We start from the raw sequence: 132,298 nt of genomic DNA, 5'->3' as shown, positions 1-132,298 counted from the left end.
GGGGGGGGGGGGGGGGGTTTCGGAGAAAATAACATACGTATAATGATAACAGTTTATTCTCTTATTTTGTCAACTGCCACGATTAACTTTTTAAAGATATTTCTTGTAAACCTGTGAACTATCAAGTGATATGAGATTTTTAAAAATTCTAATAACATTTCTGTTCCGATTTCTGAAAAAAATCTTTTTACAATAATTGTTATCATTTAGATATAAAAAAATCTTTAAATTCAAAACTTTAAAATATGTGGTTTTAATATTAAATCATCTGGAAAACTATGTAATGTAGTTACAAAAAAAATGTCACCGCCAAACCGCAATATGAAAAAATACAAATAGTTGTGTTAAGAAGAACGAAATATGACAGTGAATTTCATTTCAAATTTCAAGTTCTGTCAATAAAAACTGTAAATTGTAAAAATGATAGAAAACGTTCATGTACGGATTTTAGTTGTCGTCGTGTGTTTGTTTGTTTTTGTGGGGGTTTTTGGTGGTTTTTCTCTGATATCCATGTTAGACTATTCTTTTGTTCTGTATGTTCCCAGCTACCACCTGCTCGTTTGACCATGGTCTCTGCGGATGGACACAGTCCACCACCGATACCATGAATTGGTCAGTTGGTCACGGTTCCACACCTAGCCGTAACACTGGACCTCATGCTGACCATGACAATAGCGCTTCCGGTAAGGATCTTGACATGTGCCATGAACATTTCTGTTTTGATATCTGATACCTCTATAAGCTATGTGGTCTACGCTAGAAAGTTAATAGAAGTATATCATGTGATGTCATAGTGCTACTGATAAGAGAACAGGACTAGGGCAGATTAAGCATTAGTTGTAATATACGTATACGTATGAAGTACGCAAATATGAAATTTCAAATTCGTTCGACAACTGGTTAAGGAGATATGACATTACAAAGAGAGACATAAACCCGTATTTTATGAGGCCAAAAAGGGCCTATAACGCCCAAAGTCCTATACCTGTGTGGAAAACAAGGACCATTCTTCCACTTTATATGCAGCTCTTGTATCTCTTGTATTAACGTTGAATTACACTGATTCACGCTACTACAGAGTCAGTACATACCTTCTCCTGGTATGTAGAGTATTGTAATGGCGTTTATTTTCAAGCTCTCATGCATTTGATTCCGTTGTCCAGCCCACTACTTGTTCTTGGAGTCCTCTCATCATTCCGCGCAGAGGGCAGTACTTATCTCACCTACTTACCCATCCGGGGACTATTGTTTCCGCCTATGGTACAATCTCAACGGTGCCGACATTGGCAGTTTCAAGATGTACTTCGTTCACGGGACTCATCGCGTCCTGATGCGTACAATCACCGGCAATCATAACGATATATGGCACCACGCTACTATGCACCTCAGGCTGTCTGGTTCCTCGACCTTCCACGTAAGTATTCATATTCTGGACAGAATTTCTGTTACCACGACCTTCCACGTCAGTATGGGTAGTCTGGGCAGACAGTCTAGTACCACGACCTTCCACGTAAGTATGGGTAGTCTGGACAGACAGTCTAGTACCACGCCCTTCCACGTAAGTATGGGTAGTCTGGACACACTGTTTGGTACATAGACCAACCACGTTAGTATGGGTAGTCTGGACAGACAGTCTAGTTCCACGACCTTCCACGTAAGTATGGGTAGTCGGGACAGACAGTCTAGTAGCACGACCTTCCACGTCAGTATGGGTAGTTTGGACAGACAGTCTAGTTCCACGACCTTCCACGTAAGTATGGGTAGTCTGCACAGCCAGTCTAGTACCCCGACCTTCCACGTCAGTATGGGTAGTCTGGGCAGACAGTCTAGTACCACGACCTTCCACGTACGTATGGGGAGTCTGGACAGACAGTCTAGTACCACGACCTTCCATGTCAGTATTGGTAGTCTGGACACACAGTCTAGTACCACGACCTTCCACGTAAGTATGGTTAGTCTGGACAGACAGTCTAGTACCACGACCTTCCATGTCAGTATTGGTAGTCTGGACACACAGTCTAGTACCACGCCCTTCCACGTCAGTATGGGTAGTCTGGACAGACTGTCTAGTACCACGACCTTCCACGTCAGTAGGGGTAGTCTGGACAGACAGTCTAGTACCACGCCCTTCCACGTAAGTATGGGTAGTCTGGACAGACTGTTTGGTACATAGACCAACCACGTTAGTATGGGTAGTCTGGACAGACAGTCTAGTAGAACGACCTTCCACGTCAGTATGGGTAGTCTGGACAGCCAGTTTAGTAGCACGACCTTCCACGTCAGTATGGGGAGTCTGGACAGACAGTCTAGTACCACGACCTTCCACGAAAGTATGGGTAGTCTGGACAGACAGTCTAGTACCACGACCTTCCATGTCAGTATGGGTAGTCTGGACAGACAGTCTAGTAGCACGCCCTTCCATGTCAGTATGGGTAGTCTGGACACACAGTCTAGTACTACAACCTTCCACGTAAGTATGGGTAGTCTGGGCAGACAGTCTAGTACCACGACCTTCCACGTCAGTAGGGGTAGTCTGGACAGACAGTCTAGTACCACAACCTTCCACGTAAGTACGGGTAGTCTGGACAGACTGTTTGGTACATAGACCAACCACGTTAGTATGGGTATTGTGGACAGGCGTTCTGGTACATCGACCTCCCAGGAAGTTTGGGTTCTCGTCCGAGTATTTTGAGAGCTTTTAAAAACAAAAAATATATAGGCACGTTGTTTTCCGGAACTAGATAACTTGACTTGACTTTTCAAATTAATTTTTCACAATTACTAAAATAAATCTGAATCAGTGATGATACTTTCTTACTTGTTACACATATTAAAGAAATGTTGATGTTTATTTCAGTTCGAGCTTGAAGGTACCACAGGCCACAGTTACCACGCAGACATGGCTATTGATGATGTTCAGGTCACTCCTGGTCAATGCACTCATTAGATATGTTGAAAATTGTTACATATTATTTATTGACAATAAAACTATTAATTTACTTTCTGTATATGTCTGGGGGGTTTTCTTCTTTTTCTTCTGATGAAATGATTATTTATTGAAATGAAATATATAATTGAAATATATTTCATATTTTGCTTCCGAACATTTAAATAAACACAGTAGCGAACATTTTATTGAACTTAATAATCAACTGATTAGTGTAAATTTGATTTAATTGATAATTAATACCTGGGCAAAATGAAACTGAGAAAATATTTTTATTGGATTATACTGTTTGTTTTTGCCTTTATTATGAAAACGAAACATCCCTAAGGTGTTTGATTTGACTCCAATCACCGAGGAGATATAATGTTGATTGCTTCATAAGAAGGTATAAACTAGATTAAAAAGGAACGTCTATTTGATCGTCTAAACGATTCCATACTCGGCGGGGCGCTTGATTTGTAAAGTCACGATCACTGAAACGCTTCTCGTGCTGCATCCAATTTCCATGCTATTTGTTAATAGTATCTGCCCACGTGAAATTATTTCCTGGTTCGCTATGTATTCTTGTAACATCAACCTTGAAAACAGTCATTTTTCCGTATGAAGAGTTTGCCTTTTCCGTCTGTGCGTTAATCCGACTGTCCGAACTATAGCAGAAGTCAAACGGTCGACAAACTCCACTTTTGCATTCATTTGCGGTCACTGTGACCTAATTTTCTATTTCACATATTTTGATTGGACTCTGCAGTTACCACTATCTCATTAGTAATACATTTCGTTTAGATTCAATGGGCATACTCATCTGTGCTTTATAAACATGTTCTTATCCTTATTGATACGGAGCATTAGTTTTAGTTTAAGTCCCATGTTTACATTTCACATTCAAAATATGAAAGGCTGATTCGTTTCTTTTAAACGTGTTGCTGGTACATTGAATATTGATCTTCTGCTCAGATTCAAGTATATGCGTATACATACAAGCCAACCCTTATTACTCAACAACAGACAGAGACATACACAGGAATAGTCATACTGTATAATTAATATAATTATCCTATTAAGGTATCGGTTGGTATCTCTTAAATAAATGTCAGCAAACCAGGTCACACAACTCTCTTTATACACTGGAAAATGTCTAACTAGTTACTCACCGTAACTCACCGTTGTCGACGTCATACCATTTGTCTAAGAGTTCTATTGACGCGTCTACTTGTGTTAAACTCCCGGTCTGTACCTCCCGATCTGTAGCATGCAGGTAACCATAGCATTAACACTAAAATACAAATAGGAAAATACCTATTAAAAAATGTCACAATATCGATGCAGAAAGCCACACATAGTAAATATTTACTTCACAATATGGCCACAGGGTCCATTAAGGAATCGACAGTGGTACTAAAGATCAAAAGAATGAAATTTCAGAAGATATTTCTTGATTGTTACAAAACACATGTAGAACAGAAACGGAAATCGTGGGGGAAACTCATTATAATGTTACAAATATTTTGGCTGCTACATAAGATGATTTATTAACTGTTTGGGTTGATAATCTTAATACTGCAAAACAAATATTAATCTTGTCGCCTTTTTAATATATAGCCTTGTATTAAGAGGGGAAAATGACGACACCGTCCGTTTAATGGAATTTTCTCTTCTTTCTAACAGCGCTCACTCATAAAATGCCATTTCACGTACACACATGTTGTATAAAATAAAACGTAGACTGGCGATACCTTCTCAAAGAAAAACGTGTTATAGTTTATGACCGATACTTTTAAAGATCAAGTTTTCTTACGCCGGAAGTTGTAATTAACTTGCCTACGCAAGCGCTGCACACTGTTAAAAGTTCATCACATACCAACGGTACTGGACTAGTAGTCAACCTATATGTTACTTAAGTTTGGTTAGACCACCATACTTGAATAAGGTTGGAACAGTGGGCCGTTGGGACGTGCACTATCTCACCTTCAAGGACAAATACGTCATAGATATCAAAACCATGTCAGTCACGATTTCTTTGTGTGTCAGCTATTCAGTAATGCGGACTGTCAGGACAAATTATTATGGTCAATGAGAACACTTTTTGGGATTTTTACCCCTTGTCAGGACAACTCATTATAGTCAATGAACACATTTTGAAACACTTAAGGGATTTTCATCCCCTTCATCCCTAATGAGTGTATATTGCGGCCACTTTGTTTCAATGCATCCTTTACCAAATTCTGGTAAATTACTTCCGATATCCTTAATGTTTCGTTAAGAAACTTCAAAGATGTTCTTGTCACGAATAGAGACCCTACATAACAAGGTCATAGTGATGGTCAAAGGTCAAACCGTGCATATCTAGGTTCTACCTTACGATACAGCATTAAAAGATCTTTACCAAGGTTTGTAGATATGCGTGTCATGCCTAGAAGGCATGTCACGTAACACATACAAGTTCGTATCGTAAAGGTTAGGGTCAAGGCTAGAAGGGTCAAAGGTCAAGTTATGCTTTTCCGCACTGCATCTTCTGTAAGCCTATTGCAAAATTATGGCAAGGGGCCAAAGGTCAAGTCTTCATTTCTTTTTAACAACGAAATTTATGATAACCTCAAGACATTACAAACTCAGTGCGTATCCCAGGGATCAGTTTAATATGTTTATGGTGACTTTTGGGCAGAAACACCATCATAAAGTGTCTCTACTGTAAAGTGACAATACTACCAATCGTCTATAGTACACAGTGACAACAGTGTCTAACCTTACAAAACCAAACAGTGACTTCTGGGCAGTAACGGCATCAGAAAGTGTCTCTACTGTAAAGTGACAATACTACCACTCGAGTATAGTACACAGTGACAACGGTGTCTAACCTTACAATACCAAACTATGAATTCTGGTCAGTAACAGCATCAGAAAGTGTCAATACTGTAAAGTGACAATACTACCACTCGAGTATAGTACACAGTGACAACGGTGTCTAACCTTACAATACCAAACTATGTCTTCTGGTCAGTAACAGCATCAGAAAGTGTTTCTACTGTAAAGTGACAATACTAACAATCGACTATAGTACACAGTGACAACAGTTTCTAACCTTACAATACCAAACTATGAATTCTGGTCAGTAACAGCATCAGAAAGTGTCGCTACTGTAAAGTGACAATACTACCACTCGAGTATAGTACACAGTGACAACGGTGTCTAACCTTACAATACCAAACTATGTCTTCTGGTCAGTAACAGCATCAGAAAGTGTCGCTACTGTAAAGTGACAATACTACCACTCGAGTATAGTACACAGTGACAACAGTGTCTAACCTTACAATACTAAACTATGACTTCTGGTCAGTAACAGCATCAGAAAGTGTCAATACTGTAAAGTGACAATACTACCACTCGAGTATAGTACACAGTGACAACGGTGTCTAACCTTACAATACCAAACAGTGACTTCTGGGTAGTAAAAGCATCATAATGTGTCTCTACTGTAAAGTGACAACACTACCAATCGAGTATAGTACACAGTGACAACGGTGTCTAACCTTACAATACCAAACTATGAATTCTGGTCAGTAACAGCATCAGAAAGTGTCGCTACTGTAAAGTGACAATACTACCACTCGAGTATAGTACACAGTGACAACGGTGTCTAACCTTACAATACCAAACAGTGACTTCTGGGCAGAAACCTCATCAGAAAGTGTCTCTACTGTACAGTGACAATACTACCAATAGTCTTTAATACACAGTGCCAACAGTGTCTATACTTACAATACCACACAGTGACTTCTGGGCAGTAACAGTATCATAAAGTGTCTCTACTGTTAAGTGACAATACTACCAATAGTCTTTAATCCACAGTGACGACAGTGTCTATACTTACAATACCAAACCGTGACTTCTGGGCAGTAAAAGCATCATAATGTGTCCCTAGTGTAAAGTGACAATACTACCAATAGTCTTTAATACACAGTGCCAACAGTGGCTATACTTACAATACCAAACAGTTACTTCTGGGCAGTAACAGCATTAGAAAGTGTCTCTACTGTAAAGTGGCAATACTACCAATAGTCTTTAATACACAGTGCCAACAGTGTCTACACTTACAATACCAAACAGTGACTTCTGGGCAGTACAGTATCATAAAGTGTCTCTACTGTAAAGTGGCAATACTACCAATAGTCTTTAATCCACAGTGACGACAGTGTCTATACTTACAATACCATACAGTGACTTCTGGGCAGTAACAGCATTAGAAAGTGTCTCTACTGTAAAGTGACAATACTGACAACAGTGTCTAACCTTACAATACTAAACTATGACTTCTGGTCAGTAACAGCATCAGAAAGTGTCACTACTGTAAAGTGACATACTACCAATAGTCTTTAGTCCACAGGGACAACAGTGTCTAACCTTACAAAACCAAACAGTGACTTCTGGGCAGAAACACGATCAGAAAGTGTCTCTACTGTAAACCAATAGTCTTTAATACACAGTGCCAACAGTGTCTATCCTTACAATACCAAACAGTGACTTCTGGGCAGAAACACGATCAGAAAGTGTCTCTACTGTAAACCAATAGTCTTTAATACACAGTGCCAACAGTGTCTACACTTACAATACCAAACAGTGACTTCTGAGCAGTAAAAGCATCATAATGTGTCCCTAGTGTAAAGTGACAATACTACCAATCGTCTATAGTACACAGTGACAACAGTTTCTAACCTTACAAAACCAAACAGTGACTTATGGGCAGTAACAGTATCATAAAGTGTCTCTACTGTAAAGTGGCAATACTACCAATAGTCTTTAGTACACAGTGACAACAGTGTCTATACTTACAATACCAAACAGTTACTTCTGGGCAGTAACAGCATTAGAAAGTGTCTCTACTGTAAAGTGGCAATACTACCAATAGTCTTTAATACACAGTGCCAACAGTGTCTACACTTACAATACCAAACAGTGACTTCTGGGCAGAAACACGATCAGAAAGTGTCTCTACTGTAAACCAATAGTCTTTAATACACAGTGCCAACAGTGTCTATACTTACAATACCACACAGTGACTTCTGGGCAGTAACAGCATTAGAAAGTGTTTCTACTGTAAAGTGACAATAGTATTTAGTATACAGTGACAACATTGTCTAACCTTACAAAACCAAACAGTGACTTCTGGGCAGTAAAAGCATCATAATGTGTCCCTAGTGTAAAGTGACAATACTACCAATCGAGGATAGTACACAGTGACAACAGTGTCTATACTTACAAAACCAAACAGTGACTTCTGGGCAGTAACAGCTTTAGAAAGTGTCTCTACTGTAAAGTGGCAATACTACCAATAGTCTTTAATACACAGTGCCAACAGTGTCTATCCTTACAATACCAAACAGTGACTTCTGAGCAGTAAAAGCATCATAATGTGTCCCTAGTGTAAAGTGACAATACTACCAATAGGCTTTAGTACACAGTGACAACAGTGTCTATACTTACAATCCCAAACAGTGACTTCTGGGCAGAAACCTCATCAGAAAGTGTCTCTACTGTACAGTGACAATACTACCAATAGTCTTTAATACACAGTGCCAACAGTGTCTACACTTACAATACCAAACAGTGACTTCTGGGCAGTAAAAGCATCATAATGTGTCTCTACTGTAAAGTGACAATACTACCAATCGAGTATAGTACACAGTGACAACAGTGTCTAACCTTACAATACCAAACAGTGACTTCTGGGCAGTAACAGCATTAGAAAGTGTTTCTACTGTAAAGTGACAATAGTATTTAGTATACAGTGACAACATTGTCTAACCTTACAAAACCAAACAGTGACTTCTGGGCAGAAACACCATCAGAAAGTGTCTCTACTGTAAAGTGACAATACTACCAATAGTCTTTAGCACCCAGTGACAACAGTGTCTATACTTACAATACCAAACAGTGACTTCTGGGCAGTAAAAGCATCTTAATGTGTCTCTACTGTAAAGTGACAATACTACCAATCGACTATAGTACACAGTGACAACAGTATCTAACCTTACAATACCAAACAGTGACTTCTGGGCAGTAACATCATCTTAATGTGTCTCTACTGTAAAGTGACAATACTCCCAATAGTCTTTAATACACAGTGCCAACAGTGTCTATACTTACAATACCAAACAGTGACTTCTGGGCAGTAAAAGCATCTTAATGTGTCTCTACTGTAAAGTGACAATACTACCAATCGACTATAGTACACAGTGACAACAGTGTCTAACCTTACAACACCAAACAGTGACTTCTGGGCAGTAACAGCATTAGAAAGTGTTTCTACTGTAAAGTGACAATAATATTTAGTATACAGTGACAACAGTGTCTATACGGACAATACCAAACAGTGACTTCTGGGCAGTAACAGCATTAGAAAGTGTTTCTACTGTAAAGTGACAATAATATTTAGTATACAGTGACAACAGTGTCTATACTTACAATACCAAACAGTGACTTCTGGGCAGAAACCTCATCAGAAAGTGTCTCTACTGTAAAGTGACAATACTACCAATAGTCTTTAGTACACAGTGACAACAGTGTCTATACTTACAATACCAAACAGTGACTTCTGGGCAGAAACACCATCAGAAAGTGTCTCTACTGTAAAGTGACAATACTACCAGTAGTCTTTAATGCACAGTGCCAACAGTGTCTATACTTACAATACCAAACAGTGACTTCTGGGCAGTAACAGTATCATAAAGTGTATCTTCTGTAAAGTGACAATACTACAAATAGTCTTTAGTACACAGTGTCAACAGTGTCTATACTTACAATACCAAACGGTGACTTCTGGGCAGAAACCTCATCAGAAAGTGTCTCTACTGTAAAGTGACAATACTACCAATAGTCTTTAGTATACAGTAAGTACAGTGTTTATACTAACAATACAAAACAGTGACTTCTGGGCAGTAACAGTATCAGAAAGTGTATCTACTGTAAAGTGACAATACTATCAATCGTCTGAAAATCTGAAAATGATAGACAGCGACAATATTAGACACCCCTGCAGGTTCGAGTTAGAAATTGGCCTGTTGTATCCCACTACATGATCGAAAGAGACGACTAATGTGGGCCCCTGCAGAATCGGGGATCGTCCACTGTGTATTCACTTTAGGGGACACTGAAAACACCAACAATGATCCGTTGTCCCTTTGCAACACTTGTGATCTTTATCATTTCCTTTCTCATTCCTCTGCTTGTGTCTCCATACGCATCCGCCTTCATATGACCCTGGCTGTTACGAGGACGTTAAACCCCAAACATACAATATTAGACGTCTTTGCTGTACGATTCCAGACAATGTCTTTCCTGTACAATTCATGAGAATTTCTTTGCTGTACAGTGACATTTCAAGACAATGTCTTTTCTGCACAATTCAAGACAATGTCTTTGCTATACATTACCAGCAAATGTTTTTGTTGTACGATGACAATTCCAGACAATGTCTTTGCTGTACAATTCCTTATCATGTATTTGCTGTACAATTACAGACAATTTCTTCGCTGTACAATTCCAGACAATGTCTTTACTGTACAATTCAAGACAATGCTTTTTGTTGTACAATTCCAGACAGTGCTTTTGTTGTACATTTCCAGACAATATCTTTGTTATACATTTCCAGACAATGTCTTTGCTGTACAATTTCTTATTATGTATTTTCTGTACAATTCCAGACAATGTTTCTTGTACAATTCCTTATTATGTATTTGTCGTACAATTCCAGACAATGTCTTTGTTGTTCAATTCCAGACAATGTCTTTGTTATACATTTCCAGACAATGTCTTTGTTGTACAATTTCTTATCATGTATTTTCTGTACAATTCCAGACAATGTTTCTTGTACAATTCCTTATTATGTATTTGTCGTATAATTCCAGACAATGTCTTTGTTGTTCAATTCCAGACAATGTCTTTGTTGTATAATTCCAGACAATGTCTGTGCTGTACAACTCCAGGCAATGTCTGTGCTATATCGTGACAACTCCATACAATGCCTTTGCTGTACAGTGACAATTATACCTTTTGCTGTACAGGTCGAGACAGACTTTTTTCTGTACACTGACAACCCCAGACAGTGCATTTACCATACGTTGTTACAAACACACACAACCTATAGCTACCGCAGACCTTTACGTCCTCCTTGTTTAATGACAACGATTATCGGTTTGATTTATTATCAGATGACTATCGTCGCTGACCCGACAAATATCAATTACCAGGTCATTATTGTTGTGATACCGTAAAACGGACCCTACTTAGCACAGCGTACGATAGCCGGGATATGAGAAATCATAACTGTAATTCACACTGGGCCCGATATCACTCTTGGGGAAATTGACTAACGGTGTTTGGCCTTACATTATATAGATTTCAATCAGTGTTGACTAGGTCTGGATCTCTGACGTCTAATCAACAGGCCCTTGAAACTCCGTAGCCGTTATATATACTGCAGATATATGGGATAGAAATGGGAGTCATTTTCAGATATCTAGATATTATTATGATAGTAAATTTATTTTTGTCACATATAAATAATAAACAACATAATTATATCTATAGGACATTCATTCCACTAGAGCATGGTACCGCATTATAAGTTCTCCATAAACTTGAAAATCGACAGGTGTATATTGTATATTTCTGCTGCGGAGGTTTTAGTAAAATGAACGTAACGCACAGAGGTGAAAGCATCTTTAAAATTTTGGTAATATATACAGTTTGCCAAAAAATGAATTACCCTGCATCATACAGCTGTTTCGTCCTTCCATGACACATCGTGATGCTAGTGGCCAAAAATTTGGAAATCCACCTTGTATCTTGAAAGACTAACGTATCATACACACGTGTGATAGCACCTTTAAAATGTATCAATAGATACAGTAGATAACCATTTCGACCTTCTACAACTCATCGTAGATGCTAGGGGCCAAGAAGTTGGAAATTCAAAATTGGCCTGGACTAACGTTGAAACAGAAGTGGAAGTGCGTAAAACCTCTTACTTTATGGATTTCAAAATTTAGAGCAGAACTGGTAACAATGATGAGCCCAAAATGAACGAAAATGCCTTATAACTCAGTAGATGTTTGATTTGTTTTTTGTTTTTGCATCAATTTACCAAACGTTTAAATAGGTGTTTCCTTACCGACTGTGTGGTGGTTGTATTACAAACACATTGAATGAAACGAAAAACATCAATTTTGCGCGAAATATTCAATTTATTCCAAACATTTCACATCGAATGGGGAACATTTCCTTAATTTGACAGGTAATACTACAATTTTACCTATATTTTAAAACTTGAATTAACTAATTCACCCCTGAAGTTTCATAATGAATTAGTCCAACCTTTGAATTGGAAGCATTCAAATTTGTTTTCAGGGGTGAATGAGTTAGGGATTTCAAAGTTTTATGAATAGTTTGTCCTGTGGCATCATGTGAAAACCAAATTAAGGATTCTTTTCCCACTGCGCTGTGATTTTTCATTAACCTCCACTTAAATTTCGTTTTGGATATAACTGTAGCACAGTAGGCCAGGACACTTCCGTTGAAGAGATAGCTCAATCGCGATCGGTTACAGCGTTACAGTACAACAATCTGAAGATCATGGTTCAAATCCCGGACCCATATTCATGAAGCTGTTCTCATGCGCAAACTCAGAATCTGTGCTCAAGTCTTGTTCCAGTGATAAATGATTTGGATGAATTTTGGAGAGACTTCAAACAGGATGCCAAGTAAAATGTTTACAGATATATTTTTTTATCGTGTCACATGATTTAAACCAGTTATGAGGAAGTTTGGTTGAGCATAGAATTCATGCTTGAGCATGAGAATGGTTTCATGAATAATACGGGCCCTAGTATAACCCCACTGAATTATTTTCACTTAAAACATTGTTGTTAGATTATATTTTGTTAAATTCATCTTTATTTTATTTGTTTTCATAACAGTCCCGTATGCTATAGTTTTCTTTCAAGAAAATTTATTTATCAAAGCTATATGGTCGAAACCATGAAAACAGTTTCGAATGCCTAGTAAAAGTTTTTTGGGGCAGTGATGCGTGGATCCTTAAATTAAGTCGATGTAGCGGAATAGCATTACAATTGTACATGTAAATTGGCTGTAGCAGGTCTCCATATTATCTATCGACATTTTGTAGTTATTAATTAATTGACTTATCAACCAAATCTCCATTAACTACTTTTAAATAATAAATTGAAACAAGATTTACAACCGTATCCTAAATTCCAAACAACGGGCGGCTCTAGAATAATAAATTATATAGTTATACAATTTCATTTTTCAGTCTGGTATCCTGTGTCGAATTTTCATTTAATTCCTTCTCAAATATCATAACCAATTGTTTATTACTCAACAAATCAAGCTGCGTCTGATGATGTAATCATAAATTAGTTAATTAAACAAAAGTTACACACCGCTAAAAGCGCAGTCAGGGTCGACCCACGGTCAGGTCGCCATGGTCACAGAAACTGGGAGGTGATGACGTATGAATCTCGCGCTATCAATAGCAGCGTACATCGTTAAGCGCTCACACAAGTCGCGTGCTCCTCTGCTGACATGCCGACAGCAAGAATGTCAAACTGTGAAACCAAATAGTCGCGACAGCTTTAAATTTATACAAGGGGTTGTTATATCGGCGGCATGGCCACGTCTTGGAAAAGAGGTCGAGTTTTCAGAACGGTGTGGAAAAGTATTTTTACAGTTATCACCGTCTTTCATCGATTTCCCATTTCACAAGGACAGGTATGTTAGTTTTTTTTTTAAATATTTTCACACATTTTGATTTAGACACACTTTAACGTTATGAAATATGCCTTGTCACTCTAGCAACAACAAACCGATTACCGGTAAACTACTGGTATAAGTGGTTGCCGTTTTAAAGCTGATTGCGCGCAGTTTTATGACGATATTTCAAGACAGCGTACGTATGCTGAAACTGAAAATTAATGTATCAGATCGTTCTCAAATTTGGCTAACTCTTCGTTGATGTTGGTACTTCATGTTTATCCGTTCTTAATTAAAAAAATGAGGACCTGAAAAGTTGTTTAAGTTTGCTGATTATAGTTTTCCTGAATCATAGACCAAGTAATGATGATAGAGGTCGAACTGTATGCGGTATATGTTTCCACTTATCGTATAGAAATGTTAAAATCTCGTCTTAAAATTCTATTGAGATAAGTAATATATTATGAAATATATAAGAATATCTAAAACTTCTTTTTGTTTTTAAGGAAATCAATCATGTTTGTTTTTACATATCAATAAGCAGCATTGATATCGTAATCATTTGTAGAATGACTTACACAATCTTGCCCTAAAACTGGACAAATAACATTGATGAATGGACAGCAGATTTTGTATCACTCCTGGATATTAAAAACTACAATTGTCAAATTTTGCAATAGACCGCAAATTTTAATCTTTATATTTTGTCCTTTTGACGAATATTTCTTTTATGTATCACTCTTTTATTTAAAAGATATAGTTAGATCAACCTCTGTAATTGACCAAATATTTCAATATCTAAAGTTTGTCGTCCTATATTAAGCTGTCACGTTTAATGATCGGACAATTTCCTTCCGGTTTTCCCCCAGCTTTGCACTTTTTTAGGCTGATAGTTGTTCCCCTACGAAATGTTAGGAACGGAACTGATGTTGCCTATATGTAGATTTAAGGATCACTGTTCCTTTGCAGACAAACCACTAGAGAACTCCACTCTGGGGTTTTCGTAAATACAGTAGTCTCCCTTAATGTTGGATATAACTGTAGCACGCTTGAGCTAGTGAACTTTAGTTGCCTTGGTAACTTAGTTGGTTAGAGAGAGAGAGGCAGTATAACAAGTTGAAGTTCGAATCCCCATTGTTTTTTAGACTCAGAATTCAATCTTTCTGACTCTTTCATATTTTAGAAATGATTTATCAAAGCTATAGTCTTGCCGTAAAAGAAAACACTCTCTAATGCGTAGTTACAGGGGTTTTGTACGACCGTCAAATTTGACGGTAGTATTATGGTATGGCGTTGTCCGTCCGTCCGTCCGTCCGTCCGGCGTAAACCTCGTTTGTCCGGCAATCTCCGCCTACATTTTTCGACCGATCTCTTTGAAACTTGCTATACAGTATAATCATGATATGAAGTTGTGTTTCCCTTAAAAGAATTTTGATTCGACAATATTTCCAAAATTTATTACCCTTTGTTCATTTCAGTATTTGATTTTTTATCCGAAGATTTTCTCCTACATTTTTTATAGCATGTCAGCTAAGCACTCTCAGAATGATGCAGATCTTATGTCAATGTAAGAAAGTATATAACACTATATGGCTTTCGATGGGCGTATTTTGTTCCGCCCCGCGGTACTCTTGTTTGGCAGTGGTACGGGGATCCTTAATATATTTGATTTGGGACGGGGTAATATTCGACTAATGTGTCTTTTCAGTAAACACTCCAGAACTTATATTTCTCTTTATAATGTCAGACCCAACACTTTGTCATCACCATACCAGCACATTATTACTTTTTTGTTTTTGCATTGGCATACTGCTCGAATACAGATTTTGCGACTTTATAAAATGATAATGTGTTATTTAATTATCGGTTTGATCAAGTGAGATGGAGACTATATTTTACAATTACCAAAGGTTGACTATACTGACTGATTATACAGATATTAAGTATAATTGGAGTGGGCGGTGTATTTACTGTACATAATTTAAATTTCGCGTACACTAAATTTCGCTCTCGCTCAATTTCGCGATCCTATCTTTCTTAGTTGTATCCCGAGGACAATAGGTTGCGTTTCCTTGAGCAACGTGTATACGTTTTATTTCATGCAAACAGATATGTTGGCGTCACAGTTGAATTCGCGATCAGTGATTAACGCGAATACTCGCGAAAATAAAGATCGTGCGAATTTTTTTCGAGGTTTCGCAACCGACCAACAGCTAGAGTAATAAAAACTCGATATCTGCGGATGGTAGGGCCGGTCACTCGAAAGCTCCAGCTACTTTTACATCCGGTCTTATCCCCTTTGTACATTTCCGAAGCTCTCCGTGTAAATCTTTTCTTTGTTCATATTTTGCCCTAGTTTTATCGATTTTTATTGCGTTTATGTGTTAGTTGACACTTGGTGTTAATTGTTGTCTGTCCTGGACGCGGTAGGTTCGCACGCCAGCTAATCACATTGTTCTGACAACAGGGTAAACTAAAATGTAACGGTACCTAGGTATTGCGTTCGACACATGAAATATCTTATTAAGAATATATGCAGCATAATTATCTTACTGAAAAGTAACAATAGATCTCTAATGGGGTGGATTTGTAATTTATTTAATGAAAAATCTTCACAAAGATAAATGTTCCGGACGCAGTTGTATCAATAATTATATCTTACCTTATCACGTTGTTTAAACGTTGAACAAAATAACTGAAACTTTCTTTATTATTAAAAATCAACGATAAATGATATTGAGTTCAAAGTTATCACAGATGAGAAAAATACTGAAGACAAGTTATCTTGTAAAAAGATCGTGAAATGTGTTTGGGGTGTTTCGTTGTGTCATTAAGCTATCTGTCTTTGTTATATTTTATGACCTTACATAAACAATTAACACACTTGATCTCAGCTTCACTAGATAATACTTATTCTGGACCGATCGTGACAGTGTTGTGAGATATAATTTAATTTTGCCTATCGCCCCCATAATAATTTTTTTGGTATATATCGTATATACCTAAAAAGAAAAACAACTGAAGACGGAACTACTTTTTACACTTCAGAATGCAAAATTACAACGCAACTTTTCTTTTTAAGCGCAATTGTTTAGTTTACGTAAAAATTAAATAAATCTTTAACTGTGCATTTACAACGTGTTTGTCTACCTTTTTTAAATTAAATTATTAAGAATGCCCAAGATTTTGTTTTGGTATAGAAGGTATATACCAAAACAAAATCTTGGTCATTCCTTAAATAACATCATTGGGGGGTCGGGTGGTGCAGTGGATAGCGCACTTGCCTTTAACCAAGGCGGCCGGGGTTCGATTCCCTGATCGGACGTGAAAGGTTTGGGTCACCTGCCCGAGCACCTCCGGGTACTCCGGTTTCCTCCCACACTAAGACAAGAGTGATTAATATAAGTTGAAATTACTTGTTTCATAATTGTTGTTAGATAATAAAGTTTATATTTGTATAACATTATTTTACCAGGAGACGTTAATGAAGATCTCTTTTAGAAATTTAATTCATCACTCTTGATTTGTTCGGTGGTTTTTTTTAGTATTCGGTCATCTAAGGCACAGTTTCATGTGACTTATTTTATCGTTCTTTGTGCGTCGTTGTCCATTATGCATCTTTAAACTATTTACGTTTTAGACTTCTTCTCAAAAACAGTTAAACAGATTTCAATAAAACTTTGCAGGAAGCTTTCCTGGCCATAGATAAATCAAAAGCGTGAATTATCAAAAATGAAAAATTCATCAACGCCGGGTCAGATTCAGAAGCGCTAGAATTAATTAATGTTCTTGGGTTCTGATTGGACTAGAATTAATGAATGTTCTTGGGTTATGATTGGACTAGAATTTGTCAGGAGTAGGCCCAGTGAACAGTAACAAATATTTTCGTACTAAATTTCAATAAAAGGATGTCAGAATTGAATAACAAATATCATGATAATCGATTGGATATGTTCGTCCACAATCCAAAAAAGTTGGAATAAAATTAAATGGGATAGACATATGCACGTGGTGGCAATTTTGATAAGGCTTGAAGAATATTTGTCCAAATTTGGACGAATGTTTTAAATAAAGTTTTGTTTTTATTTTGTTGTTGTTGTTGTTGTTGTTTGTAAACAGTATTGGGGTTAAGGAAAATTAAGTTATTTAAAAATTCAAGTTAATGATCACTATCCGACTGCCTTTTAGTAATTCTGATATACAGTTACCTCCCGTTAATTTCGTTTTGGTTATAACTGTGGTACAGTTGGGCCAGGACTGGGTAGTCTCGTTCAACCAGATGCTTGATCTCTGATCGGCGTAACTTGCGCAAACAAAAAGAGTCTGGTTGAACGAGACTAAGGACTGGGTAGCTCAGTATCTGTATTCCAGGGTTTGTATTCCCGGTCTAGCACCGCTGAATCCCTTAGTCCGCTGTTGTTGATTATATTTTGTTTATTTTACCTTTACTTTTTTTTTTTTATATATATATAAAAGTCCAACAAGGTATTGTTTTATTTTCAGAAATGAGTTATCATAGATATAATATAGTCATGCCGGAAAAATAGTTTCCTATGTGTAGTTACAGATTTTGGCAGTGGTACGGGGATCCTCAAAGCACGCTCGTGGATTTGGTTTGGTTTGCGCTCGTGGATTTGGTTTGGTTTGTGTGTGTTAAACGTCCTATTATATAAACAGCTATGGTCATATAAGGACGTGCCAGGTTTTGGTGGTGGAGGAAAACCGGAATTCCCGGAGAAAAACCACCGACCTACAGTCAGTACCTAGCGACTGCCCCACGTATAGGCCTCGAACCCGCGACCCAGTGGTGGAGGGCTAGTGGTAGCAGAATGTCAGGCGCCTTAACCACTTGGCCACCGCGGCCCCACGCTCGTGGAAATGGAACCAGTAACACAACATATCATTGTTCGTTCTTGAAGAGTCAATTGCAGTTTCACAACTATTATCGCATAGATTTAAGTGTGGTTTATATATTATACGATAATAAGTATGTGATAATTATCAGCTCAGCTATAAGCTTTGACCTTTCCTGAGGGTGATATTAATCAATTGTTTTCATGATGTAATGAAACCGTCACAGTTATTGACTGTGTCCACAGAAACCGTAGATGATATACAGAGCTCTCATATAGACTCCTGCACCATTTTCTCCTTTGCGATTAAATTTAAAAATTATCATTATTTGTTTACGGACCAACAACGTACGGTCACCAAAAACACTAACAAGGAACTGAAAATTGTTTTGCCGGCGTAGCGATTGCTTTTATAAGTCATTTCTGAAAAGAAACCCACATCTTCCAAAATGTTGGGGATGATATATATATACAACAATACAAAACAATTAACACTCAAAAACAGTATTCTGAGAGTTAAAGAATATGTAATGGGGTCAGTGTCAGGATTCGGACCCTGGACTCCAAGCACAATACGGTCATCTAAACCAGCTGAGCTACCTGATCGAAGATATGTCCCTGTCTTGGAACAGTGTCTGTATAAGGATATCCTTAATAATAATATATTAATAATAAACATTTGATATAGCGCCCTATCTAGCTAACATAAGCCACTCTAAAGCGCTTTACAGTACATAGATATCCAATTAATACAATTAGGATATACATTTTTTGAGGAATTCGCAGGAGCTGCCTTATCAGGCGCTAACTTCTAGTTCTGTGCCACCTGGCTAATATCTCCCTATGTATGTTTGCCTGCTTGTGTGCTGGAGATGTATTGTGTTCTGTTTGTAGTGGGACCGTGCTTCCAACGGCATCTTTTAAAGTGCCACCTCACTTGAATGCTACATCACAGATACCGCAACATCCGACCCAGACCATTTTATACTCCACCTGGGTTGTTGGAGTTGGAGTTAATACGGGGATGTGTGAGTCGTAGGTTCGATGTCTACGTGAGGCAGTCGCCAGATACTGGCAGCAGGTCGGTGGTTTTTCTGCAGGTACTCCGGTTTTCCTCCACCACCAAAACCTAGCTCGTTCTTAAATGACCATAGCTGTTAATAGGACGTAAAACACAAAGAAACTAAAAAACAATCATCTATTTTCTTAACTGCAGCACTTGGGACCTCCACCTTTTCTATTTTCCTCCTACCTGCTCTTTCTTCTTTGCAAGGTTTCTATGGCGCCGTCTTTATACCACCATAGCTGTTGTGAATATTTTTAACTATAAATAAACAAATATTTGTTTGTGACATAAAACGAAAATTTCGCCAGAACAAAGTTTCTTAATGATATGCATATAATTAAAATGGGAATAAATAATTATCCTATGAACATGACCCTCTAAGCAACAACGCATATTACATTGATTATTTTCCCAATATGAAGCCGTTATATTTTCCCAGTCAGCATTCATCAGCCATTGCGCCCTGTCTATTTACAAACCCGTAAGTAAATAGTTGTGTTGGTCTGTACAATAAATTCAATACTACAATTTGTAGTTCTGTTCGATTCTTTACCAAAACATTCATTAACAAGGCAAATATATATGTATGTTTGTTTGTTTAAGTGAAATAATAAAGAGAATTCAGTCTGCCTTTCACATTTAAATAAGTTGGCATCGTCAATACTCTGACGTAGCTCGCTGATGACGCTAAATTGCTACATGTATTTCTTGTGTTCGGAAAATTAAACGTCAATTAAAGAAACATGTTTTATCGTTTTAACTTCGGTCGTAAATTTCAATTTCATTTATATTTCAACGTTTATGACTTGTTCTTCTTAAGTAAATCAAGGTTAAAAAGACGCTAAATCGTGGCATGGTTCTATGAACAGGTCAAAACGTTGTTTTTGCAAAAAGAAGAAAAGATAAAAAACAAATATTGCTATCTCTAAAGATGAACTGTTTGTCCACATAATACTTTCCATATTCAACAAAGGTCAATATAAACCGACAAACAATCCGTCAAGTAAGACATACAGCCGTCAACACTCGAGGATTACCGAGGATCACCGATGATTACATATGATTACCGAGGCGCGAAAATCATGTTATAGGTGCAATTTTGAGCGATTGCATTTCAGCTACTTTTCCAGTGCTGGTTTTGGGCGTGTTTTTCACGAAAGGTATCACCTAAATGTCACTCACACATTACATATGTCCTCGGAGATTTATTAAGGCGTTAATATTTGAGTGTTTGCTCCTAAAACCGACGGGAATAAGCAGATACACAGCGTGTTATGATGATTTAAAGCGAATTCTATTTATTATCACGAATCAATGTAAGCTTATAATTCGAACAAATGCTCAAGGTTAATTCAAGTTGTTTTCTAAACAACTATCAACACCACGCCCTCTACTGTGCTTGCGTTCAGGCAAATAATGTGTACTTTATCCAACTATGTGTACTAAATATACAGTATACCAACTATGTGTACTAAATATACAGTACACCAACTATGTGTGCTAAATATACAGTATACCAACTATGTGTACTAAGTATACAGTATACCAACTATGTGTAAATATACAGCACACCAACTATGTGTAAATATACAGTAAACCAATTATGTGTACTAAATATACAGTATACCAATTATGTGTACTAAATATACAGTATACTAACTATGTGTGCTAAATATACAGTCTACCAACTATGTGAACTAAATATACAGTATACCAACTAGGTGTAAATATACAGTACACCAACTATGTGTAAATATACAGTAAACCAATTAGGTGTACTAAATATACAGTATACCAACTATGTGTGCTCAATATACATTATACCAACTATGTGTGCCCCTCTAAATATACAGATACAGTATACAAATTATGTGTACTAAATATACAGTATACCAACTATGTGTGCTAAATATACAGTATCCCAACTATGTGTGCTAAATATACAGTATACCAATCATGTGTACTAAATATACAGTATACCAACTATGTGTACTAAGTATACAGTATACCAACTATGTGTAAATATACAGTATACCAACTATGTGTAAATATACAGTACACCAACTATGTGTAAATATACAGTAAACCAATTAGGTGTACTAAATATACAGTATACCAACTATGTGAACTAAATATACAGTATACCAACTAGGTGTAAATATACAGTACACCAACTATGTGTAAATATACAGTAAACGTACTAAATATACAGTACACCAACTATGTGTGCTAAATATACAGTATACCAACTATGTGTGCTAAATAAACATTATACCAATTATGTGTACTAAATAAACATTATACCAATTATGTGTACTAAATATACAGTATACCAATTACGTGTACTAAATATACAGTATACCAATTACGTGTACTAAATATACAGTATACCAATTACGTGTACTAAATATACAGTATACCAATTACGTGTACTAAATATACAGTATACCAACTATGTGTAATAAAGATACAGTATACCAACTATGTTTGCTAAATATACAGTATTCCAACTATGTGTGCTAAATATACAGTATACCAACTATGTGTACTAAGTATACAGTATACCAACTATGTGTAAATATACAGTACACCAACTATGTGTAAATATACAGTAAACCAATTATGTGTACTAAATATACAGTATACCAACTATGTGGGCTAAATATACAGTATACAAACTATGTGTACTAAATATCCAGTATACCAACTATGTGTAAATATACATTATACCAATTATGTGTACTAAATATACAGTATACCAACTATGTGTACTAAGTATACAGTATACCAACTATGTGTAAATATACAGTACACCAACTATGTGTAAATATACAGTAAACCAATTAGGTGTACTAAATATACAGTATACCAACTATGTGAACTAAATATACAGTATACCAACTATGTGTAAATATACAGTACACCAACTATGTGTAAATATACAGTAAACCAATTATGTGTACTTAATATACAGTATACCAACTATGTGTACTAAATATACAGTATACCAGCTATGTGTGCTAAATATACAGTATACAAATTATGTGTACTAAATATACAGTATACCAATTATGTGTACTAAATATACAGTACACCAACTATGTGTGTTAAATATATAGTATACCAACTATGTGTGCTAAATATACAGTATACCAACTATGTGAACTAAATATACAGTATACCAACTATGTGTAAATATACAGTACACCAACTATGTGTAAATATACAGTAAACCAATTATGTGTACTTAATATACAGTATACCAACTATGTGTACTAAATATACAGTATACCAACTATGTGTGCTCAATATACATTATACCAACTATGTGTGCCCCTCTAAATATACAGTATACCAACTATGTGTACTAAGTATACAGTATACCAACTATGTGTAAATATACAGTAAACCAACTATATGTACTAAATATACAGTATACCAACTATGTGTAAATATACAGTATACCAACTATGTGTGCTAAATAAACATTATACCAATTATGTGTACTAAATATACAGTATACCAACTATGTGTACTAAATATACAGTACACCAACTATGTATAAATATACAGTATACCAACTATGTGTACTAAGTATACAGTATACCAACTATGTGTGCTAAATATACATTATACCAACTATGTGTGCCCCTCTAAACATACAGTATACCAACTATGTGTACTAAGTATACAGTATACCAACTATGTGTAAATATACAGTATACCAACTATGTGCGCTAAATAAACATTATACCAATTATGTGTACTAAATATACAGTATACCAACTATGTGTAAATATACAGTAAACCAACTATATGCACTAAATATACAGTATACCAACTATGTGTAAATATCCAGTATACCAACTATGTGTGCTAAATAAACATTATACCAATTATGTGTACTAAATAAACATTATACCAATTATGTGTACTAAATATACAGTATACCAATTACGTGTACTAAGTATACAGCACACCAACTATGTGTACTAAATATACAGTATACCAACTATATGTGCTCAATATACATTATACCAACTATGTGTGCCCCTCTAAACATACAGTATACCAACTATGTGTACTAAGTATACAGTATACCAACTATGTGTAAATATACATTATACCAACTATGTGTACTAAATATATAGTATACCAATTATGTGTACTAAATATACCGTATACCAACTATGTGTGCTAAATATACAGTAAACCAACTATGTGTGCTAAATATACAGTAAACTAACTATGTGTGCTAAATATACAGTATCCCAACTATGTGTACTAAATATACAGTACACCAACTATGTATAAATATACAGTATACCAACTATGTGTACTAAATATACAGTATACCAACTATGTGTACTAAATCAGTGACAACATCTAGATAGTCCAGTGCTAAGGACTCACACCAAATCAGGGCCAACAACTTAACATCTATTTGTGTACTAAATAAGGACTTACACCAAGATATCAATTGTCGTGTACCTAATCAGGGCCAACTACTAAACATGTACTTTTGTACTATATAAGGACTCACACCAAGATATCCATTGTCGTGTACCTAATCAGGGCCAACTACTAAACATGTATTTGGGTACTAAATAAGGACTTACACTAAGATATCCATTGTCGTGTACCTAATCAGGGCCAGCTACTAAACATCTTTTTGTGTACTATATAAGGACTCACACCAACATATCCATTGTCGTGTACCTAATCAGGGCCAACTACTAAACATCTTTTTGTGTACTATATAAGGACTCACACCAACATATCCATTGTCGTGTACCTAATCAGGGCCAACTACTAAACATCTATTTGTGTACTAAATAAGGACTTACACCAAGATATCAATTGTCGTGTACCTAATCAGGGCCAACTACTAAACATCTATTTGTGTACTAAATAAGGACTTACACCAAGATATCAATTGTCGTGTACCTAATCAGGGCCAACTACTAAACATCTATTTGTGTACTAAATAAGGACTTACACCAAGATATCAATTGTCGTGTACCTAATCAGGGCCAACTACTAAACATCTATTTGTGTACTAAATAAGGACTTACACCAAGATATCAATTGTCGTGTACCTAATCAGGGCCAACTACCAAACATGTACTTTTGTACTATATAAGGACTCACACCAATATATCCATTGTCGTGTACCTAATCAGGGCCAGATACTAAACATGTATTTGTGTACTTAATAAGGACTAACACCAATATATCCATTGTCGTGTACCTAATCAGGGCCAACAACTTAACATTATGTGTGTACTTAATAAGGACTAACAACAAGATATCCATTGTCGTGTCCCTAATCAGGGCCAAATACTAAACATGTATTTGTGTTCTATATAAGGACTAACACCAAGATATCCATTGTCGTGTACCTAATCAGGGCCAACTACTAAACATGTATTTGTGTACTATTGCTTCGTACTACATCAAGGCCTGTGTATAGGACCAATGCTATTTGCCTAATTAGGATTGACGATTACTGTAATTAGAGTTTGCCGCATATAGCTTACTTAGAACGAATAATGTTTGAAGAACAAAGCGCAGTCGTACGTCACTGGGAGACTGTGGAACAACAGTGTTTTCCAATATAAGGCAAAATAAACACTGTAAATTACGACGCATTTCGCGTTAAAATATTAATAAGGCTATTTTGGTTGTGGCTGTTTTAGTCATATGATGCAATGGTCCAATGGCTCCAATTAATCTTTACACAGTTTCATGCGAACAATATTATTTTAGGCAAACAAATACTTAAAAGTTCAATCCAAACAATATATGCTTTATTTTATGAATCCGATGATTTGGTCGTAAACCTTTTCCAATCGTATGCGGTTGTCGACGGTTCCACTTAATGAAGCCAATTAGCTACTTGTATTACCCGCTGACCACAGGAGTACGTGCGCCGTATCGCGCCATTGTGCTGTTGACACCGTTCCAACTCTCTGAAGCAGGCTGTTTATGATACATCATTACGGGGTTCATTGTTCAAACACGTTAGTGCATTATTGGCAATTGCTGCAATTTCTCGTATCTTTTCTAAATGTACATTTAAATTCTGTTTGTGTTTTACGACGATGCGTCGAAGAGATTAGCGGAAATTGGAGTCTTTTCAGGAAATATTACTCACTGAAAAACGAGTTTAAGGTTCGCGGTGTGAAAAATTCGATATTGCCATGAAAATGTAACATGCATCACATATCTCCAATATATAACACATTGTAATCAAAATGCTGTAAACCCAATATGCTTATTCAATTATATTTTTTTGTTAATTTCATACTGACCTTTATGGCATAACAATCTCCAATCCGCCGGCCATGATGTTATCATGTTATTTTTTTTAAGGTGTCCTCACATTTGTGTGTTATAAATTGATAAAAACAGAAGAAAACTTATCAAACCGGCTTATGATAATTGTCTATATTAATCTTTTATCTACCAGATATTGATTAAAATAGTACAATGTAAATGCGGTTTTGATAATCCGGAAAAAAATGCCAATTTCCGGACTCTTTATTACACTTGCTTTCTTAAATCTGCCGACAATACATCCAGAAGTGTGTTAGCGATTATGGCGTTGTGGTAACTAAACACTTTGTCCGATCTAGCGATTATTCGTGACCCCAAGAAACGATTTCAATTAAAATATAAGGATTGGATATTGATTTTAATCAAGGGGTTATGCTCACCTATACGCTCTCTGCACCCCTGAAATATGTACAAGATTACAGAGGAGCGATACCCGACTTCAAGGCCAATCAATTTTACCGTTACGCAACCGCGAGATTATTTTGATGTATATTAAAGGATCAAACAAGCTTACTTGTATCACACACGAGGGGCGCGTATACGGAGCTCATGGGTGACATCCTCGATACTTCAGGGGTAACGCCAACTTACGCTCTTAGCACCCCTGGAATATGTTCTGGCAAAACTGAAGCCACGAAGATAGGTATTTGATTGGTACTTGACTGAATCAGTGATACCTGTCATTTCAAGATTACAGAGGAGCGGCAACCGACTAGAAGGGCCTGTCAATTTTACCGTTACGCAACCGCGATATTATTGTGATGTACATCAAAGGATTGAGTTTGTATTGAAATAAATTCCAACATGAGCTACTTTGCAGTTCATTTAACTTGTCTCGAGACCAACCAAAAGTTCATCTACCAACCTTTTCCATTTAAGCACAAAAGCAATACTGTGCGAAATGATTTTTTTTTCTTCCATTTTTAGACTTGAAAATAACTACGTCACTTTTATCTATAATAATTACTCGTTATCTTGTTGTCGGGTTCGGGAAAAATTAAGATGAACGTGATCACGAGCTATAAAAGTTATTGAAGTTGTAAACGTGCTATGCATATAATTTTAATTATAATTTGTATCTGATTTATTGAAATCCCGAGTGGCAATTTTATGAAACATGATGTAAGGGTTGTGATAGGGATGTTACTTGTACGTCATTGATTGTAACGACACAGGTAGAAAATATCACCTGTACATCACAGGTAAAAAGATACAGGTGAGTACCCACGTGATAAGGATAGAATCAATCAATTTCGATGTCAATCATATATTGTCTCATATATAGTAACAGCCCTTCTCATTTTCTGTCAAACATTAAAAAAAAAATAGCCGGCTCGTTCACGGGTGAAAGAGCATATGATTCTATCGGCTAAATTAATCTGACCGTTGTCACCGTTCCTACCTCTCGTGAGTCAGTTAACTTTTTACGACTTCTTTTCAAGAACTACTATACCGATTGAAACCATATTTGGTAAGAAGTGTTCATTCAGTAAAGATTTACGAAGCCCTTATAGGGGGCAAAAAAAGGGGTACAATTCGGGGCATCTAAAAGGATTGCTGTAACGGACCAGCTGACTAATGATTTTGATATCTGTTATGTAGTAACCATGGTACTTATCTAAAAAAAATTAACAAACCCGGTTAATAAACGGGGGGTACCATGAAGTAGTTTGCGGTAAGTACACTGTGCAATATTTGGATGCTAAAACGCTCCAAACGACTTCATCTGAAGAACCAAATAGCATAGTATCATGAACTTGAGCAAAATTGGTATTAAAACAGGCATAAAGTAATACAAAGACTGCGAAAAGAAATGACCTTGACCTATATTCAAGGTTACCTGGGACAAGTTTGTCGAAACGCTCAAACTACTTCTTCAAATAGCTTATTTGCATGGAGTGCTTTTTTAAGTTCGTAAAAGATTTTTATTTTTTAAGAACACAAAGGGGCAAGTTTATAAAAAAAAAGACCTCGAAACACTCTTTTTTGAAAAATCGAATGCCCCTAGAATCACGCTGTATAATGTTTATCTTGCTGGCATGGAGTATTATAGAGTTTTGAAACAGAAATAACCTTGGCCTATATTCAAGGCAACAGGAGTCAAATTGTTAATAACGCCCAACTGAGTTCTACTGAAAAACCAAAAGGTATCAAGCCATGATATCTGGCTAGAATTTTGCTAAAACTCTTCTTTTTTTTTACTTCAAAATATAAGTTGAACGTTTTCAGGGAATACATTGTAGAAGTTTAAAATGAAATGAATCATTTTTATTATCATTGTTGTCAGTAGTACAATGTAGTTTGGATTTAATATTCTTAAATATTGCTTCGAGATACATTGATAGGATCGAACACACGTTTTGACAGCATGTGTTTTAAAACATATGGCGGATTTAGTTTTTCTTGGACATTATTCTTACCGACATTAAAATTCAGAAACTTATTTATACTTACCATGTACTGTGAAAGGCAGTTTATCAAATGATTCAAACTTGAAATAAAATCTTGTATATTTGTACATTAGTTTTTGCATGCCATCAAATTATTAATTCTAATCTGTTTTGACTTACAACGCATATAGGTACCAACTGTTAGTGTGAGTGTGATGAACTTAAATCCTGTTTTTGTTTTCATTAAATATATATAAATACAAGTCAAGTCAAGTCAATTTTGTTTATTATGGTGTCATATCACAGTTACATCGTACAAGTATATAGTTACACAGTGTAAAAACATATAGCTACATAACAGGGATCAATCATCTTAATGTAAAAATATATAGACCATATCATAATTTTATTAAGAACAGCTTATTATTCATAAAAAATAAAAATAAAAAAAAATAAAAATATCACATGTGCCAATCCAGAGAGCAGGTGATTGGGACAGCCCCTACCTAACAAACTCCTGGATTTGTCCTTACATATTAAATACTATAATAGTTAAAAGGTTTCTTTTACATTTACTGCCTTAAAACCTTATGTCTTTAAAAAAATCAATAACAATGGTGATAAATAAAATGAATAATTTCCTAGTTCTACATTGTAGTGAAATTTAGGTTTCCAATGGTTGGGGAGCCCCCTACCAGCGAGGTCTGCTAAATTCACACTAACTAGTAGCTAATTATAATTTAAACGGAAGATTATTTTCATAAAAAATGTTTCTGATTGACACCTGGTATCATATTTAACAAATGCATAAAATAGAAAATGAAATTGTATATGATATTCAGCCTAAAATGGCTTACAAGACACTGTTTAAAATCATAACTAATCACATAGACTGCTACGTCTTCTGTACATATTATATAAGTGGTTCGCAAGTGGAATTTGTAATTCCTCGGAAGACATTATGAAATTAAATTTGTCGGTGTTATTAAGACTTGCAAAATCATTTCTTATAATTTTTGCTACATTAAAGAAGGATTATCTTATGTCATTATATACATTACATTCAATTAAAAAGTGTAATTCTTCCTCTATACAGTTATTTACATTTGTACATATCTTACACAAGCGTTCCTCTAGTGGAATCACAGGTTTGGCGTATCTGCCAGTTTCCACTGCTAGAGGTAGACAGCCACATCTAAAATTAAAAAGTAATCTTCGTTTGCTCTTTTGTCTAACAAGCATGACATATGAATCTGGTATTAAATTTGATTAAAAAGTTCTGTAAGTTCTCAACTTGTTACCATTTATATTACCACTATCATTCCATACAGACTCGTACCATTCATCAGCATCTGAAATGATCAGTTTTTCTTTCACTCGTCTAATCTTGTGTTTAACAGAAAACGTTGAGTTCACAAACAGGTTTTTTTTTCTTCGCCTCCAGGGTTGATAACGATACAAGAATTGGTCTCAATCTTAGCCTGTCACTGCTGTCTATGGCTTTATCGCCGACTTTGCGTTTGTTGAGAATCCTGTGAGCAGTCTTTGAATCATGAAATACTATGTCCTCATGTATATTGTTGTTCTTCTTGTTAACACCAAATATAACAAAATGGAACGCCAGAGATTGTTTCTCGTCAATATCTGACAATATCTTTTTGACGTTACTGGGATTTACCTGAAAGACTGTTGGGTCCTTTGCTTTTTTCTTATTTGATGATTGTTCTTATCATAGCCCTGTCAAATTCCCTCACATATTACTTTCCGATAGAGATATTCTTAACTATAGTATCGTTTTCTGATTTCGGACACATTTCCTCATTTTTGTCTCAATATGCCAGTATTTATGTTCATCTTAACTTCTGGCTTACAAGAAGTGCAGAGACACTTTGAGTCTGAGTTCTGTAGACATGAAAAATTCCTGACCTATTTCCCAAAACACTTTACGTAAAAGGATGAGCTACAGCGCTCACACTCATGCATTTTTGCATGTAAGTAGCATCGCCATATTTGTTCTTCAGTTTCATCCTCGTTGTTGAGAAGAATTGCGTCCTCTTGGCTTAGCTGTGTTGCTTCAATTTGTTCTTTCTTTCCTTGGCTCATTGTCAATTGGGAACCGTCGGCACTTTCTTAAACGAGAAAGTCTTTCCTAATTTACGGAAAGTGCCGACGGTTCCCGATTTGGTTCGTTGCTAGACCCGCCTATACATGATGTTTTTCCTATGTGAGGCCATGCCTCCTTAAACTTTTGTATCTGCTGAAGAGAACATAGGTCTCGAAATGTTGGTCTTGAATGTTGCCTTAAGCATTTTCATGTACAATAATACATTATTATTTCTCCGTTAAGCTATAATAGGATTCCTATGATTGTAACACCATAACGATGTCAGTTTGAAAGACTTATATTTACACACGTTCATTTCCTTATTCTTCTTCTAATTTGCACAGAGTCTAGACGCCGCCCTGTGTACCACACCCCTGGGCGTGGCCGAGAACTCCCGGTCCCTGCTTCCTTACACCTTATCTGCGACTGAAGGTGATGCCCAGGACGTCCGACTCAACGGCCGGCGATCCTGGTACGGAACAACGCTTGGCCCGACTACATTTGTACAAGTAAGTCATGTCGTCATTTGGACACGCACTTGACATCACCGTTTTCACAGTTTTGGATATATACTGGAACTTCATAACATGTTTCCATAATTATTAAACACGGTAATCATCGCCGGGAAGATAAACCGTATAAATACTTGCGAGACGAGAACGAAATACATGTATGTTTGCAGACAGTCAGACTGTAGAGGACGGATGTCCAATGTCAAGGTTGCGCGGTTTCGAGTGTCTTAAGTTTTGAGTACAGTGGATATTTCGCTGTTGTTTTGTATGTTCAAAATAAGCAATTTTAATTAATTTGCATACCATAGGTAAATACGTACTTAGTTATAGCCTATGTTCAAGAGAATAAGCTCCCCTTACGAACGAAACACGCAACCGGTAGCCAGTTGTATAGGGCTCCGTCAAGGCAAAAGGACATAGCTATGAGCAAATCTGGAAATCCCCTACGTATAATTGGAGGGAATATAAGTGAACAATATTTCTAAAGATGCTCAAAGCTATCAAAAAGTCTTGTATTTCTCCTGAATATTCCTTTTTTATGCGCAAACAACCTAACTGAAATATCACAAACGATTGGATTGTGGATTATGAAGAATCGTTTAGAAATAAGTATTCCGTCTTTGCGTATTGCAGAGTTATCTTCTCTTGAGAGCAGGTATTGATTGTTACGTCATCGGTTTGTGTGAGAAAATTACGTCGTTTTCTCAAAAATTGATGACGTTACTCTCACAAACAAATGACGTAACAATCAATACCTGCTCTCAAGAGAAGATAACTCTGCAATACGCAAAGACGGAATAGCGTAACCAAACAGACCTATTTTGAATAGTGCCCCTAATTCTGGACTTGATCTTTTTTGCGTTCAGGTTGAAGTCGAGAGTAACATGCTAGTCACCGGTCTACTGGTACAGGGAGACAGTGAGAGACACATGTGGGTGACGTCACTGAGAGTGAATTATAGTGTCAATTGCCGAGATTACTTCGAAATTGAGGATAACGGTGCGCCGAAGGTATGTAGAATCAAGACAACAGTACTCCCAACCCCAGTCCCTTCTCCTTCTCCCTTCATGAAATGAAGTTTTTGAATTGCACACAATTTTTGTCCGCCTGTCTCGACCCAAAAATCGTTCTTAGGCCTCATTTACGCCGTTACCAATATTTCTTGCCACCATACTTGGTGTACAGCATCAACACTCCGGCCCAACTTTTAAGAAACCTTTCAACTCCTAAAAACGTTCTTAACTTAAATATTCTTTCTCCTCTCAAATGCTCTAGAACCTTGTTTTCTTTCAATCATCCTCATTTTCAATCCAACGGATAATTCTTTAACACCATTTCTTAAAAAAATATTTCATATAAAGTTTGTGGAAATATAGTCCTTAAAATAGATTTGAGAATGTTCCTGAAGTTAGGAAGTTTTGCACTTGTTCAGTGCCTGGCTTTCAAATTACGTCCCGGATCGTTTTTGATTTTTCTTTCTTTTCCTTTCCTATGTGCTCCGGACTGGAGATTCGGTACCGAGTTTTTAATTAGATGTTACGTGTCACTAATTGCCGCCTCTATATTAAAGGTGTTCGCGGCCAATGTTGATACGAGCTCAGTGTCCACCATCGTGTTCAACCACGTATTTGTGGCTAAATGTGTCCGCCTCATTCCCACTGAGCGCCATGGTAACCTGTCAGCCCTCAGATTCGAGCTCAACGGGTGCAGTAAGTACTATTATTGTGATAATCATATTGTTGCATCATTTTTTTCCTTTTTTTTTAGTTTTCCAAAAACATGGTATTTCAAAAAGGCATCAGAAATTATCATATTTTCTGTAGAATCCTTTCTGTATTTACAGTGACATTTCGATATAATGCCCGCTTTTCAATTGCAATCTCGCCTATCACATTGGTTTTCAACCTCCACATTTCCCAATTTTTAAAGAAAATCGCACACATCTTCTTCGACATATCGCAAACTTCTACATAACACCAAAAAGTAGTTTAACATATTGTCGCAATATAACGAGAGAATGTTGTAGCACACGTTAAACGTACACAGGTGTTGGCACGATTTATCAAAGAATTTGTATCCAAAATCGTTTTTGGAGGCTAATTTCACATCAATGGGATTTGCATTACAAATCCACTTTTAGTTTAGTTACACGTTGCTTACATTCAAACTTTCATTTCTTCCAAAGTGCCGTCTGCATGCTTTAAGAGTCTAAACACTACTGCCAGCGATAGTGGCGCACAGCTCCGCCTGGCGGGGGAAAAACTCGTGTCCATCGTCCGCATAGAGCCGACTGCCATCGGATATAGCAGTTACCGTCTCTCGTACAGCCGCACATGCGTCAATTTCTATGACGTACTGGAGGGCAACCACGCCAAGGTAAATAAAACTTTAAACAAAGCCAAATTTTATTCCAGAACTGTTGTTAATTTCGGTTGTGCTGTCGACAGACCGGAAATCGGTTTATTGGTTTTACTTCCGGTTGAGTTGGGGCTCTGGAGACGTATACGTATTCATCATTCACGAAAGAATAACGGTAACACGACATTATTTCGTGTGTGTCCTCAAGTGACCAAGATCAATTTGAATCCACGTAGCCATCGTTTCTTTTCTAGGATTGACCATCTTTGTTTCTTTTCATGAGACCGATTGAAATTCGTGAGTGAGAAATGTGTCCCACGCCGTGAGGAATTTTTCTGAAGTAATTTTCGTGCGTCTCACGCTCAAATCGTTAGAAATGGCATAATTGATCACATGCCGTCTGTTTTCTGCATCATTGAAATAATCTAGCGTTAGCAATTTATTTTTCCATCATTTCAAAAATATTCTATGAAATTTTCAGTTTGAAAACGTGTTTGTTATATTGACCACTGTATAACTCAACCAAATTCTGATGGTATCTATTATCAGTTATGAACGCAATGTCCCTTTTGTTGGCGTCATACTTGTAATGTAGTTCACTGACAAGCATATATATAATAAATACATGTACATTAATCTGAACTAATTGCTGAATTGGTTTAATTTTGTATGAGATTGAAATATTCCAAAAAGGTATAGAAGTATTGAATTGATTTCATTTTGCATTCATCGCCAATATGAGCAAACAAACAATTGTTTTTGGGTTTTTTTAACAATTTAGCTACTTTTGTCTTGTTTCGGAGATTCTGACAGGGTTATCGTGCTACATGCCTAAATGGTCAACTAGACAAAGGCAAATCTGTTATATGTAATTGAACATTCACAAAAAAAGAGAAATTACTGTCGAGAAAATAATGTCACCAAACCAGAGACTAAAACGGCATGCTCCCTAGACGGTCTAATGAAGAATCCAAAATTAATGACAAATTATCACTTAAAAGTCGTCGTTGCGCTCTTGAATGAAAAACGTCTGGGATGCGAAATATTCTTCAGATCAACACCACGGATCTGAATTGATGAGGTTGCAGTGTATTTGGGCTCTTCCGAGCTCCAGGATCTGTCCGTTTCGCCATTCTCAATTAGTCTTAATTCTAGATATATGGCTATAATTGGCTCTCTGATGAGAAACTAGTCTGTGTCCGTCTCACATCCCTAATACAACAGCTGCGTGTCACTGTCTAGCATGTTATAATGCCGTGTTATATACGTATTGAGAGACATCCGTCGGAGTCTCTAATTTAGATTGTATAGGTCGACATATATGTATATATATATATAATATTTTCGTAAGGTTATTGTTAAACAATGGCTCCAATAACAAACCGGCGAAAACAAATAAGATGCCACTCATTGTTGACAGCATACTAAATATTTGACAGAATAATGAGATTTTGTTTACACTTTTTTGCGCAAGATACGACGTATTTCAGAGATATGAAATATTTTTGACGATTTTTTTGTCAATAAGTCAGCCTAGATGAAGATCGTATTTTTTATTCGACAGAAATGGTCGTAAAACAGAGCCATGTGCAACTCCTGTTCGTCGTGTATTTTTGACGGCATGCACTCAATTTGTATAATGAGTAAAAAGTATTTTTAGAATAGCACTTTGTTTATTTCAATTACGAATAATTGGCGAACAGAGATGTAGAACTAAGTTCAAAACTTTGGGTCAACGACAATATAAGGTCACAATTTCGAACTCTATATCAGCATTTTGAATAATTGAAGACATTGAATTGTTCTCAACCGAAGGTAAACATGATTTAATGCATCACATAATTAACAGAATAAGCATTTTCTCCTTGTTCCTGGTAAACGTATAGAACTGTACAAAACTAGACAATTAATAGATTAATACATGGTAATCTTAACAAGTGTTAAAAACGGATAAGTCGCTAAATTGTGAAATAGTGCAAACATATATGTTTTTTTTCTGTCGTGCGAGTTGTCTCCCTTGAAGTCTTTACTCCTTAACACGGGTTTGTGCATTTACCACAGGTATTCACGAGCTTTGACGGCGAGTCGATAGATGTGGATCTTCATCTCCGGCCCCTCAGGACGCTATGTGTACGAGTCACGCCTTTCGGACAAGCCAGCGCCCCAGTGGTGCGGCTCAGGGGCTGTGGTACGTACAAATCCACGTGATGGATTACAAGTTTCTTCTGGCTTAGTTTCATATTCGGTGTTCAAATGTTTAACGTTACCAAAACCCACTTACCCTTTCGCCAATGTAGACCATAATGGACTCATCCAGATCAATGCATGGGAGAGTCTACTAAAGTTGCATATAGGGGTGAAAGGGTTCATTTTTGACATTGTATGCTCCCTGTTGAACACACCTTTCTGTCCGCCCGTTGACGTTTTCTTGTCCAGATCATATCACAGAGTCAAATGTGGATGTCAAAGTTCGAAGAAGTGAATAATAAATTTGATTGTGCATATTTAGATATATAAATGGTATATCTCTGATGTAGAAATAGAGACTTTGGTATTCTCGCTCAACCAGACGCTTATCTCCACTCGTGTAGAGAGACTCTCGCTTGAGGCAGTCTCGAGAGAGGGCGAGAGTGTGGGGAATGCAAGACTAAGACTTTAGAGACATCACTGAAATACCATGCCATCTGCACCTAGCGCAATACTCCTCTCGGTCACATTAGGCTGACCACTGGTGAACCACCCGTTGAACTCACTCTTAATGCCGAGAGTTTCACAGAAAATAAAAACTACCATTTTAAGGACTTCAGTATTTCCCGCTGAATAATGTCAGAAACGACACATGGTAAATCTAGAAATGGGCCAACATGGCGACCATTTCAATCGTCCAAAAGAAGACGTCGAAACCAAGATTCATGTGTGGCGCTAAATGTTTGCAAGACACACTCGCGTTATCAAATTCGTCCATTTGTGTGATGGATTTCTCGGCTTGGGTAACCAACAAGATAGGATATTGAAAACAATGATATTTTATTCTTAACTTGCAAAATACAGGGTCATGTTTCAGCTAAATTAATAAGTTACTTTTTGGCTGTTGACAAACCTCTTGAATGGTTGGTAGCATGCCATCTTCTTCTAGTAAGCTGTACAAAACATTGATTCGACTTTTGAGGAGACTGTACTATACAGATTTCATGCAAAAATCAAATTTTTTTCTTCTTAATTTATCGCCTAGTTTTTACAGGTGAGCAGACACGAGGATGGGGAAATTTCGTTAATTTTTATGCAGAAATCTAAAATCTATAGTGATGGACATTTTTAAGACAGTCGACCATTCGTCTATCGAAGACTTATACACTTAACAAAATAATAGCCGAGTAAAACATGGTACAAATCATTAAACAATGTAAAAAAAACTTCGAGAATAAACCTTTTCATTAATTCGAAAGTAGACCGGGTCGATCACACATTTCAATGTTGTGCTAAATTTTAGTCAGGTAAAGTTTGAATATATTTAATGGCAGCAATTGTAACATGGTCTATTCCGTCTTTGCGTATTGCAGAGTTATCTTCTCTTGAGAACAGGTATTGATTGTTACGTCATTTGTTTGCGAGAGTAACGTCATCAACTTTTGAGAAAACGAGGTAATTTTCCCACACAAACCAATGACGTAACAATCAATCCCTTTTCTCAAGAGAAGATAACTCTGCAATACGCAAAGACGGAATAAGATAGAAAAATGGATTAAAGACAGGCTATATGGGATATAGACATGTATTAATTGGAAAATGTATGAAACTATTTCAAAATTGATAAATATCTTGTAACAAGAAGATAAGGAGGAATTCATTCTCATTTAGATTTGCAGGCGGTTTGAACAATCTTTTTTTTCGTTGTAAATGCTACAAAAAATAGTAAAATAAATAAACATTATTACATAGACATTTCAAATGTACGATTTAGTCAGGGCACTTTGTATAATATGCTTTATTCATATATTTTGATTTATGTCTTGACAATCCTAGATATATCTATATTGTTGTAAAACATTTGATCACTTTGGCTTATGACCTACAGACTTTCCGTTGTTATTCCACAAACTGAGTTCATTTTACATCTGTACCAAGTCGGTGAATAGTCAAGCTGTGAAAAAAAATTCTTACAAAAAAGAAAGACTTCTAGCAAACGACACAGTTGAAGTGCGAGTTATCGCCCTTTAAATTATCTCCCTTACCCGTGTATATTTTCTGAATAACATCAAATCAATGATTTCCAATATAATGTTTTAAATATAAGTTCCCAGCAATAAAAATTGTTTGATCAAACAATACACTCGTGAAATGAAACAATATGTACTAATATTTTTGTCTCTTTTGAATACAACAATATCTATTGTTTTTACAACGACTTCAATTCTTCAAAAAAATAATCTTTAAAGCGCAATAACGAAAATAAATTTTCACACAAAAGGATTGATTTTCGTTATTCTTACTTTTTTTAGTTCGAACAATTCATGTCCTGCAACAGTCCATACTATTTAACGTACGGATAACTAGCAGTACGGTTTTAAAAGGTTCCACTGTACAATACCGATAATATGTATCACCTATCGCTTTCTCTCTTTCAGCTGTTACAGAGAACGAGGGTAAGATTTCTTTGGCATTCGCCATTCATGACATTGGTAATGTAAACCCGGGCACACAGCAGGTGCCAGACAACTTATCCGAGCCAAGTCGTAAATCGTCACCTTATGCTGTGGAAATTCCATCAGAAACTGTTGGCCTCTGATTTAGCCAGGAGACAGGCCCGGGAGAGCGTCGGTCGAATCTCGATATATCTTAGGTGTTCCGTCCTCGTAATTTCCTGAATTTATTTGATGTATGTCAGTGCACATAGACCTCGAATGTCAACTCGAGTCGCATTGCCTGTCACAACGGGAAATGTTATGTAAACGTTCAAGCGGTGTTGTTACAGAGGATACAGAGGAATTATAGACAAGACGTAATAGTGTTTTGAACTCCGGAGATATTACTCTATTTCATTGTTGTGTAACACTGATTATGCGGTTTTCTCGGCTTACTTAATATATAACCAATATTGATATAACCAAGTGGATCAGGTTCCACCTACGAGGTTTACAGTACAAAACAACAAAACAAGATTTGAACCGTCCGGGTTTCATAAACAAGTTCTATTTATTCATTTATTTTTCATATATTTGTCCCTATTTGACTGTATTACAAAGTATTGACATTTCTGCTGAATATACTGAATACGTCAGATAAACGAGTACGAAAATTCCGATTTCGCATTTCAAAAAATCGGTCTCAAGACCTATTTAAGTTTATACTCCGTAAAACTCAACATAACAGGATTTAATCCTCAAATGAAAAATATCAGGAAAAAAATAACCTGTTGTTACCACAAATATAATTTTCGGCCCATCGTCATAAATAGGTTACCGATACGCTCACCTCTCAATATCCAAGGGGAGATAACCATGTTAATAGCCATCTGATAGTTACTGATGATTTATAACTTGAGACACCAGGGGCCTGTTCCTTTATGCGGAACAACCGGTTCAGTTGCGGATCCAGAGGTTTTTTTCTGAAAATATCTTAAATCTATCTTCTTATTTTTTTAATTTGTGTCTGCGTTTTTGTCTTCAAATAAATCATTTTGAATTTGGCAATACATATAATTTTTCAAATTTTAATTTCAATATTTTTGAAAACTGACCGGGTAATTAGTTTTGAAGGTTTTTAAGAGGTTACAACTAACAAAGCTTTCAACAGCAGGGCATAGATAGTAGAAAATAGACCGAAATCGAAGAGATCCAGAAAAACGGTATTGAAAAGATCTCTGGTAATGTTTGCCTTTTACGACATGCCGTGAGTGCAGCTGGTCGATTTTACTCTCGTGACATAATTAGGGGTCGTTTAGGGGACGAACGACCAGATTTGGAAAAGGTCCTCTCAGTATTTCATTAGTTATACCCAGTTAAAGTGATTTTGTGTAACCTTTCAGACAGAAATCCGTAACATATGGGCTTATATTCCCTGTCTGGAGTTCATATCACCCTCGCTTCGGGGTATATATGAAATCCAGAAAGGTAATATGACACAATGTTACATGCATACAGCCAATCCAGTATTGTGTATACATATTTTGTTTCTCTGGTGTCACACACAAATTTCTGTAATTTCTATTTAGTTGAATCATTTGTTCCATATTGAATAGGCTGGTTTTATTTTGGTAAATGCTTGTTAAGTTGTAGGTCAAAGTGTTAATATGAGATTTACTATTTTAGGTATAGAAATTACATGTATATTAATGATGAAAACAAGAAAAACAGTGCATAGAAGAACATTTTAGACTTTTTAATTTGGTGAGCAACAAATTTTGACGGAAAATTCATTTTGTTAAATGAAAATTACCAAAATCATAAATATTGTGATTTGTTTTCTATGCAAAAAGATAAAATATGCTATCATGATGTTGCTTTCTACTTTGTTTGGTAGGGATCCACGTCTCGTGCGGACTCACTCATTTCCATAATAACCGATACGACCTCCACGGTGTCCTGAGGAACCTACACGCCGGCAGACCACTGCGTCAGAAGCGCGTGGTCGGCGGCATTCATGCGGCGCCAGGGGAGTGGCCCTGGCTTGTGTCTCTCCAATTCCTTCGGTACCACATGTTCTCGAACTCTTCCGGTTTCCCCCATCTCTGTGGCGCCTCCCTCATTCATCCGCAGTGGGTGATTACGGCAGCCCATTGCTTTGAGTAAGTGTCTACCTTTGATTTATATTAAAATCGTTAGAGTATTTAACGTCACCCGCAACATTAAAGCGGATGGGTCCTTTAAGTGTTTGTCTTTTCCGTTGATCCGCTCGTCCATACGAACTCTTTGTTAGACCATATGTGTTTTACTCCTCAAGTCCAAAAACTCATTAAAATTCATTTCTGAATATAAATGAGCACTACACCAATATATCAAATAAAGGTCACTGTGACCTCGATTAACGTTGGAGGGCCGCGGTGGCCAAGTGGTTAAGGCGTCTGACATTCCTACCACTACCCCTCCACCACTGAGTCGCGGGTTTGAGACCAACGTGGGACAGTCGGAAGGGCTTTTCTCCGGGAACTCAAGTNTTTTGTTGATAAATTTAAATATGAATGCTCTACAAACGTTTTCCAGCTCAGCCTCCTTCTACCGTTTTCATCGTTAATGCATGCATCACATCCATACTTACAGTAAAAAGAACTCGTTATACTGCCACCATTGTCAAATGTTGGCGTTATAAAGGAGTTTGGCAATATATCGAGTGAAACATGTGAAGTGTTGTTATAAAAGTAACATGAAACTTTTACATATACTGGCAGTAAGCGAGATGGCAAATAAACGAGGGGCATTATGTCGATGTACAAATACAAAATATGGTCTTTCGAAAATAAGTCTAAACATTTTCCTTCTAATGAGCCTTTGTCGAGCAATATAAAGAAAAACATGGAAACTAGTTTCAGAAAGACCGATTGCAATGCAGACAAACTCATATTTTGTCTATGATATAACCAATATTTCATGCATATATAAATAAGAAACAATCTTGTTTGACGGTTTAAATGGTGTGAAATGAACCTGCAGATCAAATGTAATAGCTGATAGGAAATACCACATTTAATAGCAATGTCATATGATCAAAATAAAAGGATACTTGTTTAATACATCATAAAAAAAAAACTCGTGACATATTCACACCGATTCGTTTTGTTGATAAATTTAAATATGAATGCTCTACAAACGTTTTCCAGCTCAGCCTCCTTCTACCGTTTTCATCGTTAATGCATGCATCACATCCATACTTACAGTAAAAAGAACTCGTTATACTGCCACCATTGTCAAATGTTGGCGTTATAAAGGAGTTTGGCAATATATCGAGTGAAACATGTGAAGTGTTGTTATAAAAGTAACATGAAACTTTTACATATACTGGCAGTAAGCGAGATGGCAAATAAACGAGGGGCATTATGTCGATGTACAAATACAAAATATGGTCTTTCGAAAATAAGTCTAAACATTTTCCTTCTAATGAGCCTTTGTCGAGCAATATAAAGAAAAACATGGAAACTAGTTTCAGAAAGACCGATTGCAATGCAGACAAACTCATATTTTGTCTATGATATAACCAATATTTCATGCATATGTAAATAAGAAACAATCTTGTTTGACGGTTTAAATGGTGTGAAATGAACCTGCAGATCAAATGTAATAGCTGATAGGAAATACCACATTTAATAGCAATGTCATATGATCAAAATAAAAGGATACTTGTTTAATACATCATAAAAAAACAACTCGTGACATATTCACACCGATTCGTTTTGTTGATAAATTTGATATTTAACGTACAAACACGTACGAGATCTATAATTTTGTAGTGCGTCAGAGTCACAATGGAATATAAAACGAGGAAAGGATAGCTGAGTAGCGGACTGTAAGGCTAATTAGCACGGTCTGGTATATTAACATGTTGTACATTGAGTGTGTAATACTATCCTGTCCGTAATACGGACCGGAGACGGATCGGGCTACGATCGACTGACCAGTGTCTATATTGATTCTCTAATATCCGTCCATTAGCACAATTATAAACGCGATAATGCCTCGATAACACCGTATTCAGGTTTCGTTCAAAATCGATGGAATATACACATATTCATATGTTGCTTTTTCTAGTATTAATAAATCAAATATGCAGTTCTTCATAAAATACTGTAGTATTTGAGTAGGATTTACTGATTTGCTATATCGGATATTGTTACTGGTGCGATAGAGACAGACTAGTTAAAATCATTCCGGACATATTTACTTTCGGATATCGTTTTGTAAATTATGTAATTCTGTCTTCGTGGATTTAGCTTTTATTTTTTCGGTGATTTTTGTTAGAAGAAAAAATAAAACTGGAAATCGTTAAATTTTCTCGTTTGAGTCTTATAATTTTCTGGTTTAGCTGTTGGCAGGGCATTTTTTTTATTATAAACAAAATAAGCTGTTTTTAGTTGTTTTATGGGTGATACATCAAATGTCAAGGTTTCTCGCATGTTTTTTTATGTACTGTAATACCAGAATTGGATAACGGTTTCCCTAGTGGGAAGATTGTGATTAAAAGTTTTTCACAACATGTCTGATTCAACTGCAGTAGATATGGAAACAATGATTCATAATGTTGAAATGTTTGCAGTATACAGTTAACTCTTGATATACAATTTGACACCTGGTTTACCACTCACATATCTCAAGGCCGCCCTTTCCCCTGACTTCCTTCACAGTTTACTGGACCAATTGTTGTTCTCTTCTTCCTTCATTCGTTCATTCCTTCCTTCGCATTATACAGAACCGATTGTTGTTATATTCTTCCTTCACTCGTTCTTTCCTTCCTTCTCAATTTTGCTCTCTCCTTCCTTCATTTGTTCCTTCTTTTCTTAGCAGTTTACAGGACCGATTGTTGTTCTCTTCTTCTTCATTCGTTCATTCCTTCCTTCGCAGTTTACAGGACCGATTTTTGTTATATTCTTTCTTCATTCTTCCGTTCCTTCCTTCGAAGTTTTGCTCTCTCCTTCCTTCATTGGTTCCTTCTTTTCTCAGCAGTTTAAATAACCGATTGTTGTTCTCTCCTTCCTTCATTCGTTCATTCCTTCCTTTGCAGTTTACAGGACCGATTGTTGTTCTCTTCACTCTTCATTCGTTCATTCCTTCCTTTGCAGTTTACAGGACCGATAGTTGTTTTATTCTTCCTTCATTTTTCCGTTCCTTCCTTCGCAGTTTTTTGCTTTTTTCTTCCTTCATTGGTTCCTTCTGTTCTCAGCAGTTTACACGACCGATTGTTGTTCTCTTCTGTACGTCCTTAGCAGTTTACACGACCGATTGTTGTTCTCTTCTGTACGTTCTTAGCAGTTTATACGACCGATTGTTGTTCTCTTCTGTCCGTCCTTAGCAGTTTACACGACCGATTGTTGTTCTCTTCTGTACGTCCTTAGCAGTTTACACGACCGATTGTTGTTCTCTTCTGTACGTCCTTAGCAGTTTACACGACCGATTGTTGTTCTCTTCTGTACGTCCTTAGCAGTTTACACGACCGATTGTTGTTCTCTTCTGTACGTCCTTAGCAGTTTACACCACCGATTGTTGTTCTCTCCAATACTATTCAATATATCAAATACCACAAATACACATACATGTATCTGTATTTTCCAGCGAGAAAGACATTTACTGATGTTTATTTACAATCAAAATAAAAAATATCTACAATACATTGTATACACCGTAATACTGATCAACAGAATTTTTCAACTACAATAATTTGAATGTTTCATTGTAGTCCTCCCTGCGTTACATTGTGTCACGTGAATGACACGAACAGTTAATAACCCGACAATCTGCACGTGCAACCAACGACCCTCCCCTTCCCCCTTCCCCGCCCCACCTGCAGATAGCGCCAGCAATTGACGTAATCATAAGGGAAAATAATTACATTCTTACTCCTACCGTTACCACCGGTTGTGATTATGCTTATTTACTTAAATGTAAGTTTACTTAGATTTAAATTATTTAAACCTGTATTGGGTTTAACGGTGATCATTGATGTTATTGTGTAAACTCACTGCCTGAACATATGCAACTTAATCCAACTAATCAGTATATACTTTGAATAGATTGTTTTGCCCTTTTCACAGTGATGTGGGTTGAAGTGTAATGTGATACTTTTATCACTTAACTTCAGTGTTATGCAATGAACTCACATTTCGTATGTGACTTTGGAGCTAGTGTAACTGTCGTTGGTTATTATGTCCGTGTTCATTTCTTTGTGACGTCATAATGATGATAACAATAATTGATCCAGAGATTGCTTCATTACGGAAGCCGAGTAGTGCCACTGAGTATATTTTTTTGTAACTCCAAACGGATCCACCATAGGTTTTGTTAATCTTCGATTCGGACTTTGAAGAAAAAACAACTAATCGGTCTCTCCACATTTATGTATCACCAGAATATATGTTGAACATATTATGGTGATATACAAGTATATAAAGGCTGATCAGGTTTCGGGCCTGTCCTTATTAGCTAAATTCACTGTAGTGTAGCCTGTACGATGACAAAAGTTGGGACTGTTTAAAAGATGGCGGCTGCCAGTCTACGACGAGTTTGAATTCACTCAAAAAACTGGTTCAAAAAATAATTCTGAGTATTTATGGACCCATGATATAGGTTAAGAAGCCTTTAAAGATTAATGATAATCTAAACTAGTTGCAAAATATTCTATAAACAAGTAGAAATATGCATTTTAGAGAGGTGACCTAGATATGAATTTGTGCGGTTTGGACACTCCGTAACGACTGTGTACGGTTGTGACATTGGATGCAGAGTCGTAAAAATGTCTGGCGATGACGTAAAATTTTGTTCTGTGTCTATCCAATGTGGACGTTACACTCCGTTTTGTGTATGTCCAGTGTGGACGTTACACTCCGTTTTGTGTCTGTCAAGTGTGTACGTTACAATCCGTTTTGTGCCTGTCCAGTGTGTACGTTACACTCCGTTTTGTGTCTGTCCAATATGGACGTAACACTCCGTTTTGTATCTGTCCAGTGTGTACGTTACACTCTATTTTGTATTTGTCAAGTGTGTACGTTACAATCCGTTTTGTGTCTATCCAGTGTGTACGTTACAATCCGTTTTGTGTCTGTCCAGTGTGTACGTTACAATCCGTTTTGTGTCTGTCCAATGTGGACGTTACACTCTGTTTTGTGTCTGTCCAGTGTGGACGTTACACTCCGTTTTCTGTCTGTCCAATATGGACGCAACACTCCGTTTTGTATCTGTCCAGTGTGGACGTTACACTTCGTTTTGTGTCTGTCTAATATGGACGTAACACTCCGTTTTGTATCTGTCCAGTGTGGACGTTACACTCTGTTTTGTGTTTGTCCAATGTGGACGTAACACTCCGTTTTGTGTCTCTCCAGTAAGGACGTTACACTCCATTTTGTGTCTGTCCAGTGTGGACATTACAATCCGTTTCGGTCTGTCCAGTGTGTACGTTACACTCCGCTTTGTGTCTGTCCAGTGTGGACATTACACTCTGTTTTGTGTCTGTCGAGTGTGTACGTTACAATCCGTTTTGTGTCTGTCCAGTGTGGACGTTACACTCCGTTTTCTGTCTGTCCAATATGGACGTAACACTCCGTTTTGTATCTGTCCAGTGTAGACGTTACACTTCGTTTTGTGTCTGTCTAATATGGACGTAACACTCCGTTTTGTATCTGTCCAGTGTGGACGTTACACTCTGTTTTGTGTCTGTCCAATGTGGACGTAACACTCCGTTTGTGTCTCTCTAGTATGTACGTTACACTCCGTTTTGTGTCTCTCCAGTATGGACGTTACACTCCATTTTGTGTCTGTCCAGTGTGGACATTACAATCCGTTTTGTGTCTGTCCAGTGTGTACGTTACACTCCGCTTTGTGTCTGTCCAGTGTGGACATTACACTGTTTTGTGTCTGTCCAGTGTGTACGTTACAATCCGTTTTGTGTCTGTCCAGTGTGGACGTTACACTCTTTTTTGTGTCTCTCCAGTATGGACGTTACACTCCGTTTTGTATCTGTCCAGTGTGGACATTACACTCCGTTTTGTGTCTGTCCAGTGTGGACGTTACACTCTGTTTTGTGTCTGTCCAATGTGGACGTTACACTCCGTTTTGTGTCTCTCCAGTATGGACGTTACACTCCGTTTTGTATCTGTCCAGTGTGGACATTACACTCCGTTTTGTGTCTGTCCAGTGTGGACATTACACTCCGTTTTGTGTCTGTCCAATGTGGACGTTACACTGCGTTTTGTGTCTGTCCAGTGTGTACATTACACTCTTTTTTGTGTCTCTCCAGTATGGACGTTACACTCCGTTTTGTATCTCTCCAGTATGGACGTTACACTCCGTTTTGTGTCTGTCCAGTGTGGACGTTACAATCCGTTTTGATTCTGTCCAGTGTGTAAGTTTCACTCCACTTTGTGTGTGTCCAATGCGAACATTCAACGTATAAATCGCGTCTGTCCTGTGTAACACTATGTGTCTTGTACGTCAAATTCAGTCGTTACACTGTGTTTATGTCGGCCCAGTGTGTGCAATTCCAGGGCAGACGTTACGCTATGTTATGTCCAGTAATGACGTGACATTATGTTTTATGTCCGTCCTGTATGTACATTACGCTATGTTCTGTCCAGTGATGACGTGACACTATATTTTATGTTTAGGGACACGGTTTGGCCGGGCCTGGCTACCGCCAGTAACTGGCGGGTACTGATTGGGGAACACAACCAGGCAGGACGGGACGGTACAGAGCAGGCCTTCAACATCAGTAACATCTACAAACGGGACAACTTCCAGATCACGTGTGAGTATAACAGAGCCCATGACAGTTCACTATGACGTCAGCATTGAGGGTGAGCTTCCTGTGACCTCTTATTTCATCACACAATAGGATTTATTTATAAGTTATATTCTGTTTTTGTTTTTTTAAAGAACACATTATTTTCCGCGCAACAAATATATCATTTTGAAAAACGTGCTACATGTACCTTAAATAAAACACCTGTATTTTTTCAGTTAAGGGTTTATGTTACATTACACTTTATACCTCTGACTTGTTTAATTTTAAAGATGTATGCTACCTGACACATTATACATATACCTATGATTGTTGTTACAGTTTAGGATGTATGCTACTCAACACATATTACATTAGTGATTCGTGTCAGTTATTCCCCTTACAAATCTGTAACTAACGTCGAAAACCTTAAACTTACATGGATGCTATTAATACGTCACGTATCCCTGTGTACATTTCATGTGTGTCATCACCTAATCAACCACGTGTGGAACTCTTCACGAAAGTGGTGTATGACACATTACGGTAGCATACGTCCTTAAGTATCAAAATTCATCATGTTATGTGTCTTGGATAGATTTGGTATTTTGTATTTTTTAATGAAAGGAAAAACACAGAGGAAACACGTTTTAAGGCAGTCACTTAAAAAAAATCGTATTTTTTTTTGTAATCACAAATACATATTTTTATACATTTATATATAATTTGAGATGTTCATTTTCATGCTAATTCACAAGAAAGTTGATCGCTTATTCAAAAACATGTATATAACAGTTTAGCTTACCTAGTCCGATTAAAACCAGGGGAAATTAGTCACTCCTCAATCAAACTATGGACATGTATCAGTTATTATATTCTTTCGAGATTTAAAAAAGTGCGAATATACATATTCGCAAAACATGATTGCGCTTTGCTATCCTGTCAACAGTTTTAATTTATGTGGTTGTGTTTCAGGGGACACACCTCTACTACAAGACATCGCCCTATTGAAACTGGACCGGCCGGCCATTTTGTCCGACTACGTCAACCCCGTCTGTCTGAACGTACTGACCAGTAGGTTCCCGCCAGGATCTGTGTGCGTCACGGCCGGCTGGGGTCAGAACACACAAGGTATAGAAGGTCCATTGATTAAGACACGTCTGAAATATGAAATATTGAAATATTGGTGACTAACTTCATTTATATTCTGTCCCGTAAATTTACAGAATTATTCCTTTAATATTATATTATATTTCCGTAACTTTTAATGAACGAAATATTAGGCAGTGGTTCGAGATTAGAGGATCTCTACTCCCAACGAATTATCCACAAGATGTACAAAAAATGTAATTACAAGCAACTGTTAACACTATAATAAATGCACTGTGCAGTCTGTCCTCCAGATTGAACAAACCTAAATGTTATTACCTGATTCGCAATCGCTTGCATTCTTTCTTACTGCATAACTATGGTGACCTTTCACTGAAGATGACCCCAACCTTGAAATGACCTGACGATTGCTTGTCCGTTCTGACATTTATTGACCACTTGATGTAACCTTGACAAGACCTTTAATTACTAATCGGTGTTGACCTTTGTTAACCGCTCAAGGTCACCTTTATAACATGACCAAATGATTGTGTTAGTGTTGATCTTTATACATAACCTCAATGTGACCTTTATATGACCTCATTTTTGTGTGTTATGGTCGACCTGTAATGACCTCTTAATTTGTGACCTTGACATGGTCTACAGTTCATCTGTCGACATTGACCTTTACTGACCTCTTCATGTAGCCTTGCTGTTACCTTATGGGTGTTTGACCATGTTGAACCTTTTACTGACCACTGAATTGAACCTAAACATGACCATGACCTTTGTTTCGTCGTAGATGGGAAGGGAGTGCGTCTGCCGCTCCACGCCCAGCTACCAATCATTCCTCCGGCCGATTGTGACGCAAAGTATGACGCACTACCGGAAGGTCACATGATGAAGAACTTTGTCTCTATTGATGATTCGGTTCTCTGTGCTGCCACAGAGTCCAGCCAGACCGGACGCGACTCATGCCAGGTAGGTCAGACCCTGCCTTTTTTTTAAAATGTCGAACCATAAAGTTAAATAATTAATCCAGTTAAGACGAGCCCTCCGAATTTCACCTTAACCATACAGATTCACCTATGGTGATAACCTTACAGAGCCATGTTGTTCTTATCAAAACTTGAGCGATCGAAGACTGGAATGTTTTCCCTGGTGCAATGCAATTTGTGCAACATCTAATCATTAATTCTAATAAAATGAAATGTTTAAATCAGCAATATTGTGAAGAATTAACTCTTGGAACCTGTAGGCTGTAGTGATCTTTAACAGATGTTTGGATGGAACTTTTAGAGTAGTCTTACTGATCTGAAAACGTAATTTGTGTTGAATCTAAGAGAAAAGTTATATCGATCTAAGAGAAAATTTTGTATTTGTCTTGGAGAGTAGTTTGTGTTGGTCTTCGAGAGAAGTTTGTTTTTATTTTAATTCGCCGTTTAGTTAATATAATGTCGTAATTTGTGTTTATCTTTAAGAGTTGTTTGTTTTGATCATAAAGAGCAATTTGATCTTAAACATATGTTCAACGAGAACCTCTTTTACAGGATATAAATTTCTTGATGAAAAGATGCCCCGTATGAACGGTAATTCTCAGTAAACACGATAGAGTTACCGTTAATTCTCAGTGAACACGATAGAGTTACCGTTAATTCTCAGTGAACACGATAGAGTTACCGTTAATTCTCAGTGAACACTATAAAGTTACCGTTAATTCTCAGTGAACACGATAGAGTAACCGTTAATTATCAGTGAACACTATAGAGTTACCGTTAATTCTCAGTGAACACTATAGAGTTACCGTTAATTCTCAGTAAACACGATAGAGTTACCATTAATTCTCAGTGAACACGATAGAGTTACCGGTAATTCTCAGTGAACACGATAGAGTTACCTTTAATTCTCAGTGAACACTATAAAGTTACCGTTAATTCTCAGTGACCACGATAGAGTTACCGTTAATTCTCAGTGACCACGATAGAGTTACCGTTAATTCTCAGTGAACAATATAAAGTTACCGTTAATTCTCAGTGAACACGATAGGGTAACCGTTAATTATCAGTGAACACTATAGATTTACCGTTAATTCTCAGTGAACACTATAGATTTACCGTTAATTCTCAGTGAACACTATAGAGATACCGGTAATTCTCAGTGAACACTATAGAGTTATCGTTAATTCTCAGTGAACACGCCAGAGCTCGAGTTACCGTTAATTCTCAGTGAACACGATAAAGTTACCGTTAATTCTCAGTGAACACGATGGAGTTACCGTTAATTCTCAGTGAACACTATAAAGTTACCGTTAATTCTCAGTGACCACGATAGAGTTACCGTTAATTCTCAGTGAAAACTATAGAGTTACCGTTAATTCTCAGTGAACTCGATAGAGTTTCCGTTAATTCTCAGTGAACACGATCGAGTTACCGTTAATTCTCAGTGTACACGATAGAGTTACCGTTAATTCTCAGTGAACAATATAAAGTTACCGTTAATTCTCAGTGAACACGATAGAGGTACCGTTAATTCTCAGTGAACACGATAGAGGAACCGTTAATTATCAGTGAACACTATAGATTTACCGTTAATTCTCAGTGAACACTATAGAACTACCGTTAATTCTCAGTGAACACTATAGAACTACCGTTAATTCTCAGTGAACACTATAGAACTACCGTTAATTCTCAGTGAACACTATAGATTTACCGTTAATTCTCAGTGAACACTATAGGGTTACCGTTAATTCTCAGTGAACACTATAGAACTACCGTTAATTCTCAGTGAACACTATAGAACTACCGTTAATTCTCAGTGAACACTATAGATTTACCGTTAATTCTCAGTGAACACTATAGAACTACCGTTAATTCTCAGTGAACACTATAGAGATACCGGTAATTCTCAGTGAACACTATAGAGTTATCGTTAATTCTCAGTGAACACGCCAGAGCTCGAGTTACCGTTAATTCTCAGTGAACACGATGGAGTTACCGTTAATTCTCAGTGAACACGATAAAGTTACCGTTAATTCTCAGTGAACACGATCGAGTTACCGTTAATTCTCAGTGTACACGATAGAGTTACCGTTAATTCTCAGTGAACTCGATAGAGTTTCCGTTAATTCTCAGTGAACACTATAGAGTTATCGTTAATTCTCAGTGAACACGCCAGAGCTCGAGTTACCGTTAATTCTCAGTGAACACGATAAAGTTACCGTTAATTCTCAGTGAACACGATAAAGTTACCGTTAATTCTCAGTGAACACGATCGAGTTACCGTTAATTCTCAGTGAACACGATAGAGGTACCGTTAATTCTCAGTGAACACGATAGAGTTTCCGTTAATTCTCAGTAAACACGATAGAGCTACCGTTAATTCTCAGTAAACACGATAGAGTTACCGGTAATTCTCAGTGAACACGATAGAGTTACCGTTGATTCTCAGTGAACACGATAGAGTTACCGTTGATTCTCAGTGAACACGATAGAGTTACCGTTGATTCTCAGTGAACACGATAGAGTTACCGTTAATTCTCAGTGAACACTATAAAGTAACCGTTAAGAACGCTGTCGATGTTTTGTTATAATTTCAGGGAGATTCAGGAGGGCCCTTATTCTGTAAGGACGGAGATCATTGGGTACAGGCCGGTATCGTGTCTATAGGCCTCGGTTGTGCTAACCCGGACTTTCCCGGCATCTATACACGGATATCGTCCTTCATTAACTGGATAAATACCACCCTGGTACAAAACTCGGACGATCCTGACAACCCGGATACAGTCAATGCCGGATACAATCCACAGATACAGAAATAGTTTCACACTCCGGTTAATATCAAATGTGCAATCTTGAAATTATCAACGTTTTACAGCGATACGTCCACAGTACGTATTTTCCCCCCACAGAAATACGTTTACAATGGGGATATTGGTGTTTTTTTTCTACATAGTGCGTTCACAATACGGTTATTATGATTTTTTCGACAAAAGAAAGCCGTTCACAATCTTGACATAACCATTTTTTTCTACATAAATTGTACTGCAAGGCGAAAATCAGCAATTCCGTTGTTACAGAATACAGAAATAATTTCAAAATCCTCATATACCGTCAACCTACAGAAATTTCATCTCAATTCGAACTGAAGTTCCCCATCTCGATACCATTATTACTTTTATATAAATAGTTTCACTCTCCGGTCACCCTCAATAATTAACTATATAAAGAGCTTCGCAATACGCATACCAGTTATACGTATATGAAGTTTCAAAATCGGCAGAAACATCAATATCGTTCAAGAAATAGTTTCACACCCCAGATACGATGCTATCAAACCTGGACTCCAGAAATAGCTTCATACTTTGGACATCATCAATACGGAACTACAGAAATGGTCACTATCAACATTGAGCTTCAGAAATACTGAAGTAGTTTCACACTCCGGACACCATTCTTTAAAATACAGTAATACTTTTACAATCTGGACACCATCAATTAGCTTCACACCTTGAACGCAGTCAATTTTTCAACAGAAATAAATTTGCATACCGAACGCTGTCAAAACCTGATTCTGGGCCAATCTATTCATTGATAAATATCTTTGAAATATAACAATGAAATCAATCATTGATACAAACTTTAGAAAACCTCACCGGATATTGTTCATCCAGAAACGTTTATACCTTGCATTTCAAGCATAGAGAAGACACAGTGTTATCTTAATCCTTAATATGTTTGGAAACAGTGTCGCATAGTACTGTTAAGTTGTTCATATCGTCTCGTGCATAACAATAATGATCGCTGATAATAGCATCTAAGTCGGTGTACGGAATTTAATCCACACCTGTCATCACCAGCATCTTATGAAGAGGCCAACTGTCAATACACAGACAATGTCGGTATTCTTTAAGTTCAAAATATCCGGGAAAACAGTGCTCCGGATCGGGATACTATATTTGACCTTCCGGTGTGACCAGGGATGGATTAATACTGATTGCCAAGTGGACAACTTGTGGAGATGTGCCTTCTGAAAATGCTCATTTGTGTACTGTTACAGGTCCGAATGAGATGACATGTTCGGATCATCTCGGTCGTCTATATATCATCGCTATACGTGTGATAAAACTTCAACTATTTATTACTGACTGAAATTAAAAATCATCCACAGAAATGCGGGTTAATGGAATGTTGTACACTTGGAATTATATTGAAGCATATGAACTAAATTATTTGCTCTTTGTTTGTTTGTTTTCAATGATTCGAATTATATAAAAAAAAAAACTGAAACTGTTATATATATTTCAGGAACCTATATTTGGACGAATAAAATTCAATTGAGCCAATGTCTTTAAGACAACCTGAGACGTGTATAAACTTTTCTGTTATCACAACTTTGTAACGTATTGAAGTTTTAAAGAAATATTTAATTGTTTGTAATTGTATTGTAAACATTAATCTCCTTAATCACGACATCGAGTATCCAGATAACTAGCTCGACACTGACAGATCCATTTTCATTATACGTACCCGCCATGATTTGTTTGTCTGTACTTCTTAGAAATCGTTGAGTGTTGCGTCCTGAAATCGAGTCTCGAACTCCATTATATGAAGAGTTATTGCCCTTTTTTTTTACTGTGCGACATTTTGTTGGTCTCGTATACTCTGTCAGCTGCAATTGTCTTTTGTTTGCAAGTGTTTTTGGGATGGCAAAGCGTCGCGTACTTGTGTAGATTGGTAACCCTTTATTCACCGAGCCTCGCTATGTTAGTGATACATCTAGTTTTGTTTCCTGCGATGGCGATGTTTTGCGTAGTGATAGTGGGGTTTTGTACCCTCCTATATATTCAGAGTTAAGTCCCTTTGTTTACTGTGCACCATTTTGTCAGGGAAATATCTCTTATACTGTCACATAAAAAATTGCCAACTTTTGTATGCGAGTATCTCTTGAGATGGCATAGGGTCTCGTACAATTATCTAGTCACGAGACCCAGTCAAAGTTTCGCCAAATTTGATATCTGAGTTTATTTGGAGGTTGAAGACTTTGAATTGCTCGCAAATTCTTACTCTTTTTATTAATAAGATTGTCGAAAATTAGTTATTCCCGGAATTTATTTCGAAACTTATGAAGTATTTTGATTATCACTGTTCTTCTGTATACAAGATGTAGTAATTTGAGGCTTAACCAGTATATGCGACGTCAACGTCACCCAACAGAGATGTATTCGTCACCACCGATCAATCAGACATAGCGTTAAACTGACAAGTCCATTCTGGGTAAATAATTAACAAACTAGTACATTGAAATACATTGGATGGAGCGGGTGAATATCATTTTATGAAGTCTTCATCAGTAAATGCAGAATACAGGTGAACTATAACGTCGGGCATATGAAATGATTACACATCAACATCGGAATATTATAGATTGAAGAAAATGGTCAATACGACATTCGTCCACGTTTTAAATAATAACACAGCTTTGGACTTTGTACACAAGAGGTATATACGGCCTGTATCGAATTTAACAAGTCACTGATAACCGGACGAGGCGACATTTACACGCAAGTACAAATGTTGGTATTAAATTATATTGAACAACAAACAGTCTGGATTATTGTCATGCTGGAAGAATTTCACCTTCCAACTCCGACACATTTGAATATTGAGCCAGAATCTACTGTTACGCACCGGTAGCTAGCTACACAGACTCAATCAGCACGTGCGAAAATGACGGCCACGACCTAGCTGGGAGAAATTTAACAAGAAGCCAAAGTTGTATGTACCTGAGTGACTCATCTGAGTGAGATATAGGTAAACACTAACCAGATATGCTTGTTATATCATTGGTAAGTAAACAGAGAGAAAGCGATATAGTTCTCTCGGGCAATCGTATGAGATGTTATGACACAGCTGTAGAATATTCTTGATTGTAAATAGGTATATAAAATGTAGATATGGCCTGTATAGTCTTGATACAGAATAGGTATACAAAAGGTATATGTGGCCTGTATAGTCTCGATACTGAATATGTTTACAAAATGTATGTGTGGCCTGTATAGTCTAGATATTAAATAGGTATACAAAATATTTATATAGCCTGCATAGCCTTGATACTAATAGGAATACAAACAGGTATATTTGACCTGTATAGTCAAGATACTGAAAAGGTATACAAAATGTATATATGGCCCGTATGGTCTTTTACAAATCAAACAGGCAGTGACAACATAGATGATGACATAGGGTACTTTTTACCTGCATTGTCTGTTTACAGTTGAGTTACTTCTGAGAAGTTGTTACAGCTATATTTGGATCTAAAATAAGCTGTTCATAGTTATTGTATATGTGCTAGGGGTTTAGATCAATTTTCGGTCAAATGGTCGTGTTATGGTCAATAAGGTCAATTAACAGCCCACAATTTGCGGTCGGCGTACTGCCTTTTTAAATAGCTGTTATGCGATCTAACATATAAGTATTTGTGTATTTGAAGGATCGACACAATTAGTACCAATAAAATATCTGAAAGATCTGAGCGTATACAACTGTTAAGTTCTTCAATAAAAGGAGTCTGCTAGTTGGTCTATAAAGTAACAGAACACCGTACAATAAAAACAACTAAAGCATGTGTCTATAGACATCACAGAGACAGTAGGTTTTAATTTGAGCTTATGTATTCTCCTACTTATTTAGATAAGATTTCAAATGCCTATGCTTCAAAATAGAAAATGAGTTTGTCGGTAATATCATGACTGAAAAATGGGTAGAAATAGTTCAGAAGTTGTTATATATTCGCTCCAACTGATTAAGCTAACTGGTCAACGGAAGATATACAAACGGACGTTAAGGGGAGGTAACTGTATATAGGGAAAACTACAGTGCAGTGGGACAGGGACACTTAACTTTTGCCTTTTCGTCCTCCGGTAATAAGGGCGAATTATAATTACAGCAAATAGTGAAAAACAACATCTACATAGTTAATTAATGTGAAGAGCGAAATAAAGATAACGTGAATATGTACCTATATTTTATCGGCGAAGGGCGAAAGCTTGTCTAGGTGAAAGTTTCCAAGTATAATATAACACAGGTCTATGTCGTATGTTTCAAGTAAGTAGCACTAATCACAGGGACCTGATAATTTGTTACAGCTATATTTGGACCTAAACCATGGTGTTCAGAGTAATTTTACATGTTTTAGGGGTTTAGATCGACTTTCGGTAAAAATGACACCCCCAATGATCATATTTATCGACCTATACGATATGTATCGTGAACAACTTCCATTTTCGTTGTACAGCAGTTAAACACCCTTACCATCTTAAACATCTTCTTGTAAAGAACCAGAAGTCCAAATGGTTTGATATATAGATTTCTTATTATCTATTAACCGTAGCAAGTGATTGGTGGACAAAGTTGAACAACAAACAAAAAACAAAAACTGTTAATAAACAGGGCTACTACGGGTGGTTTACAGTAATTGTGCACTATTTCAATCAAACGCTCAACCGACTTTTGTCTACAGAACCAATTTATTAAGTGTCGTGATGTTTTTGCTAGTAGCTTCAAAGCATGAAATGTTACCAAGTTTAAGTACGTACCCAGCATCTCGGGTCAACACAGCAGCAGAAAGAAGAACCCTCACCCATCAGTGAAGCGTGAACGCCCAATGACGAGACATGTTTACATTCCCTACGTGGGCGGAGTGTCTGAGGCGATCAATAGGAAGATCCGAAAGTTGGGTGTCACAATGCATACAAAACCTACAAATACAAACTCATAGCATGATTGTGGCTCCCAAAGACAATACCAATAGCAGATATCGTGTGCAGAATGCCAAGCAGCAGATGTGGTGAGACAGAAAGAGCCCTCCGGAAACGAGTCTCAGAACATCACAGAGACTCATCACCAGTCGGAGCTCACATGAGCCAAAGATCGCACACTTTTGGGGCTCTCAACATTAGAGAGTTCTGGACCAAGACCCCAGCTGGTTCCAGAGAGGGGTTAAAGAGGCCATCTACGACGCAGCCACCAGTCCAGACTTGGACCAGGACCGAGGGCGGCCTGATTCAGTCACACGACTTGGGGATAATCCCCAGGTCACATGACTGAATCACCAGATTAGTCTGAAGCCTCTCAACTGATCTCAGTAAGGTCTCAAGCTACCCGTGAGAAGTGCTTAGTTGAGAGACTCTGTTTAGATGTCTGTTTAATATGTTTCCAAGTTTGTTACATTCAAGTTGACAAGGGTCAAATTCGTTTAACCATTCAAACCACCCCTGAAGAACCGAAGCCCCTGAGTCATGATATATCGCAAATAGCTTGATTGTGTTAATGACCTCGACCCATAATACAGGGTCAAATTTGTTAAAACACTCAAACGACATTTTCTTTAAAACCCCCCACCTCCAATCGTATAGTCATGATATTTGTTCAGCAGGTTGCTGCCATTACATGCTTCAATGATTATGAAAACAAATACAGTGTTCCATATTCAAGGTCACAAGGATCAAATTTTTCTTTGTTATAACGCTCTACGGAATTTTGATGAAAATGAAAAATGAAAAATAGATATATTAGAAGCTTGCTGATATGGAGTGTGAAAAGAAATGTCCTTGGTGTACATTCAAGATCCCGTGAGTCATTAACATTAATGACCTTGGCCATATTCAATGTCACAAGGGTCTCATTTGCTAAATAGCGACTTTTTAGGTACTGATATGAAACCAGTAGCTTGCTAGCATTATGTGCGCTAAAGCACGTGTAAAGGAATTATATGGATCCATGTTAAAGGTCACAAGGGTCAAATTTGTTTAACGTTTTAAACGACTTCTGAAGAAACGCCGGAAGTGCCTTGGCGCAATTAATTGCGCTACAGTTATATCCAAAACGAAACTGAACTTATACAGGAAAAAGCAGTGCATTGCATGCAATGGGAAAAGAATTCTTAACAGTGTCTTAAAATAAATGTATAGATATTGCTTCTTTCGGGGAATTATAGCTATCTGATTGTACTCGTCAAGTCCTAAATGTTGTGTGGTGTGAACGGAATAACAACATAAGAACATAAAGGAGAAATACATACGAATAGTGCTAATGATAATAAATAAATAAATGAATTATGCAAACGTCCAGTTGCTTTATCATTGGGTCCATCTGAACTATGTGGACATTTTTTCTCAAATCATTGATTTGAGATGAAGTTGTTGACCTGTCAATATTCACTGATTGCTAACATGATCGCCCTTGAACGCGATAAATTGGATTAGGAATTTCAACACAAGTAAACGACGTTCAGTATGCTTACCACAAAAAAACATCAATTGAAAAAAGTAGAAGAAAATAACGAATGAATTCCCAGTAGAAATGCCGTGCTACACCGCCAGATTATTAAGTGACTATTTTTTGCGAAACAATTCCGTCTATCAATACACAAATAACACGGAAAATCTCTTGGCCGCCCATCCTTTGAAGATTCTAAATAATGATCAAGTGAGATTGGCGATTTGAATTGTATAGAGAAGGTACAGTGACAATCGCCTACCAATCTTATCACGAGACAAAGCGACACGGAAACCATGCTGTGAATTCTTCATTACCGAGCCGCCGAGTTGTTAGCGAGCATTTCACTTTCTCCGGGGTAGGTCTATTCCAAAACACGCAGATTAATCAACAGAGTATAAACGCACCATTTCCGGTAAAATTCCCGGATGTAGCAAATATGGCGTCTGTCTCGTGCCTTGATATGTTCGTTCGTTGTGAAGGTCTAGGAATAAGATATTGCATTGTGTATGAAACAAATAATCTGAAGGTGTAATCCCCAATGACAAATGTCTGCAGACAGACATACGGTGCAATTGTCTCGGGATCACAGGGATCATCTTGGTCGGGGGTGAATTCCATTATATATGGAATGCATTATGGTGTCAAGACGAATTCCTTCAGGAGAAATACAAAGATTTCAAAGTATTGCGGTTGGTAGGCAATGAATAATAAAATTCTAACGATTGCTTTAGATTGTTTCTGTCATAAAGATGAACGAAATCATGCATTGTGAAGCATTGGTCTTCATACAAACGGTAAATCGAGGGAAATGTTAAAAGATTTTTTTAAGGAAAAATGAACCTTAAAATATATGGAGACGGATATTGATTTGGCAAATAGAATGAGGGGCATCATATTGAAATTTTACCGAGCCGTAGCCCCTTTCTCAAAGTTGGACAGAACATTGACGAATCCATTGTTTTTTGTAACTTGTTTTAGACCATGGAAACCTGGAAAGAACTTTTTCACAAATTAATCAAGTTATCAACTTCCCTACCATTAAGCCATTAGCTTTTGTCTATCTAAACACAGGGTTAACACTGGGTTTTATACAGTTAAATATTTAAAAGTTAAAATATCAACTTTGTTTAGTCGAAACGAAGTCACGAAGTCCCCCACTTACTGTGAAACCATAGCATGAAAGTCTTCTTTTTTTTTTTATAAATGAAAGACCGCATAGTTCTCAATGACTATGCTTGCAAAGAGTTTCCTGAAGCTTTCCAAAAGGAAAATACTCGAAAACGTTTCCATGCAAACCATTTCACCCAATTCATTGTTTTAAAAATAGCGGCCGTTAAAACCATGTTAGCAAAGGTGTAAAATGTGTACGAGTTGTCCACAAATCGATGTGTCGGTACAATAGTTCTTATATATGTACCGAAATGACTCGATTCAACTTCACTTTGTTTAATACTTAGTACTTGGTCATAGATGTGCGAGAGTCTATGAGCCCCCTCATCTCGATTTAGAACTGGCCCACTGCGGCGTATTCAGATGGCTTCCTTTATCTGCTGCTTGAGCAGGTTGCTCTCTCTGTCCAATACTTTGGAGTAATCCCAGTCAATCACACGATTTTCTTCGTGGCATGGTCTGTGATTGCCGATTTATTTATCTGGGACTCCGACTGCTTTCTTTCTGATCTGGTGAATTTCCCTTCTTCTTGGGTTTCCGTATCTTTCCGGTGTTCACCAAGGCGGACCCCAAATCGCCTTCCAGTCTCTCCAATATACGATTCGTCGCAGTTTTTGCATCCGATTTTGTATACGCATTCTGCGACGTTATAAACTTTGTCAGGACCATCAGTCGAATATTCATACAAAGTAAATTGATCCATAAGCATTAGACTCAAGTTTGAATAATTTTTCCAAAACATTGGTCGTAGCAGCAATAATTCTATTTTTGATTGAGTTGAAAAATAACAATACTTTGTGAATATATAAGTAAGTCAACTCTACCAAATTACGGTGAAATCTTTCTATTATAACTCGTTTTTCAACCTTTTGACCTTATAGTTGAGTCCTACATGTTACATGGACGAAATGGCCATATGGTGCAGTGAAAAAAATAAGTCTGGCCTTCTGCATCTAACTCCTAAATGCTTAAAAAATATAGCCTCTTCACTTAGTATTTCTAGTGATTATTTGAGAAGCTTGTGAGAACATTCTACAGGAAGATTACGTTCAATGATGTTGGGCTCGTTTGTTTTTCACACATCGAAATTTATTTCCATATAAATTGTCATTCTTTCACTAATACCTTGAACTGAGTATGGCATCTATTGACCAGGCTAGTGGTTACTTGAATGTCCCAACCATTGCTTAATGTCCTAACTATTACCACAACCACACATGAACAGGTTAGTGGTTGCTTAATATCCTAACAATTACCACAGCCACGCATGAACAGGGTAGTGGTTGCTTAATGTCCTAACAATTACCACAACCACACATGAACAGGTTAGTGGTTTCTTAATATCCTGACAATTACCACAGCCACGCATGAACAGGCTAGTGGTTGCTTAATATCCGAACAATTACCACAGCCACGCATGAACAGGCTAGTGGTTGCTTAATGTCCTAACCATGCTCGGATATCATGACGATGACCACACTGACCACGCATAAGGCTAGATATGCTTTGTCGTGTTGTGGATGCAGTAATGTCGGCATGAATGCCTATCAAACCTTGCAGATTACGATAAACGATTATAAGGAAAGGTATTCTCAGCCGGCAATTTATACTGAAGGTCCGAGAGGAGGAGATAGCGTCAATGACTGTCAGCCTCATCAGGTACCTAAAGAGATGGTTCGGTGACACATGCATAAATGTTAAAGGCACACGAAGTCAAATGTGCTGATATATAAAAGATCATTCACAAATCAGGACTTCCGGGGAAGTTCAAGTCGTGGATTTGCCAAAATGGTTTGCTTCCAATACTAGCAATAGCATGATTGCTGCTGCTTATGTATGAAGTATCAAAGTCACTAGCAGAGGGCTTCGAGAAGACATCGAGTTGGTACCTGAGTAACTGAGGTTCAACCTATATTCACAACGGTCGACAGCTCAGCTAATCTGCAACTACTATTGAATTCGGTAGCTGATGAATTCAAAAGTTGCGAAATACAGATTGATGATGACAATGGGGGACTTTAAAGACACAAAGATAAGCTATACAAAGATACAGACACGAACAAGGAGGAAGTGCCCAGCGCGTGCTGTGGTGAGAGAAGCATTGAGTATGCTGGGGTTTAGGGGGTTGATTTCAGCGGGAATACCATAGTCGGTAGATAATGAAATGGCTTTCCCCATTTCAGCAGTAAAAGACAAACAAGAAAAACAGGAAAAACAATTTTAGAAAGAAATCAGATGGGGTTGAGGAGGAAAAGAATGAAATGGATCTCATCAAGTAGGGACCATAGACCAGGTGGAACCGTTTGTATACGACACGTTACCGGTTCTGACGGAAGATCCCTGCTGCACCTGCTTCAGACTGTGCTACACATCTTTTCGAGATGCATTGAAGCATTCAGGCAAGGTGGGTACAGGTGGAGACACGAAAACGCCTTGTGGGTGCGAGCAGACATCATTAGAGAAAGTCCAAGTAAAGCTTTGATGTACCTTACGTCCATTTTGGATCGGTCACAAACTCAGGAGAAAGTAGACCTGAACAGGAAGCTTATATGCTTCCAAACATTGAAGAAGCAATGCCTGATATGGAAAGATAATCAGAGCAAACCTGGCACCCAATCGCCATAGAGCTCACCGTCCAATGAAAGGAAGATTGCAATTAAGAAAGCCCACGAGAGGAAGAAAGAAGCGCGAGCAGAGGGTGAACGATATAGCTCTTTCCATTGGATGTTAGTTATAGACGTGTCCCTGCCAGTCGGTATATGGGAGACTGAAGTCAAAGGGACTGACTGGGAGAGCCAAGGCAACAGTTATCAGACGATTTGGAGAGTCTGCGGAAAGTGCAGCATGCTGGTTAGGACACCGACGAATAGAGTTACAGTCTTAGCCGACATAATGAATAGTGGTTTGGTTGACGCCATCAGTCTGGGATTCGATTCCAAGTGGTATTTATAAGTAAGCGTTCACCGTTTCATTTATATTGACTCGCAATAAAATATATATGGACTTACACTTTTTGTATATAACGTACATCATCAAGGAGTGAGCAAATGCAGCTTCACCTAAAACCAATGCTTACCTGTTACTAAAAATAACCAAGAATGGCACAAAACATTCATGACTCTAACGAGATAATTCGTCAAATAAGGTATAATTTGAACAGTGGAGTACAAATATGTTTTTTTTGTATATGCGATACGACACAACACTGCGCACAAGGTAAATATATTACAAACCTATGCTTAAGGGGACGGATTTACATAGGTACTTTGTACTTGTTTTCGAATCCTACATGTATGTATCGTGTTTGCATTACTGTAATATTATACCGATGATAAAAATAAGGTTTAAACTAATTAAGTAATTGCATTTCAAGATACAATCAAAAGAAAATTTGCGCTAATTGTTGATTAACCCTTTCACCCCTATGTAACTTTAGTAGACCCTACCATGTATTGATCTGGATGAGTCGATTATGGTCTACAGTGGTGAAAGGGTTGAGTCAATCACCTTTTTAACAATACGGTCTTGTTCGGCAGTAAAACATTACTGATAAATCATAATAACAACAAATCGCGAATATTTTATTCTCATTGAATGTGCGAGTAGTAGGACTCGGCAAAAGTCATAGAGGTATAAAAAGATAGCTTTAAGATGTTCCCAACTTCAGAAGGCTTGCCCCACTCTTAGCATTTTCAAATTAATTCTACTTCTTGTGCAATGCCTTCTACACAAGGAGACCCCGTCAACTTCCTCAATTCGGGTTCCTTCAAGTTCAAAGTTTGTTTGGTTATTCATTTTAATTGTAGATTCTTAACAAACCCAAAATTGTTCTTTTCAATGATCGCTGATTTACACCATAATGCTGCATCGGAACCGACTTTGGTGACCAAGTTGTTCAGAATTGAGCAGATTTTGATTGATTTGGTTTACAAAATGTTGATTTTGACTTTCATCTTTTTCGTTGTTTGCATACGTACGGTAGAAAATGTTTTTTAAAGGTTGATGGGAGATACGGGAACTTCATAAATTGTAATGTTTCGTGCCAAATATTAGAAAATCAAAATATGAAATATATAGTCAAAGTCAACATACAAATTGCCTTACTGGGAAATTAAAATGTTGACATTCAGAGATAATTGCATTTGCAGTGTCACGTCCTTAAATCGGTTTCATAGAGTTAGGGACATCTGTAGATTTTGATACCAAAGTGTTTCATTTTGTTTTACCTCCTGCATACGTTATTCGTGTAACTGTCCATCCGCCGTTTCTCGCAATCATGAGACATTATAAAAAGAGTCTAAAAGGACACATATCATGTGATGAGTGTAAATTTGTTATGTCCTTTTTATCAACGGGACACACGTTTGCTTTTGACGATATTATGGCAACTCCCCTTAGATTTACAAAGACACATGCATATATGCACCTTGCGTTGTCATGGCTGTGCTTTGGTCATGTTTTGGCTATCACAGTTATCCAATCGCGGACTAGTAATACGTGTATATCTTTAAGGAGCTGTCGTCCACTAAATCACTAGATATTGCAGTGGGAAGACACGAGTATACGTATACGTATCGGCCAGTAAAGTTTGACTACCTTATGCAGCTTGTTACCCTGTATCAGCCGTCACGATCACTGCGGTCGGAGTCATTGTTGTGTGTCCCAAAACTCTCGTACTGTGACCTATGGAAACCGGTGCTTTGGGAGGGTTTCGGCCACGTTGTGGAATAGCTTACCATCTGCTATTAGAAAGTCAAATATCCTGGCCGAATTCAAGAGGGACATCAAAACTCACCTCTTCTCGTCTGCATTTTAGGGTCTCTGCAATGACGTCATGTAAATACCACCCTTTATTTGTTCAATTATGTGCACATTGCTTGCTTAAATGTATAAAAGTGATTGTAAGCCTTTGTATTTTTGTTCCACAATTATAGCTATTACTATTATCCGTATGTTGTAAAAGGCTTTAGAGTAATTTTACAAATTAAATAGGGCGCTATATAAATGTTGTATATTATTATTAGTATGCATATCATTATTACTCCAGTCTTAGAACTCAGAATTTACAAACCATAGACAACGGTCTACTTAATATTAATTTCTTACAGAATACTGTAATTTCATAAACTACACCATAAACAAGACAATTTTACTTACACATTTAGTGCTTATATCATGAAATTAAGCAAATATATATTTTATATTGATAAAGAATTTGACAGAATACTTTTTGCCCTCCTACTATATATATCATGGAATCATCACAGGGAATAACTTCATAAACAACTGGGTCTATGAAGTAAATTATTCCCATAGATCTAGTGTTTTTTATGGTGATTGTCTGTCTATGGGTCTAGGAACACTGTTACTCCTGGTTCTGTGCATACTTTTAGATATAAAAATACATATACAACAATTATCACATAATGTACTGTGTTATCCAGTGAATGTACCCATGCCATATTTTTTTTTGCATATTAAACCCATGTAATATGACCTATCAGCCCTGTGATTGGTTGAAAGTTTCAATTGTGACGTCACGCCTATGGATAAGTACATGACGTCATAGACTTCCGCATTGGAGTCAAAATGGCATTTTTTTACATTTCAGGGTTGCATTAAGATTGTCGTTTTACACAAATAAATGCCACAAATCTTGATTATGTGATAAAAATGATCTTACACTCGTTTTCATTTCATATGAAATTTATGAAATTTATGGAATTAAAGAAACTCGTCACGAATTTTTCATTTTAGCTCGCTAAATTGAAAAATTCTTAGACTCGTCATAAATCTCATATGAAATGGAAATATACTGTATAGTAAATCATAAAAATGTTTAACTTACATTGAAAGGAAATGTAAGGAATGTTTTCGTTCCATGGTAGAATTTTCTCATGATCATCCGTATGGCAACAGATTTCTGAGGTCTTCCGGGGTTTCTTATACAGTTGTATGCTTCACATACCTTATAAGATATACTCAGATATTATTCCGTCTTTGCGTATTGAAGAGTTATCTTCTCTTGGGAGCAGGTATTGATTGTTACGTCATTGGTTTGTGCGAGAAAATTACGTCGTTTTCTCACAAATTGATGACGTTACTCTCTCAAACAAGTGACGTAACAATCAATACCTGCTCCTAAGAGAAGATAACTCTGCAATACGCAAAGACGGAATAGCAATTAGGCAAAAAACATTGAAAACACAAACACTCATTTGAAAGTCCACATATAAATATTTTATTAATCTGAAAAAATTATACATATAAAATCTCATAAGAATGTTTCCCCATAATCACAGTTCTGCTTCAATATTACATCCTCTGTATAGTCTCATTAAAGACTCAATTGATAGACTCCATTAAAAAATACACATAATCGGTAAACACATGATGTTAAAATGTTTAAATCCTCAAAATAACCACTTCAGAATCTGTTTTTTTTAATAAACAATATATCCCTATACAGATATTTTGTTACCCAGGCAAATTCTTTCACATCTGCACTTCACTGAAGGATTGGTTGTCATATTTTTGACATGCATTGGTGTGTAACATAGATTGGCCTACCTACATATTGAATGGTGTGCGCTAGCGCACAATGTTAAATATGTAGGTAAGCCAATGTATGTTACATTTACATTTACATTTTATGCTAATCAACTTACAGTTCACGCAGAAATAAAAACACAATATTGAACTGAACATGTTTCAACGTCAGGGTAAATCCATACAGAGAACAGCAACCAGTTGACAGCGGAACAGCGCAATCTCCAACGTTACAGTTATGACGTCATAAGCGTAGCGACGTCACAATGGCCCAATGTATGTTATACGGAAATAACAGACATTGGGCCCGGTAGAAACATCTAGGCTCTGTGCAGTGGAAATGCAAATATTTAGTGATAACAAAAGTCCATAGAATAAAGATGAAACTCCCACATACTTTTTTCAAGATAAAACGTCCTCAATCTTATTCATATAAATGACCTTAACCCACTTTTAAGGTCACACGGGTCAAAAATGTTTAGTTTGTATTCTGTATATTCCACCACAGCTTGCTGGACCATCCAGTTAGTTAAAATAAAAGATCTTGAACCACTTTCAACAATATACAAAACTGTTTTATAGTATGAAGCTCATTCTTTATGAGGATACAGCTATAAAGCTAGAACTCGTCCACGAAAAATTTAAATGCAATGGTCACAGTACAGGTATTTCACAGAACACAAAAGCTACAAGAGGTCAGGTAAGGATTCGAATGCAAAGCCGCAAAATTTGAGCAGAAATCTGCCTGGTCACCGGTAATCACATTAGTTCAGATCAATCATCATCTATTATATAAATCACAAATCCAATATTTTAAACAATGAACTTAAGTCATCAAACATTATGACTCAGTACTGCTTAGCAACCTGTCCTCTAGTACATTATTATGCAATGACAAAAAAAATATGTTGGACTGTACTGGTTTTAAACCTGAATTGGACATCCTTCACAAAATGCATCAATGGACGGGACGACTGGATTGGAAATGTAACGCACAGTTACAATACAAGGTACGTCTATATTGAATTTTAAATATTTATAGAGAAACCAACATACAGTTAAGGTTAACAGTACCATTTCATCAGCTAATGTCACAAAGGAGAGTTCCACTTGGAGCTTTACCGACGAGGAGCATTCTTCGTTCAATATTCGGTCTTTGCATATTGCAGAGTTATCTTCTCTTGTAAGCAGGTATTGATTGTTACGTCATTGGTTTGTGTGAGAAAATTACGTCGTTTTCTCAAAAATTGATGCAATACTCTCACAAACTAATTACGTAACAATCAATATCTGCTCACAAGAGCAGATAACTCTGCAATACGAAAAGACGGAATAGAAGATGAAGCAACCCAAAGGAGTTTGTTTTCTGGCTTAAAAGTAACTTCCCTGTCAAGTTATATTTCTTTCTTTGTTCCTTCTTTTTAAATAGGCTTTGCGACCCGTAAATTGGACACTTATTTTGGTGCTGTACTTTTATATATGTGTAATTCCTGGACAGCAACAACAGTAAAGATTCCTTGTTCAACTGCAGTTTTTCTGTGATCTTTTTCTAATTTTTATATTAACATTGCATTTTTATTTTCGAACATTCAAATAACTATGATTCTGTAAAATGCATAGTAAACTCCATGGAATATATCTTTTGAAAAGGACTTAAGCAGATATTCCACAATAATGACAGTGGTGATAATATAGATTAACATGTTGGTATCTTTAACCTTAATACATCAAGTAATATCAAACATGAAAAAGTCAAAGAAATTATCTTTGCCAAATATTGGATTACAAAATGAAAGTACATCACATTTTACTTCATACCTGAAAGATGTATGCTACATTGTACCTTACACATTATAGTCCTGCAATTTACAAACTATCTCCCCTTATTTTTCAAAATTTACAAACTACTTAAAGTTTCAGAAATACTTCAGGGTTATCATTACATATTTTCCAATGTATCTTTCAAAAATGTCATCAATGTATTGATTAAATATATTTATAATAATTTTTGTTTGGTGAGGAACTCTTTTGGCAAGGAGATGCAGTAAGGTAGCATAAATCCTTGATGAAAAAGGCATCTTGACAATCAACCTATTCCTCCGATGAGGACATGCTTGGAGGTCAAACAAAGGGGGCCCTCCAACGAGGAGAAGTACGTAAAAAGTCAAAACTGTACACCAATGGTAGCCCCACATGGGAGTCCTTGAATTGGTTTGTCCACTGAAAGGGAGGTAATCCTGTTCCGAGTGTTGGCCCATTGACGATGTCTGCTACAAAATTCTGCGCCATGTGGTAGTCTGAAACCTAGAGAAAGGAAAAACCAATATGTAAAGATGGTGAATTAATTTACATCCCAGTATATAAATACCGTGAACTCTTGGAAATGCTGCTGCTTTTATTTTTTACAGCTTGGTGGCTTCTTTATGAGGAAAACAAGAGTTTCAAGTTCACATTATTTTATGATTTTTGAAATATTAAAAAAATATAGGGTGCCCTGTGTAGGATAGTGTAAGAGGGAAAAAGCATCAAGTTAAACCAGTAACAAATGTAAAATTCACTGGGACAAAGCTAACTAAAGGCATCACAATTCCTCAACGTCATTTCAAACCATGTTTTTTAATCATCAAAACTAAAACAAATAGGTATGCCCTGGGATAAAAGGAAAATGATCATTATTCAAATTTCTACATTTATTTTCAAAAACCTGGTTAGATACTTATACTAAATATCATTCAATCCTTATTGATATATATTTCCAGATTTTCCAGGGGTCACTTTCGGCAGTTTACACTGTATATACCAATTTGCTATTTCATTTAAAGCAATAAGTTGAGAACAAGGGTCAAGAATGAGAGCAAAGCTGTGAGAGGCAGGAACTGACCTTTGTATCATAGCAACCAGATGCTGAAGACGATTCGTTTTTCAGGTCGCCACGGCAACATATAGCATTACAAGCGTCTCCCTCAGAGTAAGAGTCGTGTTGGTAATCTGAAAACAGTTGTGAAGCAAAGGTGAAAATACTGTAGAAAATGACAGAATTTATGAGTTTTTTCAGCATTATGCAAAAATAGTAGTAAAATCTCTTACCAAATTAAAAATGTAACATTCTTACCATTTACTATCATTATTACTGATTTGAAACTAAACACAACAACATGCAAATTCAGCCTCTTAAGATGAAGCAATCAATCTTAGCAGTTCTTAAGAAGAAGATTTTCAAAATTACCCATACTTTACATATATGTTAAACAATGACCTATGTATCTTGCCTTTTTTTTATGGCACAAGCAAACTTACCTTGATTGAAATAATGGTCACATTGATAAAATGATAAAAATTAAGCCTATGAACATATTTTGAAGAAATCAATACATTGTACTACTTTATTGACAATCTAGCTTAAAGGGTTAAGCATCCTATTCACTCATTCACCCCTGAAATTTCATAATGAACTATTCCAACCTTGAAATTGGAACAGTTCAAATGTGTCTTCAGGGGTTAATGAGTTAACAGACAGATAATGCATTAATTTTTATCGGGACAAAGATTACTGCAAATTTGTGAGATATTTAAACCGCTGCTTACCATTGTATCTCATGATGTGTTTCATGCTCTGTAGGTCCAGCACTTTGCCTTCGTCTCTCCGGAAGATTTTGGCCCGAGGAGCCAGCTGATAGGAGTTGTCTGTCCCATGCTGGGCCACAAAGTCGGGGTAACCGCTCATGTTGTAGATGTCTTCGTAAAATGGAACATTGTAAGAAGGCCAATATCCTGAAATCAACAATCGTTTGAAACAACAGTCAAGGGACAAAATTCAGCAAAGCATTTGGACCATTGCCAAAACACTTAATTCAGCAAAGTATTTAGAACATTGTATAATATCCAAATGCTTCTAACAAACAATTTGGAACATTGCACAATAGCCATTTTTAGATGTTTTTCAGGGTTAGACAAATGCCAATGATACTCATAGCAGCGTAAAAAAGGGGAGGGAATTTCAACAAGTCCCCGAGTATTAATTTGATCAAGTATGGTGTGTAGAAAACTTCCTTTTTGTATATATTTAAATTATAATTAAAGATTCAATTTTATTCAAGTTACAAAATGTCCGTACAAATATGGTTCCACTGTAAAACAAATAGTGAGCTCACCTGTTCTAAGGATTGGTGTCTGGTCACCTGACGTCACTCTTGTCGGGATCTGTTCTACGACCCACAGGGCATTGTCATTGATGGTCTTACCCAGTTCTATCTGCTTCAGGTCGACTATCATATACTGATTGTTGTAAGTCCCTGTAACAGCACAGATAAACAATATTTACTGGTTGTAGCACTTACTCCTTTAGACAGTATACAAGCCCCTATGGAATGACACCCATTTCAGAGGATATTTTATATTTTAGAAAAAGAAACCAAATTGTACATGTATCCTTTTTCTGGATTATTTTTAAGGGTTATAGAAGTCTCCCTGTAAATATTTGTATGCCTCCGCCATAAAATGGGGGGGGGGGGGCATATAGTGTTGCCCATGTCCGTTCCGTCCCGTCCTGTCCCGTCCCGTCCCATCAATGAGCGGGGGCATTTATGTCTTACAGACATTTTCTAGTTTCAATGTTAAAATGCAAATCCTTACCAATTATCATAATAGAATTATATATAATTACATGGTAGTAAAATTATTTTTGGTTGATCTTACTTCAATTTTTTACCCCTTATATCGCTTTTCATTTTTTTGCAATAAGACTTTATTATTAGTGTGATCAATTTAACAACAAATTCTTCTAAAATTCATCAGAACATGACAAGACATGACAAATGTTGAATATGAAAGTTTTGATTTGGGAGAAATTAGGATTCAAGGAGGGGAGAATTTTTGGGTCGTTACAAAAAAACAAAAAACAAACAAAATAACATGAAACATCTTAGTTTTAAAATACTGGAAATGAGTCATGTTAATAACATCATAACTCACTTTGTTTTTGTAAGTTATCAATTTTTGTGTTAATTCCTCCAAGAGCAAGTATAAATCCTCTGCCAATGATATTTCCCATAGAAATTTACTATCAATATTGAAATAGCATCCTCTGAGCTACAAATTCAAGTACATGTATTTACACATAAAACCTACAGGTACAGTGATTCACACTATGTAAAAGTATGTCTCACCTGAGTTGTACTTGGAGAAGATGTCTGCCCATTCCCTACCAGTGTGAGCCATCATACTAGCTACTCTGACACGTTGCCATGCCAACAGAGACTTGGGCTGCACCGTCTGGTACAGCGAGGCGTTGAACACGTTGTTGGTTGTCTGTAGTAAAACCATCTTACTTCCCAGCAAATAAAAATCATCCAGCGACTCCAGGAAACCTGCCGGTCATTTACACAAAGTTAATTCTGTCTGTGAAAATAATTCTATTCATTTTCATATACAAGGGATCTGTTGTTTAAAGATGATGTCATGAGGGTTACGGAGATGTCAGGAGTAAACAGTGACATCTTGAGTGGTAACATTGGAGTCACAGCGATGTCATGAGGGATATAATGATGTCAAGAGAAAGTCAGTGATGTCATAAGAAAGACAATCATGTCAGGAGTAAACAGTGACATCTGGAGTGGTGACATTGGAGTCACAGCGATGTCATGAGGGATACAATGATGTCATGAGAAAGTCAGTGATGTCATAAGGGTGACAATCATGTCAGGAGGGTTACAGTGATGTCATGAGAGATACAATGATGTCAGGAGACTCACAGCGATGTCATAAGGGAGACAATCATGTCAGGAGACTCACAGCGATGTCATAGGGAAGACAATCATGTCAGGAGGGTTACAGCGATGTCATAAGGGAGACAATCATGTCAGGAGGGTTACAGCGATGGCATAAGGGAGACAATAATGTCAGGAGGGGTACAGCGATGTCATAAGGGAGACAATCATGTCAGGAGGGTCACAGCAATGTCATAAGGGAGACAATCATGTCAGGAGGGTTACAGCGTTGTCATAAGGGAGACAATCATGTCAAGAGGGTGACAGTAATGTCATAAGGGAGACAATCATGTCAGGAGGGTTACAGTGATGTCATAAGGGAGACAATCATGTCAGGAGTGTGACAGCGATGTCATAAGGGAGACAATCATGTCAGGAGTGTGACAGGGATGTCATTAGGGAAACAACCATGTCAGGAGGGTTACAACGATGTCATAAGGGAGACAATCATGTCAGGAGGGTCACAGTGATGTCATAAGGGAGACAATCATGTCAGGAGGGAAACAGTGATGTCATAAGGGAGACAATCATGTCAGGAGGGTTACAGTGATGTCATATGGGAGACAATCATGTCAGGAGGGTTATAGTGATGTCATATGGGAGACAGTCATGTCAGGAGGGTCACAGAGATGTCATGAGAGATACAATGATGTCATGAGAAAGTCAGTGATGTCATTAGGGAGACAATCATGTAAGGAGGGTTACAGTGATGTCATAAGGGAGACAATCATGTCAGGAGGGTTACAATGATGTCATGAGGGAGACAGTGATTTATCCCACCCTTCAAAGGTGTGTCTCCCTTTTAAGCCAGAAAAGATCAGCTTGTCACTCCCGAGGGGTAAATAGCCTCGTGCAGAATGGCTTCACGCCATCAATGCATTGATGTCACATCAACAGTAGAAACCATGGAGACAACTCTGGATTTTCTTGAAAAACATGCAATCACCGCTTATATTTCATGCAATCACCGGTTATATTTCATGCAATCACCGGTTGTCGGCGGATTTATGAGTGAAACAGGGTGGGAGAAACAATCATCTCTTACTTTGAGTGTATGACAGAGAGATCTCTAACCTTCTGCAAAGCCTCGGGTGAGACAATCAAGAACACCACCTCTCATGTTGGAGATTTCTCTGTCACACCCTCAAGGAAGGGGAAGATTCTGTTAGTCATGAGGGAAACAGTGACGTCATAAGGAAGATGGTGATGTCCTGAGGGTTGCAGTGATGTCAGGAGTATTACAGTGTTATCACTAGGATGACAGGGATGTTAGGAGGAAACAGTGATATGTCATGTGGGAGAGATATGTCAGGAGGGAGACAGTGACATCAGGAGGGAGACAGTGACATCAGGAGGATTACAGTGTTGTCATTAGGATGACAGGGATGTCAGGAGGAAATGATGTCATGTGGGAGAGATATGTCAGGAGGGAGACAGTGACATCAGGAGGGAGACAGTGACATCAGGAGGGAGACAATGACATCAGGAGGATTACAGTGTTGCTATGAGGTTGACAGTGATGTCAGGGGTGGTGACAGAAATGGCATGAGGAAGACAGTATTATAAGGAGGAAGACAGTAATATATCAGGAGGGAGACAGTGACATCAGGAGTGGTGACAGTAATGTCAGGAGGGATATAGTGATGTCATGAGGGAGACAGTGATGTTGTGAGGGAGACAGTGATGTTGTGAGGGAGACAGTGATGTCATGAAGGAGACAGTGATGTGGTGAGGGAGACAGTGATGTGGTGAGGGAGACAGTGATGTGGTGAGGGAGACAGTGATGTGGTGAGGGAGACAGTGATGTGGTGAGGGAGACAGTGATGTGGTGAGGGAGACAGTGATGTGGTGAGGGAGACAGTGATGTGGTGAGGGAGACAGTGATGTGGTGAGGGAGACAGTGATGTGGTGAGGGAGACAGTGATGTGGTGAGGGAGACAGTGATGTGGTGAGGGAGACAGTGATGTGGTGAGGGAGACAGTGATGTGGTGAGGGAGACAGTGATGTGGTGAGGGAGACAGTGATGTGGTGAGGGAGACAGTGATGTGGTGAGGGAGACAGTGATGTGGTGAGGGAGACAGTGATGTGGTGAGGGAGACAGTGATGTCGTGAGGGAGACAGTGATGTCATGAGGGAGACAGTGATGTCATTGACAGTGATGTCATGAGGGAGACAGTGATGTCATGGGTAACAGTTTGATTTCCTCATTTCCCCACCCCAAAAGATTATGACAACCAAGGTTTCATAGCGTGATAGAAAAGAATAATAAGATGACATAATCAAACCAAGGAAATATGACATCTCTATCATTTTGACAAGTTAGGGAATGCTTTGAATTACAGTCATTGTCGTTACCTGGGTAGCTAGAGAAGGATATCTGTCTAGCGGCTGTGGCGCTGTCTTGTACATTGATGTCCCAGTGTTTGAAGATCCTCATGGTGAACTGATACATAAACCAGCTGGAGTGGGACATGAACACATTCTCATAGGCGCCCAACACCTGGAAGAAAAAAAGTATAAGTTCTCATTTGCTCAAAACACCTTTAATTACAAAAAAATGTCCTCATCCACCAGCACCTTGCATTATGTGTAATTCTCATAGGCTCAAACTACCTTGAAATACATTAAATTTCAGTAGTTTAGTGTTAAAATGTAAATGCTAAAATTTCTCCCACCTCTCAATACGTACCCCACATGGGAGCACTCAGTGACCTGTTCTATTATGACGTCACAATATGCCACAATATGACGTCACAATATGCCACAATATGATGTCACAATATGACGTCACAATGTGCCACAATATGACGTCACAATAGAAAACATTACTTGGATGTGGCAATCTTAACGTAGGCATGTGACACCACCTAAAGAACACAGGAATTGTTGTACAAGCTTGCCTTGAAGGTCTTGCATGAACCATTAAATTTGAGGTATACCTATGGCGTACTGTGCTTTTTACTGCTATTCCCAAATATGGCCTCAGTTTGTGTACACACCATCTAGAAATTTTACTATATTGAGTGTTGCATTTGCATTGTCTACGTCCTGTTTTATCGAAACTTTGGTTAAAGCATTCACCCCTGAAGACACATTTGAACTCTTCCAATTCAAAGGTTGGAATAGTTCATTATGAAATTCTAGGGGTAAATGAGTTAAAAGGTATAAGGAAAATAGTCAATCATTATGTAGATATGTAGGATATGGATAGTCTACCCTCAGGGGGTAGAATTTGGGTCAGAATCGAGGCTTAAGGTTCTGACACCAATTCTGCACCTGAGGGTAGAATATCTCTATCCTACATACCTACCTCTCATAAGACTCTGTTTGGAAACAGCTAGTTGACCTTTTAGATAAATCCATTATTGCTCAATGACCCAGAAACAGAAAATTACAAATGTCTTATACAAATTAAACACTAGATTATTTTCTATCATAAGTAAAACTATAAGAATATAGCAGATTTCTTTATTAAAGGAGAAAATCTCACTAAAATACCTTAATGAGAGCAGAACAGAAGCCATGTCTTTGAATGTAAAGCTTGGCTTCCTTGTGTGACATTTTTTTCCAGTCAGGAATACTTTTGGGGTCAAGGGCGTGCTGAAGGTCAATAAGGTCACCAGCTCCGTTTAACACTTGAAAGGCAAATACTTCCAGTTGCTGAAACAGATCAATAATTCAGTTAAAGATAATGTTTAGACCAAAAATAATGTACATTGCATAGAAAGCATTAAGAGTTCTTACATCTTTTTATTCTACAAGAAAAGGCTGAGAATAAACAAAGGCCTTTTTTTTTCAAATAATGTAATAAATATCCAGTAGCTAGGGTTGTTCCAGAAATTCATACGTTATGTGATGGTACGTGTGTGCTGAGTGTGTGCGTAAGTGTAAATAATTTTATGTGAATGTAACTTATATTCCGATCTTAAGAGTCCCTCTGTTTGAATGTCCAAGTATGTTAGATCAATCATTTATTTCTATAGATCATAACGAACAATTTATTTTTCTTATGAATGAAGAATCGCTACGACCTGTCTTAGCCAAGTCAGTTTTCCTTTTTATGAAAAGGAGACTTGGTAGTATTCAAAACTTGATATGCATTTTAGATTTTGTATGACTATATACCTCTTAACCCTTTCACCACTGTAGACCATAATGGAATCATCCAGATCAATGTATGGTAGATTCTACCAAAGTTTCCTAGGGGTGAAAGGGTTAATATATATTATTATTATGTTTGTGTGGTGGTGGTGTTGGTGGAGGGTAAGAGTTGGAGGTAGGGGAGAAAGAGAGACAGAGAAAGGAGATTTAGGCACTTATAGTATGTATGATATAGGTAAAGGAGTCTAAAATAATTGTTATTGCTAGTACAGTGCATCCTTGGGGGAAAACAATTTTGGTTGATGGGGTCACAATAAACTTATCAAACATTGCTCACATCTTGCAAGACACAAATTTTCATTCAAAGTTGCGAATAGAGACCATAGCAATCTCGAGTATGGCATTTTGAGTCTAGTTGATATTCAGTCCAGGATATACATAAAAATTGAGGTATGCTAGTACTACATGTATTATTTTCTTAATTAAGATCCTTGCAAATGATTTGTTTCAAAGTGCAACTGCTTTAACTTTAAAATGTTCACAAAATTTTAGATATTTAGTATTTACGATATAACTTGTGTACATTTATGATTATATCCAAGTTGTACCTGATTGTCTGGGGCTACCGATTTATACCCATCTATGAGTCCATCGTACTGGTCGATCACCAAGCCCACGTGTCTCCACACTGGGTCAGCTTGGTTATTCTCTACCATCTGTCTCAGCCACACGTCCTGGTCCGATAGGAACGTCTGTAGTTTAGTTATGTATGCCCCTGACTTTTTACTGAGGAAATAATCCTTTGCATTCTGGTAATGTTCATAAATCCTCCTACAAAACATTGTAAATGAAAACAAAATGATAAAAGTTCTGTACGTTTTGACTAAGAGATAGCAATCTAATAAGGATTGAATGGACTCTTTTTTTCAATTTCATGCTGGTATGAACACAAATTGGTTACATACATATTCCACAAAGCCACAAAGCCCTAGCAGGCTTCATGTTAATATGCATGTTACAGATTTGCATTCATTGAAAAAATACATTTCAATCCTTATATTTTCGATATTGAAATGTCTGTGTTGTCATTAATGCAAACGAGATTCATGGAACAGCCTTACGTCACCGAAATGTTTGCTTCTAATAAATGTCTCATGTTATACGAGGCGGGAGAAGCTTTAACATGACGCTGATCAAATTGCATTTATAGCTATATGAATGCAATTTCTTCTGGTAATCCTTATTATAGGAGAAACTTGCAGTGCAAATATTAATGTAATTAAATAAACATTTTTCTTGAATTATAAAAGGAAAACATCCAACAATATCAAAATTGAGTGTCAGGACTCATAAAAACACATTATGATAAAATATTCTAATATTGTATTAATAATATATATTGATAACAATGTAAAATATCAATTTATTTATTTCAGATAAAGTTATCTTTAAAAATGGTTAATCGAAGGTGTTCTTATTATTTTTGCCCCCACTACACTTCACCACTTATCAAAAAACTTAACTCGGAGTAGAATATACCATCGTGTTGAGGGATTTTTGTTCAAACATTTTCCCACACTCACTTAGCTGTCAGAACTCCTTCCATGAAGCCGGTACCATACATAAGTTCCTGATCAGTAAACTTCACCTTGCCGTATCCAGCAGAAATGTCCAGTATGCCCCAGCCCGTCTCCAGGAGTGTGTCGTTGTAGGAGCCGAGGGCAGTACAGTCACCGGCCATCACAGAGGCTTTGTACTGACAGTGCTTGCCCTTGCAGTAGACACAGCCATTTTCATAGGATGCTGTGGACATATTTAAGAATTGCAGACAAGTCAGCAAATTAATTTGGTAGGCATTTTACAACAACTGAAATGGCAACAAATCAATAAATTACCAGGTACAATGTAGCTCAATCGGTTAAAGCATCTGTCTAGAGTTCGGAAAGACCTGGGTTAGAATCCTTGCCTGGCCGTTCCATGTTTTTCTTTCCCGTTACAATTTATTGTATATATATATACTAACAACCCTTGGTTAGAAAACATATTTTTTCGTATTTTAACATTTTATGATTTTTGAAACTCTTGTTCATCATTCAATTTTCGGCTTATTTGTGTAAAAGGACAGAAAAATGCACAGCAAAACTAGGGTTTGAACCCAGGACCCTCAGGATATAGACAGACATTCTACCAATTAAGCTACCTCGTCACCAACAATCCACCCAGTCCAGTTCCGCTTCATTCCTCCCATCCCTTTTCTAAGTCTTCGCCCCCAAAGACACAACTATTTACAACCCATGTCCGGGTATACATATCCCCTTGCCAAGCTTACACCAAATGCTTGAAACAAAGGTTGGTCACAGGCACCACTGTATCAGGAGAAAGAGAAATTGAACGGCCAGACCGGGGTTCCAACCAGGACCCTCCGAACTCCAGACGGACACTCTACCAACTGAGCTACCTGGTTGGCAACAATCGACCCTGAGTCCAGTTCCACTACATATGAATTACACATTGTGGTTTTTTTTCAATAATAATTAAAAGAGAAAATTAGTTTTTTGAAGGGAAGTGAAAGTACAACAGGTTATGCTGTGCATTCAACTATTATATATAATATATAAAGTGATCTTAAACACAAGACACTTTTGGTTGGAAACACTGATTTGATGTGTTTATTATATATACACATCATATTAATGTGTGCAGCACCTGTAGTTAAAAAGTAAAGTGAAAGTGGTGGTTTTTTTTGGAAAACGAAAATGAGGATCCATGTGAATGCATGGTCATCAATAAATTTTGCCCATTGTTCACAATACTAATTTTTAGATGCATTACCTGTACGGCACATTTTAACTGGTGCATCTTGTTCTGTGAATTGGGTTCCTGTGATTCATTCATTCATAGGCAATATGAATGCCAACTGGACAAAGACAATAATCATATTGGATTTGCCTTTATCCGGTTGGAATTCATATTGCCTATGAAAATGAAAGCAGTTCAATACTTATATTTACCAGTTTTGGAATCTGTTCACCTCATAAAATATTCAATTACACTTATTATCATTCAGCATTTAGTCAAATAATATATGTATCTTGTATGCTTGTTCAATTAATAGAACAGCCATCGCCCGGGAAGGGTCAGAGGTATCCAATGTAACAATTATGACGTCAACAATCGGTCTATGGCATTCATATATAATCAGGTCCAGTACACTCTGCCGATTGAGCTATGTAGCTGTAAAGACCTTTAATAGCTCTATTGACCTATCTAAAATAGGTATTTGAGCTATTTTCATGTGATTTTCTTTTTGAAGGAAAACGAAACAAAGTCGCTTTTAAAAGAAGATTTTAGCATTAGGTTGATAACAAAAGACATAAAATATAAGTATTCTTTTTAAAAAATAACGATGTAAAAAATCGGAAATTTTACATTTATGGAAAATGAAAATAAAGTTAATCATCTAAATGAATACTTTTTGTAGTCAATATAAACCTAATTGTTTTATGCGACTTTGCTTTAATTTAATGAAAATTGAAATATGATAAAATATAGCTCAATACAACTATAATTTATAGGTGAATATAGCTATATCGGTCTTTATATAATTATAGCTATATTATAGGACCTGATAGTGGCCAATTTTATTTTGTAGTCGGTATACGACTTTCACTGTTTGAGTGTTTCAGTCGAAAAAAGCTGAATATTCTTACCTGATGTTACGCATTGAGTTATTACAGCAATCGCTGTAAGAGCTAATAAAACATGTCCCATCTTCGTTTCCTAACAGCTAGATATCACTTGCTTGGATGTCGGTCGAGAACTGTCATGTGCTGGTTATTGTGTACATCGAAGTCACGAGGATGTTTCATTGTCTTTCATATAAGTATTATTACATTTAAAGCATTACTTAAACCCAGTTTTGGTAGGGACCATCTATAAAACAAAGTTGGGGGCTGTCTCGAACAATAAAAATATGGAATATTAAGGATCCTTGTCCATCTGTCAAAGGAACATAAGATGATGTTACCACGGTTTTTCTAATTTATGATAACCTCCCCTTAATAGAGTTTTTGATATAACTGTAGTGGATTTGAGTCAGTAAACAGTCGCTGATCTCGTACCTAAGTTGATATTATGATCCGAGACCAATGGCTAAATCAGTTCCACAAATTCAATGTATGGGTTCCTTTTCCGAAATGATTTATTAAAGTTGATGTCATGATGGAACAAGTTTAAACCCAATTCAGAGTAATATATTTTTCGGGACAGTGACACGGGGATCTTTAAATGGGTTTTCTCGTGTGATAACTTTAACCCTTTCACCACCGCAGACCATAATGGAATCATCCCTATAAATGCATGGTAGAGTCTACTAAAGTTACATATGGGTGAAAGGGTTAATAATGTTTGGACGTATAGCTATTTATTAAATCGTGGTTTTTTTTGTGTGAGATCCATTGTCTAGTGGAACGCCATCTCATAAAACAAAGTAAGGACACTCTGGAGAGGGCGAAAGGGAGGTAACGTTAACATTCTGCACTTGATTTAATTTTTGACCAGAACAAAAAGTATATTCTCCCAGGGACGTATACTGTCCCTGATTCTCCTGAGACGGACATGCACACAACAAATAGTTAAATTATGCTAGGAAGATCATCAAATATGATGTTGACTGGTAAATGAAAGAAGTAGAAAGAAATTTTGGACAGAAAATTACAAAAAAAACTTTTTTAGAGAGAAGCTTTTTACTTAATAGTTTTGTTGTCTCAGAAGTAAAATGTTCAGGTTTATTTGCGTGTTCGTTGATGATTTTGCTAATTATGAGGCTTATAATTTGTGTACTGTACTGTGTTTTTGATGTATATGTGTGTCGGAGACATTGATTTGCTGCTTTTCAATAATTGGTTACTAGAGGTAAGAGATGGATCAAGGATTTAAGCTCACCTACGACAGGTATTAAAGGGACGTAACCATAGATTTAGGTCAGAAAGCTAGATGTGCGTATCAAACGAAGCAGGAGGCACACTTTTATCATACACATTATCAACAGTTGGAGACTTCTACTAATTTGATTTCGTAACAAAAACAAAAAATATATGTTATGCTCCAACTACATGTATAATTTGCAATTGTATTGTAACAGACACATATTTTATTGTGCTTTTTCATCATCACTAGAGCACTCTAGATTGCAACTAACTATACTGGGCCGGGTTATACACGAACTCTATTTGAATTAGAAACTGTATTTCTGAAACCATGATATGGGTGGTTACTTATAACAGATGATAACACATTTTGATGAATTGGTCATAAACAAATACGGCTCAGATTGAAACTAGCTAATTGTATTCCTATATTTTAATACTGATTATTTTTTAACTGATTACACTAAAACTGAGTTTAAGATACATCTTTTATGAATAGTCTACGGTACTGCAGCAGGTGGTCAAACAACATTGGTTCATTGGTTCATTGATTGTGACACCGTTGTAAGCGTCAGTCGCTTTTTGAGATGCTTCTTAATTCTGTCCACTTCACTTCCGGTTGCATACATGTATGTAATCATCCGCTGTTTATACTTTAGATTGTAAAGGTCTGTATACTAAAGATCCTGAAGTCATTTAATTGTGGTTCCGATGAAGTAAAAAATTCACAGCACGATAAGAAATTTTGGTGGAATTTTAATCCCACAATTTTGTCATATTTTCAGTTACCAGCGGTCTTTAATAAGATAATTTTCAACCACTTTACCAATAATGTTAGATAAAAACGTATATCTGAAAAGAAAAAATCATCATAAAAACCTATGAACGCAGAAAAAAATGAAAATGAGAATTCAAACAATCTATTTCGGATGCTGAATATTGACATGATTATATTTTTATTAGATGTAAACAATTTAGAAATGCATGAATAACTGATTGTAACAACCAACTGTAGGACCATTTTCTTTACAATAACATATGTATATGTATTAGCCATATTGGCACTCTTATGGGTCTTAGATGAAACTCACGAAAAAGTTGATCTCAATCAATGCAGCTGCTGACAGACATGAAAACCTTTTATTGCTTAGTTTAGCCTGATTGGTAAAAGCACGCCTACGCTTATCGACTAGTTTAGACAGGTGCTCCCGTCAGCGTTTCTCGTCCGCCTCGATCTCACGATGCTTTGTGTATGATCTGTTCCCGCGAAAGGCGACCGATCGTCGACTGGGGAAGGGATTTCGGTCAAAATGAAAAACAGGAAACGTCAGAAGGATAACAGTGGTGTTCAGGAGTCGCAGAATGAGTCGGCAGAGGCTGATCGGGAGCTTTTCTTACAGGCATTTGAAAGTAAACATATCGGCGTCGCTTTTGCTGTCCCAGTTCTCGCAACTGGAGACAGGAAGTTGTATTTATGTAGATCTAGGCCTATCAGTTTCCTAATCGGGTTGAATATAATTTTGTGTACAGATATTATCATGTTTCACTTACACACTTATTTGTTTACATATGAAATATACACGAATATAGAATTATAAACGTATCATTAAATAAAGACTTAAGCTTAAAGTAGATGCGATTTCATTTTGATTGAAAACACTCGATAGACCGGTTCTTGTATCGATTTTTATGATTGACATCTGTTGATGGTAACGATATGTTGTACGTAATCGGGGTATCGATCGATTGGCACTACAGCTGCCATGTGTGTTACCGTCCGCTGTGTATATTGATAGTGTCCGTTACAATTGGCGCGTTTTACCGTTATTTTTTCAGTACCGAAAAACCCAATTTAATTTGAATAACAGTATAAATTCAGCATTTGTAATCAATTGATCTATGTATGATAATATACATTTTTTTTATACAAAGACAGCTGAATAATTGCATTACTTTTTAGTTTCCAAAAAGTATTTTGACAGTTGATACTTGAAGTGATTAGACAAAACATTTAATGAAAAATAATAAACTTGTTGGACAGTATTCAGGGGTATCAAAATAATTATGTAGGGTGTTTAATTCCACAAGTCAGATGCCTGGGGCTATATAATAACAAGTACAAACTCAATTTGAACACTGATAAGACGAAAATAGTAGTTTTCAAAGGAATGGTGGCAGGATAAGAAACAACGAAAAATAGTTTTTCGACACTAAAGAGCTCCAAGTCGTCGACCAGTTTAATTATCTAGGCATGCTCTTTAATTACAACAGTACATTTTATGTCACTCAAAAGCGTGTTGCAGATCAAGGTAATAAGGCATATTATGTGCTTTGTTATTGTTCAAAAATCATAATTTTAATATCAAAACACAATGTTCTGTATTCAACACTTATATTAATAGCGTCTTAAGTTGCAGTGCAGAAGTATGGGGCTTTCATAAAGCTCTTGATGTTGAAAACACGTTCATTTTTGTAAAAGGCTACTCGGAGTCGAGAAAATGCTTGTAATAATTTAGTTTATTGTGAGTTAGGAAGATAGCCATTGACTTTGACTGTAAGTAGAAAACTAAACATTTTTAAATATTGGTTAAAATTAAAAACTTTGAATATTTGCATTTTATAAACATGTTACGTGGAAAGATTTTTGTCAAGTGATAATTTGATTTTAAATATCCGCACTGAACTCAACATATGGAGATTAACTTACCTTTGGGACAATGTTAGCAATGATAGAAATATCTAGATACAATCATTGAGCAAAGACTTTGACTTTTACCGGCAGGAAATATTAACTAATATCCTCAAAGGATTCCTTTATCAACATCTAATAGATAATTTTTCTGTGCAATCTTAATAAAACCAAATAATAACTCATATAAAAAGACTTTAGCTCGTTTTAGATTTAGCTCTCATAATTTTTAAAAATATTGAACAGGGAAGATATAGAAACCTTCATAGAGATCAGAGATTCTGTAACTTATGTAACTCTAATGATATTGAAGATGAATTTCATTTTATATTAAAGTGTAACTTTTATAACGACTTCAGGTGTGCGTTTATTGAGCCTTATTATTACAAACGACCAAGTGTTTTCAAATTGATTCAGCTATTTACTACTCAAAACATTAAGGAATTGAATAAATTAAGTAAATTCCTGTTTTTAAGTTTAATATGTCGTAATAGCACTGTTTAATATTTTATCCAATTTTTCCGGTAAATGTACATTTCGGTATACCATAGTTGATAAGATACGTACGTATTATGTGTATTGTGTAAAAAATAAATGATTGTGCCCGTTCATTAACTTTCCTATGTGATATAAAATATATGGTAAATCAATCATAATTAACAGTGTCGAAACATCGACGAGTATTCTCTGTATTGTAATCTGGAAGTAAATATCACTGTCACTAACGTCAGGTGTAACATCGTATTTACTACACTATGGCAGTGTATTTTATTGTTCTTTACTGTTCTACTAGATTGCGATACAATGTATGTAACTATAATAAATCCTGTTATCATTACCTGTAGCGTACGTCATTGAAAGTTATCATAATATTATTATCATTGTAATATACTATTGTTATGATTTCACTGTATCAGAACCTTACGATGTTGGTGTATTTCAGTGTAAAATGATGTATGTCATTTTGTACTGCATGATTAATGAGTTATCACGTATGCCGTTGCACAGGGCTTTTTCAAGGGTCACTCGGGGCCAATATATACAGTCCCATTCCCAGGGTCACTCGGGGCCAATATATACAGTCCCATTCCCCATGGGATTTGGGCTTCATTTTTCCAAATTTCAGGAGTTTATCCCCAAAGTCTGGTGATATTACACATTTGGACCTGAAAAGCATGTTTTATGACCAAAATAACAATTTCAGAACAAAAAATTCAATATACACATTGTTATTGTTGGTTGTTGACCGACGACAGGAAAAATGAACTCTTTTGGGATGAAAACGCAAAGCCTCTTCTTGATCTACATATATATACAAAGTCACCAGAGCGTTCGAAAGTAGAGTATTTCAGTAAGCGCCTTTACCAAGCATCTAATTGGCCTTTTCTTGTTGATCAGTTGATACGTTCGATAATGTTTGAAGCTGCTGGACATGTCCTCGCATAATGCCAAGTATTATGTGAAATCAATAAGAAAAAAAGATGCAAGCCAATGCAGAATACACTTTCTTCAAATAGTCGGGTACTTTAGATCCTGTTGAATCGGAACCAAATGTTGCAGTTCAAAACGATCCGTGTCGGACGGCAGGCCCATTGGGTGCTGACAATCCCTCAAACTTTTGAAAGTTCTGGCGATTAATAATCAGAATCACAACAGTTATAGTTCAAACTTTATTTTCTTGAATGAATGATGGAAATTGATGGTGAACAATATAACTAAGGTACAGTACAAAATTAATTGAATGAATTGTTAATCCAGTTTCAATTGAAATATTTTAAATTATTTACATCTGAAATTAAACTAGAAACAAGATCCAAACACACAGCCAATTTTAATATCTTTTAATTAGAATAGTATTTTCAATTGTGTACATGCAAAAACTTCAATGATTAAAATCTAAATTCAATTTTCTATCGAGACAGAAGTCATAAAATTTTCAATAATTGTGTTTTTGTGTAGTGACTACAGGCAGACTGGAGAGTGCCTTACTCCCCAAGACCTCCTTTTATCCCTCGGGAGGAATGATATTCTGAGGAACTGGTTTCCAAGAGCATCCTCCCTACTAGAACTGATGAACATTGTACCAACTTCAACAGCCTCTGTGGAAAGAGGCTATAGTACGATGAAAGGGCTGTGTACTGCTCTTAGGAGCTGTTTAGCACAGAGACATTTGTCCAATCTGATGCTAATTTGTGTTGAAGGTCCTTCTGACCTGTCTGATGAGGCCCTAGACTCTGGTCAATAAGTTCAGGAACAAACAAACTAGAATCCTGCCTTTGTAGTCAAATATAGGAAAATAAAGAAAATTTGAATGAAAATTTCGTCAATATATTGTCTTTTATTGAAGGGGGGGGGTTCCTTTTCCCAATTTACCTAGAAAAAGCCCTGTTGCACAATATGCATCATATTGCATTTGACTATTATTGTATACATGTATCATTGTTAATTTGTATTATACTGTACTATTTGTATGTCTTCTCTCCGATGTGTCTTACACAAGGAATAAAACAATCTGAATCTATGCCTGCTGGGGCTAGTAGATTTTATCTTTGGCCATGTGGACATTTTCAATATTTACTTAATCTAAATAGAGTGACAGTGCAGGCTAGTACTCTAAATGTTGAAATTATAAACAGGGTTTGTGTTTGTAATCACCAATGTCATTCATTTAGGAACCCATATATCTAGATGTTTTGTAATGTTTGCCTTAATCAAATAGCCATACAAGTGTTTAATATTTTCACTTTTTTAAATTTCAGAACCTACACAAATATACAGATATCTACGCACAAGAAATATAGCTTCAGTAAGTGCAAAAATAATCAAATTATCATATTTATTGAGATGTGTATAACTATATATCGCTTCATCGGACGTCTGTGGTTATTTTAAAAGTGGACCAATTAATTTCCTTCCCTCTCTCTCCCTTCTGGAGCCTAATTTCCAAGGCATGAATAAAATTTTAAAGGGGGCTATATTGGCCCACCAAAATTCTGTGAATACAATTGTGAACACATCTTCATTACTGCTATTATATAGCAGATGTAGGTCACTGTAACCTGTATTATGTAGGTCACTGTAACCTGTGTTTTCCACTTAAATGACTTTAATTATTTTTGTGTATGTTACCTAACTTATAGAATAATAATTCCTCTATTTTTCTAGCCAATATTCCTGCATCGCACACTGACTTACATGAAACAAAGAAGAACAGCCAGAACTAAGAAAAGGTTTGGAAAATAATTAAGTGAATTTCTGAACTGACTTTATATTTCATATATTTAAATTGGTGCAGTGATTTTTCTACCTCCTTTCTACAAGGGCTTGTGACTTTGGGAAAATATTACACTCAAAAAGCATGATNGGTGGGGGGGGAAATAGCTCAGTATATTTTTTATTAGTAAGTGTTTAGCCCCATGATTTACAACATTAAAACATTCTCATCAACATAATTTTGGATAAACTTGATAATAATGGGACATATTTTATGAATGTTGAAACTATGTTGAAACTATGTTGAAAAAATCACTTTTTCTTTCAGAAAACATTTCAAAATTGACACGATGCTTAGCTCACTAGAAGACAAAACCAGAAGGACTTCAGAAACAGATAAGTAGGTACCACATACTTTACATGTCTCAATCAGCATTTCACCAAGGTTTCTCCTGTATGACTTGCATCATCTTGGTTTGACCTTGCATTTGTGAGCTTAATTACTCTTTATGCTAGCAAAAGTCCAACAGACGTCAAACTATATACTGTACATGTACATGGATGCATCTTAATACATCTTGATTCTTTGAGGAGGTCAATGTGGGTCATTGTGACATATATTTCTGCTACGCTGACTTTGGTTAAATTTTGTGTTTATCTTCATTTCTTTGGTTTGATTTTGTTCAGACTTCTGACATTTTCTGTACATAATCCCCCCCCCCCCCCCCCCCCCCCTCCTTTTGGAGAAACCATTGTGGTAATGACCCGAACACCCAAAAAACCCGCTCTGAAATCCACTGTTTTTGAACGTCTCATCCCTTTCCAATAATTGTTGAAAAATTCTTTTCTCATAGTGTAATAAAGCTTGTATTTCAGAGAACATGATGCATTACATTTGTACTCAGAATCCTTTAGGTTAATTTAGAATTAGAAATAAAACAACAATTGGATTTAAAAACAAAGATGTTGCTTAATTAATTTGATTTCTGTATATTTGCAGTTACAAGTCACAATTTATGAACCTGAACTTTAGTGCTTTCAATATTGATGAAGGTAGGTAATAATGAAAATTTTGTTTTTAAAGTATTATTTTAATTGAATTTAAACTTTGATAAAAATATTCTTGTTCTCAGAAAAAAATCAGACCCTCAATATTGGTGATTAAAATATTCGTGAAATAGATTTATGCATAATGATAATTAACCCATTAACCCCTAAAGTTGCATTTGAACTTACCAAATCAAAGAGTTAACATCTCCGATTTGAGGTTATGGGAACTAATATTGATGATATGAGGACTGATTTTGATATTTAATAATGAGAAGCGATATAGATCTATATTATCGGATCTAATGTTGATATTATGAGAACCGATGATGTTGTTATGAGAAGTTAAATGATTTTATGAGGACTGTAACATGATGAATACTGATATTGATACTACTGCTTTGAAAATGTCACCAGTTATTATAATGATAATGTTATTTACTCGACATCACCAGTTATTATGATAATGTTATTTACTCGACATCACCAGTTATTATGATAATGTTATTTACTCGACATCACCAGTTATTGTGATAATGTTATTTACCCGACATCACCAGTTATTATGATGTTATTTACTCGACATCACCAGTTATTATGATAATGTTATTTATTCGACATCACCAGTTATTATGATAATGTCATTTACTCTACATCACCAGTTATTGTGATAATGTTATTTACTCGACATCACCAGTTATTATGATAATGTTATTTACTCGACAGATTATGATAGAGACGCCGTGGATGTAGAAGTGACACTTCTGAAAATCTGCCACAAAAAACGAAAGGTATGTACTACATGTAACACTATCAGCCAAGACTATTTTATACGTATATGTTTATACTGTGATGTAGTGAAATTTCTTCCAGGGATTTTCCAAATTGATTTACCTTGTCAACTCGTGTAGATCTGAATGATGTGATTTCCGTGTCAGAAACAAATGGAATGAAATATTTGTAAAAATATCAATATTGGAACTTCTGACATCCTCGATACTCAAGGGACTATGCTCACTTTCGCTCTCTGCACCCTGGAACATGTCATAGCAAAATTGAAGGCACACAGCAAGCTATAAAAAAAACCCTGCTGATTTCTGTCCTTTGAAGATTACACATCAAAGGACCAAACTAGCATTTTTGTCTTAATTACACCGAGTCTTCAATTTTGCTATGACAAATTCCCTGGGTACAGAGAGCGTAAGTGAGTAACCCCAGGAGTATAGAGGATGAACTTCTGAATACAGATGCCATACTTATTAAGGGTGTTAGAAAATACAAGACAATTGAAATTTGATGAAAGATGATCAAAATATGATGTTAATTTTTGCTACTTGAATATTTTGTAGGCCGACTTGTTGAAAGTATATAGTAAAATAGATAAACTATTATTATGATTTAAAATCTGCAAATGGTTGTCACTGAAACTATTCATAGCATGTTGAAGGTTATTCTGTACAGTTGTTGAATGTTTTGTAGCATATGTTGATGTTTACTCCATAACATTGAATGTTTAACACAATGTTATGTCCTTGTTGCTTTGAATGTTTCGGAGGATGTTGATGTTTACTCAATAACATTGAATGTTTAACACAATGTTATTTCCTTGTTGCTTTGAATGTTTCGGAGGATGTTGATGTTTTCTAAATAACATTGAATTTTTAACACAATGTTATGTCCTTGTTGCTTTGAATGTTTCGGAGGATGTTGATGTTTACTGAATAACATTGAATGTTTAACACAATGTTATGTCCTTGTTGTTTTGAATGTTTGGGAGGATGTTGATGTTTACTCAATAACATTGAATGTTTAACCCAATGTTATGTCCTTGTTACTTCGAATGTTTCGGAGGATGTTGATGTTTACTCAATAGCATTGAATGTTTAACACAATGTTATGTCCTTGTTGTTTTGAATGTTTGGGAGGATGTTGATGTTTACTCAATAACATTGAAAGTTTAACACAATGTTATGTCCTTGTTACTTTGAATGTTTCGGAGGATGTTAATGTTTACTCAATAACATTTAATGTTTTACACAATGTTATATGCTCTGTTACTTTGAATGTTTTCGTAGGATGTTGATGTTATGTGTTCCTTTTGAATGTTTTGTAGGACGCCTCGTCACCGGTGATGAAGACTAGTCTAGGAAAGGTCCAGGTGTCTGTTAATCCGACCAATGTAAACGGCATTCCCAGCCGACCGGTGGCCACAGTCTCCGTGCCAAAGGACCATTTTGTCCAACACAACGGCCACTCGGTCAAGTCCTTCGCCTTACTGCTCAGTGTGACCTGTCCTGTCACTCCTGAACACACAAATGGCATGTGCAATGGCGACTCCAGTGATCACGGTAAATTTTACAACAGAAGATGTATCGAAAAAATAATGTTAAAATGAAAAGAATGTGAACAGTTTACCGTTTATAGTGGTAATGACAATTGATTATAATAAACAAAATGGCCACTTTGCCCTTTCCAATTCCGATCATTGATTACAAATTTCATATTTGACATAGTCACTTCATTACTTCACTCAAGTGTCAAATCACGCAATGTAAAGTTTGCATTGAAAGTCATTTGTTTTTATGGGTTTTATGGGTTTTATTATATATGGTTCATGAGAACGTAGAGAAAAAAATAAAAATATACATAAAATTTGTTTGTAATCCATTCATCATAAGCTTAAAAGCATGTACAGAACTTTAACAAGCTGTCCATTGATTTAAGATAGTGTTGTCACTTATTTAGGTATTCATCCCCTTAAAATTGTAAACCCATCATGTAGTCAATCATCAATTAGTTTACTACTTCCAATTAGCTACTGTTTGATTTTAAACCCATTGCCTATCAATATTTGCCTTATAAAGTGTATTCCCTATTCAGTTCCTATCGTTATGATACTACTATGAAACATGTTTTCTGCAAGCACACTGAATTTAGAATCAAGCTTAGGACAAAGTGCTAATCATAACTCTGTCCCATAGAATTTGATATTGAATCTATAAATAAATGTATTTCTCAAAATGTCCTTTATTTTACAGAAGAACCGGTGAATAAGAAGAGAAAGAACGGTCAGTCTTACAACACCTCCATCGTCTATGGGTCAGAACTTGTGATATACGACAGAAAGAAGAGGTGCCAGCTAAGTGACGGGGACTACGAAATCGTTATCAAAGATCTTCAAGCGAAAGTCCTTCCGAAGAAACAAGCGTCCTGGGAAACCATAATGGATGGCAAGGTATATCTTGGTACATGTGCAGAGGCACGTGGCAGTGAGCTAACAGTTTTCAGCTTGCTCTGACGGGTATTCCATGTAAAAGCCAGTCAACTTGTTATCAACCACCTTCTGTTTCAGAAAGTTTCACAAAAAATCAAAAAGTTTCTTCCATGAGAAAACAATCAGCACTTGGCCAGCAGCAATGTTTTCAGTGTCTGATGTTGCAATGATGAAAAAAATTACAGCATGCCAATATAAAACAGTTAAGAAGAAAACAAATGTTGCATTTGAAATTAAAAAAAAAAAATCCGTAGTATTACTTTAATAGTGGTTATGTGTAGGGAAGACGATCATACCTCCGAGAGAAAACGCTAACACAGATCACAGTAGCACTAACACAGATCACAGATTTGATATGTGAGGTAGTGTCATTTTAAGCCTGTGATAGGTATTTCTCTGTCTTGTCACATTACTGGACATTCTGAGTGAAATACAAAAACGGGCAAATGTGTGTGTGATTGACTGATAAGTTCATTGATGTGCCTTTGTACTCCAGGCTGTCGGTGCCTTTGAGGTATTTAATACCTATCCCACGCTGCGTTTCACCATCAGCTGGACAGACACTGCTCAGGATCTCCACGATAACTCAGGCATGCTGGACGCTCACCAGGAATTCCTCAGCAACAATCAATATTCCAACCATATAATGTCCAATTGTAACTCAGGTATGTATTGTCTTTAGTCAAATCGGCTTGAGTGACCTACCCACTATCAAGCAGTCCATTTTCTTAAGAGGTCACTATTTTTTGTGAAAAGATTCATGTAGCACAACCAAGAAGTGTTTATATGTGACGTTTCGATGACCGGTATGGTATGTACTCTGTCACCTTCATCAGACAAATGACCAGCGAAGCATATGTACACAAAGGTGTAAAATATGTACGAGTTGTCCGGAAATCGATGTCGATTCGGCTATGCTGTAAGCGTATGTACAATAAGTTGTTACATATGTACGGAAATGACTCGATTCAGCTACGCTTTGTTTAATACTCGGTCATAGATGTGCAAGAGTTTATGAGCCCCCTCATCTCGATTTAGAACTGGCCCACTGCATCGTATAAAGAGGTCACTATTTTCTCAACCCCACAAAGAAACATAGTAATATTAAGGTAGAGAGTACCATCACTCTGTGTTGTATTTCGAACAAAGATGAGTTCAATGTATTTGACATTTTTCTGTCGTGTAGTTACCAACTTACTATAGTAATTATAATGAGTTATATGCAGAAGAAATGTGTTAGATATAAATTCTTATTACAGAAAAATCATCTCTGCCATGGGGATCTGTTTTTCAGACATTTTAGTTATCAGGGAGCTTATCCATTGTCCTACAGGTTATGATATTATTAATGATCTTTCCAACATAACTGTTATTGGGGATAATTTCAAAATGTTAGAAATCTCTAAAGGGCCCATAATTGCTGAAAAATACAGTTTTGTAACAAAAAAAATGTCTCATCTCTTTCTATATTGGAATGTAATCCTTTCCAAAACAGTGGTATTTTTAGGTGAACTAGGGGCCTTATAAAAGCCCCTTATCCTTGATATTTTCTGCTGTAATTTCCCAATGTCCTAAGGCACAGACCCCTGTTGAAAAGAGGGAGAAAATCACTGCAAAAGACGCAAGTAACTTTCAATGTTTTAAAGCAAATAAATATTTTCGGTTTTTATCTACATTTTACAACTTTTTTTTGCAGGGATGAAAACCTCTCCAAAAGATGCCTATCAAACAACGCCAAAGAAGCGCACACGTATGTTTTATCAATTTTTATATAACAACAATTCTAGGCAGCAAACCGAAGCCAAGGACGACCTTCACTGTCCGTGGTGTTCGCTCAACTGTATGCAGCTGTACAACCTCTTCAAACATCTACGCCTCTGTCACGCACGGTTTAACTTTATATATGTGGTAAGCTTCATGGCAAAACAACACTGTACACTTGGTTGGTTCCTTATAGTTATTGATCTTGATCAATAGTGTAATAATGGCCTTTCTGCCAGTTCCAGAATTAATCTAGCGAGGAGCTCTTTTTTTCCAGAGGCTCTGCACATGACGCCTCATGTGAAATCAATTTTGTATGTGTATGCATATAGTTATTTTCACAGCAATTTCATTTCATTTCTTTAGCAGTAAAACAAATTCACTAATTCTACATAGCAGTAGAATTTTTTTTTGTCGAAAAACTGAACTGTCTCAAAACCACAAATTCAGCACTACATATTATTAGTCTTGTCACACGTAAGTGTGAAATAATACTGTGTCAAATCAAGTTGTTCATTGTGATTTGAAGTTAACTCAGCTAAGCTGCACATCATTATCGGGGCCCTGAATCAGAGATGCTGGTGCCCTATAGTAATCATGGTGTCCGTCTGTCCAACCATCCAACGTTTCGTATCCAGAGATAGTCTCAGAATCCAAAGGACGAATCTTTTTGAAATTTGACATGGTGATACACTGTGTTATGTAGACGTACAATACGGGTTTTTAGAGTCAAGTCAAGGTCACTGTTACTAAAAATAGACCATGGGGATATGGTTGGGCAAATGGCAGGGCCCTTGCTGATCTGTCCGTGTTTAGTTTTACATTATTTGTTTTGATTCATCTATAATCTTGAAATGTCTAAAAATGAAAAGGTTGTAAGAATATAATTTTCATCACAATCTCATTTGTAAAATTCTTTGGTAGACACAATGCCCCCTGTGTTGGAATCAATAGAACTAATTGTCCTGTTTTTACAGCCTCATCCAAAAGGTGCTATGGTGGATGTGTCGATTAACGAGCGCTACGATGGAGCGTACGCTGGCAGTCCTCAGGATCTACATAGTCACATAGGTTACGCCTTTAGTCGGAACGGACCTGTACGACGTACGCCAGTCACACACGTCATTGTTTACAGGTATGTCACTATGTAGATCTGTTGTTTGTTATATGAACACTCTGTTAATATAGGGATGGAACAAAAATAGGTAGTTCTCCTCGGAGATGAGAAATATTGGTCCTTTAAGAACTATTATCTCTTTATAAATGGATTTTCCCAGATTTCTTTGTATCTGTATCCCATTTTCCAATTTCGCCAATAAGAGTTCCCAGTATGGAAGGAACATGCTATTCTGGCTCAATGCTGATCCAGGAGTTGAAATGGAGCAAAAAAAGATACTTAAACAACCCTGTTAAAAGTATTTAAAATTAAAATTGAAAAAAAAATGAAATTAAAGTCTGTGATAAAACTCATCATTCCTCTTCAGTACTTCTGCTTGATTCATTTTGATGAGTATTCAATTTAACATAGTAAGTAACAAGTTTTTTTAAAATTTATTTGACATTCTGTTTCAGACCAAATCGACCAGAGGAAAGTTTGACGGAATTCATGGACCACGAAAATGACATTCATCAAACGAATAGGCAGCTTGTTCAGGGACACAATAGGTAATGATGGCACATAATGTGTATAGGGATAGAACACAGTAGGTAATGATGGCACATAATGTTTATAGGGATAGAACACAATAGGTAATGATGGCACATGATGTTTATAGGGATAGAACACAATAGGTACTGGTATATAGAGATGGAATATCACCCTTAGCATTTCAAAGTTAATTCAACTTCTTGTGCAGTCTTAAAAAAAAAAAAATTGAAAAGAATAATAATATTTGGTAATATTTTGGTTTCAGCCACTTTGTTTTGAATTTAATCAGCTTATATTATGTAATAATTATTTTCAGATTATACTATCAAACTGGGACACGCCTACCTATCACACCACAGGAGATCAATGTAGAAACTGAGGAGGAAAGTGATCCGTTGTGGCTCCGACAAAAAACAGTCCAGGTTAGTACAGTATGAGTATTTTAAAATTCATCAAAATGAAGCTTATAGTAGAAGAGATCTTGACAAGAAAAAAAATGGGGTTTTCATCAATGATAAAAAAAAAATGAAATGCATACAAACTTTCATAGTTTTAGTTTTAAAAGTTAGCATCATTAAATGTCATATTTTCTATTTTTATGTTTTCACTTTGTTTTTAGCTCACCTGGCCTAAAGGGCCAAGTGAGCTTATGCCATGGTGCAGCGTCAGGCGTCAATATTTTAATTTATACAACGTCTTCTCAATAACCAAAAGGCCTAGGATGATGATATTTGGCCAGAAGCAAACTGGGATGAAGGGCTACCAAGTTTGTTCAAATAAATGACCTTCACCTATCTTCAAGGTCACAGGGATGAAATAAATATGTTAAAAACTTTTAAACAACTTCTTCTGAATAACCAAAAGTTGCAGGATGATGATATTTGGCCAGAAGCAAACTGGGATGAAGGGCTACCAAGTTGGTTGAAATGAATGACCTTCATCCATTTTCAAGGTCACAGGGGTCAATTGTCTTNGAAATGCCCAGTCTGACCACGTGTGAAGTGACAGCGTTTTAATGTAAACAGATCGATCAAGTAATGGCGGGTCATGTTATCGTTCAACATAATTTATGAAAGAACATAGTATTATAATCTGTCAGCATCACATTAATAATGTTCTTACCGATAAACGAGGCGGAAAATTGGCCTAAACCATGCCTCGCCATCCATCTTCCCACATCTTCCGGGCTCCAACCACGCGAATGGGCAGCCATTTTTGTGAAGAGTGATAACAGCGCCCTCTATCAAGATTGATTTTTTTTATCATAGGAGTTGCGTCCCTTGACCCACATACCGGAAGCGACTTGCAAGCGATACAGTAATGTCACGCTGCCAAAGTTTCAGCACGTATTTCAATAACGCAAATCTACATCCGAGCTTCAACCAGATATTTTCATATCACACCACCATGTAAATTAATTAATCAGGTTTTACTTATTTTTTAAACATTTTTTTTTATTTCTCCAACGTACAACGACCCACAGAAACAAAAATACAACAACAACAACAACCAATAACTACGATTTTATTCAATTTTCAACCACCCACGTTAACAAAAAAAGTTTGCCGTCCCAGGGGGGGATGTCTTTTTTTCTGGAACAGCCCTAACTAAGAGACCTAGGATATTGATATTTGGCCTGTTATATGGTAGGATGAAGGGCTACTAAGCTTGTTCAAATGAATGACCTTTATATATATTCAAGGTCACAGGGGTCAAATATGTTAAAAACCTTTAAACAACTTCTTCTCAATAACCGAAAAACCTAGGATTATGCTATTTGGCCAGTAGCATGTTGTGTTGAAAGGCTACCAAGTTTGTTCAAATGAATGACCTTGACCCACTTTGAAGGTCACTGGGGTCAGATGTCTTAAAATCTTCAAACGACTTCTTCTCAATAACCAAAAGGCCAAGGGTACTGATATTGGGCCTGTAGCATGCTGGGATGAAGGGCTACCAAGTTTGTTCAAATGAATGAGCTTGACCCACTTTCAACCTAATGTCCTTGTTCAACATTCAAGGACACAGGCATCATGTGTAAATCTTTTAATAGATTCTTATGAATTAAACACTGATATTCTGCCTGTAGATGTATTTTAGTCCACTTTTTAAGATTACAAGTGTGAGATTCATACCAGGTGAGCGATGCAGGCCCATCGGGCCTCTAGTTTAACATATTTCAGCATTTCTCATGAAGTAAATTTTCATTCATAAACATGATAATCATAGAAATCAAATTTAAAGGGCAAAGTTAACACTGGGTGAAAGTGTCCCTGTATTCAGTACTCCAAATGTTTTGTAGGAGCTTTTAGTAAGTACTGAGATATTCAATTCCATTTTCGATATTAAATCCGAATTTTTATTTTTTTTTTTAAATCCAAGAAGTTAAAATATTCAGTTTAACAAGGTTACACTACACTAGTATTACATTGTACATCTATTAAAACTTACTTAATATATAATCCATTAATCTTTTTTTGTAGATGATAGATGAGTTCACAGATGTCAATGAAGGTGAAAAAGAACTGATGAAACTTTGGAATCTGCATATAATGAAACACGAGTAAGTATTTAGACATTTTTAGTCACCCCTGGGGCAACCCAAGTGGGGACTATTAATTTCAGTTTCAGTCCCAGATTTTGACCTCTGTTGTCTTGGGCTGTTCAGTGTATTGCTTCTGTGGGAATATACCAGGCGCTAATTACTAGCTCTTGGATAACTCGGATATCGATTTCCTTTTTTTAACAGGAATAGCATAAAAGCTAAAGGCGTTCAAAATTTCCGACGGGAATTACATATTACCTAAAGATGTTCCGAGTATGAATCAGGCACCTTTGAGGTTCCCGAAGGGATAAACTGTCGTATTATAAATTGCTATTGACTGATTTAGATATTTTATGTCCGACCAACGACTACCGTTGATATTTACGTATAGGGCACACTTTTTTAAGGAAAGTGTCAAGAAAGGGGTGTACAAGATACTCAATAACAATCCAAAACCAGTCAGTCCTTGGTCGCGACTATTTCTCGTAAATTTTTCGAGGATTTTCGGAAATGTCTTGAAAAATGCTCACAGCAATAAAACTGCTAAATTTCGTTGAATAATCCCTGATTGCATTGCCAATTTAACAATTACGAAAAGTTCCAAGTTTAAGTTATATTATACGATAGAATCGGATAAATAAGCTCGAGTAAAGTAGGCTCAACTTTTCAGGACGTTACATTGTGAATTGATAAATACCGCGTATCGGGGAAACAAAACGATGAATTGCATCGCATTTATTACTCTGTGGTTAAAATGTCGTTCTTGGGTAAAATCTTGCTGAACTCTTCAATCTTGACCGTAGGAATGTGTCAAAACGACATGGGTAAAGTGGCGAAGTTAGCAAGTTTGTGTACCCTAAAGAGTCAAGCTCGTGTGATACTATTAACCGGCAGGAATTTACAAGGTGACATCCATCCGAATTGAACCGATAATGATAAAAGATTGAGTTTGAAAATAAATATTAACGGGTTCAAAACAGCCAAATACATTACAATCTTTTTGCTGAAATCACAATTGTTTGGTGTTCTTCATGTCTCGCGAATTTGGCTGTTGGCGATCCTCGTCGGAGTGAGTGCTTTTAAGCGTACACATTCTGATGATATCGATTACCGATTCAGTCGGATTTGCAGATGATCAGAAAACTACTTGAAAAAGTGTAATTCATAACACAAAAAAAGTAAAAGATTGAATCTTTTCTGAAACTTATTGTTGTGAAAACAACATCGTTATATTCCAATAACACGTTCTGCCCATGCCAGGTGACCGTGTTGGCGCGCAGATCTCCCCGTATTCGAGGTGTCAATCAACGCTTACGTTATATTTGCGACATGCTTTTTTATTAATTCCATGTGTTGGCATGGCGTCCTGAACAGCATGTATGTATTTACACCTGGTCATTGTTTACCATTTTGATTGACAGGTGGAAATATCTCCGTTGTAGCTTGGTCAATGATATATCGGAAAATGATCATACAGAATGATGGGGTGGCTTTCATGTCATCCTGACATATTTCTAGTTGGGTTTTGATTTTGTATTGTTAACATTCTTACCTTTGAAAACTAATGACGTAAAATAATAATCTTCAAACTTTCATTTCCTATGTAAAATAATTATGCTACACACCAAAAAAATATTAAACTCGCTGAACAAGAATTGGTTTGTAAGCTTTTGTGTGGTATATACATGGAGCATGTTATACCGAACACAGCTTTTAGTTGACACTTGACCCCTTGGTAATTTCAGAAGTAAGGTCACCTTAATGACAATAATGAGGATTTATCAGTCAGGAGGGATATTATGTCTAATGATGTCTTGTCTTTGGTTTATTGTAGCTACATCGCTGACTGTCAGATACCCCAGGCCTGTGACACATTCATTGAGGAACATGGACAGGATATCGTGACCAGGTTTTTGTGCAGAAACCTCCTCCTACATGTGATAAACCTGTTTGACTTCAGTCTAATCCGACCCGAAAATGTGCAGCGGACTGTGGCAGCATTAGAGATTATCCGAGATGAAATGGCGTGTGAATAAGACATTTCGCAATCACGTAACATCTTATCTTCAAAACAGATTTATTATGTGAAACTTTTAAAAAAAACACATTGGATAGTAGTATAGATGAGAGATAATATCACTGTATCTCTAAAGGTTTATATGTGGTAAGATTTTATTTCCAGGTTAATGTATTCCAACTTCTGGAAGTTTGTCTTGTTAGTTTGATATACAGATCGATTTCTTTCCATGTAACATATTTCGACCTCTTAGTAAGTTGCCATCAGTTACTTACGACAACTCTGACAGGTATGAATTCTTCTTTGTTCAACGAACAAGTCATGTGATGTTGTTCCTTGTCCATGCTACTGTCCATTTCGCCCCCATTCTGGCAGAGGACTGATACAAAATGCCTGTCATCTGGTGTTTTGCAGGCACATCGTACATGGCTATTTGATATTTGTACTGTATCTGTTGTATCAGTTTGGATATTTGTGCATATTTGTAACAAATATCCATCGAGGTCTTCGCGACAAAAGAATTGGGTATCAATGTGAAACTGCTCCAATCTGGGTGCAAAGCATGGATTCACGGAGGTGTAACATGTCCGTAGAGTTGTCCGTTAGGTTCAGATCTGCGGTAGAAGTAAAAAAAACACCATGATGATTCCTTCACGGCCAGACCCTTGTAACACCCTGTTAGGTTTGTTGATACATCTGAATGAAATTTGAATGGTGTTAGCAATTTCGATGTATATAATTGTTTATGTGGAGGGTGAATGAGAGACGGTATGTACGGGTGAATGAGAGACGGTATGTATGGGTGAATGAGAGACGGTATGTATGGGTGATTGTTCGTATGCATATGCGTGGTATTTTGAGCTGGAAAAGACGAAACCTCGACAAGATGAAAAGGCGTCGCTGAGAAGAAGACTCAGCTGGTACATGTGATGTACATTATTTAGTCTTAAAATGTTATTTATAATTTAATTATTATGAACAAAATTTTACCTAGTGAAACCTTTTGACTAAAAAATCAAATGGATAACTTCGGCGGATTTGTCGGTCTCTTCACCTTTTAAACAATGCATGATGTGTGCCGCGTGTTTGGAGGGTGATTATTATTAAACTTCTATGCATGAACATGTAACATCAGGGACTAGATTACTAAGGAGCAGCTAACCATTCAGATGTGGAACTTAACATCTTTGTTCAAATTTTTAAGTTTTAACCGTGTTATTTTAGTCACCCGTACGCAAGTGATCAGTGTTCATAGGTCTTGTGAAAATTTAGTTTTGTCTTGTTGTTCACATTGCCATGTATACTGGGTTGTCTCCCCTCCCAAAACTCATCGTCCCAGTTTTCATCATTGCATCATTTTATCTGGGATATATTGTAGTAGTGAAAATCAGTTCTATGGGTCATCTTTCTGTGTCACAAATTCTGCAGAAAGAGGATGAAATTGAAGTCTTATTGAAAACTGACACGAACTTGATATCTTAAGGCCAGACAAAAAATAATAATGTTTGGATATAATGCGTTTCATAAATATGCCAGAAATATTTCAAAGATAAAAGTACCGTTGACTTTCCCTGTGATACTATTACCCAAGAGAGTACTATACCTGATTCTAGTGATGTATTTCGGTGTCTGCGTTAACCCATTCACCCCCGAAGACACATTTGAACCCTTCCATTTCAAAGGTTGGCATAGTTCATTATGAAATTTCAGGGGTGAATGAGTTAATCAGAGGGACTCTCCCCGTAAATGAATCATTGCCGATTCACTCGGCAGCACTAGTCACGCTGATCCCTCTTATCTTGCCAAATAAAAATATCTCCATTCCTTTAATAAACTTTGAAAAGACATGCATTGTTAGTATTTTAAAGAAAGAAAAAAACCTTCTGAAAATTTTTAGAAGATCAATACTATGGAAATAAACCATTTGATCTGTTTGAAAAATGTATACCCAAAATTTTGATAATAAGCCACTGCTTATATTATCTTTTATAAGGAATCTCAAGTCTAGTTTTTGAAGGTGGCTTATTTTTTTGGACTGTCTCATTTTCAAAGTATTTAACATTGAGCTGTGTATGGCTTACTTTCAAGGCGAGGATAATTTTAAAGCCTTTTAGATGGTATCAACTTTATCATATCAAGATATTTGGGTATTTTGAATTTTTCAACAACAACAAAATGTCAACTTTAATATTTGGCTTCTTTTTCATGTTGCATTTATACAGTATTATTGTCAGCACTGAAAAGGAAAAATAAACCAAAATACTGTGCGATGTATGGAAACAAAAAAAAATGTCATCATTTGGCCTTAAAGTACATTGTATATATATTCATGTGTATATATCCATTCCATTTCTGTAATACTATACATATATTGTAAAAAATATGTACTCATGTCTGTGTTAAGTGTTCTTGAGTTATTGTTGGATTACGTTTCAAACATTACCAAAACAAAGCTGGATGTTTACGGTTACCTTGTAGATATTTAACACAAATTCTCCTTTTTCCGATAATGCTTCGACGAATTGTTGTTCCATCAACGATTCCGATCAATTCTTGGCATGTCGAATGATCAAGTAAATGTATTTTAATATCCATCTCATTGTGCATAGTCCATTTCCCTGTATATATGTACAGTGTATAGCCCAGTGTATGCATGTTGTTTGATAGCCAAAATACTGTTCATCGGGGGTTTTTTTCTTCTTTTTTTCGTATTGTATTATATTCCTTAATTTAAATGTAAGATAGTATTATTTGATTAAACTTGAGGCAGTTTTTAGATGGTGTCTTGTCCTAAGACAGACATGTGTATGCATGTGTTTGTGTATGTGTGGTAACAAGGTCTAGGTGCTCTGATGGGTCATGAGAGGCCTTGAAAATTGTACGTTAAGGATCCGGTAACGGCTGCCAAAACTGTAGCTACGCATTGAAACTGCTTTTTCAGGCATGATTATAGCTTTGATCAATCATTTCTGGAAATAAAAACATGTCTTGTGAGACTTTTAAGAAAGAAAAATAAAGATGAAATAAACAAAATATAATCAACAATAGTGTTCCGAGTGTAAAAATTCAGTGCAGTCAGACCATGGCCGTTTTCGTTTAAATGGTTGAACCGGTCGGACCACAGTTGTTTGTTTATTAAATAAGGTCGGACCTAGTAATCTAATGCTGCTTTCAGGCGAGCCTTGACAACGCCTTGCAAGGCCTACATAAACATTGCAGGTCCGCCAACATTTATATTCGAAATTTGTTACATTTACAAACAGACAAACCGGTTATTCCGCATAAACGAACAGGCCCAAGGATTTTAACCATGGACAACAGGAAGTAATTTATCGGCTACCAAGGGCGTTACTGGGTGCAAGTAGTGTTGAGTGTAATTTCAGTGTGCATGCCTTGGGGACAGGTTATTTTTACACCCAATAACTAGGGTGTTGTGAATAGCCCCAGAAGATGGTACACAAACTGTACCAAAGAATGACCACAATGGAAATCAGAAGGCAATGGTTTTGATAGGGCAAGTAATATGGGTGTCTCCCCTGGACATTTCAACCACATAAGCTATAATGCCTCTGATTGCTTAATGTACCCAGTGCGAGTCGATGTACCCAGTGCGTGTCTGTGTACTCAAAATATCGCCAGTATGAATCAAAGTACCCAGTGCGAGTCTGTCCCTGTGCGAGTCAATTTACCCAGTGCGAGTCAAGTACCCAGTGCGAGTCAATGTACTCTGTGCGGGGAAAATATCACCAGAACTATAATGAAAGGGCTTAGTGCCAAGTTTTAACATGAGCTTAAAATGAATTCCAATTGACAGTATTTTTAATACACGGTTACTGATCTGATAGGAATGTGTTTGAATCCAGTATAAATTCTCATGTTTTGATAACAAGATCATTCTGAGGAACAACACAGCTACCCTGTTATAACCTGATCAATAGTCGGGGGAAAAAACTTATGGATGAGGTACAGTAAATGTAGTCTGAATTTGTCTGGTTGTAACAGCATTCCCAGAAAGAGGATATTCAGTTCAAAAAAATATATTTTGTGACACTACATATATTAAAGTTTTATACACGAGATAATATAAGTGTAACATCCTACCTCACAAAGCTGATCATTGGTGCTGTATAATCAGTCAGGTTCCTAAAAGTGGCTGCAATGTTCTACTCATTACAAACATACAGCTGACACTGCTCAAGATGTGTTTGATGTAGCTGTGTGAGGTAAATGTTTTGATCCCTGAAGTAATTCGTAGTGTCACTTGCATCGCTAGAGAAGAGTGTAAGAAGTGAAAGTGCATCAATATTTTATTTTAAAAAATGTCCCCTACACGGTATGTTGTATATTTGGCTGAAAATTAGAATTTTATCATGAGTTCATCTGTCAAGCGTCTGTATCGTTAAGATTCCTTCGAAAGAAATTAAAACAAGTCGGTTTAAATAAATGGTGGTATTCTACAGGAAAATGGTGTTACCATTATTGATAGAATGTGTCGGTTTATTCTACCGTAACCGAGGGTTGTTGGTTCAATCATCAGTCTGAAAACTTCTTATCTTCAAGTATGCTGTTCAAGGAATGTTGGAATTCCGTATCTCTCCAAATTATAGTACATGGTGTGTGTATTTTAGAATGCTCAGCTAGAAGGTATTACCGGCTTATATATAGCCCTTTAAATAATTGAGGAAATACAATGTCGACGTGCTTTGATGTTGCACCAAAATATAATTGCACTAATTAGAGTGTCTGTTTCATGTTTTCTGTTGCATATTATTAAAAGCTGATATATAAATACCTTCATCTGTTAAAATGTTATTATGCTTTATTGATTAAAATTCCTTTAGAGCTAAAATTAAGTATGTTAACTATTGGACTTTGTGAAAAATTCTGATAAAGAAAGCATGTCATTCACAGATTATGACTTAATTTGAATGATCACCCCTACATTTCCTATTTAAATCAAGGTAATATACACTTTGTAAATGATTCTAAAGGGAAGGCATGTGTTCGTTAACAAAGGATCACAGTGTCTGATGAAACACTCGCTAATTGTCAAAGGTGATAATTTGATTGTGTTGGTGAAATGTCGTTCGACACCTAGATGCAATTTCTTGGATAAAGATCGTATTATTAAGAATACGATCTCCTGTTCCAGTAAAAACTCTTGGACAAATCTTGACGGTGAATTTTCGTGAATTTTCGTTGTTTAGAATACCCTATGTATCCAGATGGCAAGTCTCGTCTTGAACTGAAGTAGTTTTTTTGTACGTTTTGTCAACTTAATGTGTTACGATGACCTAAATTACGATTTTTGACTGTACTCTTTAGAAATGATAAGCCTTACTGGTGTTTTTTAGGTTAGACTTGGTCTGTTACTGTAAGCCTTACTGGTGTTTTGTAGGTTAGACTCGGTCTGTTACTGTAAGCCTTACTGGTGTTTTGTAGGTTAGACTCGGTCTGTTACTGTGTTGTGGTGAGCTGTCATTGTGATATCAATTGTGCCTTGTTAGTTTTTAGTTTCCAAAATCAATACAGCTACTTGTGTCAGAAGCACAAACAATTTCTGTTCAATTCGTACAGTGCATAACTCGATATGGACACTCCGGGGTCGGATTAGTCGGTTTCGTTGTTATTCCTGTTTTTCCTGTGGCAAGGGCAAACTTTATTCTGGCCTACCAGTCGTGCTGGTTGCTGGTTTTGTGTTTGCAACTGGTATGTTCAAGCGAGGCAGTACAAATGCTGACGTCTTTTACCTGCGTAGAAGAGTTATTAAATGTAGATGAAGATTCAATTCATTAGTCACCATCTTGTGTGCCACTCTGCCCGTCTCTCCAATCTGGTAAAACTTCTTGCCAAACGGCAGGTGCTGTAATTGTGCTCATATTTACAGGACACGATCAAGCAGTGGTGCTGCCTTGCCACCGGCAACCCCGGCAAGCAACAAGAATCAAATTTTTCCCGATATGAACACCATGCATCTCTTCACATTCTAACATATGCGTTTTTGCTGCATAGAAGTTCATTAAATCATGTTCATAACAATAGCAGGGGACCAAACAAATCGTCGAGCTGCTCAGTGGAATATATTCACTCTTCGCAAGTAAAATCGATATTCACCAAGCACCATTTTCACCCTTAAGTGGGAATACAAGGATAGCTGTAACAAGCTGCTTACCTGCATTCTGTCCCTCATATGAATTAGCTGTCGGTGTCGTCGTTATAATATCTTCATTACTTGGTGCAAAGTCAACCGCACAAAGATTTCTAAGTATATATCATGTTGGTGAAAGACTTTGTTCAAGGTAATACGGTAGGTATCGTGTATACTTTGATTAAATTTTTAGGTTAAGGAGCAACTGAGCTTTTATTTTTGGAATTGGTGGTTAACAGTTTGTGAACATTGTGTGTTTGTGTTGGCACATCAATCAATATCCATGTGCACGTGGCAGACAGTTGAGACGTTGCATCATCAAAATTAGTGTATCATGTGACCCACTGTAGTTGTGATGTCATACAAATCTGTGTAATATGTTTATTTTGTGAGATGGTAAATGGTATACATTTATATGTTTTGATAATTCTTTTAAAAGTATGGTGTATGTTATAAACCTGTTCATGATGATGAACTCTAGTTTCTTGCAATATTTTATACATTGTGTATATTATAAATATAGGGGAACATGTATTAACATCATTTATCATGGTATCCCGAGATTTCCTTTCACATCCAAAGTCACGTTTTTTTTATAAAAGAAAAATTAATGTTCAGTAAAAAACAACAAATTGATCATTATACTCATTGTATGGTAGTGTCGGCGTAGAGTAAATGAACGCAATACTACACATTGTCATGGCAACTGGCAAAAAATGTCTCTAAGGAAATGTTTATATATAAGAATTTGCTTGTGATCAAGTTATTGTTCCACCCAAACTAGAACAATATGATGTTGTCATTTTGGACAAAGCTGTGTACATGTTGGTGATGTAATTGTTATGATCACATAATGAGTTGGATGTAATTGTTCCTGTGTGGTTTGTATTTCAGTCCAATTTGTATGCTTGTTTCCTCAATTCAACAAAATAAAAACATTTTAAAGACACTTAATTTGTCTGTTCTTGTGCAAATATACAAGTCTTTTGAAGGTTAATAGTTTGTGCATTTCACGCATGCATGTTTTATTATTCGAATAAGAATTGAACTTCTGTACCCCACTTCATGATTGTATAAGTCGACTACTATTGAGGCCTCCAAGCAGAATAAGAGGTTTTGTTGTGGGGACACAGACGATACCAACATTGATCTGGTGCCTCTATTGCAACACTTCAGACCTTTGAGATCTTTTTTGTCTTGCCTTCTGTCAATCACTTTATTTTTGCATTGATTCACACAAGGAGATGCATTCCTGTATTTAAATATACACATTTTTTTTCGGTAGATTGTCACAATCAATAATAATAATCAATCTTGAATTCAAGCATTCACAAATAAAACAGACTGCAGTTTGCAAAAGAGTGATCATGCAAACGAAGTGATTTACAATACCCATTGCCCATTACATGTATTATGGTAATCCATTAAGTGAGGTGGCGTAGTGCGAAGTCCAGTTATGAAATTTCAGTGAGATGTGCGGCACTTAGGCCCCATCCTCTGTTGACAATATTGTCATTTAATTAACACTGGCTGTTAACCTAGCCAACTATTGTGCACTGAACCACTTTCTAAGTAAGATGTGTTTATTGTGATGATGCTTGGTTACAAATTATTGTTTATTATAAATATTTGTACTACTAAGGAACATTCTCATGTGTCAACAAAGTGTTTGACCCGGAAGACACCTATGACCCTAGACCACCAACCTTAGGTATACTTAGTTGGATGTCGAATGTAACCGGAAAGGAAAACTACATCGGCCAGACAGATTTACAATCTGGGACCTCGGAACTCTAGGCAGACAGTCTTGCCAATTGAACAACCCAGTCTAGTATTCTAGATTAATCTCCATCAGATCTTATTCCTGTTATGCCCTGTGTGACCACAGAATGATGGTCAGTGTCTCTATAAGTCATTGTTCCTACAAACAGGCAAATCACAGGGATGCTAGACGCTGCAGCAAATAGAAAACGGTCTAGATCTATGGACAACAAAACTTTAGATCTCTGCAGGTTATTTCCAAACAAGCAGTAGTGTTTCCGGTAAAAGTTAACAGCACCAGAAAACCTCTGATGATGACAATGACTCCAGCACTCATTTCTCGACACCTGTTGCCTCCTTCATCAGAGCAGATAATGTTTGCTATTTTGCAGAGACTGTCACTCCGATCTTGGCAATATCCTCTAGATACTGATCTTGATGCTTGGACTGTCACTCAGATCTTGGCAATATCCTCTAGATCCTGATCTTGATGTTTGGACTGTCACTCAGGCCTTGGCAATATCCTCTAGATCCTGACCTTGATGTTTGGACTGTCACTCAGCCCTTGTCAATATCCTCTAGATCCTGATCTTGATGCTTGGACTGTCACCCAGATCTTGGCAATATCCTCTAGATCCTGATCTTGTTGTTTGAACTGTCACTTAGATCTTCGCAATATCCTCTAGATCCTGATCTTGATGTTTGGACTGTCACTCAGCCCTTGGCAATATCCTCTAGATCCTGATCTTGATGTTTGGAACGTCACGCAGATCTTGGCAATATCCTCTAGATCCTGATCTTGATGTTTGAACTGTCACTTAGATCTTGGTAATATCTTCTAGATCCTGATCTTGATGTTTGGACTGTCACTCAGCTCTTGGCAATGTCCTCTAGATCCTGATCTTGATGTTTGGACTGTCACTCAGATCTTGGCAATATCCTCTAGATCCTGATCTTGATGTTTGGACCGTCACGCAGATCTTGGCAATATCCTCTAGATCCTGATCTTGATGTTTGGACTGTCACTCAGATTTTGGCAATATACTCTAGATCCTGATCTTGATGTTTGAACTGTCACTTAGATCTTGGTAATATCTTCTAGAACCTGATCTTGATGTTTGGACTGTAACTCAGATCTTGGCAATATCCTCTAGATCCTGAACTTGATGTTTGGACCGTCACGCAGATCTTGGCAATATCCTATAGATCCTGATCTTGATGTTTGGAGTGTCACTCAGATCTTGGCAATATCATCTAGATCCTGATCTTTATGTTTGGACTGTCACTCAGATCTGGGCAATATCCTCTAGATCCTGATCCTTATGTTTGGACTGTCACTCAGATCTTGGCAATATCCTCTAGATCCTGATCTTTCTCCCAATGGATAAGACCAAGGGGTTGGTACGATCATTCGTTTGGTATGACAGATTGAAATTTCCAAATTTCCTACAAGAGAACGGTGTCATGGAATCAAATTAATATGTAAGTTGGAAAAAATTGTTTCTTTTTTTCTTTGTGAAATAAATAAAGTTGTATTTGTTTATTATCAAATTCAGTGACAAAACATTGATATAAGTATTTTTCAACAAGCTTTTATGTAAATTCCTTGAAAACACTTGAAGAAAAAATTTCATTATCAAATGCGCCTAATAAGTTAGTTTCATCTAAATCTATAGTAACATTATTTTCCATTGCCATAATAATGAGGATTTGTATGAATTTGGTATCAAACACTGTTTGAAGTGTATTATTGTATACTGCACACTGTTGCCAGACCATAAATAATATAAAATATTTTGTCGCAACCCTGAATTTGTAAAGACCAATAACTCAATTAATTCATCGTATACTAATTGTATCGTTTCTTAAAAATTGGGCACACTTTTTAGCAGTATTTTACTATTTGAGAAAAAGAGTTTCAGTTGTTTTACAGTATTATAGAAAACTGAACTGTCCAGAAAATCTACAGATGAAGTAAACATTTTTAAGGTATAAAAAAATCCCCTGAATGAGACATGAGATTGGCTTCTAATGTTCTACTGTTTCTATGCCTTTCAGCAAATTTTCAGTAAATGCATAAAAACGAGAAAAACAAGAAAATAAAATATAAAATCCACCAAATATGTAAATCCCTCTTTAACTTAAATGCCACTGAGGCTAAATTCTTCTCCAGCATATTTATCTGAAGCGTACTCCTAAAGGATATTGTGAATTACCAGTTCCTTGGTCCTGTTGTAGTTGAGGTACATGGGCAGGTCTTCATCAACTTGGGAGTACAGGAGTTGTCTCCCATCACAGCCATTCTGCTGAAGCTTAAACAGGCCCTCAAAGAAGTGGGTGTAAGCTGGACAGGCTATGTCCAGGTCGGCCAGGGTGAATACCAGTCTGGGAACAGAGGCAGAGACAGGTGTAACACCAGTCTGGGAACAGAGGCAGAGACAGGTATAACACCAGTCTGGGAACAGAGGCAGAGACAGGTGTGTAACACCAGTCTGGGAACAGAGGAAGAGACAGGTGTAACACCAGTCTGGGGACAGAGGAAGAGACATGTGTAACACCAGTCTGGTGACAGAGGAAGAGACGGGTGTAACCCCAGTCTGGTGACAGAGGAAGAGACAGGTGTAACCCCAGTCTGGGAACAGAGGAAGAGACAGGTGTAACACCCGTCTGGTGACAGAGGAAGAGACGGGTATTACACCAGTCTGGTGACAGAGGAAGAGACAGGTGTAAAACCAGTCTGGGAACAGAGGAAGAGACAGGTGTAACCAGTCTGGGAACAGAGGAAGAGACGGGTGTAACACCAGACTGGGGACAGAGGAAGAGACATGTGTAACACCAGTCTGGGAACAGAGTAAGAGACCGGTGTAACACCAGTCTGGTGACAGAGGAAGAGACGGGTGTAACACCAGTCTGGTGACAGGCAGAGACGGGTATAACCCCAGTCGGGGAACAAAGGCAGAGACAGGTGTAATTCCAGTCTGGGAACAGAGGCAGAGACAGGTGTAACACCAGTCTGGTGACAGGCAGAGACGGGTATAACCCCAGTCGGGGAACAAAGGCAGAGACAGGTGTAATTCCAGTCTGGGAACAGAGGCAGAGACAGGTGTAACACTAGTCTGGGAACAGAGGCAGAGACAGGTATAACACCAGTCTGGGAGCAGAGGCAGAGACAGGTGTGTAACACCAGTCTGGGGACAGAGGAAGAGACATGTGTAACACCAGTCTGGTGACAGAGGAAGAGACGGGTATAACACCAGTCTGGTGACAGAGGAAGAGACAGGTGTAACCCCAGTCTGGGAACAGAGGAAGAGACAGGTGTAACACCAGTCTGGTGACAGAGGCAGAGATAGGTGTAACACCAGTCTGTTGACAGAGGAAGAGACAGGTGTAACACCAGTCTGGAGACAGAGGAAGAGACGGGTATTACACCAGTCTGGTGACAGAGGAAGAGACAGGTGTAACCCCAGTCTGGGAACAGAGGAAGAGACAGGTGTAACACCAGCCTGGGAACAGAGGAAGAGACAGGAGTAACACCAGTCTGGGAACAGAGGAAGAGACATGTGTAACACCAGTCTGGTGACAGAGGAAGAGGCAGGTGTAACACCAGTCTGGGGACAGAGGAAGAGACGGGTGTAACACCAGTCTGGGAACAGAGGCAGAGACAGGTATAACACCAGGCTGGGAACAGAGGCAGAGACAGGTGTGTAACACCAGTCTGGGGACAGAGGAAGAGACGGGGGTAACACCAGTCTGGGAACAGAGGAAGAGACATGTGTAACACCAGTCTGGTGACAGAGGAAGAGACGGGTGTAACCCCAGTCTGGTGACAGAGGAAGAGACAGGTGTAACCCCAGTCTGGTGACAGAGGCAGAGATAGGTGTAACACCAGTCTGGTGACAGAGGAAGAGACGGGTGTAACACCAGTCTGGTGACAGGCAGAGACGGGTATAACACCAGTCGGGGAACAAAGGCAGAGACAGGTGTAATTCCAGTCTGGGAACAGAGGCAGAGACAGGTGTAACACTAGTCTGGGAACAGAGGCAGAGACAGGTATAACACCAGGCTGGGAACAGAGGAAGAGACAGGTGTAACACCAGTCTGGGAACAGAGGAAAAGACGGTGTATGTTATACAGGAGTAGTACAGATGTACATGAACAGGTAAACTTTGCATGTACAAAATATGTATTTAATGTACAGTAAAAAAACGTTACACTATTTTTCTGGTGAAATTTTAGTACCGAAAGGGACTGGGGTTTGGCAACTCATCCTGGCAGAGGTATAAAGAACTTGTGAAGAATGGAGGAAAGAAGAGGGCACCTTGAAATATGTTTGTGTTATGTGAAGTGACAAATGAAATGAAGGGCATCACATCAAGGTTTTATTCAACTTCATATGAAAAGAGCTATAAAAATATAATATATAATAACAGTATTGTACTAGTATTTCCCCATTTTTGTGAGATCACTAGCCCTCCAACACCGGGTCGACGGTTTGGGGCCTACATGGGGCAGTTGCAAGCTACTTGCTGCAGGTCATGGTTTTTCTCACTTTTCTCACCAAAACCTGGCATTACTTACATTACCATAGCTGATATCCAGATGTTAACCCTTTCACCCCTATGTAACTTTAGTAGACTCTACCATATATTCATCTGGATGAGTCCATTATGGTCTACAGTGGTGAAAGGGTTAAATTAAGCACAAACCACCAACCAAACAAAATCCTTTTTTTGTGTTTGTCTTACAAATGCACCATCACAAATTAATTGTTATTCAAATGCAAAGTGTCGGTTGGTCTTGTATAACGGAACAAACAGAAATTTGTGTCAAAAATCAGAGAACATAAAATAGTTCAATAAAATTGTGGAGTGACAACATCACAAAAGACTGGTGTTCCTTAAGGATGTATGCTACCTTCTGTTACATGCATCTCCTTTACAAAAGATTTCTGCTCTTTCTTCAATACTGAAATGTTTGAAATGTAACTCAAACAGATACCATTGAAAGTTACCCATAGTGATAACACTTAGATAATTCAAATAATTATAGTAATGTCAAGGGAGATAACTCTAACACAAAACATATGGCATGTAAGGTAGCCCCTTAACATGTTTATTATATGTGAATAAAACAGTTTTTGGTATTTGAGATTTTAATGTCAGAATTGCCTGATATTGATCCACACTCATCCTTGAAATTCCAGGGATCACATGCACTCTTTTATATTCACTGCACCCATGTAATATGTTATGATAAAATAAATGGTTCTGTGCACACCACCTTGTGAATACAAGTAGACTAGTGTGATCATTTGATGTACATCAAAAACAATCATGTGGCGGCATAAAGGTAAAATTGACCAGCTTTGAAGTCGGGACAGGACAGGTATCAGCCTTGCGATTGGTCAGTTTTTTTACATGAAACAAATCAAATTCCTAACTGCGTGCCTTTGATTTTGTCGTGATATACTCTAAGGGTGCAGAGAAGGTAAGTGAGTGTAACCTCTGGATTTTGAGGATGATCATCACTGAGAAACTCTACCTTTTTTCTAGTCCCATATACATCGTCTTTGCTGGTCCTTGTGACATCAGAAGTTGTATCGTCCTTAACAGGGCATCAGTCATGTCATCATCATAGATCACTAAACATAAAACAAAAGTCACTGCAACAATGTAACTTAATATAGTTCACTGAATGACAAGTAACACTAATCAGTAGGCCCTGTTCCCCTTTAGCCCACCACCTCTTCCTCTAGTCCTGCCCCTTTTCCCCCTTTAGTCCCTCCCTTCTTCCTCTTGTCCTGCCCTTTTTCCCTGTAGTCCCTCACTTCTTCCTCTATTCCTGCCTCTTTTCCCCTTTACTCCCTCCATTCTTCCTCTTGTCCTGCCCCTTTTCCCCCTTTAGCCACACCCTTCTTCTCTAGTCCTGCCCCTTTAGTCCCACCCCTTCTTCCTCTAGTCCTGCCCTTTTTCCCCCATAGTCCCTCCCTTCTTCCTCTAGTCCTGCCTCTTTTCCCCTTTACTCCCTCCCTTCTTCCTCTTCTCCTGCCCCTTTTCCCCTTTAGTCCCACCCCTTCTTCCTCTTGTCCTGCCCCTTTTCCCCTTTAGTCCCACCCCTTCTTCCTCTTGTCCTGCCCCTTTTCCCCTTTAGCCACACCCTTCTTCTCTAGTCCTGCCTCTTTTCCCCTTTACTCCCTCCTTTCTTCCTCTTGTCCTGCCCCTTTTCCCCTTTAGTCCCACCCCTTCTTCCTCTTGTCCTGCCCCTTTTCCCCTTTAACCACACCCTTCTTCTCTAGTCCTGCCTCTTTTCCCCTTTACTCCCTCCCTTCTTCCTCTTGTCCTGCCCCTTTTCCCCCTTTAGTCCCACCCTTCTTCCTCTAGTCCTGCCCCTTTTCCACTCTAACCGCTCCCTTTCGTTGGTATCACAGATACATATACATGCACACAAAATATGTATGTAGAGAAATCTGTGATTGATTAAGAACTACCATTAGAGAAAAATAGTTTCATCAGGTGAAATAAACTTCGAAAAACAAAGGTAATTATATTAGGCTGTAACTACTAAAGGAGAGGATCTGATGCATAGATGCAACTACTATTGGCGAATGTTGCATTTTGTTACAAATATTTTAATTACCATCAGCAGCAATGATGACATCGGCTAGCAGGAGATCCGCAATGTCTGATTCACTCAATCCAAAGTTCTCTTTTCCTGGAAAGAAAATGGCAGTTGAATTTAGAATACATTGTGTTAATTTGCAAGTCAATATGAAATTTGTGGTATATCTTTGCATGCATTCACAATATCAATTTTTCCAAAGTCCAAAGTAAGCAGTGAGAGAAAAAGATTCAAACATTATGCCAGTATGGGTGATGTAGAAATTCTGCACCCTACAGAAGAATTTTTGTATCTCCTATATATTCTCTTAGTATCCATACTACTGATTTTATCAAACCCCTTTTCATTTTTTTCTTTCACAATTTCATGGATCAATGTAAAAAACTAACTTGTGGGTGAACAAAAATCATTATCAGGATTGGCAAACATGTTCACTGGATTATTCTTTTGCAAAATTGTGTAAACTGATTATATACTGACTGCAAATAAATCAAAAATTAGAACTACATGAACCATTCAAGCTTTACAATATAAAACAAGTCAAATGTGTCCAATTCAACCCCGGAGTATTCTGACATCCTGTCCAATCCAACATCAATGCTGTAACCTATTAATACAGATTACTAACAAATATGACCTGTGTTTTCAGACATCCTGTATAATCTGACCAATATAAGATGTCCCCCAGGGTGTCGGATTAGACAGGTTAATGTAACAAATATGTTGTGTCCTACAGGATGTCAGATTAGACAAGCAAATCCAACCAACACATTGTGTCATACAGGGGGTCAGATTAGACGAGTAAATCTAACCAATATGTTGTGCCATCCAGGGGGTCAGATTAGACGAGTAAATCTAACCAGTATGTTGTGCCATCCAGGGGGTCAGATTAGACGAGTAAATCTAACCAGTATGTTGTGCCATCCAGGGGGTCAGATTAGACGAGTAAATCTAACCAGTATGTTGTGCCATCCAGGGGGTCAGATTAGACGAGTAAATCTAACCAGTATGTTGTGCCATCCAGGGGGTCAGATTAGACGAGTAAATCTAACCAGTATGTTGTGCCATCCAGGGGGTCAGATTAGACGAGTAAATCTAACCAGTATGTTGTGCCATCCAGGGGGTCAGATTAGACGAGTAAATCTAACCAGTATGTTGTGCCATCCAGGGGGTCAGATTAGACGAGTAAATCTAACCAGTATGTTGTGCCATCCAGGGGGTCAGATTAGACGAGTAAATCTAACCAGTATGTTGTGCCATCCAGGGGGTCAGATTAGACGAGTAAATCTAACCAGTATGTTGTGCCATCCAGGGGGTCAGATTAGACGAGTAAATCTAACCAGTATGTTGTGCCATCCAGGGGGTCAGATTAGACGAGTAAATCTTACCAGTATGTTGTGCCATCCAGGGGGTCAGATTAGACGAGTAAATCTAACCAATTTGTTGTGTCATACAGGGGGTCAGATTAGACGAGTAAATCTAACCAATATGTTGTGTCATACAGGGGGTCAGATTAGACAAGTAAATCTAACTAATATGTTGTGTCATACAGGGTGTCAGATTAGACGAGTAAATCTAACCAATATGTTGTGTCATACAGGATATCAGATTAGACAAGTAAATCTAACCAATTTGTTGTGTCATACAGGATGTCAGATTAGACAAGTAAATCTAACCAATATGTTGTGTCATACAGGATGTCAGATGAGACAAGTAAATCTAACCAATATGTTGTGTCATACAGGATGTCAGATTAGACAAGTAAATCTAACCAATATGTTGTGTCATACAGGATGTCAGATGAGACAAGTAAATCTAACCAATATGTTGTGTCATACAGGATGTCAGATTAGACAAGTAAATCTAACCAATATGTTGTGTCATACAGGATGTCAGATGAGACAAGTAAATCTAACCAATATGTTGTGTCATACAGGATGTCAGATTAGACAAGTAAATCTAACCAATATGTTGTGTCATACAGGATGTCAGATGAGACAAGTAAATCTAACCAATTTGTTGTGTCATACAGGATGTCAGATTAGACAAGTAAATCTAACCAATATGTTGTGTCATACAGGATGTCAGATGAGACAAGTAAATCTAACCAATTTGTTGTGTCATACAGGATGTCAGATTAGACAAGTAAATCTAACCAATATGTTGTGTCATACAGGATGTCAGATGAGACAAGTAAATCTAACCAATATGTTGTGTCATACAGGATGTCAGATTAGACAAGTAAATCTAACCAATATGTTGTGTCATACAGGATGTCAGATGAGACAAGTAAATCTAACCAATTTGTTGTGTCATACAGGATGTCAGATTAGACAAGTAAATCTAACCAATATGTTGTGTCATACAGGATGTCAGATGAGACAAGTAAATCTAACCAATTTGTTGTGTCATACAGGATGTCAGATTAGACAAGTAAATCTAACCAATATGTTGTGTCATACAGGATGTCAGATGAGACAAGTAAATCTAACCAATTTGTTGTGTCATACAGGATGTCAGATTAGACAAGTAAATCTAACCAATATGTTGTGTCATACAGGATGTCAGATGAGACAAGTAAATCTAACCAATTTGTTGTGTCATACAGGATGTCAGATTAGACAAGTAAATCTAACCAATATGTTGTGTCATACAGGGGGTCAGATTAGACAAGTAAATCTAACCAATATGTTGTGTCATACAGGGGGTCAGATTAGACAAGTAAATCTAACCAATATGTTGTGTCCTACAGGATGTCAGATTAGACAAGTAAATCTAACCAATATGTTGTGTCCTACAGGATGTCAGATTAGACAAGTAAATCTAACCAATATGTTGTGCCATCCAGGGTGTCAGATTAGAGGGGTTAATCTTATCAATATGTTGTGTCCTACAGGGTGTCAGATTAGACAAGTTTCACTCTACTAACTTCTACTACCAGTCCTACCTGGTACAAGGCGGTCCTGACACCAGTCCAGCTCCCTGACCACGACATTACAGCTAGATGTGAGGTCGGCATTCAGCTCTATGTTATGATGGGCCATACTGAGCACACTTTCACCCACATCTGTAACAGGCAATTAAAGTCTGTGGTTAAAAATGATCTTAAATTGCATGGGAAATATATACAAAATCCTATTATCTTAATGTTCATCAGAAATTAAACATGAAATTCTACAGAGAAACTTGTATAATCTGATGTTTTGTATTTCAACATATTGTCCAACCCAATATGAGGCTGTAAAATTTCAAAACATCAATCTGTGCAATCTGACATCCTGTCTAATCTGATCAATACGTTGTGTTCAACATGGTGATTGGCTGACTGCATACATAATTTAAACTGTACAATCGTTTTTTGAATTAATTTTTTCAGTGTAGATTGTTTATATATATATATATTAGTTGCATCATCCAACAACCAACACAAACAATTAATGCAAATTAAAAAAGGAAAATGTTTGCATCCTTCAATAAAAAAACTTTGATCTATGGAATAAACATAGTACAGTGAAGCATGTCTCATCTGACTATTGAGTATTTTGACATCCTTTTTAATCCAACATGTTGCTGTTATCAAATTTCTAATGAAAACGTCCTCAAATAATACCTGTGTATGCCAACATCCTGTCTAATCTGACCATTACATTGTGTCCTTGGCGGTTGTCAGATTAGACAGTATGTTTAAATGAATTATTATTGAAACCTGTCTAATCTGACAACTGCCAAGGACACAATGTAATGGTCAGATTAGACAGGTTTCAATAATAATTCATTTAAACATACCTTTTTCAGTTATCTTATTTCACTGCTTTTGGAGCTTTAAGTATTGCGCTTAAATATGATTTTGCTTATTGAAATGTATGCATATCGTTTTTATAGCATATACATGTATTGAGGGCGTGCCAATTTATGAATGCACTAATCTGTTAAAATTTGGTAATGCGCTAAAATTTGGGTGTGCTTAGATAAGTACTAATTACGTGCCTATTTAACTCATTCACCCCTGAAGACACATTTGAACTCTTCCAACTCAAAGGTTGGAATAGTTCATCATGAAATTTCAGGGGTGAATGAGTTAAGTGCCCACTGATTAAGGAATTGTGTTACCTGTACAGTAAACAGTTTTAGCCGTCATGGCAGCAACTATCGTTGTCAGTCCTGTACCTGCTCCGAGGTCGAGGACAGTCCTCCCGGAGAAATCGGCCTTGTGGTGGAGGATGTAATCACAGAGTAGCAGCGCTGCAGTCCACACCTGTGTATACACTGGTAAAATTTAGCCGCTGACACTAATGGGTACAGAACTCCATTAAAATGTGGTGAAAATGTACCGTGAAAGTCGCAGAAGTTTTCACTACATTTTCACAGAACTGTGAAACTGATGTAGAAAATTTTATCGGAAACTATTTTAGAAAAACATAATCATCAGAATGAATCAAATATTGTATCATTGAACATCCAAATCATCTTATATCACAATAACCAATATATATCTATAAAAGAAATACAGACTGCTTAGTACTGTGAAATAGATTTAAAAGAAAAATATTTTGAAAGAAATATACACATCGTTAAGTAGATTACAATTACTAATAATTTAAGTGTTCGGAATCAAAATCACATAATTTTGACCTGATTTACAACCATTCATTACAACAAAATTTCTCATTTTTAACAGCAATAGTCTAACATTTTAAAATGAATGTGACCATGAAGATAAAAGTAATAATTGATAGTTTGTATCTATATTGTATTTTGTTAAATCTGTATCCTTCAATAAGTCTAAAAGCAAATCATTTCATCATGTACTCTCTGACTCTTTAAGAAAAAGTGTAAGGCTTATTTTAACCCTTTCACCACTGTAGACCATAATAGATTAATAGACTCATCCAGATCAGTGCATGGGAGAGTCTACTAAAGTTGCATATGGGTGAAAGGGTTAAATAGCAAAACTCCATACCTGTTCACCAACATCCTTTAATTCTGTAGCAAGTCTGTGTTCTACAATGAAAATAAAATGTGTGCAACAGAGAAATATAAACTGTTACAATAAACTGAGGCTATACTTATGATTCAACATGACCTGTATCAGAGCTTAGAAATTTCAGTTTGTGATAAATATTTAAATTATGTGAGAAGTGGATTCAAGTCAATTTAATTGTGTTAATGCGTAAAATGTGTAATAAATCAGCTGTATTTTGTGATATTTGTGTTAGAAAATTCTATCACAAATTTTGTATGTATTCAAGTGATGTTGGACAGAATACATTCAATGATCCAGTTATCTTTCAATCCAGGCAAAAGTGCTTGATTATTACAGACAGCAGGATTGTAAGAGGGATGGATTGTGAGATAGAGAAAGACCAAACTATCCCCTAAATAACACAATTACTAGCTGGTTGGTGGGACAACTGGATTAGTGGTGACTTGATATCATAAGAAGTGGTGACTTAACAACTGGATTAGTGGTGTATTGATATCAGAAGAAGTGGTGACTTAACAACTGGATTAGTGGTGTATGGATATCAGAAGAAGTGGTGACTTAACAACTGGATTAGTGGTGTCTTGACAACTGGATTAGTAGTGAGAGAATAACTGGATTAGGGGTAACTTGATAACTGGATTAATGATGTCTTGATAAATAACAGAATATGGTGGTGAATTGGTAACTGGCTTAGTGGTGTCTTGATATCAGAAGAAGGGGGGACTTAACAACTGGATTAGTGGTGTCTTGACAAGTGGATTAGTAGTGAGAGAATAACTGGATTAGAGGTAACTTGATAACTGGATTAATGATGTCTTGATAAATAACAGAATATGGTGGTGAATTGGTAACTGGATTAGTGGTGTCTTGATATCAGAAGAAGTGTTAACTTAACAACTGGATTAGTAGTGAGAGAATAAATGGATTAGTTGTAACTTGATAACTGGATTAATGATGTCTTGATAAATAACAGAATGTGTTGGTGAATTGGTAACTGGATTAGTGGTGACTTGATATCAGAAGAAGTGTTAACTTAACAACTGGATAAGTAGTGAGAGAATAACTGGATTAGTTGTAACTTGATAAATAACAGAATGTGTTGGTGAATTGGTAACTGGATTAGTGGTGACTTGACAACTGGATTAGAGGTGTCTTGATATCAGAAGAAGTGGTGACTTAACTGGATTAGTGGTGACTTAACAACTGGATAAGTGGTGACTTAACAACTGGATTAGTGGTGTCTTGATATCAGAAGAAGTGGTGACATAACTGGATTAGTGGTGACTTGACAACTGGAGTAGTGGTGACTTGATATCAGAAGAAGTGGTGACTTAACAACTGGATTAGAGGTGTCTTGACAACTGGATTAGTAGTGAGAGAATAACTGGATTAGTTGTAACTTGATAACTGGATTAATGATGTCTTGATAAATAACAGAATGTGTTGGTGAATTGGTAACTGGATTAGTGGTGTCTTGATATCAGAAGAAGTGGTAACTTAACAACTGGATTAGTAGTGAGAGAATAACTGGATTAGTTGTAACTTGATAACTGGATTAATGATGTCTTGATAAATAACAGAATGTGTTGGTGAATTGGTAACTGGATTAGTGGTGAATTGGTAACTGGATTAGTGGTGACTTGACAACTGGATTAGTAGTGACTTAACAACTGGATTAGTGGTGTCTTGATATCAGAAGAAGTGGTGACTTAACAACTGGATTAGTGGTGACTTGACAACTGGATTAGTAGTGAGAGAATAACTGGATTAATGGTGTCTTGATAAATAACAGAATGTGTTGGTGAATTGGTAACTGGATTAGTTGCGAGTAGAAGACTGGATTACGGGTGATTTAATAATTGGATAACTGCATGGATTAGTGTTGAGTCGACAGCTTCATTAGTGTGGCCTTGACAACAGGATAGTAAGTGTCTTGCTAACTGGATCAGTGGTTACTTAAGGATTGGATTACCGCTAGTTTAAACATATTGCATAATGCACACATCTATACATTTTAATCTAAATATAAAAAAAAATATAGCAGATATGTTATTGATGGCTATGGGCCATATGCAATCAATAATGAAACGACCTACCATATTTGAGAAAGTAAAATATTGGTTTAGAGGCACTGATCCATTGAAATAGTAGAAACCTGTTGGTGGTTTTTTTTTATCCTACTAGCTGTCCTTATCACTACCTAATATGATAAATCTAGTAATTAATCTACCCTATTTATCCGGCAATAGGTCCATGCTTGGTAATAAGCCCACTAATATATATATTGCTATTAGGAAGAAATGCCAACAAAAGCTTTTTCTTTGTCCTGTAATAAAACGGACTCACACAACTAAATCAGCCAATCAGCAAGTGTTTCATACATTTGTAGTTCCTATCTAAAATAAGTCCCGGCTAATTACTGGGCCACTGAAGGAGTTTAATATAAGGAACTGATGACAGATATTCAGATAAATAAAATGTTCAGGTATTTCACTTTTGATAAATGTATACTTTTGGTATATTTCCATGTGTGTGTGCGGATTTGCACAGGGGCAAAATGTCTGGGGGCGTTTCTGTTTTGGGTCACCAGTTTTGCTTGTAAACTTCCGGTTGTCAACTTCTTGGTGCTGTGACACTCCAATATGCCACTAAACCTACCAAAAAAGTCATTTGTAGCCTTTGCAAGGTATGTATTTATGAATCTAGATAGTTGTCACTGGTTTTGGCCTTCAAATATTAAAGTTATTAGCTGAAATGTTTGGTAATAACATATAGTAAATGATTTAGTTGTGCGAGTCCTAATAAGCCAATTCCCCTACTTTTAGTAACAGATTATGTGTTAACTTATTGCAGGATAAATACGGTTAAGTTAACCAGTATTTCTAATACCTAAGGTAATCACTGCCTTGTCTTCACTGTTCCTACACCTAGGTAGAATCAGGTCGCCATCCTCATCGACCTCCAGGCGTGACAGACAGGGTTCTGCTTCTGTTCTGTCCTCCGCAGGTTCTGTAGTGTCCACATTGATCGCTTCTTGTTCAGCATTGTTTTTTGTCTGAACACTGTCACTTGATGGGAATTTGATTTCAAATCTTGTGACTGAAATATTAATGAATGAATAAAATAGATAGTTATTCATAACTAGCATATATATGTATTAGCTTAAACAAGTGAAACTGTCTAATCTGACCCCTGAGTATTCTGACATACTGTCCAATCTGACACTACTATATAATCCAATTTCTTATGGATATACTACCAAATAAATTCTGCATATTCTGATATCCTTTCTAATACAACCAATTTGTTGGGTCCCACTGGCTGTCAGATTAGACAGGTTAAAGTATCGAGATCTGGTCCCTGAGGTCTTGTATCTGGCCCCTGTGCTGAAAAGTACAATAACAGTAAGGCTTTGAATGTCGTGTAAATATGTAAACTGTGATTTATAAATGTACCCGAATTTCTTATGTTGGTTGACAAAGCTTCACATGTGTGATATAAATGAACTTCTGATAAAACCTTCTCCCCCGGCTCCATTTACTGCTTTGAGGAGATGAGAAAGACAGGAATAGTCTCACAAAAAGAAAAACGTGTTGATTAAAGTAGAACTGAGTATAGTCGTTTTCTTTAAAGTCCTTATATTTCAATTTGATTTTGAATGGACAGCATGTTGATACTATTATATTGAATAAAAATAACATAACATTATTTTTGTAAAAACTTAAATCCGGTCAACAGTTCTATATCTGAACTTTAGTACTTACCACAATAAACGTGAAAAATTAACGCTCTTTGTTTTTTCGCGCATTTTCTCATTATTTTATTCTTTTAAGACAACGACTGAAATAAGTCTCGTGATTGTAAACAAATATGGAGGTGAATGCAGCATTTCTTCAGCTATTTGCATTGTTTTCGTTCATAGCATCCTTTACGCAAGCCGTCAAGTACACACCCGACTGGAAGTCATTAGATTCAAGGCCGTTGCCTGCATGGTATGATGAGTCTAAAATAGGAATTTTCTTGCACTGGGGATTATTTTCTGTTCCCGCATACAAGTCGGCATGGTTTGTTTACTTTTACAACCACAACTATCCAGATTACGTAAAATTTGTACACGACAACTACGGTCCTGACTTCACATTCGCTGACTTTGCACCCCTGTTCCACGCAACATTTTACAACCCTGATGGATGGGCAGATATCTTCGAAGCCTCAGGAGCAAAGTGAGTATTTAGTAAGAAGTTCGATTCATCATTATTTATCCGGTAATAAGCCCATGCGAGTCGCAATCAGCAAAGGTGCCGATGGTTTGCAAATTGCATTTCACATGTATATGACAAAACAATGAGTAGTGGATTGAGCAACTCATCCATATCCTTGCAAAATTATGGCAATTGTGTGTGTAGAAAACATGTACAGTATTCAATATACAAGTCGGGGGGAAAACCACTAACTTGCGTATAATACGCAAACTTGCCTATTATACGGGGTATGGATTTGTTACTAAAAATAGCCACAATCACTTTAATAAAAAAAAAATCAAATTGTTTGTCCAAGTCGCATTTATTCAGTCATGAAACATAATACAAATGCAAAAATAAACTTTATTTGCATGTGGAAAAGTACCAAAAATAGGTGCAATACTTGCAGTTACATCAAGTTTCTAAGTAGCTAACGCTTTCAATAAACATCTTTTAGCAAAATATTATTTACCTTGTCGTAAATTAATGCGATTTTTAATAATATCTTGCAAAAGTTACTGTTAAAGTGATTTGGGTTATTTTTAGTAACAAATCCATACTCCATGACTGGCGTTATATTACTTATAATAGGCGAGTTTGCGTATTATATACAAGTTGGTGGTTTTCCCCAACCTAATACATGTTTCCCAATATAAAATGAGTTACAACTTGAAATTGTAAAATGGTTTCTATGTTCACATATTTTACAAAAAAATACTTCGCATCATGGTCATGCATGAGTGATTTTACTCCTCAAATAATGTTGACAATGCAAAACAACCTGCAAATTCAATATACAGTCGAAACTCGTTATCTCGAACTCGTATAACTCGAAGACCCCGTTTAACTCGAAGTATTTCATCGGTCCCGGCCAAAACTCTTCTTAATCGTAGTAATAAAAACTCTGATAATTCGAACTCTGAAAACTCGAAAAACTCGGATATCCCGAAGTGAAACATCGGTCCAAACAACGAAAATCCTACATAAAAATATTCACAAGTCTATCATATATTCTTTAATTATTTGATACGTGCTACGGTAAACATCGTTCTCATAGAGCAGCTTACGCTCGGTCATAATTACTTCGATTAAACTTATGGCATTAAAATGTGTTTGACTGTAAAAACACTTTGTACAAATAAAGAAACAAACTTCATCAATGTTGATTAACAACAATTAGTACTTACTGCGAGCCCATAAACAATTTGAATAGCACTTTATTTACACCAAAGACTTGGCACTTTCATTTCCGCATTGAAATTTCTATCAGCATAGCACGAGGTCGGAGACAGCATGTGTGTTTATTGTAACATTAATTAATTAATGAATATGATTATGAATAAGTTGTTATTTTATAGTTATCTTTTTGTCATTTATCGACTGTTTAAATACGTTGATTGTCAGAGAAATCAATGACATATATAGCCTCATATTGGACCAAACACTTTACCAAGCTTTATGCCAAACATAGGAACTCGCTTAACTCGAATACTCGGATAACTCGAAGTTTCCCAACGATCCCGTCGACATCGAGATAACGAGGTTCGACTGTAGTATATATATTATGTGAAACAACCCAAGGTTTATCCTTGTGCTTTTCTTTTCATTGTATGTAGCCATAGCCACAACTCCTATACAAATATTTTAATTAATCAAAACCTGTATGAAAATGATACTTAGATTATTATACTGTTACCATAGTGTTTACTATGGTGTTTACTATGCTGTCACTATGCTGTTTACCCTACTGCACAGATATGTGGTATTGGTTACTAAACACCATGAAGGCTTCACCCTTTGGCCATCCAACCACTCCTGGAACTGGAACGCTGGTGATGTTGGACCTAAGAGGGATCTAGTGGGTAAGTAATTTGAAAACTCAAACTTCCATCTTTTGTCTGCAGCTGTCCATTACGACGTTACCATGCGTATATATTGTACTGTTAACAAAATTAACATTTACGATGGTTTAGTTTTGGTTGCTTCTTTAACTGGTAATGACATATATAGAATTTTCCTTCTTTGGAGGAAAATTTTCCATGCATTATTATAGTTCCCTTGTTCAATAAAACTTCCATCCACTTAACAAACTTAACAAAGTTTCACATTTAAAGTTAACTCAATATTGCCATTTGTAAGGCTTGATTGCAATATTTTAATAGATACACATATATGTCATATAATTTTGGACGAAAAGGTCTTAATAAAACAATGAGTTGATCATGGTATTAGTTCTACTTTAAGATCTAAATCACATTTTGTTCTAGTTGTTGGATTTTGTTCTGAGTTATTTTGAACAGCAAGACAATTATGTCTAACATTTGGTCATACCATCCCAACAGTTTCCCTCTCGTTCCATTTCAACATCACTTAGCTACTGATCATCATGAGCACTCTTATATTTTACAAAAGATACGATTTCCAAACAGTAAATTTCAAACAAAATTAAGTTCTAAAACAGTGCTGTGTATGAAAATCTCAACACCACTGTATCGGTCTAGAAAATAATTTCATTGATGATTTCCGTATATATACTGTCCATTATTGCATCTGTTCAAACCGATTGGTTCCTTATCCATTTTACTTCAACTACTGTACAGTACATGTATGTTAGTCTTTCATGTCATACCATGTTTCAATGTAAATATTCAGTGATAATAATGTTTTTCCATAGCTGAACTTGCCACAGCTGTCAAGAAGAAGAAGGACATGCATTTTGGGGTGTACCATTCCCTGTTTGAGTTCTTCAATCCTCTATATCTGGCAGACAAGAAGAATAACTACAAAACTCAGGATTTTGTCAGGGTAAGTTTATTTTCCAAAACTTTTATCCCTGTACACTTATCATGGCTGAATCGTCATTTTAAATATTTGGAAACTCAGTTTTCAGATTACATTATCCCCTCATGATGGAGTTAGCAGGGGATACAGAAAGGCATTTATCCTTTATATGGGTTCCAACCTTTTTAGCACAAGTTGTGTAGGGGTTGTGTATCGAATCTCTTTCATTTCGTACACTGGTTGGCAATGACAACATGATGAGCCCTATCAAAATTCAAGGTCATAGATCAAAGGTCAAGGTCAAGTTTGAGAGTTGTGATTTCATATGACTGTCATTAAGTCCATGTGACCTTGATCTCAAGATCAAAGGTCAAAGGGCAAATAAGGGCAAACTTTTCAATTGTAACTTAAACTTTTCGGGTACTGTGAACTTCAATGTCATAATCTTTTAACTGCATATATTAATTCATATACCAGTATGCATCTTATAATTAATTAGCAGGCGGTTCCTCTAATAATCTAAATGTATTTAAGAAAATTTTAGATACACATTTATTGGACTTAATTCGTATAGTTTCATTTTATAAGGGAATGGGAAGGAATATTGGCTAAACAAGGGGAGACCTAATATGTTTTTGTTCAGTTACGATTTTGACATCAAATGTATTTTAATGCATTGTGGTCAAATTATCCCCAAAACCACTGACAAGTATTCACGAGTGGTATCTATTCCTTTAGAACAAGGCCTTACCCGAGCTGTATGAGCTTGTCAACAACTACAAGCCTGATGTGATCTGGTCGGATGGGGACTGGGAGGCACCAGACACCTACTGGAACTCAACCGAGTTCATTGCCTGGCTCTACAACGAAAGGTACTGATTTCTCTTACATTTGTTGACGCTTCAATATTTTTATCTCCAGTGAGGAATTAAAGAATTTTGCATATTATTTACTTCATTGATGAAAATTTCATGAAGCGAAATAATATTCCACTTAAAGGGAAATAATGAAGTAATCATGAAATACAGTTTGCTTAAAGATTGCATTTAGATTGTGTAATAATGGATCATGAACTATCATGCTTTTCAATAATTTTGTTTGATACAAATTGAGCACTTGCAGGGGCAAATCGTTTCTATTAAAAATCCAAATGCATTTGTTAAAAACAAAACTGCTAGCTATATAGCCCCAATTTTTTTTTCGAAGTGATATATTAAAAATATTCTTTGGTTCTCATAAAAAGGAAACTGTCTCAGGGTGTGGGGGATAAGAATACTATCTCAGGGTATGGGGGATAAGAATACTATCTCAGGGTGTGGGGTATAAGAATACTATCTCAGGGTGTGAGGGATAAGAATACTATCTCAGGGTGTGGGGAATAAGAATACTATCTCAGGGTGTGGGGGATAAGAATACTGTCTCAGGGTGTGGGGGATAAGAATACTATCTCCGGGTGTGGGGGATAAGAATACTATCTCAGGTTGTGAGGGATAAGAATACTATCTCAGAGTGTGGGGGATAAGAATACTGTCTCAGGGTGTGGGGGATAAGAATACTATCTCAGGTTGTGAGGGATAAGAATACTATCTCAGAGTGTGGGGGATAAGAATACTGTCTCAGGGTGTGGGGGATAAGAATACTATCTCCGGGTGTGGGGGATAAGAATACTATCTCAGAGTGTGGGGGATAAGAATACTGTCTCAGGGTATGGGGGATAAGAATACTATCTCAGGGTGTGGGGGATAAGAATACTATCTCAGGGTGTGGGCGATAAGAATACTATCTCAGGGTGTGGGGAATAAGAATACTATCTCAGGGTGTGGGGAATAAGAATACTATCTCAGGGTGTGGGGAATAAGAATACTATCTCAGGGTGTGGGGGATAAGAATACTGTCTCAGGGTATGGGGGATAAGAATACTATCTCAGGGTGTGGGGGATAAGGATACTATCTCAGGGTGTGAGGGATAAGAATACTATCTCAGGGTGTTGGGCTAATGTAATTGTGCATCCCTGATGACTGGTTGTCAAGTTATTTTCTTCATCAAAATGTAATTTCTTTCATGCAACAAAATGATTAATCTGCTGAAGATACATGTATATGTTTTATTATAAAACACTTTGTTCTTAAAAATAACAACATGGTCATCATATCTCTGTAGTCCTGTGAAAGATACGGTGGTGACAAACGATCGTTGGGGAAACAACACTAGATGTCACCACGGAGGTTTCTGGAACTGCCATGACAAATTCAACCCAGGTACGAAATCATCAGTCATGTTGTTTTTGGGATGCAGATATTGAGGACGTGTCTACATTTTGAGAACCCTTTGTATCTCCGAGTCATAGGACTCATTGACATGTTAGAAATGATGTTCAGGACTTTCCTGATAAAGATCTGATAAAAATAAGTGTGTAGTGGGGAATTTAAAAGAAATTCTTAGTAATGGAACAAAATTGTTAAGGCCAAAAAAAAAAAAAATCTGTTTAGGGTTGCATGGGCCGAAAAACAAGGGCAGGTAGGTCGATTTTTTTTTGATTTTTTTTTGTTAATTTTTGTGTACTGTGTGGTCATGTGATTATGACCCTACTATTGTATGTAAAACAAAGAATTACATAAACAAGGTTCATTTGGAGGCAAATTGTGCTCCATAAGATGACATTTAGCGCCAACACGGAGCTGGAAGCCATTTTGAAAGGCAAGGAACCTTCTAAACTTCGAAAATCAGCGTTTTTCTTTATTTTTTTCATCAAAAAGTTTTGGGTCGGGGGTAAAAAGCTAGGATCGGTCGGGAACCCTCAACAGACAGTTTTTTTTGGCTTAACCATTATAAACTGGGTTTTTAATAATTTGAGAAATAAAGTTTGACAAACCTCTGTGTGTTAGACTTACTGACCAGTTGTTCAACTGTTGATACTTATTGATAGCACATTCCAACATCAGTAACTGTGTTATTCAAGGTCACATGTTTAAGGTCAAGATCACACATTTACAGAATCTTTATATTGGTGATGGGAAAATCAGATATTTTGGTTGTCTACAGTTTATTTCTCCAACCAGACATCCATCTCTGGAGCTCAATATAAAGTGTAGGTCAAATACTCAACATCAAGATCATATCTGCAGAATCTTGACATCATGACAAGAAATTATGTATCTGGCTTGTATGCAGGTTATTGACATAAGTTTAAGGTCAGCACCCATCCATGACCTTTTAATACCTTGATAATGAAAAATGTCTTGCTTGTTCCTAAGAGCTTGAAGATGCCATAGGCTAACAAGAACAGCAGGTCACATGATGTGCCTGACTAAAACTTGAAAAAAAACCTACAGTTTTTAGAACTAGCTTGAAAGCCTGCTATTACATAGAATTGTCGTAGAGCCATGTGTTTTGTGGTCACTGACCTTCAAAAGTGAGGATAATAGCCGCAGGTAATAGCCACAGGGTACAGCAGTGGAATGCTTTTGTTTGTGACAAAAACTTATTGAAACGGTTTATACAATATAGTGAGTTATTGTGCAAACAACCCAACATTAGAATTGAATTGTTGTAATCTACATCAGTAACAAATTTGTAGGCTTTCTGCATTGTAATGATTTAAACCATTACATTTCATACACATATTTTGAAAAATACAGTTTCAGAAGACAAGCATCTAAAGAGCAATTTTCCCAAAAGCATCATAGTTCACATTATATCCAAATTCCTAGATATGAATTTGAGCTGTATATTTTGGCATCCCAATTTTTAGAAATTTTTATATGAAAAGTAGTTAATGTTGATGATTGTTGTTTTCAAAGCTACGTTTTGCATATTTTTCCATTATTCTAATTACAGGAAAACTGTTCACACCCAAATGGGAAAACTGTATGACTGTCGACAAGAGGGCCTGGACTCATCGTCGTGACGTCACAGCAGAGGACTGTAACACCGTCAACGAACTGATCACAGTAATGGCAGAGACAGTTAGGTATGTCATGGTGCGCAGTGAGACATGAGCTATTGGAGAAACATTGTTCGCTTTAACAGGAAAAAATATGATGCCTGGCCATGTCAATCTGTGTTTAAATATTTAAGTATTAATTACTGGTACATGAAGACTACTATTAAAATAAAGATTTTATTTTTTATTTTTTAAACAGCTGTGGAGGAAACCTACTGATGAATGTCGGCCCTTCAGCTGATGGTCGAATCATCCCAATTTTCGAGCAGAGACTGAGACAATTTGGAGCGTGGATGAAGGTCAATGGAGAAGCCATCTACAAATCCAAGCCTTGGCATACACAGAGTGACACTTTCGACAAGGAAGTCTGGTACGTTATTTAATCTTTCATGTTTTAAGTCACTTGTTATTCCACAACTGGTATAACTGGAGGGGACTATGTGATTGTACATGTCCATCCGTCCATTAAATATACAACATTTGATAAACCGCCCTATCTAGCTTAATAAACCACTCTAAAGCACTTTACAGAACATATATATAGAGTTCATACAATCAATACAATGAACATATATATATTAAATAATACATTATTCAATACAATTTTAAGGAATCAGCAGGAGCTGCCTTATCAGGCATTAACTACTAGTCCTATGCCACCTGGCTAATATCTCCTTATGTGTGTATGCTTGAGTGTGTGCTTGAGATGTTTTATGTTGCATTCTGACTGTCCAATCACACATTGTCGGGTGCTCTTATTCACATAGGATTTTAAAATTTGGTAGGTACATATGTACATTTTGAAGTGGCAGAGTGTGGCAAATTAATATTAGGCCACTGTGACCTCTGTTTCGACCTTTGACATCTATCACTGGGAAAAGTTTGTCCCAAGCTGAAGTTCCATATTATGACTTCAAGTAGCTTTAAACTAATTAGTACAAGGATATCTTTTAATGATAGAATGTAGCATGCTAAAAGTAGGTCATGTTGACCTTTGACCTTTATTTGGGAATGTTGTAAATGACTTTAACTGTTGCAGATAAAAAAAGAAAGAAATTGTGTGTGTGTACTTTATTTCTTGAACAATGCCTGTAGAATTTATCTTGAAATACTTGAATTCGCTTTTGGAGGGTATTATATTTTGATATTGATAGTAATTATATGTATCTTTGAAATTATATGGAAGATTTGTAAATGAGTCTCCTCGGGAATTAACGTGACATTGTATCTCTTGCAAAAATAAAATGATAATATACAGTATACAAGAAGTGCTTTAAATATGGTAGATTCATACTTTTGTTATCATCCAACATATTATGAACCAGAAGAAATTAACCTTTTTATTGACTCAATCCAATTTTGTTAACAAATTTTACTTAAATCGTTTTTCTAGGTACACTTCAAAGAAAGATGTAAACGGAACATCAGTGTATGCTATTATACTTAGTTGGCCAGAATACAATGTCTTGACCCTCGGGGCTCCAGTCACCGGTCCAAACACAGTCATCGAGATGCTTGGATACAGTAAACCATTCCAGTTCTATTCAGGATTGAACAATACCATTGAGGTAGTATTCCCAAAGATTCCCGTCACCATGATGCCGTCCTATGATGCTTGGGTCCTGAAGATGACAAACTTGGCCAACCAACATGTACCGACCGGCCACAAACCTGCCAGAGACGCCTTCGTCCAGCCAATAGACATGATAGACTTTCTGTGAAACTACATTTTTGACAACAGTGTTTGCTGATACAGTAAAACCTGTCTAATCTGACACCCTGTGGTATTATTAAACAACTTGTTTGGATTAGACAGGCTGTCAGGTTACACTGATTTTATTTGGTTTTTATAAGAAATGGGTTTTTTGCATATATAAAATATAAAATATAAATTAAAACCTTTGCTCCTGTATTTGGTATTGTAATACAGGAACACTGCTGATGTTGGGTGTTTTGTAGATGTTACATACATATGTATGGTAAAACAAAATGCCTCAATAAGGGGTTGAACCTGCAACCCAGAACTTTTTTTAGTCTGACCCTCTGGTACAGAGCTCAAGAGGAAATTACCTTTAGCCACGGGAGGTCAAAGTTCTATGAAAATGATCGGAATATGGCACCTACAGTCAGGATATAGCCTAATCTATGTAAGAAATTTTGTCACATATTTTTTGTAAACAATGCTTTTTTGTTTTCCATCAGATAGATATTGTCTCATGGCTTACAAAATGTATAGCATACATACAGAGAAATGTGCCTGCTATTAATTTAAACACCCATTCAGCAGTGACAACTAGCTATATATAGTTGTTAAACTACGCTACACATGTGCCATTATAGTGCTTTTCATTGCTTTGAACACTGTCTTTAATTTTTTGCGTCAAGACACCATTATACGTGATATCCAAGTGCTCTAGCCGAAGCTTAGGCAACTTTTACCCTTTATACAACGCACATTCTATACACAATAACTGTTAAAAAGATCTGATTATTTACTCCTATTTATAGTTACTGCTTCTTTAAAACCGTTTATTACATGTATTATATATTTTCATGGTGTTGTAGTATTCTCATCATTAACTGGTTTTATGTTTACTGTGTTGAAATTGACAATCTACTAAAACATGTATCACAGATATTGACATCCTTATTCTTCAAATTATTTTATACATGTAGTTTACCAGTGATAAGCCCATGCTTGGTAATTAGCCCACCCTCTTTGTTAAACATGAAAGTTTTACGTATCGGGGTCATATGAGAGAAGAAACCTTTCATGCAATTAGCATCTAATTTTGGCATAAATCCTACATAGTTATGTTTAAGGACTAAATCCATCTAACAGCTTCACATAAGTAAGATAAAGTTATGTAATATTTAATGGCTATGTAGTGCGCTGACATCTTGCTCTGACAGTTAATATCTTGTGTATTTCGTTTAAATTTGTAAGAAAAAACTATTTCTTAAAAAGAGAAATCTCGCCTTAATAATATGTAATAAGATTA

The 132,298-nt window shown here is 36.8% G+C and overlaps 6 protein-coding genes and 1 long non-coding RNA gene across 8 annotated transcripts in view; 5 read left to right on the top strand and 2 right to left on the bottom strand.

Annotated features, from left to right (window-relative positions):
* The window catches only part of LOC110442536 (astacin-like), a 13,820-nt gene extending 10,812 nt beyond the window's left edge, over window positions 1–3,008 (top strand). Inside the window, exons 10-12 of the mRNA XM_021486190.1 lie at window positions 546–683; window positions 1,164–1,414; window positions 2,858–3,008. Coding sequence (XP_021341865.1) covers window positions 546–683; window positions 1,164–1,414; window positions 2,858–2,947 — 479 coding nt within the window. The 3' untranslated portion in view covers window positions 2,948–3,008. The remainder of the gene's footprint in view (window positions 1–545; window positions 684–1,163; window positions 1,415–2,857) is intronic.
* Window positions 3,009–13,440: 10,432 nt separating this feature from the next.
* On the top strand, window positions 13,441–53,222 carry LOC110442526. Its single transcript, XM_021486172.1, has 12 exons — window positions 13,441–13,732; window positions 30,811–30,975; window positions 31,845–31,988; window positions 32,549–32,687; window positions 33,164–33,354; window positions 35,398–35,524; window positions 37,962–37,979; window positions 39,856–40,120; window positions 46,637–46,776; window positions 47,725–47,880; window positions 48,641–48,819; window positions 51,434–53,222. The coding sequence occupies exons 1-12, from the start codon at window positions 13,631–13,633 to the stop codon at window positions 51,653–51,655; spliced, it is 1,848 nt and encodes a 615-aa protein (XP_021341847.1). The 5' UTR covers window positions 13,441–13,630; the 3' UTR covers window positions 51,656–53,222.
* Window positions 53,223–65,511: 12,289 nt separating this feature from the next.
* Window positions 65,512–79,564, bottom strand: LOC110442520 (phospholipase B-like 1). Of its 2 annotated transcripts, none has more exons than XM_021486166.1 (10): window positions 79,411–79,564; window positions 77,284–77,503; window positions 76,309–76,531; window positions 75,098–75,259; window positions 73,955–74,099; window positions 71,000–71,200; window positions 69,986–70,126; window positions 69,420–69,605; window positions 68,716–68,822; window positions 65,512–68,138 (listed from the first exon to the last, which is right to left on the bottom strand). In XM_021486166.1, the coding sequence occupies exons 1-10, from the start codon at window positions 79,469–79,471 to the stop codon at window positions 67,956–67,958; spliced, it is 1,629 nt and encodes a 542-aa protein (XP_021341841.1). In that variant the 5' UTR covers window positions 79,472–79,564; the 3' UTR covers window positions 65,512–67,955. The 2 variants fall into 2 exon arrangements, with proteins under 2 accessions (XP_021341841.1, XP_021341842.1); XM_021486167.1 differs by having other exon boundaries at window positions 76,309–76,486.
* A 2,283-nt stretch (window positions 79,565–81,847) lies between these two features.
* On the top strand, window positions 81,848–99,454 carry LOC110442519 (polycomb protein SUZ12-like). The gene is made up of 15 exons (XM_021486165.1): window positions 81,848–82,038; window positions 86,077–86,123; window positions 86,483–86,547; window positions 86,859–86,930; window positions 87,531–87,583; window positions 88,304–88,368; window positions 89,691–89,925; window positions 90,616–90,812; window positions 91,348–91,516; window positions 92,548–92,759; window positions 93,590–93,747; window positions 94,185–94,277; window positions 94,577–94,682; window positions 96,741–96,820; window positions 98,637–99,454. Exons 1-15 carry the CDS (start codon window positions 81,939–81,941, stop codon window positions 98,836–98,838), a joined length of 1,854 nt encoding a protein of 617 aa, XP_021341840.1. The 5' UTR covers window positions 81,848–81,938; the 3' UTR covers window positions 98,839–99,454.
* Window positions 99,455–101,936: 2,482 nt separating this feature from the next.
* LOC110442517 lies at window positions 101,937–105,916 on the top strand. The gene is made up of 2 exons (XR_002462024.1): window positions 101,937–104,217; window positions 104,262–105,916. It is a non-coding gene; the product is annotated as an uncharacterized LOC110442517 (long non-coding RNA).
* A 2,008-nt stretch (window positions 105,917–107,924) lies between these two features.
* Window positions 107,925–121,867, bottom strand: LOC110442527 (methyltransferase-like protein 22). Its single transcript, XM_021486173.1, has 9 exons — window positions 121,786–121,867; window positions 121,220–121,429; window positions 118,307–118,347; window positions 117,457–117,601; window positions 116,294–116,413; window positions 113,365–113,439; window positions 112,270–112,369; window positions 108,945–109,113; window positions 107,925–108,174 (listed from the first exon to the last, which is right to left on the bottom strand). Exons 1-9 carry the CDS (start codon window positions 121,865–121,867, stop codon window positions 108,136–108,138), a joined length of 981 nt encoding a protein of 326 aa, XP_021341848.1. The 3' UTR covers window positions 107,925–108,135.
* A 283-nt stretch (window positions 121,868–122,150) lies between these two features.
* LOC110442512 (alpha-L-fucosidase-like) overlaps window positions 122,151–132,298 on the top strand; it is a 10,967-nt gene continuing 819 nt past the window's right edge. The window contains exons 1-8 of the mRNA XM_021486158.1: window positions 122,151–122,553; window positions 124,327–124,433; window positions 125,246–125,376; window positions 126,091–126,224; window positions 127,514–127,611; window positions 129,191–129,323; window positions 129,496–129,666; window positions 130,690–132,298. The exon at window positions 130,690–132,298 is cut by the window's right edge and continues 819 nt beyond it. Coding sequence (XP_021341833.1) covers window positions 122,201–122,553; window positions 124,327–124,433; window positions 125,246–125,376; window positions 126,091–126,224; window positions 127,514–127,611; window positions 129,191–129,323; window positions 129,496–129,666; window positions 130,690–131,017 — 1,455 coding nt within the window. The 5' untranslated portion in view covers window positions 122,151–122,200 and the 3' untranslated portion in view covers window positions 131,018–132,298. The remainder of the gene's footprint in view (window positions 122,554–124,326; window positions 124,434–125,245; window positions 125,377–126,090; window positions 126,225–127,513; window positions 127,612–129,190; window positions 129,324–129,495; window positions 129,667–130,689) is intronic.

The sequence above is a fragment of the Mizuhopecten yessoensis genome, unplaced genomic scaffold (assembly GCF_002113885.1).
Source record: "Mizuhopecten yessoensis strain PY_sf001 unplaced genomic scaffold, ASM211388v2 scaffold716275, whole genome shotgun sequence".
Taxonomy (NCBI): Eukaryota; Metazoa; Mollusca; class Bivalvia; order Pectinida; family Pectinidae; genus Mizuhopecten; species Mizuhopecten yessoensis.
This window is presented reverse-complemented; position numbering and strand designations above follow the sequence as displayed.

Coding starts and splice junctions, on each gene's coding strand:
- LOC110442526 (XM_021486172.1), top strand. CDS start 13,631: ATGGCCACGTCTTGGAAAAGAGGTCGAGTTTTCAGAACGGTGTGGAAA. Junction 13,733..30,810: donor TTCCCATTTCACAAGGACAG/GTATGTTAGTTT, acceptor TAATTTGCACAG/AGTCTAGACGCCGCCCTGTG. Junction 46,777..47,724: donor GGACAACTTCCAGATCACGT/GTGAGTATAACA, acceptor GTTGTGTTTCAG/GGGACACACCTCTACTACAA.
- LOC110442519 (XM_021486165.1), top strand. CDS start 81,939: ATGAAAAACAGGAAACGTCAGAAGGATAACAGTGGTGTTCAGGAGTCG. Junction 86,931..87,530: donor AGGACTTCAGAAACAGATAA/GTAGGTACCACA, acceptor GTATATTTGCAG/TTACAAGTCACAATTTATGA. Junction 89,926..90,615: donor TGGCGACTCCAGTGATCACG/GTAAATTTTACA, acceptor TTTATTTTACAG/AAGAACCGGTGAATAAGAAG.
- LOC110442520 (XM_021486166.1), bottom strand. CDS start 79,471: ATGGGACATGTTTTATTAGCTCTTACAGCGATTGCTGTAATAACTCAA. Junction 75,260..76,308: donor CGGTAGCCCCAGACAATCAG/GTACAACTTGGA, acceptor GATCTGTTTCAG/CAACTGGAAGTATTTGCCTT. Junction 68,139..68,715: donor CTGGTTGCTATGATACAAAG/GTCAGTTCCTGC, acceptor TCCTTTCTCTAG/GTTTCAGACTACCACATGGC.
- LOC110442527 (XM_021486173.1), bottom strand. CDS start 121,867: ATGGAGCCGGGGGAGAAGGTTTTATCAGAAGTTCATTTATATCACACA. Junction 121,430..121,785: donor AACCAACATAAGAAATTCGG/GTACATTTATAA, acceptor TTAATATTTCAG/TCACAAGATTTGAAATCAAA. Junction 113,440..116,293: donor TCAGGACCGCCTTGTACCAG/GTAGGACTGGTA, acceptor TTTTCTTTCCAG/GAAAAGAGAACTTTGGATTG.